Genomic DNA, 126,543 nt, shown 5'->3' on the forward strand with positions numbered 1-126,543 from the left:
TGGGAAGAGATCAACCAATGAACGTGTATACATATATGCATAACCCATGGACACAGACAATAGGGTGGGGAAGGCCTGAGGTCAGAGGCGGGAGCCGGCCGGGAGAAGTCAATGGGGGTAAAAGGGAGATATATATAATACTTTCAACAATAAAGATTAAAAATAAAATATTATTTTATATTTCTAAAAATTAGACAGCAACAGTACTTGGGGAAAGTGTGAAAAAAATAGGTACGGTTTCTCAACCTCAGCAATCCTGACATTTGGTCCTGGTAATTCTTGTTGTGCGTGAAAGGATGTCTCCACAGTGTGGACGAAAGGGGCCACATGCTGACCTGACGAGCTCAGGGGAGGCCTGCATGGCGGGCTTGCAAACTCAGAGACCTAAAGCAACCACAAAGGATGGTCTGAAATTAAACTTTAACTAAAAGCAGTGATGGTGGGCAGTTACATCCTAGGCTGGTATCTTCACTGACAAGGTCAACCTTTCCCTTAACTGAGCCTATGTCTTTTTGCATCTATGATAGCTTACCCTTGAAGTGTCTGGGTAACTTGTAACTTCCCTTTTTCTGGACCCCTTGGAGCACAACCTAATGGGCCTGGGCTCCAGGACAGATACCACAAATTCCTTCATTGTTATGTTAATTGTTCCTGCACCCACCTAAGTGTGTGTCTATCATTTTACTTTTTATCCAATCCCAGGGGTTTTCCTGCATTGCTTTCTCCCGCCTCTCTAGTCTATCACCAATGGATTTCATGTAACCCACCTACGTCCCTTTCCTTTTTTTTTTTTTTAATGATTATATTTGCATTACCAAATACATAAACATGTATTTTATTTTATTATTTATTTATTTTTTTATTTTTAAAATATATTTTATTAATTTCTACAGAGAGGAAGGGAGAGGGAGAGCGAGTTAGAAACATCGATGAGAGAGATACATCGACCAGCTGCCTCCTGCACACCCCCCACCGGGGATGCGCCCGCAACCAATGTACATGCCCTTGACCGGAATCGAACCTGGGACCCCTCAGTCCGCAGACCGATGCTCCATCCACTGAGCCAAACCGGCTTCGGCCATCCCTTTCCTTTGATTGCAATGTATAAATACAGATGTAACCCGCCATTCTCCGGAGCATTATCTCAATTCATTGAGGTTCTGCTTCCTGGCATATGTTGACAGTTTGGCTCAAATAAACTCACAAAAATTCTTTACAGGTTTCAGTGGGTCTTTTTCCTTAACAACAGATTGATCGGCACCTGGGCAGGAGTCATTAGTCATCAAAGCTGGTCCTGATGTTAACCTGGCCTTGTTGCTTTTCTGGGCCTGGAGCTGAAACACAACTCAGGCCTAGATACTATCTCTAGGGCTTACAGTGCTTAAGGGAGTGGTTGTGCAAGGGCTTATATGGGGGTCCTATGAGGCTATTCTCTGGCCCCCTTATTGCTCCCTTAAGGAGGTATAATTCACATGAATAATGATATGCTATCGGATGAAAGGTCAGGGGAGGGTCCGAGCCTCATGACAAGTGATATAAAAGGTCAGGGGTCTGAACCGCATGATCACCCATATGCTAGGGGAAGAAAGGTCACCCTGGGGGTGAGGTCCCACCCTACAGTTTCCCACTGCTAGGCACCCAGGGCCTTTTGCCCTGGTGACCTTCTGTACCTGGCCTATCATTCAGGCTCTGCTTATGCCTGTCTGTCTGCCTACTACAACTTCACCTCTCTATGCTTCATAGTGCTACCAAAAAGGGGGCCTGGCCACTGAGTTTCATTGAAAGGTTGATGGAACTTGGGGACTCAACAAAGGCTGAGTCACATATGTTATCGCCTGCTGGAATGGCTGAAAGGCATTCCCCCAAACCTGAAAAGGATGCATTAAATTGATTGTTTGCTGCCAGAAAGCTCAGGGCATCTTAATCTACATGTTATTGCCTCCTGTTGGCCAAACACCTGAACAGCCATAGGCCATTCCCCAATCTAACAATGGACTCTGTAGACTAACCCTGGCCTTTGAAGTGTATATCTCCACCTTGCCTTAGGACAAATTGTGTTAATAAAAAGCAAGGGGTCCTGAGACAAGGAGAACTTGGTCTTCTTCAGCCAAGCTCCTCTGCACCCCCATATGCCTTTCAAAATGATGTTTCATCTCTGGACTCTTTATTAATTTACGCACAGCCCCTTCTACAAATTCCCAAACCCTTCTAGATGCCGGAATAAGACCCACCAGCATTACTTGATCAGAAACTTCAAGGCTGGTTAATTCAAATTATGTTTTTGGAAGAAGTTTAAACTCCAGTTAGATCGGGTATTAAGTCTATGCTTGGTATCCTGGGCTTTTAACCTGAGTGCCACTCATTTGGGCCTGTGTTTTTCTCTCGTGTGTGTGTATGTGTGTGTGTGTGTGTGTGTGTGTTGTGTGTGTGTGTTTCTCTTAAGACTTAGAACAGTGGTTCTCAACCTTTTTAATGCTGCGACTCTTTAATACAGTTCCTCATGTTGTGGTGACCCCCAACCATAAAATTATTTTCATTGCTACTTCATAACTGTAATTTTGCTACTGTTAGGTGACCCTGCTAGTGATTCTCAACTTAAGACCATCGGGAAACACAGATATTTACAATACGATTCATTAACAGTAGCAAAATGACAGTTATGAAGTAGCAATGAAAATAATTTTATGGTTGGGGGTCACCACAACATGAGGAACTGTATTAAAGGGTCGCAGCATTAAAAAGGTTGAGAACCACTGACTTAGAAGCTTACATGTATAGAGAAATATGCACAAATTACAAATGTGCAAGCTGTAGCTCAATAAATTCTCACAGAGAGAACACACCCAGGTTACCATCACCCAGATAAAATAAACAAAACTGGGCCTGGCCACCTGGCCAGCACCCCAGAAGCTTCCGTAGGCCTCCTGCAGATTTTTTTTTTTAATGTCTCATAATAAAATAAATAAATAAATAAAATAAAATGTCTCATAACCTCCCTTCCCCTAGACATTTAATGATGCTGTTCCCTCTGGCCTCCAGCACCTTTGTTTTTATTCTGACCAAGCACTACTTGTTCTTTTTTCTCTTTTTAATTGTTTTTTATTGTAGTAAAATATATCTAACCTGAAATTTGCCATTTTAACCATTTTGATGTGGATAGTTCAAGTGACATTAATTGCATTCACATTCTTGTGCAACCATCACCACTATCTATTTCCCAAACTTTTCATGATGGCTTCCAGCTCAAAAAGCATTCCATTCTTCCCAGAATAAAATCCTACCCAGCTTATGGCACCTGACTCCTGCCCATGCCCATCCCCATCACCTCATTTCCTGCCACATGACTCACTCCACTCCAGCCAACGGCATCCTGGCCTTGGCACGTGCAGTTTCCTCTTCCTGGAATGCCCTCTCCTTTCCAGTCATGCAGCTGGATCCTGGCCACAGGACTCTCCTCCTCAGAGAACACAGGACAGCACCCACCCCCATCACACTCTCGCCTTTCCCTGCTTTACTATCTCACTTTATACACTGTTTGTTCACGATTCCTCAAAGTCACTGTTTTGTTTTTAAATGATCAGGGTGACCTTTCCTCCCTAGAGGTAACATTTAGGCCTCAGTTGTATTTCAGCTCCAGGCTCAGAAAAGCAACAGAACCAGCCACACTGACCTCAGGAACAGCTGCATTGGATAATGACCTCTGCCCTGGTGCCGGCCAATAATCCAGTGAAGACGCTGACCCTGAAAGGACACATCTCAGAAACCGCTGAATATTCTATTAACATCTTCTCCTAGGACCTCAGCGAAAATCTCCACCCTTAAAACCCTTAGGATAGAAGATCCAGTGTGCTCTTCCGGTCCTTTCCCTTCCTCTTCCCTGTCACCTTCCCCCCTCCCACTTCCCTTCCCGCTTCCTCCTTCCCTTACCCTCCTCCCTTCCCTTCTCATCCCCTTCCCAGCCACCAGGCACTTCACCTTCCTCACTTCCAAGCTCCAAGGGTCCTTCCTTTACCTCCATAATTGTTTCCTAAACCCACTTGTTCTCCAAATTACTTCTTCTACCTCTGTGATGTTACAAATAAATGTTCGTTCTCTTACAGTTTGAGGCTTGGCTCTGAATTCTTTCCTAGCCAGAACTCAAGTACCCAGGTCCAGTCTGACCACACTGGTCTGACACCTGGTGCTGTTCCCACCGCCTACAACACATCCATTGTTTTTTATGGCTTCTGAACAATGAACAATGTTTCAAAGTATTTTTAATTGAATTTATTGGGGTTACATTGGTTAATAAAATTATGTAGGTTTAATATATCATCTGTATATTACATTGTGTTCACCACCCCAAGTCATGTCTCTTTAACATTACTCCCCCTCTTACCCTCTTCTGCCTCCCCCATTTCCCTCTGGTAATGACCTTATTGTTGTCTGTCTACGTGGTTTATTTGTTTATTTGTTTTTTGGAGTGCTGTTTTGTGTGTGTAGTTTTTTTTTTTTTTTTCCTTAATCCTTTCACCTTTTTCACCAGCCACTTATCACCTTCCCTCTGGCAGCTGTGAGTCTGTTTCTGTTTTATTTGTTCATTTATATCGTTCTATAGATTCCACATATAAGTGAAGTCATATGGTATTGTCTTTCTCTGACTGGCTTATTTCCCTTAGCATAATGCTCTCCAGGTCCATCCATGCTGTCAAAAAAGGTAAGATTTCCTTCTTTTTTACAGCGGAGTAGTATTCCATTGTGTAGATATACCATAGCTGCTTTATCCACTCATCTACTGATGGGCACTTGGGCTGCCGACAAATCTTGACTATTGTAAGTAAGGCTGCAATGAACATAAGGGTGCATATATTCTTCCGAATTAGTGTTTCAGATTTCTTCGGGTAAATTAAAAATGAAGTGGATTTGCTGGGTCATAAGGCAGTTCCATTTTTAATTTGTTGAGGTAACTCCATACTGCTTTCCACAGTGGCTGCACCAGTCTGCATTCCCACCAGCAGTGCACAGGGTTCCCTTTTCTCCACATCCTCACCAGCACTTGTTGTTTGTTGATTTATTGATGATAGCCATTCTGACAGGTGTGAGATTATATCTCATTGTGGTTTTAATTTGTATTTCTCTGGTGATTAGTGATGTTGAGTATCTTTTCATAGGTCAACTGTCCATAGGTCAATTGGCTATATATCCTCTTTGAGAGACAGAGAGAGAGAGAAACATCAATTTGTGGTTCCATTTATCTATGCATTCATTGGTGGATTCTTTTTTTAAAATATATATATATATTTTTTCATTTATTTCAGAGAGGGAGAGAGATAGAAACATCAATGATGAGAGAGAATCATTGATCGGCTGTCTCCTGCACGTCCCACACTGGGGATTGAGCCCGCAACTTTGGTGTGTTGGGATGATGCTCTAACCAACTGAGCTACCTATCCAAGGCTATTTACATATGTGTGTGTGTGTGTGTGTGTGTGTGTGTGTGTGTGTGTGTGTAAATATATACACACATATTTTTAAAATTTTTTATTGATTTCAGAGAGGAAGGGAGAGGAAGAGAGAGATAGAAACATCAATGATGAGAATCATTGATTGCCTGCCTCCTGCATGCCCCCTACTGGGGATTAAGCCTGCAACCTGGGCATGTGCCCTGACAGGGAATCGAACTATGACCTCCGGGTTCATAGGTCAACACTCAACCACTGAGCCATTGTGGCCAGGCTACTTATTTTTATTTACTTTTTTTTAATAGACTATATATTTTTAAAAATATATTTTATTAATTTTTTACAGAGAGGAAGGGAGAGGGATAGAGAGTTAGAAACATCGATGAGAGAGAAACATCGATCAGTTGCCTCCAGCACACCCTCTACTGAGGATGTGCCTGCAACCAAGGTACATGCCCTTGACCAGAATCAAACCCAGGACCTTTCAGTCCGCAGGCCGACACTCTATCCACTGAGCCAAACCGGTTTCGGCGTTATTCTACATCTTTACCAGCATCTGGCGTCATAAGTGTTTGGGATTTTGACCATTCTAATAGGTGTATAGTGGTCTCGTTGTTTTAATTTGCCATTACCTAATGGCATACGATGTTGGATATCTTCTTATATGCTTACTTGCCATCTCTGTATCTTCTTGAATGAGGTGTCTGTTCAGGTCTTTTGCCCATTTAAAAGAAATTAATCCTCACCTGAGGATATGTTTTTATTGATTTTAGAGAGAGAGGAAGAGAGAGGGAGAGAGAGAGAGAGAGAGAGAGAGAGAGAGAAACACATCGATGTGAATTGATGTGAGAGAGAAACATTGATCGGTTGCCTCCCCTATGCTCCTGGGCTGGGGATCAAACCCACAACGTATGTATGTGCCCTGTACTTTATTATTTTTTAGTTTTAAGGATTCTCTGTATATTTTGGATACTAATTTTTTATCAGATCTGTCTTTTGCAAATATTTTTTCCCAGTCTGTGGCATGTCTTCTCATTCTCTCGATTTATTTATATTTTTAAAAAGTGTTTTACTGCCCTGGCTGGTGTGGCTCAGTGATTAGAGTGTTGCCTCACAGACCAAAGGGTTGCAGGTTTGATTCCTGGTCAAGGGCATATACCTTGGTTGCAGGTTCGATCCCCAGCCCCAGTTGGGGTGCATGGAGAATTCAACCAATTGATGTGTCTCTCTCACATCGATGTTTCTCTCTCTCTCCCTCTCTCTCTCTCTCTCTCTCTCTCTCTCTCTCTCTCTCTCTTGCCCTCACTTCCACTCTCTGTAAAAATCAATGGGAAAAAATATCCTCAGGTGAGGATTAACAACAACAACAAAAAGTAAAAGCCCTCTAAAAAAAAAAAAAGTGTTTTACTCAACATGGATGAATCTTGAAAACATTATGATAAGTGAAAGGAGTTATTACAAAGGTCATATTTCTTATCATTCCATTTACGTGAAATGTCCATTAGGAAAATTCATAAGAAAGTGGATTAGTGGTTGCCAGAGACTGAGACAGAATGACTGCTAACAGATACAGAGTTTCTTTCTTTCTTTCTTTTTTTTTTTTTTTTGGGGGGGGGGGGGGGCGGCAAGGGGTGGTGGTGGTGATGAAAATATCCTAAAATTACATAGTAGTGATGGGTGCACAACTATGAATATACTAAAAACCACGCAACTGTACACTTCAAAACAGTGAATTTTATGTTATATTAATTATATTTCAATAAAGTTATTTTTGTACTAAAGAGCTAAGAAGTATAAAAATTTAGTTGAATATTTTCTATGGACATTTTAAATCAAAAGTTGGGTTTAGGAGCAGAACATGACTTCCATCCTATCTAATAAAAGAGTAATATGCAATTTGACTGTCACTCCAACACACAAGAAGGCCGCCCCCATGTGGACACAAGATGGCCACCACAAGATGGCTGGCAGGGGAGGGCAGTTGTGGGCGATCAGGCCAGCAGGGGAGGGCAGTTGGGAGGGACCAGGCTTGCAAGGGAGGACAGTTGGAGGCGATCAGGCCTGCAGGGGAGGGCAGTTAGGGGTGACCGAGCTGGCAGAGGAGGGCAGTTGAGGGCAACCAGGCCTGTAGGGGAGGACAGTTGGGGGGGACCCAGGCCTGCAGGGGAGGGCACTTGGTGGGGACCAGGCCTGCAGGGGAAGGAAGTTGGGGGAGAGGGTCCAGGCCTGCAGGGGAGGGCAGTTGGGGTGACCAGGCCTGCAGGGGAGGACAGTTAGGGGCGACCAGGCTGGCAAGGGAGGGCAGTTAGGGGTGACCAGGCCAGCAGGGGAGGGCAATTGGGGGCAACCAGGTCTGCAGGGGAGGGCAGTTAGGGGTGACCAGGTCAGTAGGTGAGGGCAGTTAGAGGCAATCGGGCCAGCAGGGGAGCAGTTAGGCGTCGATCAAGCTGGCAGGGGAGTGGTTAGGGGGTGATCAGGCTGGCAGGCAGAAGCGGCTAGGGGCAATCAGGAAGGCAGGCAGGCGAGCGGTTGGGAGCCAGCAATACTGTATTGTGAGAGGGATGTCCCAGATTGGAGAGGGTGCAGGCTGGGCTGAGGGACAAACACACACCCCATGCACAAATTTCGTCCACCGGGCCTCTAGTATTTAGATAACTTCATTATCATTCTCCCTTTTAACTCAAAAGCTGCCTTCAGTTGCTTCTGGATCAAGACTGGGTGTAAATAAGTAAAGACAGGCATCCCTAATTAATCTTTGCATTCCCCAAGTTCCTTGACCCTTGGGGGACAAGGCATTTTAACATGGTGTATCTCCAGCAACAAGAGTGAAACCGAGGCCCTAGCCAGTTTGGCTCAGTGGATAGAGTGTTGGCCTATAGACTGAAGGGTCCATGGTTTGATTTCAGCCAAGGGCATATGCTTGATCCCCCGTGTAGGGTGTGCAGGAGGCAGCCAATCAATGATTCTCTCTCATCATTGATGTTTCTATCTCTCTCTCCCTCTCCCTTCCCCTCTGAAATCAATAAAGATTTTTTTTTTTTTTAAAAAAAGAGTGAAACTGAGAATGCGACGTTGGAGTCCAGCCCCAGGGTTACAAATCACATGTCCTGTTGCTGCGTCTTAGGGAAGAACCCTTAGTTACCAACACAGTCAACATCTTTTCCTTTAGGCCAGTAAGCACTTCTTAGTCACTTGACAGATACACTTCATAGCCTTTGACTGTCATGTGAAGGTGTGGGCGGGTCAAAATCAGTGACTTACCCAGATTAACTCAGCTCAGTGGAACCAAGCATTTCCCTAGAACTGTGTTGGGAGTGAAGCTTCTTAACATTTTTAAAAATATATATATATTTTTTTATTTCAGAGAAGGGGAGAGGGAGAGAGAGGGAGAGAGCATCAAAGTTGAGAGAGAATCTTTGATTGGCTGCTTCCTGCATGGCCCCAACTTGGGATGAGTCCACAGCAGTTTGTTAGGTACATTTAGATTTCAAAGGACCAGGCCATTCATATGCAAAAGCCTCTGAGCACAGCTTGGATGGGGTGGAGTCTCAGGGCAGAGCAAACAGCAATGGCTTCCTGTCAGCCCTGCCCTAAGAGGCCCCTGGGTCTCAGTGTCCCTTGGTAGTCCCTGCAAGCATCTCTGAGAGAAAGCCGCCCTCAAGTTCCGCCTGCTGCCAGATAGTCAACCACTGAGTCATGCAGGCCAGGCAAAGCCTCTTAACATTTTGACCTGCCCAGAATGTCATACCTTAGTGTGCACAGATAGGTAGATAAAGAGTTCTTACTAGTAGATGCCTGGAATCAAAAGGCACCTTGGAGGCAGCAGTGAGAATGGAAACAGAATGAACTATCCAGATCCTCCACCTTTTCTCATCTTGAAAACGAGAGGGTTGAACTCATTGATCCCTAAGACCTCTTCCCAGTTGAACAAATCAGCTGGTCTATGGCTTCCCAAACTCTTGGACTTCACAGATCAGTACAGTTTTCACAAATTTTCAAGAACTGGCACAGGATGTTTGCTTTTTACTCACCAGAGAAGAATGATTTATTATTTTTTAAAATTAAAAAAAAATCTTTATTGTTCAGATTATTACAGTTGTTCCTCTTTTTTCCCCCCATAGCTCCCCTCTACCCAGTTCCCACCACCCCCCATGCCCTTACCCCTCCCCCACCCCGCAACTGTCCTCATCCATAGGTGTATGATTTTTGTCCAGTCTCTTCCCACACCCCACATACCCCTTTCCCCTCAAGGATTATCAGTCCACTCACTTTCTATACCCCTGATTCTATTATATTCACCAGATTATTCTGTTCATCAGAGTAATCTTGGTTGTAGGTTCTTTCTATTCATCACTTTGAATATTTCTTGCCACTCCCTTCTGGCCTGCATAGTTACTGTTGCGAAATCAGCTGACAATCATATGGGTGCTCCCTTGTAGGTAACTAGCTGTTTTTCTCTTGCTGCTTTTAATATTCTCTCTTTGTCTTTTGCTCTTGGCATTTTAATTATGATGTGTCTTGGTGTGGTCCTCTTTGGATTCCTTTTGTTTGGGGTTCTCTGCGCTTCCTGGACTTGTAAGTCTATTTCTTTCACCAGGTGGGGAAAGTTTTCTGTCATTATTTCTTCAAATAGGTTTTCAGTATCTTGCTCTCTTTTCTTCTGGCACCCCCATAATTCAGATGTTGGTACGCTTGAAGTTGTCCAGAGGCTCCTTACACTATCTTCAACTTTTTGGATTCCTTTTTATTTTTGCTTTTGCAGTTGGGTGTTTTTTGCTTCTTTGTATTTCAAATCTTTGACTTGATTCTTGGGATCCTCTAGTCTGCTGTTGGATCTCTGTATATTATTTTTTATTTCAGTCAGTGTATGCTTGATTTCTAGTTGATCCTTTTTCATATCCTCGAGGGTCTCACTAAATTTATCGGCCTTTTCTAGAAAATTCTTGAAAAACCTTATAACCGTGGTTTTGAACTCTATATCCAGTCATTTGCTTTCCTCCATTTCTTTCATTGTGACCTGTTTCTTTGTCTCCGCATTTTGGCTGCTTCCCTGAGTTGATAGAGTGGCTTTGTGTGCTAGGTGTCCTATAGGGCCCAGTGGCTCGGCCTCCCCAGTTACTTGAGGTGGACACTCTTGGTGCACCCCTTTGTGGGCTGTATGCACAATCTTGTTGTAGTTAAGCCTTGATTGTTGTTGGTATCACTGGGAGGAATTGGCCTTCAGGCCAATTGGCTGTGAGGATCAGCTGTGTCTACAATGGGAGAACTTCTGTGCTGGAGATACTCTTACGAGGCAAGACTTCCTTCAGTGGGGCTTTGGTGCTCACTGAGTCTGCCCCCTGAGTGTATCCCTTATGGATCTGAGGAGTTGTAATCTGGATGGTCCCACTCTGACCCCTGGGTACCCTGCCTCTTGGATCTCCAAGGAGGTGCAAAGTCAGCCACTACCTGAGGCCACCCAGCAGGAGCTACAGAGAGATCTGCAGATTCCTCTTCTTTGTTTGGGTTTTGGAGGTGCCCAGATGAGGCCCAGCTGTGAAGCAATGCAAGCTGCTTGGGGCCTTGGGCCTTCTTTTGGATGTTCTGGGTCTTTCTGACTCAGCTGCAGTTTGTTAGGTAAGTTTAGATTTCAAAGGGCCAGGCCATTCATATGCAAAAGCCTCTGCACTCAGCTTGGATGGGGCAGAGTCTCAGGGCAGAGCAAACAGCAATGGCTTCCCATCAGCTCTGCCCTAGGAGGCCCCCGGGTCTCAGTGTCCCTTGGTAGTCCCTTCAAGCACCTCTGAGAGAAAGCTGCCCTCGAGTTCCGCCCACTGCCAGACAGTTCAGTTTCTCCCCATATGAGTCTGGGTCCCCAGAGTCTCGCCTGGAACTGGAGTTCAGAGCAGTCAGGAGCTTGTGTCTCCCTGCGGATTGAAAAAGCCAGCCGCGTACTCAGTTGCCAGCCCTCTCCATGCATGCACCTCTGTACCTCTGGACTTTATTTCCACAGTTCCTCTGAATCTCAGTGTGCTTTTTCTCTTCCCTTCTAGTTGTAGAATTTTCACTTATCCAGCCTTCCTGTGGTTCTGGATGATGTCCGTTTTGTCTTTTAATTGTAGTTTTGAAGTGGTTGTGTGTGGCAGCAAGTTCAGATGTTTACCTATGTCACCATCTTGGTTTCTCTCAAGAATGATTTTTTTTTTTTAATTACTATTGCTGCCATTTTCTGTTACTTGATTTCCAGAAGAAAAGGACATATTAACTGAAAAAAAAAAATAGTAGTAAGTAACTATTCTCAGAATAAAAGATGGTCCTTGTTAAGGAAAGGGGTAGCAACTTTACTTCAACATAGTGTGAAATGGTTCTTTCTCATTTAAAAAAAACAGCTTTATTGAGATACAATCTATTTAGCATACAATTCATTCATTTGAAGTATACAATTCAATAATTTATAGTAAGTGTACAGAGTTGAGCAACCATTCCCACAATCTAATCTTAGAACATTTCCACCAAACCCAAAAGATCTCTTATACCCACTTGCAATCACTATTGGTTCCCACCCATTCGGTCCAGGCAACCACAAATCTACTTTTCATCTCTATAGATCAGCTTTTCCTGGACATTTCATATATATAATCACGCATCATGGGCCTTTTGTGTCTGGCTTCTTTCATTTAACATATTTTCAAGGTTATCCATGTTGTAGCATGTATCAGTACTTCATTCTTTTTTATGGCTCAGTAATATTTTATTGTTAGAATGTACCACACTTTATTTATTCATTGTTGAAGCAGGTAATCAAGAGCACATGATGACTATCAGTTGACCCTCAAGCTGCACCTGGGCAATTGAAGCTTCCTCACCCTCTCCCTGTCCTTAAGACCAGATTTCCCCTGGAGCTCAAGCTAAAGATTTCAAGAAAGTCCCCTACCTAGAGAACTATCTTCAAGAAAAGGGCTTTGCCCAAGTGCCTACTGAGGAAAACCCTGGCGCTCCAACAAAATGCTCTTGAAGGATCTGGTTCCCTCCATCAGATTTTGCTCAGTAACCACTGCTTAGTACATTAACAACCTCCACTATGTGTTTTTATTCAGTCCCTCGAAACATTGTAAGCACTTCGTAAATGTCGGCTGAATACCAAATGAATGCATGAGAGTTGACCAGAGACCCTCTTGTTCCAACTTCTGGATAACCTTTTTCTAGATTTAATGAAGTCCCTTTCTGACTTTGGATGCAGAATTTTAGAACTGGAATAACTTTGCAAATAAAGAAATCGAGATGCTGAAGGAAACATGACTTGTGAATCATACAGCAAGTTAGCCACCAAGCAGGACTTGAATACAGCTCAACTGATTTCCAGCCCCAAGGCATCTCTAGATGTTGCTACAGGTGAAAGAATCTAAGACTTTGGGCTGAGTCTGGCTGATCTCACCTCATACCCTGAAAATCACTTACCGAATCATTTTCTTATACTTCCTCTCCCAAATAAAACTTATTTTTCAATTTCAGGTTCAGTAAATCAAAGAAATACTATCAGTATTATCCCTTGTCACATCTTCTATCTTCATTCCTCAATGAGCATGAAAATATGTTGCCAAAAGCCACTATTCTCTTTGGCTGATATCCCGTAACCCATGACTTCCCCAAACCAAAGCTGAATTGCATAGTAAAGCTGGATTGTGACGTTCAGGAACACACATGGACATTAATGTCATTTCAAAAGAAAAATAGTTAACACGAGAAAGAGTTCCTCTTTTTCATTCTTTCTCTACAACACGCACTTGGTTAGAAGTGAGACTGCTGACTTAGGAAATAAAAGAATCAAAACAGGAAGCAATAAATTGGCTAACGAAGCATTCTCTCTATATAGGAAGGCTTAATATGCAAAGTGTCCCCTTGGGAGTTAGACCTACTGGGAGTTCAATCATTCTCAATAACGTGCTGACCACCTGGGGCTGCGAGGAATGAAGGAAGGTTCCCGCTGGCAGCCAGCAGCTGCTAGGGACCCTACCTGTGCATGAATTTCGTGCACTGGGTCTCTACTTGTATTCAATAAAAGGCTCCCAAACAACGTCATGCTTTCATACATGAGGCCCTGAATCAATGGAAAGTTATGCAGAGTGTATGAATGAATCTAATACTCATCCTTTTAAGTTTATACTATTAAACTTTCAGGACCTCTTATCTTCCCATATATCATTCAAGGAAGCCTTCTTCATACTATTCCTACCCTTGAACAAATGCTTTTATGTTATTTAAAAAAAAAATCCTTTACCTAAGTCCCTTTATATATCTCTTGGATCATTTGCCAATTTCTTAAATGTTTTTTTTTCTTTTTCTTGTTTTATTACATCAGTTGAGACTTTTAGTACAAGGTTTAATAGCAGTAGGTATTCTTGATTTTTTTTAGATATTATTTACATTACAATTATGAAATATTTCTTTTTTTGTTTTTTATTTTTTAAAATTATGAAATATCTTAAACATAAGACTATAGAATAACAAATGCCCATATACTCACCATCCAGCTTTATCATATTTGTTTCTGACCTTTAAAAAAACAACTTATATATTGCCCTAGCCAGTTTGGCTCAGTGGACAAAGCATCAGCCTGCAGACTGAAGGGTCCCAGGTTGGATTCTGGTCAAGGGCACATGCCTGGGTTGTGGGCTCGATCTCCAGTAGGGGGCATGCAGGAGGCACCCGATCAATGATTCTCTCTCATCATTGATGTTTCTATCTCTCTCTGAAATAAATAAAAATATATATTTAAAACAAACAAACAAATAAACAAAAAAAGCAACTTATATGTGAAGGCTCCTCTGACCCTGCATCCTCCACTCAGAAGTAACCACTGTTTATTATTAATGTTTATTATTACTGTAAATCTTTATATTCTCAATATGCAATTATACATCTATAAAAATTACATGGTACAATGAAAAGAATGAAAGACATTTTCACTTATTACTAAGTGAAAGAAGCCAATTTGAAAAGGCTGGATGCTGTAGGATTCCAAACTATGTAACATTCTGAAAAAGGCAAAACTCAGTGTTTCCCTTAAAAAAATAATAATAAAGTATTTTTTAAATTTTATTTTATTTTATTTTTCCATCACTATTTATCCCCTCTATGCCCACTTACATCTCTACCCATGCAAAAATTAAGTATTTTTAAATTACATAATATTGTTTTACAGGTGTAAATTTTTAAAATAAATGTTATTATTCCATATAGATACTTCTGCAAGAGTAAGCCCTAGGTAAACTATGGACTTTGGGTGACTATTTTTCCTTTCAAGTTATTTTTGATAAAAGTTATTATGTTAGCTTTCAGCTAATTCTGACCAACGAGGCAACTGGTCACCAAATACTCTGTGCAGCATCAGGAAAAAGGTGAACTTGGGTTGGGACCAGCAGTTGCTCCACTCTGGCTGAGCAGGAAAACTGCCACCTAAATGACATCATTTTTTTTGTTGTTTTAACTTTTTAAAAAATATATATTTTATTGATTTTTTACAGAGAGGAATGGAGAGGGAGAGGGATAGAGAGTTAGAAACATCAATGAGAGAGAAACATCAATTCAGCTGCCTCCTACACACTCCCCACTTGGGGATGTGCCCGCAACAAAGGTACATGCCCTTGACCGGAACCGAACCTGGGACCCTTCAGTCCACAGGCCAACACTCTATCCACTGAGCCAAACCGGTTAGGGCTTAACCTTTTATTGTGGAAAATCTCAAGCATTTGCTAGAGTAGACAGCACAGTGCAATGGACCTCCATGTACCGATCAACCACACGCAACATTGATCAGCTGGTGGTCAGTCTTGTTTGATTTGTGCTCTCCCGAAGTCCCCCCAGTCCTGATTACTTTAGAGCAAACCCCAGACATTATTGCATCTCCTCTCTGGTACTCACAGTCCTTGTGCATTCTTCTCCCACATTGAATTGGGGATGTTCTAGGTAACCCGAAGACTGTACAGTGTACAGGATGGTGGAAGTGGTGACTTCTGGCTTCCAGGGTGACCCAGAAAAGATATTGTGGCTTCCTCATTGACCTCTTGCATTGCTCGCTGTGGGGGACAAGGCTGAGGCTAGACGGAGGTAGGCAGGGCATCTACGACACAAACTTTAGGGTGACATTTAATCGCAGGTGCTGACCTTGCCTTTATACCACCTGAGCGTGAGGGCTTCCTTCAGTCTTGCTCTCCAGGTGACTCACTTGCCTCACCCAGGCCTGGGGGGGAAGCCAGCTGCCATTCCTTGAGGACACCGGGACCTCCTCGTTCATAGGTTGACGCTCAACCACTGAGCCATGCTGGCCGGGCAGCTGGGTTCTTTTATATCAAAGCAGCACGACGCCAAATAGGAAGTTGAGAGACCCCCGCCCTTTACTTCCCAAACCCCACTCCAGCCCTCCTGACACTGGGTAACTGTGTGCCTTGCAGGAAGTGGACAATAAAGAAGCAGTCAGACTAAAAAAAAAAAAAAAAAAAAAAAAATTCAGCTCATCAGAGGCCCTCATGAGAGAAGCTAAACCAGAACTGCCTAGGCAAACTGCTCCTGGTAAGAGAAAGTTCATTTGGAAAGTTACCAAGGTAATAGAAATTGTAACCACAAATTAACATTCCAATTAAGCCATAAAAAGATTATGCATTCTGTTTGTGTTAAGGCGGCAGCCAACCTCTGATATATTAAGAATGTGTAATTAAAACCCTGTGTTATTCTTTCTTATCTAGCTTCTTTTTTACAGCTGAAAAGAAAGCTGCTTTGGGGAGAAGGGGATGCCTGGCACACCTGTGAAGATCCACCGGTGTCCGTGGTAAAACTACAAACTCAGCAGAAGGGGAAGACGAAACCTTGAGAAGCAACACTCCCTCAGTCCCTCCTCCCCCCACCCCCTTCTCTTTACTCCCAGGAAAGACGGATTGCCCACATCCGTCCCCCTGGTCTCTGTTCTGTTTTCACTCTCCTCCTCGATAAAAACCCTGGCCTGCTCTGCGAAGGGGAGATGGGTTTCTGAGGATTGGGAAGAGTGCCCCATCTCCTTGGGATGCCAGCACTCCAATAAACCTCTTTCCTTTTACCAGCACTGCTGGGAGCACAGGACACTTGGTTGGAAAGTTTGTAAGGAGGACATTCTGATAAAAGGGAAGAGTGTGGAAGCCACCTGCCCCGTTTATCGGAATTCCGACTTAGGGGAGACTTAGGGGGGTGTCGAAGGCGGCGCCCCCAATTATTCCTTGACCTTTCCGAACAAGTTTGTGCATATGCACACCCCCGGGGTTTGCTGGAATCCTTATGCTTAATCCCTGGGTGCCCTTGCCTAGAGGACAATGTAAACACATGTGTCCTCCCAAGATTACTCACCCAACTGGTTGTATCTAAAGATAAAAATTCCAATAAAAGCTGAAGGAGCCCGGCAATCGAGACTGCTTGGACCCTTGAGCCAGGCAAGCCCCTGAGCCCTCTCCTCCACAGTGAAACTGTGTCGGAGTAATCTGTTCCTCATCCTTTGTTCAGGGGCTGCTGGTCAGCCGGGGCACAGCCCCTGTCTCAGGAGTGTGGCTTGCATTGCAGCAGGCAGCAGAATCCGGGTTTGGTTACACAGTGAGCCCGCTGGGCTTCCTAGGCTCAGGAAACAAGTTACAGAAGCAAAAGAAGGGCCCTTGGAGCTTAGGAGAAAGAAAAGCAAAGGTAACGTGTCTGGGCGGAACAAGAGGTGCAAGGGAAAGGCACCCCTGGGCTGCCAAGAGGGAGAGCATGCAGAAACCGGAAGGACTTTGAGGAGTGTGTTAACCAAAGCCCGAAGGGCCTCCAGGAGGTAAAAGAAGCTTAAGGGAGGCTGACCATGAAAGTTTAAAGGAAAATGAAAATACCATTAGAAATAGGAAGAAAGGGGATTCTTAATATTTAATGGCGGAAAAGTCCCCAGGTTTTCAGATAAAGAATAGCTGTACTTGTGTTGTCTGAGGTGAGAAAGCTGCCAGATTTGAAAGTGGCCAGCGGGGTGAGACCAGACCTGGGTTCAGCAACCTCGGGACTTGAGTTCTGGCTAGGAAAGAATTCAGGCCCAAGACTCAAACTATAAGAAAGTGTTCATTTAGAACATCACAGAGGAAGAAGAAGTAAGTTGTAGAAGAAATGGGCTGAGGAAATAAGTTATAGAGGCAAAGGAAGGCCCTTGGAGCTGAGAAGTGAGGCAGGTAAAGGGGACAGACCTGGGGGAAGTTCGCGGGGGGAGGGAAAGGCACGGGGCCAGCTCCCAGGAGGGAGAGCACCCTGGTCCTCCATCCTCAGGGTGTTATGGGTGGAGACTCTAGGGGAGGTCCCAGGTGGAGACCTCAAAAGCATATCCAGCAGCTTTCCAGGGGTGTCCTTTCAGGGTTGGGGTCCTCCACTGATTGGTCGGTGCCAGGGCAGGGGGTCATTACTCGATGCAGCTGGTCCGGAGGCCAGCCTTGGCAGTGCTTACCTGGCTTTGCTGCTTTTCTGGGCCTGGAGCTGAAACACAACTGAGGCCTAGATGTTATCTCCAGGGAGGAAAGGTCAGGGGGTCTAAACCACATGACTAGCCATATGGCAGGGGAGGAAAGGTCACCCCAGGGATGCGGTCCCACCCTACACTTGTCCCACTGCTAGGAAATAACCCTGGAGAGGTAAAGCAGAGCACGGAGTCCCTGCTAGGCCGCCTCAGCCACCCAGGTCGCGGGGAACAGGCCAGTCGGGAGGAAGACAGACTGAAACAAGCACACATTTATTTGGCCACCTGCTAGGTGGGAGTACAGGCCCTTCAGCTACCCCACTTGCAGGCACTGTATCCCCAAACCACAATTAGCAGACAGTTTACAGGGCAGTGACTTTGGCAGTGCCCCTTCTGGAACCCTGTCACATGACTCAGACATCTGTCCTCTCCGCCCTTTTCCCCCTGGGACCAGGGAGAACCCACTCACTATCTCTCATTCCTGAGACTCTTCCTTCCTTCTTAGCTTCCTGGCTCCTGAGGAAACGGGCTGCTCTAGCCCTGCCCCTTGGCCACTCCACCAAAGTCACACCCAGCCGAAAAGATGAAATCTCCTCTGAGCCGAAACCGGTTTGGCTCAGTGGATAGAGCATCGGCCTGCGGACTCGAGAGTCCCAGGTTCGATTCCGGTCAAGGGCATGTACCTTGGTTTCAGGCACATCCCCAGTAGGGGGTGTGTAAGAGGCAGCTGATCGATGTTTCTCTCTCATCGATGTTTCTAACTCTCTATCCCTCTCTCTTCCTCTCTGTAAAAAATCAATAAAATATATATAAAAAAAAAAAAAAGAAATCTCCTCTGAGAGGTGATGGAGACTCCCTCTCCTCTCAGGCAGGGGGAACTCCACCAGTAATTTCACTGCTTGCAGGCCAGGCATGCCTCCGGAATTTTAGCGGAATAGAATGGCCTGCCTCCCAGGTCCTGGGGTCCTTGAAAGCCCAGTGGGGAAGCTTCTTGAGATGACTTTGGGGAGGAAAGCAGCAGATTGGCCTTGTGGGACAGGCAGGCTGGATGGGAGGGCCCCGGAGGCCCAGGCATTCATTTTGGATGGAGCTGCGACTTTGGATGTGGACTTTGGATAGAGAAGAATGATCAGAAGGACATGCAGGGGAAAACTCAGAGGGACACAAAAATTATCCCTGCCATTTATGAAGCACCTGTGTGCCAGGTTTCGTGCTGGATGCTTACATATGCAATAGGTATCTACCTGTTTCATGGAACTAGCAACTCTTACCCACAGGGTGGGCCCACTGCATGTATTCATTTAACAATGAGATAAGCACCTGGCATGTAGAAGGCCCTGTCCTACGTGAGAAGTATGAAATAGGGGAACAGAGAAAGATGTGGTCCATTGCGTTTGTGGAGGGGAGGTGGACACTAAGTACATAAATAACAGTATATACTCAGCATGCAAATTATTATAAATTTGCATAATTATAAAATTATAATTATACAAAATAAAATTGTATTGAGTGGGGTACCATGCAGAGAAGGACGGGACCTAGTTTACTCAGGGTGGCCAGGGAAGGCATCAGAGGGGAGACTTTTATACTGGGACCTGAAGGATGGGGAGGGACCAGCCATAAGACATGGGATTGTTGGTAAGGGGGACCAGCAGGCATGTGGAAAGGAAATTTCCAGGCAGTGGGAACATCCCAATGCTCCCAAGGTTGGGATGGCTGGAATGTTTGCATACGAGGGACATCTGTTTAAGATGGAGCTTGAAAGAGAGGCCTGGGCCAGATCCTGCAGGGCCTTGTGAGCCAGAGTAAGGAGGCTGGGTTTAATTTTACACATCGTTATTTAATGTATTAATAAACATATATATGGATTATTTAATCACAAAATTTAAAAATATTTTTATAACCATATTTCAATATCATTTTTTAAAAAAATATATTTTTATTGATTACAGAGAGGAAGAGAAAGGGAGAGAGAGATAGAAACATCAATGAGAGAATCATTGATCGGCTGTTTCCTGCACACCCCCTACTGGGGATTGAGCCTGAAACCTGGGCATGTGCCCTTGACTGGAATCGAACCCAGGACCCTTCAGTCCACAGGCTGATGCTCAATCCATGGAGCCAAACCGGCTAGGGCTCAATATCATTTTTAGTATAGTTCCTTTGTCATCCTATGCATATTATTTTATGCATTTAAAAACACAATTCTTCAAAGGGGCATATGTCACAAAAAAGATAAGATATAGGACCCTTCCCTGCACCAGATCTGGACCAGCCTTCCAGAGAATCCCAGCATCTCAGAGATGGAAGAGATTCCTTACTTTAAAAAATATATAATTTTATTGATTTCAGAGAGGAAGGGAAAAGGAGAGAGGGAGATAGAAACATCAATTATGAGAGAGATTCATTGATCAGCTGCCTCCTGCATGCCCCACAGTGGGGACTGAACCTGCAACCCAGGCATGTGCCCTGACCGGGAATTGAACTGGGACCTCCTGGTTCATAGGTCAGTGCTCAACCACTGAGCCACGCCGGCTGGGCTAAGAGACTCTTAAGAAACACCGATACTGAGTGCAAAGGCATTTAAAACTCCCTGGGGTTCCTCAGGAGCTTCTTGGTGGGGGGGGTGGGGGGGTGGGGAGCAATTGGGTGGGGCTCTGCATACCCTCTTCCAGTCTCCACTCTCTTCATCCTCATTCTTCAAATAGGACTGCTCAGCTTTGATTTATTTTATACATGGGATTTAGACAGATTTCCTTTAGAGAAAGAATTCTGTGGCATTCACTTACACCTTAAAATTCACTAACCACTTGTTGAACAGATGGGGAAACTGAGGCCCTGAGAGAGAAAGGGAGCCATCCATTAAGCCCAAGCGAGGCACAACGTGCTGTTTGCTGATACCAGCATGTGCTGTTTCCAGGACAACGCAAAGCTTTTTCTCCACCCAGCCCAGCTGCCAACATGGGGTCACATGGCAGCTGGAGACTCTTAGCAAAAGCAAGGACAGCCTGAGGAAGTGGGGTGGGTGGGGGCCTAGGAAGTTTCATCAGGGGCTCAGTGGCAAAGGAACTATTTTCTGGGAACAATTGAGCATTCCAGAAAACATGGGAAACTCCAGAATTGGCTTGATGCATTTGCAGGAACTTCCAAACAGGCATGGGAATAGGCATCACCCGGGATCAACTCGTGGAAAAATTACATTCTGTGCTCTGTAAACAAAAGGATACAGCAATACTGGTTTCACTGTCAATTCAGATATAATGGACATGCATACATATGTTTTTAAGTACTGAGTGCCCCCTGCTGCTGGTAGATAAAAATGCAGTAAGAGGCTCACAATTTCATTCTTCAAATTTGTTCAGCAAGGAAGTAGAGTTACAGAACCCAGAGCTGCAGGAACACAGGAATCTTCTAATGAGAATCACAAAACCCCTAGACTGAGGATGCTGGGCTGGTGACCTAAAGGCGGGGTTTCAGGCACTTGAAGGGCAAGGCTGTGAAGACTTGGGAGGGCATTCAGCCTCCTAGGGGGTTTAAAGTTTGAAACACTGATTTGTTGTTCCACTTATTTATGCAAACGTTGGTTGCTTCTTATATGTGCCATGACTAGGAATCTAACCCACAACCTTGGCACATCAGGACAATGCTCTAACCAACTGAGCTGCCCAGTGAGGGCTCACCTGTTTTCTTATAGAACCTTTATTATTTTACATTTCACACTTTGATCTATAATCTATTTGAAATTTTATGTATGGTATAAAGTAAGGGTGGCTTAGTCCATTGGGCTGTTATAACAAAAATAGAATAGACTGGGTAGCTTATTAACAACAGAAATTTATTTCTCACAGTTCTGGAGGCTGGGAAGTCCAAGGTTAGCACAGAGGCAGATTCAGTATCTGATGAGGGTCTGCTGTTGGTCCTCACGGATGGTCATAGATGGCCATCTTCTCAGTATGACCTCACATGGCAGAATGGGTGAGGGAGTTTTGGGGGGGTCTCTTTAATAAGGGTGCTAATCCCATTTATGAGGGTTCCATCCTCATGACCTAATCACCCCCAAAGGCCCCACCTCCAAAAACCATCACATTGGAGATTGAGTTTTCAACATGAATTTTAGGGGAATACAAGCATCCAGTCTATAGCAAGGGGTTAAGATTTTTTTACCATGTGGATATCCAACTCAGCCAGGGGTTTATACATTTTATTTTATTATTTTTATGCTGGCAAGTCCAGTCCTCTCCCCCCCCCCTCGATAAAATTGAGGGTCAGAGAGATTAACTCACTCGAAAGTAGTTGACAGCCAAATAAGAACCCAAATCATCTGACTTCTGCGTCTTTACTATTAACATTTTCTTCATCACTTTCTCAATTCTAAAGAGAGTAGACGCTGAAGAAAACAAATCAAGCCCCGATTTGGTAACATTTGCCAATTTCCTCGGTGTAAATATTTTCACCACAAGCAATTTCAAACTGCCAACCTAGAGTCCCTAACCACCAAGATGGGAATACATGTGTGGTGTCACCTGTTCTACAATATCACCTCCATGCAGGTACAATAGGTATGAATAATCCTAGAGCATAGGTAACAGGAAAACAATTACAAGCGGCACGTTTGGAGTATTTATTGCCTTTGTTTGTTTAAAATGTTTTTATTTATTTTAAGAAGAGGAACGGGGAGGGAGAGATGAGAGAGAGACATTGATCAGTTGCGACCCCCACATGCCCCTACCAGGGATTGAACACACAACCTGGGCTTGTGCCCTGACTGGGAATGGAACTGGTGACCTTTTGGTACACAGGACAATGCCCAACCCACTGAGCAACACCGACCAGGGTATTACCTTTGTTTTTAATATAAATTATTTAATCACAGGTTCACATAAGTTTATTTATAGTCATGGCTGTGTTTAAAACCTGGCGTGTGAAGTTCCTGGAAACACTGATCAATCGGCTCTCACGAGCCAGCACAGGCTGGCTCCAGCACAGCAAGGGGGCACTGCCTTGTAGGGTGGCTGAAAGGAAGGGGCCTGTGTGGGTTAGAGTGAGCCCTCTGCCAGCACATACATGGGACACAAGGTAGGAGCTGCTCGGGACCACGGTCAGGATGGAAGTAGAGACGGGGCACTCAGAAACAAACTGATCAAGATCCGGAGAGGTCATGTGATGGGCTTGGGGTCATGCAAGTCAGTCCCAGGGCCAGGACCTGCTGTGCAATAGAGTAGCCACCAGGCCACCTGCAGCAACTCCACCCCCATAGGCAATGGCAGCTGCTGACATCATCTTGGCCATTAAGGAGGCGGGGATTCCGAGCTGCTGAAGCGCATGGCGCCCAGGGCTCAGTGCCAGGGCCAACACATGGGGGAAGAAGCCTTTGAGGTTGGCCCCATGAAACAGGCTCCTTCAGATCTCCCTGTCATCTTCCTGGGGCATGAACTTGGGGTCTGCTGTGCTCTGTGAGAGTCACAGGGCAGGGACAGGGACCCAACACAAAGGAAGGCTTAGGTATGAACACCAGCTAGTGGACTGTTATACCTTTTTTTTTTTGTCAGATCGGCAAAAAAATATTTTGGTGTGCCTCAGAATTTTAGTAACTTGTTTATGTGTACATGAGATGAAAAAGGCTGTTCTAGAGTCAGGATGGAGCCAGACCCTGAGTCCTGGGCGGGGAGCGGAGGGGGTTGATAAGGCCTGAGGCTACAGGGCTTGATAGCTGAGGGTCAGTGGCTCAAACAGTGACCCCAGAGCCAGGTCATCCTACCACGCTGACTCTGGCTGAGATCTTTGAAGACACTTGGTCCATGTCCCCATCTGAAGAGCAGCAAACTGAGGCTCAGAGGGGAGACCTGACCTCAGGCTCACAAGTGAGTGACAGTACTGACTTGGCTTCCAGTGGCGGAGGTATTGGTGCTAGTTCCTACGGAGTTCCCGCTAGCTCGCCATGCCCTGCCCTGTCCACAAGAATGCAGCATGGGCACCAGGGAAGGTGACAGTATCTCCTCTTTATTTCTTTCCTTTTATTTTTTAAAATATATTTTATTGATTTTTTTTTTTTACATAGAGGAAGGGAGAGGGATAGAGAGTTAGAAACATCAGTGAGAGAGAAGCATTGATCAGCTTCGTCCTGCACACTCCTACTGGGGATGTGTCCGCAACCAAGGTACATGCCCTTGACCGGAATTGAACCTGGGACCCTACCCAGTGAACCAAACCGGCCAGGGCTCCTCTTTATTTCTTATCCTTATCTGAGCCATTTTTGGAGGAAGACCACATCCAGGCCCCAATAGATGACCCAGTGACACCCAGGAGGATTTTGGATGACATGGAGAGTCCAGCTGCCCCTGGGGAAGAAGAGAGGGTGAAACCACAGGGGCCCAGGGTGCCCTAGCAGCCCCTGGCAAAGGCGGAGGTCAGAGATCCCAGGGAACCTCAGGCGGCCAGAGGCCCCAGCATCCCACTCCTGCTCCCTCCTCTACTTCCTAAAACCTTAGGATGTCTGCTCTGGGGAGCAGCTGCCCAAAGAGGAGGCATGAGCTCTGGTGGTGAGTCCACCAGTGACAGACAGGGCAGACCTTGTGAGAAATGGCGGACACCTCACCTTCTAGATGAGGCTGGGGTCTAGAAGTGGGGGGTGAGGGGCGGCCCAGGTTTTGTAGGGTTGACTGACTGGAAAAGCATATCTGCTGGGCTGTACCCCTGCACCCACCCCCCTCAAACCAAAAGAGGGGACAGCAGAGGGGAGACAAAGGACCAGGGACCGAGGACCACGAAACTGGAGGGACAGGACAGGTCCTCCCTCAGACTTAGGCTCTGGGCTGAATCCCCTCCTGGCCCTGATCCACCCCTTCATCCCTCCTCCTCCTGCTCAGAACACCTACCTATTGACTGCAGAGTGGCCACCAGGCTGCCGGCAGCAACTCCGCCCCCATTGGCAATGGCAGCTGATGACATCATCTTGGCAGCGATGGAGGAGGCAGCGATGCCTGTGCTGGTGAAGCCCATGGCGCCCAGCACCACGGGCACAGCACCCACGGCCACCACTGCGGGGAAGAAGCGTTTGAGGTTGGCCCCCATGGGACAGGCTCCTTCAGGTCTCCCTGTCATCTTCCTGGGGCATGAACTTGGGGTCTGCTGTGCTCTGTGAGAGTCCCAGGGCAGGGACAGGCACCCAACACAAGGGAAGGCTGTAGGTGTGACAAGCGAGTAAACTGGCTCCCAGGACTCTTCAGGTCTCTGTTTTGCTGTGACACCTGGGAGGCTCACAGCCCTCCTGGGCCCCAGTTGCCCTTGTGGAAACTAAACAAGTTGAAACAAGCAGTGGCCTTCGAGCTTCCCCTTTGGTAGGAAAAAGTGCCTTCCCCGCCCCCAAGCACAGGGTCAGCAGAAGATGACATCAGCGCTGCTCTTCTGAAGAGGTGATGGGGTGGGGGCTCCTGCCCTCTGCCCCTCAGGGCCTGTAGCAGTACGGGGGAGCCCCCACCCCCCCAATCTTACATCTCCAGAGCAGTGCAGTCACAGAACATTCAACAACGAAAATGTTCTGTACCTGCTCCATCCAATACTGTAGCCACATGGCTGTTGAGCATCGAGGTGTGGCTAGTGTGACAGAAAAGTTTTTATTTGAATTCTGGCCACTGTATTGGAGGACCCTACTCAAGAGCACAGCTAACCCCTGGGCTCATTGGAGGAGCTACTAGGGTGCCCAGAGCAGCTCCTGGGAACCAGCCACAGCTCCGCTCCCACATTCCCGACAGCCCTGCCTTCTGGGAGGAAGCCTGGGCTCAGGCAGATGGAATGGCTCGCCCAGGACCACAGGTTTACACCCGGGAGAAGCTGAGCTTGGACTGGGGTGTGTTCATGGCTTCACTTTAGTCCCTGCGCTCTAAGGTTCACCTCTGGTACTCCACCTCTGTCCCCTGCCCACTCCCCCTTACCCACCCGCATCGTGGGGCTCCTGGGAATCCTGGGCTGGGTCGCAGGAGGTTGCTCCCAGAGGCCAGGGCCAGATGGGGGCTTGACCTCCTTCCCAGAGAGACTCACCTCCTAAGATCACGGCTGTACCAACCTTGACTGGAAACAAAGAGAACACATGTGAGTGCGGCATGCTGGCCTCCCCTGCCCTTCCCGCTGCTGCCCACAGTGGGAAGTGGGCTCTGGACTCTGGGTCAGAGGAGAGAGCAGGCCCTGCCTGAACTCCCACAGAGATCTGAGGTACTGAGCATGTGGAGCGGGGATGCCCAGAGCTCTGAGGCGCTCCAGACCAGGAAGGGCAACACCCAGAAAAGACTCCACCCGCTCTTGGAGGGGACAGGATATAACCCCCATCGCTGCCGCTCATTCGTCCCATGTCCTCCGTGCCCTCCTCACCCATGTAGATCCCATACCCACCTATCACACGTGCCCCTTGCAGACCATTAACTCTCTCCCCTCCTCTTCCTCTCTTGTGCTGCACCCCACCAAGTTTCCTGTTCTCTTCACTCCCCGCACTCTGAGAACACCCAGAATTTACAACTTCTCCCCAATCTGCAAACCTGCACCTCCACCCTCCTGGTTCCCTACTTCCTATTTAACTCAGAAAACGAAGGCAACCAGAAGAGAGCTTCCAGAGACTCCCTTCCTTCACCAAGGCTGCCCCTCATTCTTCTTGCCCTCCGGCTTCTGTGCTGAGCAGTGCAGGCTCCTGGCCACCTGGGCCCTGCTCTCTCTGACTCTAGGATGTGCTCCTACAGTGTTCTCCCTTGCTCCTGCACCATCAAAATCTCCCTCTGTCCAGAACCATTCCCAAGAGCATCCAACCAGGCTCTACCACCCACCACCCGAAAAACAAAGGCATCCTCTCCCTCTGTGCCACATCTTCTAGTTGCCACCTCACTTTGATGCACTCCTTATAGCAAAGCTCCTTGAAATCATGTTCTACATTGAGAGGGAGGCAGTTGCACAGTGGTTAGACACCTGGACATAAGGCCATGTGAAGATGGAGACAAACTGGGGTGATGCACCCAGGATTTCTGGCAGCCACCAGAAGCGAGAAGAGGCATGGGACAGGTCCTACCCTGAAGCCTTCAGAAGAAGCATGACCCCGTGGGCACCTTGATTTGGGACGTCCAGCCCCCAGAACTGTGGAAGAGTACATTTCTGTTGTTTAAACCCACTCGGTGTGTTTAGGATTGGCTAGGAGCATTTCCTCACCTGGCCTTCAGGAACCATTCTTTCTCACTTCTCTTCCTACCACACCTGCCTCTGCTTGGTCTCCTCTCTTCTCTCCCTGATCTCTGACGGTGGCATGCCCAGGGCTCAGTCCTCAGACCCCTTCTCAGCTTTAGCTCCACCCCCTGGGTGCCTCACCCAGCCCATGATGTTCAGGACCACCTGCATTGTGATGTCACACAAATTGATATGTCCAGCCCAGACCTACTCCCAGAGCCCTCATGATTGGGATTACATAGTTCCCTTATAGAAGAAGCCCCAGAGAGCCCCTTCATTCCTTCCTCCATGTAAAGTTGAAGCAAAATATGGTTGTCTAGGAAGTGGGCTCTCACCAGACACTCATCTGCCGGTGCCTTGATCTTGGACGTTCCACCCTCCAAAACTGTGAGAACTAAGTTGTGTTGTTTATGAGCCGGCAGTCTGGGGCATTTTGTTATAGCAGCCTTAGGTGACTATGACAGCACACAATCAACAGAGTGGAAAGGCAATCTACAGAATGGGAGGAAATATTTCCAAACCATATATCTGATAAGGAGTTAATTAATATTCAGAATATATAATGAATTCCTATGAAAACAAAATACACAAATAACCCAATTGAAAAAATGGGCAAAGAGTCCAGCCGGGTGGCTCAGCTGGTTGAGTGTCTGCCTGTACACCAACCTGCAGGTTTGATTCCAGGTCAGGGCATGTACCTAGATTTTGGGATTGATCCCCAGTTGGGGCACGTATGGGAGGCTGCCAATCGATGTTTCCCTCACCTATGGAAAACAGTATGGAGGCTCCTCAAACAATTAAATTAGAGTTCCATATGACCCAGCAGTCCCACTTCTGGGAATTTGCCTAAGGACCTGAAAACAGGGTCTAGAGGAGATACTTGCACCCCATGTTCATAGCAGCATTATTTACAATAGCCACGAGGTGAAAGCAATCCAAATATCCAGAGGTTGATGAATGGATAAAATTCTGGCACATGGTTGAACCTTGGGACCTTATGCTAAGGGAAACAAGTGAATCACAAAAAGACAAATACTGCATGATTCCACTGTGGGCGAATAAAAGGGGTTCTATGGAAAGTAACTTCCCAGGTGATCTGATCACACATTCCTAACTGGGCAGGTCATGGTGGAGAGTCACACCCCGGGCCTATGACTTCCTTAGTGAAAGGTTTTATGCCAGTCCTGTCCAGTGTTGTGGTGCATCTAGATTAACACGCCCTTGAAATCCCCGGAAGGGGTTTTAATCCTCAGAACACATCATCCTGTTAACTTCCTGTAGCCCAATCCCCGTCCGGCTTCCTTCAATCTTCCTTTGTCCCCTCCTTCGTTTCAAATGCACAAAAGAACCTGCAAAACTGTTACACTCGGGAACATTTGAGATTTTGCCCCCTGGCATATGTCGTCAGTTTGGCTCAAATAAATTCTTATTTAGACATTTCTTACATCGCCACCACTCAGATGAAATCCCTCAGACGAAATTCCATGTTACGTGGATCTTGCCACAATTTAAAACACACACAGAGTGGACCTTGTGCTGCCCTGTCCCTGGGCTGGCCCCACCTCAGCGGTGACCTGCTCTGCAGGGATGTGTCCTGGGAGCAAAGGATCGACCAGGCTGTGGTGTGTCAAGGGAGGAGGAGCACAGAGGAGAAATGAAACTTACCCAGGCCTTGGTGTGGTGGGACCCATAGGTCCGCTGGCAGTGGACTTTAACTGGCAAAGAGCCAGGCCTGAGCATGTGCCAAGCTGACTAGAAGCTGAGCAGCAGACCTTTGTGCTGAGCCAATGACAAAATCCTACCCCTGCACTTAGAAACAAACTGACCAAGGTTTACAGAGGGCATGTATCTGGCCTGGGCTCAGGCAACAGGTCAGTCCAAGAGCCAGGACCTGGAGTGTAGTCCCTCTGACTCCAGAGCATCGCTGGCTTCATTGCCCACGTACACGGGGCCCCTTCTCTGGTGATCTGGGTGTAGTAGAGCTTCCCACCAGGGACGTGGGCCTCAATGCTGACAGCTGAGAAGGCTGAGCAGAGCAGCGATGGTGAGGTGAGGCCTCAGTGCCCAGGGACCAGTTACCTGCAGTGTTTTTGGGCTGGTCTGTGGAATCAGTTCCAGGCCACATTGGGGGTCTTGAAAAGGGTCCCGGTGGTGGCACCCCAGGAATAGAACCAGCAGAGGATGGCTGGAGAGTTCTTCCTCCTCTGGAAGAGAAGCAGAAAAAGAGCAAACAGAGGGCGGCAGATGTGCGACCAAAGGTCGCTGCCGCAGGCTCTCCATTCTCACACTGCACCTGCGGCAGCGAATCCAATGGCGGCGTCTTTAATGGGGGCGGGACTTCCTGCCGCAGAGGTTCCCAAGTGCATGAGTGTAAGCTCCGCCCCGGAACTGCGGACCGCGCCGCCGCTTCCTGTGGCGTCTGCTGAGGCGGTTGGCCGGGTGGCGACTGAGAGAACCACGCGGCGTGTCCACACGGTGCTTGTCGGCGGGAGAGGAGCTGGAGGTGCGCTCCCGGGCGCCCATCGCCGGCCTCTGCAGGTCGCGATTCGTGAGTGCGGAGAGGGCGGCCGCCGGCCCAGCCAAGCAGCCTGCGGATCTCGTCGGTACCCCGTCTGTGGGCGTCAGGGCCCGGCGGCCGCGGCTTCTCCGCTTCGGGCCGCGGTTCGTGCGTGAGACGAGGCGCGAGCGCGGATCAGGGGGCCGGGCGAGGAGGGGCCCCGCTTGGAGGAGCCCCGCTTGCTCCGCGGGCCGCGGTCTGCGCGCCCGTGTGCGTGAGCATCGCCCGCGCCTCGGGGTCCTTGAACGGGGTGCTCGTGAGCCCGGAGAGCAGCGTCGGTGGGCGAGCCTTCCTGCGGGCAGGTGCGCTCGCCTCGGGAGGCGCCATGCTAAGCGGTTTTGGACGTGCGTCACCTTTTTGTAGTCGCGTGTTGAGGACCCAGTAGCACAAAGAGCCACATCACCCCCATTTTCCTGACGAGGAAACTGAGGCGCCCAAAGATCACCCGTACGTCCAGCACAGACTCAGCTGGCGAGTGGTGGTCGGGCTTTGAACCGGAGTTCACGTTTGTCTTTTTTACAGGATATTTTTCTTAGCTTTTCTGAAAAGGGAAAGCATGGATCGACTTCCGCTCAAACTAGACATGCTTAAATGGTTCTTAACCCCCCTCACAGGTGGTGAAAAACCTGGATGCTTTTGAGCATTTGGCAAAGGCCAGCATGGGGGAACAGGCATTTATTTGCCCTCTCTGGGAAAGACTTGAAAAGGAAGAAAGCTGTGCACTTTTATTAAAGCATCCCCCCTTAAAAAAGAAACAATTTTATTCTGCCTTCAAAATGGCTTGGGTGTGGCTGACTTCATCCTCCATGCTTTGCATGAAACATTTTGTGACTTGAACATGATTAGGCCCTTCTTTTAAAAAGATGAAAGCACATCATCTTGGCCGTTAAGGAGGCGGGGATTCCGAGCTGGTGAAGCTCATGGCGCCCAGCACCAAGGGCTCAGTGCCAGGGCCAACACATGGGAGAAGAAGCCTTTGAGGTTGGCCCCATGGGACAGGCTCCTTCAGATCTCCCCGTCATCTTCCTGGGGCATGAACTTGGGGTCTGCTGTGCTCTGTGAGAGTCACAGGGCAGGGACAGGGACCCAACACAAAGGAAGGCTTAGGTATGAACACCAGCTAGTGGACTGGATGAATCAGTTATACCTATTTTTTTTGTCAGATCGGCAAAAAGTATATTTTTTGGTGTGCCTCAGAATTTTAGTAACTCGTTTATGTGTACATGAGATGAAAAAGGCTGTTCTAGAGTCAGGATGGAGCCAGACCCTGAGTCCTGGGCGGGGAGCGGAGGAGGTTGATAATGCCTGAGGCTACAGAACTTGATAGCTGAGGGTCAGTGGCTCAAACAGTGACCCCAGAGCCAGGTCATCCTACCACGCTGACTCTGGCTGAGATCTTCGAAGACACTTGGTCCATGTCCCCATCTGAAGAGCAGCAAACTGAGGCTCAGAGGGGAGACCTGACCTCAGGCTGACAAGTGAGTGACAGTACTGACCTGGCTTCCAGTGGCGGAGGTATTGGTGCTCATTCCTACAGAGTTCCCGCTAGCTCGCCCTGCCCTGCCCTGCCCTGCCCACAAGAACGCAGCATGGGCACCAGGGAAGGTGACAGCATCTTTCTTTTTTTAAAAATATATTTTATTGATTTTTTACAGAGAGGAAGGGAGAGAGAGAGAGAGTTAGAAACATCAGTGAGAGAGAAGCATCGATCAGCTGCTTCCTGCACACCCCCTACTGGGGATGTGCCCGCAACCAAGGTACATGCCCTTGACCAGAATCAAACCTGGGACCCTTGAGTCCGCAGGCTGACACTCTAGCCGCTGAGCAAAACCGGCCAGGACTCCTCTTTATTTCTTATCCTTATCTGAATCATTCTCGGAGGAAGACCCCCACCAGGCCCCAAAAGATGACCCAGTCAAGCCCAGGAGGATATTGGATGATGTGGAGAGTCCAGCTGCCCCTGGGGAAGAAAAGAGGGTAAAACCACAGGGGCCCAGGGTGCCCCAGCAGCCCCTGGCAAGGGCAGAGGTCAGAGATCCCAGGGAACCTCAGGCGGCCAGAGGCCTCAGCATCCCACTCCTGCTCTCTCCTCTACTTCCTAAAACCTTAGGATGTCTGCTCTGGGGAGCAGCTGCCCAAAGAGGAGGCATGAGCTCTGGTGGTGAGTCCACCAGTGACAGACAGGGCAGACCTTGTGAGAAATGGCAGGCACCTCACCTAGACGAGGCTGGGGTCTAGAAGTGGGGGGTGAGGGGCGGCCCAGGTTTTGTAGGGTTGACTGACTGGAAAAGCATATCTGCTGGGCTGTACCCCTGCACCCACCCCCCTCAAACCAAAAGAGGGGACAGCATAGGGGAGACAAAGGACCAGGGACCGAGGACCACGAAACTGGAGGGACAGAACAGGCCCTCCCTCAGGCTTAGGCTCTGGGCTGAATCCCCTCCTGGCCCTGATCCACCCCTTCATCCCTCCTCCTCCTGCTCAGGACACCTACCTACTGACTGCAGAGTGGCCACCAGGCTGCCGGCAGCAACTCCGCCCCCATTGGCAATGGCAGCTGATGACATCATCTTGGCAGCGATGGAGGAGGCAGCGATGCCTGTGCTGGTGAAGCCCATGGCGCCCAGCACCACGGGCACAGCACCCACGGCCAGCACTGCGGGGAAGAAGCGTTTGAGGTTGGCCCCCATGGGACAGGCTCCTTCAGGTCTCCCTGTCATCTTCCTGGGGCATGAACTTGGGGTCTGCTGTGCTCTGTGAGAGTCCCAGGGCAGGGACAGGCACCCAACACAAGGGAAGGCTGTAGGTGTGACAGAAGCGAGTAAACTGGATCCCAGGACTCTTCAGGTCTCTGTTTTGCTGTGACACCTGGGAGGCTCACAGCCCTCCTGGGCCCCAGTTGCCCTTGTGGAAACTAAACAAGTTGAAACAAGCAGTGGCCTTCAAGCTTCCCCTTTGGTAGGAAAAAGTGCCTCCCCCGCCCCCAAGCACAGGGTCAGCAGAAGATGACATCAGCGCTGCTCTTCTGAAGAGGTGATGGGGTGGGGGCTCCTGCCCTCTGCCCCTCAGGGCCTGTAGCAGTACGGGGGATGCCCCCCCCCCACACACACATCTTACATCTCCAGAGCAGTGCAGTCACAGAACATTCAACAACGAAAATGTTTTGTACCTGCTCCATCCAATACTGTAGCCACATGGCTGTTGAGCATCGAGGTGTGGCTAGTGTGACAGAAACGTTTTTATTTGAATTCTGGCCACTGTATTGGAGGACCCTGCTCAAGAGCACAGCTAACCCCTGGGCTCATTGGAGGAGCTACCAGGGTGCCCAGAGCAGCTCCTGGGAACCAGCCACAGCTCCGCTCCCACATTCCCGACAGCCCTGCCTTCTGGGAGGGCGCCTGGGCTCAGGCAGATGGAATGGCTCGCCCAGGACCACAGGTTTACACCCGGGAGAAGCTGAGCTTGGACTGGGGTGTGTTCATGGCTTCACTTTAGTCCCTGCGCTCTAAGGTTCACCTCTGGTACTCCACCTCTGTCCCCTGCCCACTCCCCCTTACCCACCCGCATCGTGGGGCTCCTGGGAATCCTGGGCTGGGTCACGGGAGGTTGCTCCCAGAGGCCAGGGCCAGATGGGGGCTTGACCTCCTTCCCAGAGAGACTCACCTCCACCGATCACGGCTGCACCAACCTTGACTGGAAACAAAGAGAACACATGTGAGTGCGGCATGCTGGCCTCCCCTGCCTACCCGCTGCTGCCCACAGTGGGAAGGGGGCTCTGGAGCTGGGATCAGAGGAGAGAGCAGGCCCTGCTGTTCCCCCACAGAGATCTGAGGTACTGAGCTTGTGGAGGGGGGATGCTCAGAGCTCTGAGGCGCTCCAGACCAGGAAGGGCAACACCCAGAAAAGACTCCACCTGCTCTTGGAGGGGACATAATATAACCCCCATCACTGCCGCTCATTCGTCTCATGTCCTCCGTGCCCTCCTCACCCATGTAGATTCCATACCCACCCATCACACGTGCCCCTTGCAGACCATTAACTCTCTCCCCTCCTCTTCCTCTCTTGTGCTGCACCCCACGAAGTTTCCTGTTCTCTTCACTCCCCCCACTCTGAGAACACCCAGAATTTACAGCTTCTCCCAGTCTTCAAACCTGCACCTCCACCCTCCTGGTTCCCTACTTCCTATTTAACTCAGAAAACGAAGGCAACCAGAAGAGACAAACTGGGGTGATGCATCCAGGATTTCTGGCAGCCACCAGAAGCAAGAAGAGGCATGGGACAGGTCCTCCCCTGAAGCCTTCAGAAGAAGCATGACCCTGTGGACACCTTGATTTGGGACGTCCAGCCCCCAGAACTGTGGGAGAGTACATTTCTGTTGTTTAAAGCCACTCGGTGTGTTTGGATTGGCTAGGAGCATTTCCTCACCTGGCCTTCAGGAACCATCCTTTCTCACTTCTCTTCCTACCACACCTGCCTCTGCTCGCTCTCCTCTCCCTCTCCCTCTCCCTCTCCCTCTCCCTCTCCCTCTCCCTCTCCCCCTCCCCCTTCCTTCTCCCTCTCCCCCTCCCTCTCCCTCTCCCCTCCCCCTCCCTCACCCCTCCCTCTCCCCTCCCTCTCCCTCTCCCTCATCTCTGACGGTGGCATGTCCAGGGCTCAGACCTCAGACCCCTTCTCAGCTTTAGCTCCACCCACTGGGTGCCTCACCCAGCCCATGACGTTCAGGACCACCTGCATTCTGGCATTCTGATGACACATATTGATATGTCCAGCCCAGACCTACTCCCAGAGCCCTCATGATTGGGATTACATAGATCCCTTATAGAAGAGGCCCCAGAGAGCCCCTTCATTCCTTCCTCCATGTAAAGTTGAAGCAAAATATGGTTGTCTAGGAAGTGGGCTCTCACCAACACTCATCTGCCGGTGCCTTGATCTTGGACGTTCCACCCTCCAGAACTGTGAGAACTAAGTTGTGTTGTTTATGAGCCCGCAGTCTGGGGCATTTTGTTATAGCAGCCTTAGGTGACTATGACAGCACACAATCAACAGAGTGGAAAGGCAATCTACAGAATGGGAGGAAATATTTCCAAACCATATATCTGATAAGGAGTTAATTAATATTCAGAATATATAATGAATTCCCATGAAAACAAAATACACAAATAACCCAATTGAAAAAATGGGCAGAGTCCAGTCAGGTGGCTCAGCTGGTTGAGTGTCCTCTTGTACACCAACCTGCAGGTTTGATTCCAGGTCAGGGCATGTACCTAGATTTTGGGTTCGATCCCCAGTTGGGGCACGTATGGGAGGCCTATAGGGAGCGGCTATAGGTTTAAGCCTCGGATTGACCTGTGGCAGAGCCACAAACAAGTCCCAGGTTAGAAGGCAGAGCTCTCCTAGCATAATTAAGCTTGACCTTATAGCCTCTCTAGACCCTTCCTAGGTAGCTAAGAGCTGTGAGAGATGCAGCAAGTGCTGCCAAAACAAGTGAAACTCACAAGAACATTGTAACTATGTTGACCACTTCCTTGTTTTTATCTGACTTTAAATTAAAGCCTTAGCTTGCTGGCTGGATCTTTTCTATGTCCTCATCCAGGCACAGGAGATCCACGGAGCCCCAGCTATATTCTCTTTATCTGTCTTCTTTAATCCTTCACCGCACCTCCTCAGGTTCAACCTTGACCGTGCTGACACGGCACAGAGGCTGCCAATCGATGTTTCCCTCACCTATGGAGAACAGTATGGAGGCTCCTCAAACAAATAGAGTTCTATATGATCCAGCAGTCCCACTTCTGGGTATTTGCTTAAGGACCTAAAAACGGGGTCTAGAAGAGATACCTGCACCCCATGTTCATAGCAGCGTTATTTACAATAGCCACGAGGTGAAAGCAATCAAATGTCCAGAGGTTGATGAATGGATAAAATTCTGGCACATGGTTGAACCTTGGGACCTTATGCTAAGGGAAACAAGTGAATCACAAAAAGACAAATACTGTATGATTCCACTGTGGGCGAATAAAAGGGGTTCTATGGAAAGTAACCCTAACCCTAACCCTAACCCTAACCCTAACCCTAACCCTAACCCTAACCCTAACCCTAACCCTAACACACACAGAGTGGACCTTGTGCTGCCCTGTCCCTGGGCTGGCCCCACCTCAGCGGTGACCTGCTCTGCAGGGATGTGTCCTGGGAGCAAAGGATCGACCAGGCTGTGGTGTGTCAAGGGAGGAGGAGCACAGAGGAGAAATGAAACTTACCCAGGCCTTGGTGTGGTGGGACCCATAGGTCCGCTGGCAGTGGACTTTAACTGGCAAAGAGCCAGGCCTGAGCATGTGCCAAGCTGACTAGAAGCTGAGCAGCAGACCTTTGTGCTGAGCCAATGACAAAATCCTACCCCTGCACTTAGAAACAAACTGACCAAGGTTTACAGAGGGCATGTATCTGGCCTGGGCTCAGGCAACAGGTCAGTCCAAGAGCCAGGACCTGGAGTGTAGTCCCTCTGACTCCAGAGCATCACTGGCTTCATTGCCCACGTACACGGGGCCCCTTCTCTGGTGATCTGGGTGTAGTAAGGCTTCCCACCAGGGACGTGGGCCGCAATGCTGACAGCTGAGAAGGCTGAGCAGAGCAGCGATGGTGGGGTGAGGCCTCAGTGCCCAGGGACCAGTTACCTGCACTGCTGGAGAAATTCCTTTTTTTGTTTTTGGGCTGGTCTGTGGAATCACTTCCAGGTCCCTTTGGGGGTTCTGATGGGGGTCCCGGTGGTGGCCCCCCAGGAGTAGAACCAGCAGAGGATGGCTGGGAGGGTTCTTCCTCCTCTGGAAGAGAAGCAGAAAAAGAGCAAACAGGGCAGCAGATGTGGGACCAAAGGCTGCTGCCCCAGGCTCCTGAGGAGGCCATGAGGCCCAGAGACCCAACACAGCACCCTCTGCCATTTCTCAACAACTCTGATGTGGGGAGGGGCCGTCTGTGGCAGCTGTGCTAACAGGTGATGGGAATCTTTGGAGATCAGCCCAAGGAGGAGCCAGAGGGAGACCTGGCCACCAAATGAGAGCTGGTAGGTCCCTCACTTCACAGAGGGACAGGCTGAGACCCAGGAGGGAAGAGACTTGGCGCACACCCCCTCTGCTCTGGGCCATGCACCCCAAGCCCTGGGTCACCTCACCCTCCAGAGCCCTCCCTAGGGCCCTCACCATCCGACTGAGACTCCTGCAGGAGGGCGTCAGCCGCAAACCATTCTCCGTCCTCTATGGCTTTATCTGACATCTTGGCTGCAGTGTGGGAACACAAGGTGCACAGCCTGTTGTCACACAGAAACAGAGTGTGAGACCCCAAGTGCTGTGCCTGACTTGTACGGACTGGGGTGTGGGTATGGGCACCTCTCTATTGCCCTGAGCCCTGCCCTCTGTTCTATAGCAGTCTATGGGCCACTTCCAGCACCTCCCCCAACTCTGCACAGACCCCAGCTTTTTAAGGTAATGACTTTGCCTGGCTCCCTGATCTCCAGGGTTCTATTCATCGTTGCCTACTAACCACTGCCCCCTACCCAGTGTAATTCTTAGGACTTGAGAGTAACCTGGATTGGAACAAGACCGGTTGCTCCCAAAGTTTCAGGGTAAATGCGGGCTCAAACCCCTTCCCAGCACAGTCACCTCTGAGCACAGTCACAGCAGCCCTGGATGGCAGCAAAGAGGGAAGCTGTGAGGAGAGTCCTGTTGCTCCCTCCCCTTCCCCACTTCCCAGACCCAGCCTACCTTGGGAAGTAATTGCCTGAGAAGGCAGAGCAGTGGTGGAAGTCCTGTGTGTACTGAGGCGTTTGAGGACTTTCACAAGCTTAATATAAATAGTTCCTTCCTGGAAGATTTACAACCTCGCGAGACAAATGAACCAGATGACTCAATCTCATTCTAGGCTTAGAGCCAGGTAGACCTCACCTTTGCCTTGATGTGGGGAATGTGGGCTGGTCCTCAGGATAATCTAATTCCAACCCATCACCCTGTCCCAGGCATGATACTCAGCTTCTCTAATCACTTGCTGGCGGCTGCCTGGATTTGCAGGGCAACAGGGGAAAGTTTTGTCTTAAGTCAGATGCAATGTCCATATAAACCAAAGCAAATTTGGAACCCTCACTGGAAGGGAGGGAGCCAATATAATCAATTTGCTAATCTTTCACTGGTTGGGAATGCTGGTGGGTGACTCCTCGGTAGTTGTAGAATACAAGGGACTTACTGCTACTGCACTAAGTTAACCCACGCTCTCCGTTCTCACACGGCACCTGCGGCAGCGAATCAAATGGCGGCGTCTTCAATGGGGGCGGGACTTCCTGCCGCAGAGGTTCCCAAGTGCAAGAGTGTAAGCTCCGCCCCGGAACTGCGGACCGCGCCGCCGCTTCCTGTGGCGTCTGCTGAGGCGGTTGGCCGGGTGGCGACTGAGAGAACCGCGCGGCGTGTCCACACGGTGCTTGTCGGCGGGAGAGGAGCTGGAGGTGCGCTCCCGGGCGCCCATCGCCGGCCTCTCCAGGTCGCGATTCGTGAGTGCGGAGAGGGCGGCCGCCGGCCCAGCCAAGCAGCCTGCGGATCTCGTCGGTACCCCGTCTGTGGGCGTCAGGGCCCGGCGGCCGCGGCTTCTCCGCTTCGGGCCGCGGTTCGTGCGTGAGACGAGGCGCGAGCGCGGATCAGGGGGCCGGGCGAGGAGGGGCCCCGCTTGGAGGAGCCCCGCTTGCTCCGCGGGCCGCGGTCTGCGCGCCCGTGTGCGTGAGCATCGCCCGCGCCTCGGGGTCCTTGAACGGGGTGCTCGTGAGCCCGGAGAGCAGCGTCGGTGGGCGAGCCTTCCTGCGGGCAGGTGCGCTCGCCTCGGGAGGCGCCATGCTAAGCGGTTTTGGACGTGCGTCACCTTTTTGTAGTCGCGTGTTGAGGACCCAGTAGCACAAAGAGCCACATCACCCCCATTTTCCTGACGAGAAACTGAGGCGCCCAAAGATCACCCGTACGTCCAGCACAGACTCAGCTGGCGAGTGGTGGTCGGGCTTTGAACCGGAGTTCACGTTTGTCTTTTTTACAGGATACTTTTCTTAGCTTTTCTGAAAAGGGAAAGCATGGATCGACTTCCGCTCAAACTAGACATGCTTAAATGGTTCTTAACCCCCCTCACAGGTACTCTTCACAGTTGGTGAAAAACCTGGATGCTTGTGAGCATTTGGCAAAGGCCAGCATGGGGGAACAGGCATTTATTTGCCCTCTCTGGGCAAGACTTGAAAAGGAAGAAAGCTGTGCACTTTTATTAAAGCATCCCCCCTTAAAAAAGAAACAATTTTATTCTGCCTTCAAAATGGCTTGGGTGTGGCTGACTTCATCCTCCATGCTTTGCATGAAACATTTTGTGACTTGAACATGATTAGGCCCTTCTTTTAAAAAGATGAAAGCACATCATCTTGGCCGTTAAGGAGGCGGGGATTCCGAGCTGGTGAAGCTCATGGCGCCCAGCACCAAGGGCTCAGTGCCAGGGCCAACACGTGGGGGAAGAAGCCTTTGAGGTTGGCCCCATGGGACAGGCTCCTTCAGATCTCCCCGTCATCTTCCTGGGGCATGAACTTGGGGTCGGCTGTGCTCTGTGAGAGTCACAGGGCAGGGACAGGGACCCAACACAAAGGAAGGCTTAGGTATGAACACCAGCTAGTGGACTGGATGAATCAGTTATACCTATTTTCTTTGTCAGGTTGGCAAAAAGTATATTTTTTGATGTGCCTCAGAATTTTAGTAACTCGTTTATGTGTACATGAGATGAAAAAGGCTGTTCTAGAGTCAGGATGGAGCCAGACCCTGAGTCCTGGGCGGAGAGGAGAGGGGGTTGATAAGGCCTGAGGCTACAGGGCTTGATAGCTAAGAGTCAGTGGCTCAAACAGTGACCCCAGAGCCAGGTCATCCTACCACGCTGACTCTGGCTGAGATCTTCGAAGACACTTGGTCCATGTCCCCATCTGAAGAGCAGCAAACTGAGGCTCAGAGAGGAGACCTGACCTCAGGCTCACAAGTGAGTGAGAAGTACTGACCTGGCTTCCAGTGGCGGAGGTATTGGTGCTCATTCCTACAGAGTTCCCGCTAGCTCGCCCTGCCCTGCCCTGCCCTGTCCATAAGAACGCAGCATGGGCACCAGGGAAGGTGACAGCATCTCTTTCTTTTTTTTTAAATATATTTTATTGATTTTTTACAGAGAGGAAGGGAGAGAGAGAGAGTGAGTTAGAAACATCAGTGAGAGAGAAGCATCGATCAGCTGCTTCCTACACACCTCCTACTGGGGATGTGCCCGCAACCAAGGTACATGCCCTTGACCGGAATCAAACCTGGGACCCTTGAGTCCGCAGGCCGACGCTCTATCCACTGAGCCAAACCGGCCAGGACTCCTCTTTATTTCTTATCCTTATCTGAATCATTCTCGGCGGAAGACCCCCACCAGGCCCCAAAAGATGACCCAGTCAAGCCCAGGAGGATTTTGGATGATGTGGAGAGTCCAGCTGCCCCTGGGGAAGAAGAGAGGGTGAAACCACAGGGGCACAGGGTGCCCTAGCAGCCCCTGGCAAGGGCAGAGGTCAGAGATCCCAGGGAACCTCAGGCGGCCAGAGGCCCCAGCATCCCACTCCTGCTCCCTCCTCTACTTCCTAAAACCTTAGGATGTCTGCTCTGGGGAGCAGCTGCCCAAAGAGGAGGCATGAGCTCTGGTGGTGAGTCCACCAGTGACAGACAGGGCAGACCTTGTGAGAAATGGCGGGCACCTCACCTTCTAGATGAGGCTGGGGTCTAGAAGTGGGGGGTGGAGGGGCTTCCCAGGTTTTGTAGGGTTGACTGACTGGAAAAGCCTATCTGCTGGGCTGTACCCCTGCATCCACCCCCCTCAAACCAAAAGAGGGGACAGCAGAGGGGAGACAAAGGACCAGGGACCGAGGACCACGAAACTGGAGGGACAGGACAGGCCCCCCCTCAGGCTTAGGCTCTGGGCTGAATCCCATCCTGGCCCTGATCCACCCCTTCATCCCTCCTCCTCCTGCTCAGGACACCTACCTACTGACACCTACCTGCAGCGATGCCTGTGCTGGTGAAGCCCATGGCGCCCAGCACCACGGGCACAGCTCCCACGGCCACCACTGCGGGGAAGAAGCGTTTGAGGTTGGCCCCCAGGGGACAGGCTCCTTCAGGTCTCCCTGTCATCTTCCTGGGGCATGAACTTGGGGTCTGCTGTGCTCTGTGAGAGTCCCAGGGCAGGGACAGGCACCCAACACAAGGGAAGGCTGTAGGTGTGACAAGCGAGTAAACTGGATCCCAGGACTCTTCAGGTCTCTGTTTTGCTGTGACACCTGGGAGGCTCACAGCCCTCCTGGGCCCCAGTTGCCCTTGTGGAAACTAAACAAGTTGAAACAAGCAGTGGCCTTCGAGCTTCCCCTTTGGTAGGAAAAAGTGCCTCCCCCGCCCCCAAGCACAGGGTCAGCAGAAGATGACATCAGCACTGCTCTTCTGAAGGGGTGGGGGCTCCTGCCCTCTGCCCCTCAGGGCCTGTAGCAGTACGGGGGATGCCCCCCCCACACACACACATCTTACATCTCCAGAGCAGTGCAGTCACAGAACATTCAACAACGAAAATGTTCTGTACCTGCTCCATCCAATACTGTAGCCACATGGCTGTTGAGCATCGAGGTGTGGCTAGTGTGACAGAAACGTTTTTATTTGAATTCTGGCCACTGTATTGGAGGACCCTGCTCAAGAGCACAGCTAACCCCTGGGCTCATTGGAGGAGCTACCAGGGTGCCCAGAGCAGCTCCTGGGAACCAGCCACAGCTCCGCTCCCACATTCCCGACAGCCCTGCCTTCTGGGAGGAAGCCTGGGCTCAGGCAGATGGAATGGCTCGCCCAGGACCACAGCTTTACACCCGGGAGAAGCTGAGCTTGGACTGGGGTGTGTTCATGGCTTCACTTTAGTCCCTGTGCTCTAAGGTTCACCCCTGGTACTCCACCTCTGTCCCTGCCCACTCCCCCTTACCCACCCGCATCGTGGGGCTCCTGGGAATCCTGGGCTGGGTCGCAGGAGGTTGCTCCCAGGGGCCCAGGGCCAGATGGGGGCTTGACCTCCTTCCCAGAGAGACTCACCTCCTCCAATCACGGCTGCACCAACCTTGACTGGAAACAAAGAGAACACATGTGAGTGCGGCATGCTTGCCTCCCCCAGCCCTTCCGCTGCTGCCCACAGTTGAAGGGGGCTCTGGAGCTGGGATCAGAGGAGAGAGCAGGCCCTGCTGTTCCCCCACAGAGGTCTGAGTTACTGAGCATGTGGAGCGGGGATGCCCAGAGCTCTGAGGCGCTCCAGACCAGGAAGGGCAACACCTAGAAAAGACTCCACCCGCTCTTGGAGGGGACATAATATAACCCCCATCACTGCCCCTCATTCGTCCCATGTCCTCAGTGCCCTACTCACCCATGTAGATTCCATAACCACCTATCACATGTACCCCTTTCAGACCATTAACTCTCTCCCCTCCTCTTCCTGTCTTGTGCTGCACCCCACCAAGTTTCCTGTTCTCTTCACTTCCCCCACTCTGAGAACACCCAGAATTTACAACTTCTCCCCAATCTTCAAACCTGCACCTCCACCATCCTGGTTCCCTATTTCCTATTTAACTCAGAAAACGAAGGCAACCAGAAGAGTCAAACTGGGGTGATGCATCCAGGATTTCTGGCAGCCACCAGAAGCGAGAAGAGGCATGGGACAGGTCCTCCCCTAGAGCCTTCAGAAGAAGCATGACCCTGTGGACACCTTGATTTGGGACGTCCAGCCCCCAGAACTGTGGGAGAGTACATTTCTGTTGTTTAAAGCCACTCGGTGTGTTTGGATTGGCTAGGAGCATTTCCTCACCTGGCCTTCAGGAACCATCCTTTCTCACTTCTCTTCCTACCACACCTGCCTTGGCCCCTCCTCTCCCCTCCCCTCCCCTCTCCCATCTCTGATGGTGGTATGCCCAGGGCTCAGACCTCAGACCCCTTCTCAGCTTTAGCTCCACCTCCTGGGTGCCTCACCCAGCCCATGACGTTCAGGACCACCTGCATTTTGATGACACACAAATTGATATGTCCAGCCCAGACCTACTGCCAGAGCCCTCATGATTGGGATTACATAGTTCCCTTATAGAAGAGGCCCCAGAGGGGAATCACCCATGTAGATTCCATAACCACCTATCACATGTACCCCTCATTCCTTCCTCCATGTAAAGTTGAAGCAAAATATGGTTGTCTAGGAAGTGGGCTCTCACCAACACTCATCTGCCAGTGCCTTGATCTTGGACGTTCCACCCTCCAGAACTGTGAGAACTAAGTTGTGTTGTTTATGAGCCAGCAGTCTGGGGCATTTTGTTATAGCAGCCTTAAGTGACTATGACAGCACACAATCAACAGAGTGGAAAGGCAATCTACAGAATGGGAGGAAATATTTCCAAACCATATATCTGATAAGAAGTTAATATTCAGAATATATAATGAATTCCTCTGAAAACAAAATACACAAATAACCCAATTGAAAAAATGGGCAAAGAGTCCAGCCGGGTGGCTCAGCTGTTTGGGTGTCCTCCTGTACACCAGCCTGCAGGTTTGATTCCAGGTCAGGGCATGTACCTAGATTTTGGGATTGATCCCCAGTTGGGGTACGTATGGGAGGCCTATAGGGAGCGGCTATAGGTTTAAGCCTCGGATTGACCTGTGGCAGAGCCACAAACAAGTCCCAGGTTAGAAGGCAGAGCTCTCCTAGCATAATTAAGCTTGACCTTATAGCCTCTCTAGACCCTTCCTGGGTAGCTAAGAGCTGTGAGAGATGCAGCAAGTGCTGCCAAAACAAGTGAAACTCACAAGAACATTGTAACTATGTTGACCACTTCCTTGTTTTTATCTGACTATAAATTAAAGCCTCAGCTTGCTGGCTGGATCTTTTCTATGTCCTCATCCAGGCACAGGAGATCCACGAAGCCCCAGCTATATTCTCTTTATCTGTCTTTAATCCTTCACCGCACCTCCTCAGGTTCAACCTTGACCGTGCTGACGGAACAGAGGCTGCCAATTGATGTTTCCCTCACCTATGGAGAACAGTATGGAGGCTCCTCAAACAAATAGAGTTCTATATGATCCAGCAGTCCCACTTCTGGGTATTTGCCTAAGGACCTGAAAACGGGGTCTAGAAGAGATACCTGCACCCCATGTTCATAGCAGCGTTATTTACAATAGCCACGAGGTGAAAGCAATCCAAATATCCAGAGGTTGATGAATGGATAAAATTCTGGCACATGGTTGAACCTTGGGACCTTATGCTAAGGGAAACAAGTGAATCACAAAAAGACAAATACTGTATGATTCCACTGTGGGCGAATAAAAGGGGTTCTATGGAAAGTAACTTCCCAGGTGATCGGATCACACATTCCTAACTGGGCAGGTCATGGTGGAGAGTCACACCCCGGGCCTATGACTTCCTTAGTGAAAGGTTTTATGCCAGTCCTGTCCAGTGTTGTGGTGCATCTAGATTAACACGCCCTTGAAATACCAGACTATCCCCGGAAGGGGTTTTAATCTTCAAGAGAACACATCATCCTGTTAACTTCCCGCAACCCAATCCCCATCTTGCTTAGCTTCAATCTTCCTTTGTCCCCTCCTTCGTTTCAAATGCACAAAAGAGTCTGCAAAACTGTTACTGTGAGATCTTGCCTCCTGGCATATGTCGTCAGTTTGGCTCAAATAAATTCTTATAGGAATTCTCTACATATTTAGACATTTCTTACATCATCACCACTCAGATGAAATCCCTCAGACGAAATTCCATGTTACGTGGATCTTGCCACAATTTAAAACACACACAGAGTGGACCTTGTGCTGCCCTGTCCCTGGGCTGGCCCCACCTCAGCGGTGACCTGCTCTGCAGGGATGTGTCCTGGGAGCAAAGGATCGACCAGGCTGTGGTGTGTCAAGGGAGGAGGAGCACAGAGGAGAAATGAAACTTACCCAGGCCTTGGTGTGGTGGGACCCATAGGTCCGCTGGCAGTGGACTTTAACTGGCAAAGAGCCAGGCCTGAGCATGTGCCAAGCTGACTAGAAGCTGAGCAGCAGACCTTTGTGCTGAGCCAATGACAAAATCCTACCCCTGCACTTAGAAACAAACTGACCAAGGTTTACAGAGGGCATGTATCTGGCCTGGGCTCAGGCAACAGGTCAGTCCAAGAGCCAGGACCTGGAGTGTAGTCCCTCTGACTCCAGAGCATCACTGGCTTCATTGCCCACGTACACGGGGCCCCTTCTCTGGTGATCTGGGTGTAGTAGAGCTTCCCACCAGGGACGTGGGCCTCAATGCTGACAGCTGAGAAGGCTGAGCAGAGCAGTGATGGTGGGGTTAGGCCTCATTGCCCAGGGACCAGTTACCTGCAGTGTTTTTGGGCTGGCCTGTGGAATCACTTCCAGGTCCCATTGGGGGTTCTGATGGGGGTCCCGGTGGTGGCACCCCAGGAGTAGAACCAGCAGAGGATGGCTGGAAAGTTCTTCCTCCTCTGGAAGAGAAGCAGAAAAAGAGCCAACAGAGGGCGGCAGATGTGGGACCAAAGGCTGCTGCCCCAGGCCCCCGAGGAGGGCATGAGGCCCAGAGACCCCACACAGCACCCTCCGCCATTTCTCAACAACTCTGATGTGGGAGGGGTCGTCTGTGGCAGCTGTGCTAACAGGTGATGGGAATCCTTGGAGATGAGCCCAAGGAGGAGCCAAGGGAGACCTGGCCATCAAATGAGAGCTGGTAGGTCCCTCACTTCACAGAGGGACAGGCTGAGACCCAGGAGGGAAGAGATTTGGCGCACACCCCCTCTGCTCTGGGCCATGCACCCCAAGCCCTGGGTCACCTCACCCTCCAGAGCCCTCCCTAGGGCCCTCACCATCCGACTGAGACTCCTGCAGGAGGGCGTCAGCCGCAAACCATTCTCCGTCCTCTATGGCTTTATCTGACATCTTGGCTGCAGTGTGGGAACACAAGGTGCACAGCCTGTTGTCACACAGAAACAGAGTGTGAGACCCCAAGTGCTGTGCCTGACTTGTATGGACTGGGGTGTGGGTATGGGCACCTCTCTATTGCCCTGAGCCCTGCCCTCTGTTCTATAGCAGTCTATGGGCCACTTCCAGCACCTCCCCCAACTCTGCACAGACCCCAGCTTTTTAAGGTAATGACTTTGCCTGGCTCCCTGATCTCCAGGGTTCTAGTCATCGTTGTCTACTAACCACTGCCCCCTACCCAGTGTAATTCTTAGGACTTGAGAGTAACCTGGATTGGAACAAGACCGGTTGCTCCCAAAGTTTCAGGGTAAATGTGGGCTCAAACCCCTTCCCAGCACAGTCACCTCTGAGCACAGTCACAGCAGCCCTGGATGGCGGCAAAGAGGGAAGCTGTGAGGAGAGTCCTGTTGCTCCCTCCCCTTCCCCACTTCCCAGACCCTGCCTACCTTGGGAAGTAATTGCCTGAGAAGGCAGAGCAGTGGTGGAAGTCCTGTGTGTACTGAGGCGTTTGAGGACTCTCAAGCTTAATATAAATAGTTCCTTCCTGGATGATTTACAACCTCGCGAGACAAATGAACCAGATGACTCAATCTCATTCTAGGCTTAGAGCCAGGTAGACCTCACCTTTGCCTTGATGTGGGGAATGTGGGCTGGTCCTCAGGATAATCTAATTCCAACCCATCACCCTGTCCCAGGCATGATACTCAGCTTCTCTAATCACCTGCTGGCGGCTGCCTGGATTTGCAGGGCAACAGGGGAAAGTTTTGTCTTAAGTCAGATGCAATGTCCATATAAACCAAAGCAAATTTGGAACCCTCACTGGAAGGGAGGGAGCCAATATAATCAATTTGCTAATCTTTCACTGGTTGGGAATGCTGGTGGATGACTCCTTGGTAGTTGTAGAATACAAGGGACTTACTGCTACTGCACTAAGTTAACCCACGCTCTCCGTTCTCACACTGCACCTGCGGCAGCGAATCAAATGGCGGCGTCTTCAATGGGGGCGGGACTTCCTGCGCAGAGGTTCCCAAGTGCATGAGTGTAAGCTCCGCCCCGGAACTGCGGACCGCGCCGCCGCTTCCTGTGGCGTCTGCTGAGGCGGTTGGCCGGGTGGCGACTGAGAGAACCGCGCGGCGTGTCCACACGGTGCTTGTCGGCGGGAGAGGAGCTGGGGGTGCGCTCCCGGGAGCCCATCGCCGGCCTCTCCAGGTCGCGATTCGTGAGTGCGGAGAGGGCGGCCGCCGGCCCAGCCAAGCAGCCTGCGGATCTCATCGGTACCCCGTCTGTGGGCGTCAGGGCCCGGCGGCCGCGGCTTCTCCGCTTCGGGCCGCGGTTCGTGCTTGAGACGAGGCGCGAGCGCGGATCAGGGGGCCGGGCGAGGAGGGGCCCCGCTTGGAGGAGCCCCGCTTGCTCCGCGGGCCGCGGTCTGCGCGCCCGTGTGCGTGAGCATCGCCCGCGCCTCGGGGTCCTTGAACGGGGTGCTCGTGAGCCCGGAGAGCAGCGTCGGTGGGCGAGCCTTCCTGCGGGCAGGTGCGCTCGCCTCGGGAGGCGCCATGCTAAGCGGTTTTGGACGTGCGTCACCTTTTTGTAGTCGCGTGTTGAGGACCCAGTAGCACAAAGAGCCACATCACCCCCATTTTCCTGACGAGGAAACTGAGGCGCCCAAAGATCACCCGTACGTCCAGCACAGACTCAGCTGGCGAGTGGTGGTCGGGCTTTGAACCGGAGTTCACGTTTGTCTTTTTTAGCTTTTCTGAAAAGGGAAAGCATGGATCGACTTCCGCTCAAACTAGACATGCTTAAATGGTTCTTAACCCCCCTCACAGGTACTCTTCACAGGTGGTGAAAAACCTGGGTGCTTTTGAGCATTTGGCAAAGGCCAGCATGGGGGAACAGGCATTTATTTGCCCTCTCTGGGCAAGACTTGAAAAGGAAGAAAGCTGTGCACTTTTATTAAAGCATCCCCCCTTAAAAAAGAAACAATTTTATTCTGCCTTCAAAATGGCTTGTGTGTGGCTGACTTCATCCTCCATGCTTTGCATGAAACATTTTGTGACTTGAACATGATTAGGCCCTTCTTTTAAAAAGATGAAAGCACATCATCTTGGCCGTTAAGGAGGCGGGGATTCCGAGCTGGTGAAGCTCATGGCGCCCAGCACCAAGGGCTCAGTGCTAGGGCCAACACATGGGAGAAGAAGCCTTTGAGGTTGGCCCCATGGGACAGGCTCCTTCAGATCTCCCTGTCATCTTCCTGGGGCATGAACTTGGGGTCTGCTGTGCTCTGTGAGAGTCACAGGGCAGGGACAGGGACCCAACACAAAGGAAGGCTTAGGTATGAACACCAGCTAGTGGACTGGATGAATCAGTTATACCTATTTTCTTTGTCAGGTCGGCAAAAAGTATATTTTTTGATGTGCCTCAGAATTTTAGTAACTCGTTTATGTGTACATGAGATGAAAAAGGCTGTTCTAGAGTCAGGATGGAGCCAGACCCTGAGTCCTGGGCGGGGAGTGGAGGGGGTTGATAATGCCTGAGGCTACAGAACTTGATAGCTGAGGGTCAGTGGCTCAAACAGTGACCCCAGAGCCAGGTCATCCTACTATGCTGGCTCTGGCTGAGATCTTTGAAGACACTTAGTCCATGTCCCCATCTGAAGAGCAGCAAACTGAGGCTCAGAGGGGAGACCTGACCTCAGGCTCACAAGTGAGTGACAGTACTGACCTGGCTTCCAGTGGCGGAGGTATTGGTGCTCGTTCCTACAGAGTTCCCGCTAGCTCGCCCTGCCCTGCCCTGCCCTGCCCACAAGAACGCAGCATGGGCACCAGGGAAGGTGACAGCATCTCTTTCTTTTTTAAAAAATATATTTTATTGATTTTTTACAGAGAGGAAGGGAGAGAGATAGAGAGTTAGAAACATCAGTGAGAGAGAAGCATCGATCAGCTGCTTCCTGCACACCCCCTACTGGGGATGTGCCCGCAACCAAGGTATATGCCCTTGACCGGAATCAAACCTGGGACCCTTGAGTCCGCAGGCTGACACTCTAGCCGCTGAGCAAAACCGGCCAGGACTCCTCTTTATTTCTTATCCTTATCTGAATCATTCTCGGAGGAAGACCCCCACCAGGCCCCAAAAGATGACCCAGTCAAGCCCAGGAGGATATTGGATGATGTGGAGAGTCCAGCTGCCCCTGGGGAAGAAGAGAGGGTGAAACCACAAGGGCACAGGGTGCCCCAGCAGCCCCTGGCAAGGGCAGAGGTCAGAGATCCCAGGGAACCTCAGGCGGCCAGAGGCCCCAGCATCCCACTCCTGCTCCCTCCTCTACTTCCTAAAACCTTAGGATGTCTGCTCTGGGGAGCAGCTGCCCAAAGAGGAGGCATGAGCTCTGGTGGTGAGTCCACCAGTGACAGACAGGGCAGACCTTGTGAGAAATGGCAGGCACCTCACCTAGACGAGGCTGGGGTCTAGAAGTGGGGGGTGAGGGGCGGCCCAGGTTTTGTAGGGTTGACTGACTGGAAAAGCATATCTGCTGGGCTGTACCCCTGCACCCACCCCCCTCAAACCAAAAGAGGGGACAGCATAGGGGAGACAAAGGACCAGGGACCGAGGACCACGAAACTGGAGGGACAGAACAGGCCCTCCCTCAGGCTTAGGCTCTGGGCTGAATCCCCTCCTGGCCCTGATCCACCCCTTCATCCCTCCTCCTCCTGCTCAGGACACCTACCTACTGACTGCAGAGTGGCCACCAGGCTGCCGGCAGCAACTCCGCCCCCATTGGCAATGGCAGCTGATGACATCATCTTGGCAGCGATGGAGGAGGCAGCGATGCCTGTGCTGGTGAAGCCCATGGCGCCCAGCACCACGGGCACAGCACCCACGGCCACCACTGCGGGGAAGAAGCGTTTGAGGTTGGCCCCCAGGGGACAGGCTCCTTCAGGTCTCCCTGTCATCTTCCTGGGGCATGAACTTGGGGTCTGCTGTGCTCTGTGAGAGTCCCAGGGCAGGGACAGGCACCCAACACAAGGGAAGGCTGTAGGTGTGACAAGCGAGTAAACTGGATCCCAGGACTCTTCAGGTCTCTGTTTTGCTGTGACACCTGGGAGGCTCACAGCCCTCCTGGGCCCCAGTTGCCCTTGTGGAAACTAAACAAGTTGAAACAAGCAGTGGCCTTCGAGCTTCCCCTTTGGTAGGAAAAAGTGCCCCCCACCCCGACCCAAGCACAGGGTCAGCAGAAGATGACATCAGCGCTGCTCTTCTGAAGAGGTGATGGGGTGGGGGCTCCTGCCCTCTGCCCCTCAGGGCCTGTAGCAGTACGGGGGAGCCCTCACCCCCCAATCTTACATCTCCAGAGCAGTGCAGTCACAGAACATTCAACAACGAAAATGTTCTGTACCTGCTCCATCCAATACTGTAGCCACACGGCTGTTGAGCATCGAGGTGTGGCTAGTGTGACAGAAACGTTTTTATTTGAATTCTGGCCACTGTATTGGAGGACCCTGCTCAAGAGCACAGCTAACCCCTGGGCTCATTGGAGGAGCTACCAGGGTGCCCAGAGCAGCTCCTGGGAACCAGCCACAGCTCCGCTCCCACATTCCCGACAGCCCTGCCTTCTGGGAGGAAGCCTGGGCTCAGGCAGATGGAATGGCTCGCCCAGGACCACAGCTTTACACCCGGGAGAAGCTGAGCTTGGACTGGGGTGTGTTCATGGCTTCACTTTAGTCCCTGCGCTCTAAGGTTCTCCCCTGGTACTCCACCTCTGTCCCTGCCCACTCCCCCTTACCCACCCGCATCGTGGGGCTCCTGGGAATCCTGGGCTGGGTCACGGGAGGTTGCTCCCAGAGGCCAGGGCCAGATGGGGGCTTGACCTCCTTCCCAGAGAGACTCACCTCCACCAATCACGGCTGCACCAACCTTGACTGGAAACAAAGAGAACACATGTGAGTGCGGCATGCTTGCCTCCCCCAGCCCTTCCGCTGCTGCCCACAGTTGAAGGGGGCTCTGGAGCTGGGATCAGAGGAGAGAGCAGGCCCTGCTGTTCCCCCACAGAGATCTGAGTTACTGAGCATGTGGAGGGGGGATGCTCAGAGCTCTGAGGCGCTCCAGACCAGGAAGGGCAACACCCAGAAAAGACTCCACCTGCTCTTGGAGGGGACATAATATAACCCCCATCACTGCCGCTCATTCGTCTCATGTCCTCCGTGCCCTCCTCACCCATGTAGATTCCATACCCACCCATCACACGTGCCCCTTGCAGACCATTAACTCTCTCCCCTCCTCTTCCTCTCTTTTGCTGCACCCCACGAAGTTTCCTGTTCTCTTCACTCCCCCCACTCTGAGAACACCCAGAATTTACAGCTTCTCCCAGTCTTCAAACCTGCACCTCCACCATCCTGGTTCCCTACTTCCTATTTAACTCAGAAAACGAAGGCAACCAGAAGAGACAAACTGGGGTGATGCATCCAGGATTTCTGGCAGCCACCAGAAGCAAGAAGAGGCATGGGACAGGTCCTCCCCTGAAGCCTTCAGAAGAAGCATGACCCTGTGGACACCTTGATTTGGGACGTCCAGCCCCCAGAACTGTGGGAGAGTACATTTCTGTTGTTTAAAGCCACTCGGTGTGTTTGGATTGGCTAGGAGCATTTCCTCACCTGGCCTTCAGGAACCATCCTTTCTCACTTCTCTTCCTACCACACCTGCCTCTGCCCCCTCTCCTCTCCCTCTCCCCCTCCCCCTCCCCCTTCCTTCTCCCTCCCCCTCTCCCCCTCCCCCTTCCTTCTCCCTCTCCCCCTCCCTCTCCCTCTCCCCTCCCCCTCCCTCTCCCTCTCCCTCCCCCTCCCCCTCCCCCTCCCCCTCTCCCTGATCTCTGATGGTGGCATGTCCAGGGCTCAGACCTCAGACCCCTTCTCAGCTTTAGCTCCACCCACTGGGTGCCTCACCCAGCCCATGACGTTCAGGACCACCTGCATTCTGATGACACACAAATTGATGTGTCCAGCCCAGACCTACTCCCAGAGCCCTCATGATTGGGATTACATAGATCCCTTATAGAAGAGGCCCCAGAGAGCCCCTTCATTCCTTCCTCCATGTAAAGTTGAAGCAAAATATGGTTGTCTAGGAAGTGGGCTCTCACCAGGCATTCATCTGCCGGTGCCTTGATCTTGGACGTTCCACCCTCCAGAACTGTGAGAACTAAGTTGTGTTGTTTATGAGCCCGCAGTCTGGGGCATTTTGTTATAGCAGCCTTAAGTGACTATGACAGCACACAATCAACAGAGTTGAAAGGCAATCTACAGAATGGGAGGAAATATTTCCAAACCATATATCTGATAAGGAGTTAATTAATATTCAGAATATATAATGAATTCCCATGAAAACAAAATACACAAATAACCCAATTTAAAAAATGGGCAGAGTCCAGTCAGGTGGCTCAGCTGGTTGAGTGTCCTCTTGTACACCAACCTGCAGGTTTGATTCCAGGTCAGGGCATGTACCTAGATTTTGGGTTCGATCCCCAGTTGGGGCACGTATGGGAGGCCTATAGGGAGCGGCTATAGGTTTAAGCCTCGGATTGACCTGTGGCAGAGCCACAAACAAGTCCCAGGTTAGAAGGCAGAGCTCTCCTAGCATAATTAAGCTTGACCTTATAGCCTCTCTAGACCCTTCCTAGGTAGCTAAGGGCTGTGAGAGATGCAGCAAGTGCTGCCAAAACAAGTGAAACTCACAAGAACATTGTAACTATGTTGACCACTTCCTTGTTTTTATCTGACTTTAAATTAAAGCCTCAGCTTGCTGGCTGGATCTTTTCTATGTCCTCATCCAGGCACAGGAGATCCACGGAGCCCCAGCTATATTCTCTTTATCTGTCTTCTTTAATCCTTCACCGCACCTCCTCAGGTTGAACCCTGACCGTGCTGACACGGCACAGAGGCTGCCAATTGATGTTTCCCTCACCTATGGAGAACAGTATGGAGGCTCCTCAAACAAATAGAGTTCTATATGATCCAGCAGTCCCACTTCTGGGTATTTGCCTAAGGACCTGAAAACGGGGTCTAGAAGAGATACCTGCACCCCATGTTCATAGCAGCGTTATTTACAATAGCCACGAGGTGAAAGCAATCAAATATCCAGAGGTTGATGAATGAATAAAATTCTGGCACATGGTTGAACCTTGGGACATGATGCTAAGGGAAACAAGTGAATCACAAAAAGACAAATACTGTATGATTCCACTGTGGGCGAATAAAAGGGGTTCTATGGAAAGTAACTTCCCAGGTGATCTGATCACACATTCCTAACTGGGCAGGTCATGGTGGAGAGTCACACCCCGGGCCTATGACTTCCTTAGTGAAAGGTTTTATGCCAGTCCTGTCCAGTGTTGTGGTGCATCTAGATTAACACGCCCTTGAAATCCCCGGAAGGGGTTTTAATCCTCAGAACACATCATCCTGTTAACTTCCTGTAGCCCAATCCCCGTCCGGCTTCCTTCAATCTTCCTTTGTCCCCTCCTTCGTTTCAAATGCACAAAAGAGTCTGCAAAACTGTTACTGTGAGATCTTGCCTCCTGGCATATGTCGTCAGTTTGGCTCAAATAAATTCTTATAGGAATTCTCTACATATTTAGACATTTCTTACATCGCCACCACTCAGATGAAATCCCTCAGACGAAATTCCATGTTACGTGGATCTTGCCACAATTTAAAATACACACAGAGTGGACCTTGTGCTGCCCTGTCCCTGGGCTGGCCCCACCTCAGCGGTGACCTGCTCTGCAGGGATGTGTCCTGGGAGCAAAGGATCGACCAGGCTGTGGTGTGTCAAGGGAGGAGGAGCACAGAGGAGAAATGAAACTTACCCAGGCCTTGGTGTGGGGGACCCATAGGTCCGCTGGCAGTGGACTTTAACTGGCAAAGAGCCAGGCCTGAGCATGTGCCAAGCTGACTAGAAGCTGAGCAGCAGACCTTTGTGCTGAGCCAATGACAAAATCCTACCCCTGCACTTAGAAACAAACTGACCAAGGTTTACAGAGGGCATGTATCTGGCCTGGGCTCAGGCAACAGGTCAGTCCAAGAGCCAGGACCTGGAGTGTAGTCCCTCTGACTCCAGAGCATCACTGGCTTCATTGCCCACGTACACGGGGCCCCTCCTTTGGTGATCTGGGTGTAGTAGAGCTTCCCACCAGGGACGTGTGCCTCAATGCTGACAGCTGAGAAGGCTGAGCAGAGCAGCGATGGTGAGGTGAGGCCTCAGTGCCCAAGGACCAGTTACCTGCAGTGCTGGAGAAATTCCTTTTTTTGTTTTTGGGCTGGCCTGTGGAATCACTTCCAGGTCCCATTGGGGGTTCTGATGGCTGTCCCGGTGGTGGCCCCCCAGGAGTAGAACCAGCAGAGGATGGCTGGGAGGGTTCTTCCTCCTCTGGAAGAGAAGCAGAAAAAGAGCAAACAGGGCAGCAGATGTGGGACCAAAGGCTGCTGCCCCAGGCCCCCGAGGAGGCCATGAGGCCCAGAGACCCCACACAGCACCCTCCGCCATTTCTCAACAACTCTGATGTGGGGAGGGGTCGTCTGTGGCAGCTGTGCTAACAGGTGATGGGAATCCTTGGAGATGAGCCCAAGGAGGAGCCAGAGGGAGACCTGGCCACCAAATGAGAGCTGGTAGGTCCCTCACTTCACAGAGGGACAGGCTGAGACCCAGGAGGGAAGAGACTTGGCGCACACCCCCTCTGCTCTGGGCCATGCACCCCAAGCCCTGGGTCACCTCACCCTCCAGAGCCCTCCCTAGGGCCCTCACCATCCGACTGAGACTCCTGCAGGAGGGCGTCAGCCGCAAACCATTCTCCGTCCTCTATGGCTTTATCTGACATCTTGGCTGCAGTGTGGGAACACAAGGTGCACAGCCTGTTGTCACACAGAAACAGAGTGTGAGACCCCAAGTGCTGTGCCTGACTTGTACGGACTGGGGTGTGGGTATGGGCACCTCTCTATTGCCCTGAGCCCTGCCCTCTGTTCTATAGCAGTCTATGGGCCACTTCCAGCACCTCCCCCAACTCTGCACAGACCCCAGCTTTTTAAGGTAATGACTTTGCCTGGCTCCCTGATCTCCAGGGTTCTAGTCATCGTTGTCTACTAACCACTGCCCCCTACCCAGTGTAATTCTTAGGACTTGAGAGTAACCTGGATTGGAACAAGACCGGTTGCTCCCAAAGTTTCAGGGTAAATGTGGGCTCAAACCCCTTCCCAGCACAGTCACCTCTGAGCACAGTCACAGCAGCCCTGGATGGCAGCAAAGAGGGAAGCTGTGAGGAGAGTCCTGTTGCTCCCTCCCCTTCCCCACTTCCCAGACCCTGCCTACCTTGGGAAGTAATTGCCTGAGAAGGCAGAGCAGTGGTGGAAGTCCTGTGTGTACTGAGGCGTTTGAGGACTCTCACAAGCTTAATATAAATAGTTCCTTCCTGGATGATTTACAACCTCGCGAGACAAATGAACCAGATGACTCAATCTCATTCTAGGCTTAGAGCCAGGTAGACCTCACCTTTGCCTTGATGTGGGGAGTGTGGGCTGGTCCTCAGGATAATCTAATTCCAACCCATCACCCTGTCCCAGGCATGATACTCAGCTTCTCTAATCACCTGCTGGCGGCTGCCTGGATTTGCAGGGCAACAGGGGAAAGTTTTGTCTTAAGTCAGATGCAATGTCCATATAAACCCAAGCAAATTTGCAACCCTCACTGGAAGGGAGGGAGCCAATATAATCAATTTGCTAATCTTTCACTGGTTGGGAATGCTGATGGGTGACTCTTTGGTAGTTGTAGAATACAAGGGACTTACTGCTACTGCACTAAGTTAACCCACGCTCTCCGTTCTCACACGGCACCTGCGGCAGCGAATCAAATGGCGGCGTCTTCAATGGGGGCGGGACTTCCTGCCGCAGAGGTTCCCAAGTGCAAGAGTGTAAGCTCCGCCCCGGAACTGCGGACCGCGCCACCGCTTCCTGTGGCGTCTGCTGAGGCGGTTGGCCGGGTGGCGACTGAGAGAACCGCGCGGCGTGTCCACACGGTGCTTGTCGGCGGGAGAGGAGCTGGGGGTGCGCTCCCGGGCGCCCATCGCCGGCCTCTGCAGGTCGCGATTCGTGAGTGCGGAGAGGGCGGCCGCCGGCCCAGCCAAGCAGCCTGCGGATCTCGTCGGTACCCCGTCTGTGGGCGTCAGGGCCCGGCGGCCGCGGCTTCTTCGCTTCGGGCCGCGGTTCGTGCGTGAGACGAGGCGCGAGCGCGGATCAGGGGGCCGGGCGAGGAGGGGCCCCGCTTGGAGGAGCCCCGCTTGCTCTGCGGGCCGCGGTCTGCGCGCCCGTGTGCGTGAGCATCGCCCGCGCCTCGGGGTCCTTGAACGGGGTGCTCGTGAGCCCGGAGAGCAGCGTCGGTGGGCGAGCCTTCCTGCGGGCAGGTGCGCTCGCCTCGGGAGGCGCCATGCTAAGCGGTTTTGGACGTGCGTCACCTTTTTGTACTCGCGTGTTGAGGACCCAGTAGCACAAAGAGCCACATCACCCCCATTTTCCTGACGAGAAACTGAGGCGCCCAAAGATCACGCGTACGTCCAGCACAGATTCAGCTGGCGAGTGGTGGTCGGGCTTTGATCCTTTTTTACAGGAAACTTTTCTTAGCTTTTCTGAAAAGGGAAAGCATGGATCGACTTCCGCTCAAACTAGACATGCTTAAATGGTTCTTAACCCCCTTCACAGTTGGTGAAAAACCTGGATGCTTGTGAGCATTTGGCAAAGGCCAGCATGGGGGAACAGGCATTTATTTGCCCTCTCTGGGCAAGACTTGAAAAGGAAGAAAGCTGTGCACTTAAAAAAAAAGTGTGTGTGTGTGTGTGTATATCTTTATTGATTTCAGAGAGGAAGGGAGAGGGAAAGAGATAGAAACATCAATGATGAGAGAGAATCATTGATTGGCTGCCTCCTGCACGCCCCCTCCTGGGGATCAAGCCCGAAACCTAGGCATGTGCCCTTGACCAGAATGGAACCTGGGACCCTTCGGTCTGCAGGCCGATGCTCTAGCCTCTGAGCCAAACCAGGTAGAGCAAAGCTATGCACTTTTATTAAAGCTGGCCCCTTCAGCTGTCCCCCTCATCCCCCCCACTAAAAAAGCAAACAATTTTATTCTGCCTTCAAAATGGCCTGGGTGTGGCTGACTTCATCCTCCATTTTGTGACTTGAACATGATTAGGCCCTTCCTTTTCAAAAGATGAGAGCACAGGTTCAGAGAGGATTACGCAGGGCTTTCTTTCCAAGGGCTCACAAGCCGTAAGTATTGGGTCTGGGGTACTTGGCTCCATCGTCTGTGATCCCTCTCTTGCAGCCAGGCGGCCTGCTTTGTGGGTGTATTTCTTTCCTTCCTTGGTGTTTCCTAGCTGGGTGCGTCAGTGTAGAGACGCCTTTGTGTCCTCACTTCTTTGCAGGGCCTGGCATTCTGTAGGCTGCTTAGAAAATATCTGTTGCCTCAGAAGCCATGCTTCTCAGTTGCCAACGTAATGGAACATTTCTCTCTCCTTTTCAGCCACCATGAAGTTGAAGGACACAAAATCAAGGCCAAAGTCACCAAGCTATGGCAAGTTTCAGAGGAAGGGAATCAAGGTTGTGGGAAAATGGAAGCAGGTGAAGATTGACCCAAACATGTTTGCAGATGGACAGATGGATGACCTGGTATGCTTTGAGGAACTGACAGATTACCGGTTGGTCTCCCCTGCCAAGAATCCCTCCAGCCTCTTCTCAAAGGAGCCCAAGAAGAGAAAGGCCCAAGCTGTTCCAGAAGGAGAGGAGGAAGGAGAGTGTAGCTCTGCAAAGAAAAAGATGAAGTTGAAGAAGAGCAAAGATGTGGAAACTGAAGGAACCAGTGCCCAGCCCGAGTGTGAGGTCAAAGAGGCTGAGCCAGAGCCCCAGGGAGATGGCGCAGTTGGTCCTGATCCAGAGGTAGGAGAGATGGCATCAGGAAGCCCGGCCCTGACTGTTCCAAAAAAGAAGAAAAAGAAAGAGAAGAGAAAATCGGAGCCTTCCCAGGGAACTACTCCAAAGGTGCCCAAAAAAGCCAAGACATGGCTGCCTGAAGTGCATGACCAGAAGGCAGATGTGTCAGCTTGGAAGGATCTGTTTGTACCCAAGCCAGTTCTCCGTGCACTCAGCTCTCTAGGCTTCTCTGCACCCACACCAATCCAAGCTCTGACCTTGGCTCCGGCCATCCGTGACAAACTGGACATCCTTGGGGCTGCTGAGACAGGTAAGGGCACCTTATCTGCACTGAGCCTTTGGCTGCTAAGGCTGGGTGACTGGGAGGAGGGGATGTTGGGAACATAACCAGGAAAGCACTGTTAAATGAAGGTGTTTAGAAGTCAGCCAGCTCTGAGTTGTAATCTGCCTGTTCCTGATCAGTACCTTAGGCAAGTCACCCTATCTCCTGAGCAGTATATGCCCATTATAAAATAGATAACAGCAGCCTATTTCTTTTGTGTGTGGGTTAAATGTAAATGCCACAGTAAAGTAAAATTGAAGTCATTGTAAGTGATCTGCAAGTGGTAGTTTTTTCCTGTTCTTGAGGCTTTTCTAAGTGGCTCAGAGGAGTAGAGGAGGGCTAAGATCAGCCCTCTGGAAAGGTAGATCTTCATTAGTGTAAGGAAGAAGTGTCCAGTTCTCAATTGTCCAAAGATAAAAAGTGCTGCTTTGGGAGTTGGTGAGTTGATTGTCACTGGAAGGATCTGAGTGTGGTGGATGTTTAGTAGGTGGATTTTGTAGACAGATTTGGCATGAGCTGCCTGTTGGGATTAGGCATTGTTTAAAGTTCCCGCATTCCCCAAGTCACCTAAGACTTTGTGAAGCAATGACAGGTTGACTTTCCCTGGGTGGATTAAACTACTGAGTGGGGGGAGGAGCTTATACTGCCTGGAACTGTTAGTCCAACTAGACCAGTGGTAACATACGTGTGTGTGTGTGTGTGTGTGTGTGTGTGTGTGTGTGTATGTATGTGTGTATGTATTTCAAAATTGAACTATCAGCTATTAAAGTGTGAATACATTTTTTTAGGACATCCTCTATATGCATATGTATGTATGTATGTCTGTGTGTGTATATATACACTAGAAGCCCGATGCACGAAATTCATGCAAGGGGCTCGGCCCTCGCAGCCGTGGCTTTGTCCAGAAGGTCATCCAGCTGTCTGGTCTAATTAGCATATTATGCTATTATTATTATTATTATTATTATACTAGTGGCCTGGTGCACGAAATTCCTGCAGGAGAGGGGGGGGGTCCCTCAGCCTGGCCTGCACCCTCTCCAATCTGGGATATCCCTCTTGAAATCCGGGACCTGCTGGCACCTAACCACTCACCTTCCTGCCTGTCTGATTGCCCCTCACCACTGCCTGTCTGCCTGATCGCCCCCAACTGCCCCCTCTCCCCCACTTCTGGTCTGATCACCCCTAACTGCCCTCCCGACCCCTGCCAGCCTGCGCCCCCCCAACTGCTCTCCTCTGCTGGCCTGTTCACTCCCCATTCCCCCCCCCCCCCGCCAACCTGCTTGCCCCCAACTGCCCCCCCGCCAGCCTGTTCGCCCCCACTGCCCCCCCTGCCGGCCTGATTGCTCCCAACTACCCCCACCCCCCCACCCCACTGGCCTGCTCACCCCTAACCACCTCTGCCTCGGCCCTGCCACCATGGCTTTGTCCGGAAGGACGTCTGGCCTCCTGGAAGGTCTCCTGTTCTAATTAGCATATTACCCTTTTATTAGTATAGATACACACACACACACATACACACATATAAATAAAGTGAGCCATATATATATATATATATATATATATGTATAAATTATATATATATATAATTTCAAGTTTCCAAGGAGCTATGTTAAAAATGTAAAAAAGAAGAGGTGAAATTAATTTTAACAACATATTTAACCAATTTTATAAAAATCATTTAAGTATTTAATTTATGTAGAATTGTTAATGAGCTACTTTGCATTTCTTTTTATATTAACTTTTGAAAATCTGTATTTTGAACTTGCAACACATCTCAATTTAAAGTAACCACAGTTTAAGTGCCCTGTAACCTTATGTGGCTAGTGACTACTCTATGTTACGGATAGGACTAGACCCGTGGTTGGCAAACTGCAGCTCGCGAGCCACATGCGGCTCTTTGGCTCCTTGAGTGTGGCTCTTCCACAAAATACCACGGCCTGGGCGAGTCTATTTTGAAGAAGTGGCATTAGAAGAAGTTTAAGTTTAAAAAATGTGGCTCTCAAAAGAAATTTCAATCGTTGTACTGTTGATATTTGGCTCTGTTGACTAATGAGTTTGCCGACCACTGGACTAGACCATCTAGACACTTAGTGCCTTCTGAAAGTGGTCAGGAAGCTTGGGATGAGTTCCTGTATAACAGACACATAGATGGAAGAGCGAGGAAACCTCATGAGAGGGGAATGAAGGTAATAATGACTTAGAACATTTACTTAGAATTTAAAATGTGTCTTGCCCTATGTTAAGTTCTCACAACCACCCTGAGGTAAGTTCCATTATTCCCATCTTACTGATGTGGAAACTTGGCATCACAGAGGATAGACAGAGTCACTACACCTGCACAGCTGAAATCTGTGGTGCCTGGATTCTAGACTGGATCTTTGTGCTTTGGTATGTGCAGAGGCGTGGAAATGGGTTTCTGGATGGCTGGTAGGCAAGGTTCTGTGAGCCACTGTGGCTAAAGCCTGACATTGGGAGTTATACCACAGCTCCTATCAGGCCATCGCATGGAATGTTGTGAATCTGCAGGTTCAAGATTCAAAAAAGCTTGGGGCTGTGGACAACTGCTGCCCATGTAATGAGTATACCCACCACCCCACAAGATGCTTTGGACCTCTTTGTAATCTCTCCTTCCCTGGCCTCCCTCCTTTTTCATCCCCAGGCAGCCTCTTATATTTCCACTAGAGGCCCGGTGCATGAAATTCGTGCGGGGGGGGGGGGGGGCGGGGGGCGTGGTGTCCCTCAGCCCAGCCTGCACCCTCTCCAATCTGGGACCCATCAAGGGATGTCTGACTGCCCATTTAGGCCTGACTGCCCGTTTAGGCCCGATCCAGGATTGGGCCTAAACAGGCAGTCAGACATCCCTCTCACAATCCAGGACTGTTGGCTCCCAAGTGCTTGCCTGCTTGCCTTCCTGATTGCCCCTAACTGCTTCTGCCTGCCAGCCTGATCACCCCCTAACCACTCTCCTGCCAGCCTGATTGATGCCTAACTGCTCCCCTGCCAGCCTGATTGCCCATAACTGCCCTCCCCTGCAGGCCTGGTCACCCCTAGCTGCCCTCCCCTGCAGGCCTGGTCACCCCCCCCCCAACTGCTCTCCCCTGCAGGCCTGGGTACCCCCGCAACTGCCCTTCCCTGCAGGCCTGGTTGCCCCCAACTTCCCTCCTCTGCCGGCCTGGTCACCCCTAACTGCCCTCCCCTTCAGGCTTGATCACCCCCAACTGCCCTCCCTTGCAGGCCTGGTCCCTCCCAACTGCCCTCCCCTGCTGGCTACCTTGTGGCAGTCATCTTGTATCCACATGGGGGCAGGATCTTTGACCACATGGGGCAGCCATATTGTGTGTTGGAGTGATGGTCAATTTGCATATTACTCTTTTATTAGATAGGATTTTTCCTCTTCCTGTGCTTTTCATTTTATATTTTACAATGCATTAGGAATCCCAAAATACATTTATGTTATTTTTGCTTTAGATGGTCAGTTATTTTTAAGAGAAGTTCAAATAAGAAAAAGGCATCTTTTGTATTTATTCATGTTACCATTTCTGGTGCTCATCATTCCTTTTGTTGATCCAAATTTTCTTCTGCATGAAAGACTTTCTGTAATATTCTTTTTTTTACTTCGGCTCTACTGATGATAAATTGTTTCAACTTTTATATGCCTAAAAAAGTCTTTATCTTGTATTTGCTTTGAAAGAAATTTTTTCTGAGTGTAGAGTTCTAGATTTTCAGTTATTTTTTCAGATCTTCAGATACAAATATTGTTACACTGTCTTCTAGCTTTCATTTTTCTGTTGGAAAGTGCTATTTTTCTTTGAAGTTTTGTGGATCTGTTTTTGCTCTTTTATTCTTCTTGTTTCTGCTTATAGCACCTCATTTCCTTGTGAGTTTTTAATACTGAGAGCTGTTCGTTTTCCTCTGAAAATTCTTTGGGAGAGTTCTTTCAGGCCTATGATAAAGGTTTCTTTGTCCAGAGTTCATTTTCTTGTTTCTGCTTCGGCTTTGTAACTTTGGAACTACTTTAAGTTCTCAACTCCAGGAGTTTTGTTTTGATTGTTTTGACCACCCACATGATAGAAATTTGGACTCCATATACATTCAGAGGCCATTCATTCTTGTCTAAGCATACACAAAAGTATGCCAATTTAAAATTTTCTCAAAAACTAAGATTTTATTTTTCTTACTTCCTCCTTCCTCACCAAAGAAAGGTCTTGGGAAAGAACTATTACATATGTTCATTTCTTATAACCCCCCCCCCCCGCCCCCAACTCCCCCCCCGCCCCCAATGTGTTCTTTAGCAACAACAACAACAAAACACACATACAACTTGCCCATCTCTTTAGGGTTTCATTGCTTGGACATTTGTCCTTAGTTCATCATTGGTGACGTTAGGTTTCAATGCCAGTTTGCCAGATTTTCCTCAGGCTCCTAATTATAGGTGCAGTGCTGTAAGGGAGCCTATGCAGGGTGGGGGGGCTTTGGGTTGGTCAGGGTGGTACTTTGCCATTCCAAGGGTTCCTTATTCTGTGTAAAGAACCCCAGACAAAAATATGTGCATCTGTTGATTCACACTGTTTTTGCTTGTTTTGTCTGTTTGCTTTACTTCTAAGGCAGTGGGAAAACGCTGGCCTTTGCCATTCCCATGATTCATTCAGTGCTGCAGTGGCAGGGGAAGAAGCCTACCCCAGCTCTGAGTAACACAGCAGCGCCACCTGGTGAGACTGGAGCTGAGACTGGGTCACCAAGCAAGGCTGGAACTGAGTCTGGATCCTTGTGTGATGAGCTGGGGATAGAGGGTGAAGCACTGCCCAGTGAGGCTGGAACGAAGGCTGGAGCAGCACCCAGCAAGGCGGGAGCCAAGACTGGAGCTGCCGTCTCAGACCAGGTGCTGCCCTTCTGGGATGATGATGCTGGTGAAGGACCTTCTTCCCTAATCAGGGAGAAGTCCATCCCCAAACAGGATGAGGACAAAGAGGAAAAGCTTGATGAAGAACAGACTGGAAAGCTACAACAGAAGTTTGATGTCAAATCCGTCACCTGTAAATCACATGCAAAGCGTCCTCTACTTGGGCTGGTTCTGACTCCCACCCGAGAGCTAGCTGTCCAGGTCAAGCAGCATATTGATGCTGTGGCCAAGTTCACAGGTGAGGTTTAATTCCATGTAATGAGTATTTCCTGAGAGGGTCCTAGGTGCTGGTGTGCAGAGGTGAGCGAGCTGTGGCTATTGCCCTCTAGGGAAACTTTTCTTGTCTGCCAGACAATTATGCTCTACAGAAAATTGAGTGCCACTTTCTCAGTTGTCCTAAGACACATAGCTAATGCCATTCTAGATGCACAGGAAATTAATTTGTTGGGTATAGTGGATACTTAGGGCAGGTTTTGACAAACTACCTGATTTTGTAAATAAAGTTCAGCCCACCAAGGCAGAGTGAAGTAGAGTTAGTAGTTGTTGTTTTTTAAAGACGTTTTTATTGATTTTTAGAGAGAGAGGAAGGGAGAGGGATAGAAACATCAATGAGAGAGAAACATCGATCATCAATCAGCTGCCTCCTGCATGCCCCCTATTGGGGATTGAGCCCACAACCTGGGCATGTGCCCTGACTGGAAATCGAACCCGTGACCTCTTGGTTCATGGGTCAGTGCTCAATCTCTGAGCCATACTGGCTGGGCAGTAGTTGTGACAGACCATTTAGCCCACTAAGCCAAAAATGTTTATGATTGACACTTTAGGGAAAACTTTGCCGACCTTTGCATTAGAACTTAATTCTCTCTTGCCGAGGCCGGTTTGGCTCAGTGGATAGAGCGTCGGCCTGCGGACTGAAGGGTCCCAGGTTTGATTCTGGTCAGGGGCATGTACATTGGTTGCGGGCACATCCCCGGTGGGGGGTGTGCAGGAGGCAGCTGGTCGATGTTTCTCTCTCATCGATGTTTCTACCTCTCTATCCCTCTTCCTTCCTCTCTGTAAAAAATCAATAAAATATATATTTAAAAAAAAAAAAAGAACTTAATTCTCTCATGGAATTCCTTTTGGGGAGAACTGCACAGTGGGAGTGTGTATTTTATAGTAAAAGCAGCAGTTACTTACCAACCCTCACTGGGTGTGAGGTACTTAGCTAAGCGCTTTGACTGCCTGCTTCTGTGTGTTTCTTCCACACTGGATACCTCGAGAAGTCCTCCACGAGGGAGGAGAGAACACCAGGCACTGGAGGAGACTCAGATGAATTCTAATTGAGGGGAATGGGCAGGCTTCCCCGGGAGGTGTGTCACAGCCACAGGTAACATTATTCCCAGTTGTGCAGCATTGCTCAGTTTTTCTGGAGCTGTTGTGGTTGGAGAGGGGGGAGTAGAAAGAAAGGAGATTGGGGAAGTAGGCAGATCCCAGATCCCAGACTTGGAAAGTCCTCTAGGAGTGGCACCAGCAGTCAGGCCATGCCAGCTCTTTCAGCATCCCCTGCAGAGGGGAGCTGTGCTGGTTTGCCTCTGCTAATCTGGGGGTGCCTGTGTCAGCTGTGGAAGAAAGCAGCTAGACTGAATAACGGTGTCCCTTATGTTTGTGTACCATAGGAATTAAAACTGCTATTTTGGTTGGTGGAATGTCCACGCAGAAACAGCAGAGGATGCTGAACCGCCAGCCTGAGATTGTGATCGCCACTCCGGGCCGACTGTGGGAGCTAGTTAAAGAAAAGCACCCTCATTTGAGCAACCTTCGGCAGCTCAGGTGAGAGACAGGAGCTCCCTCACCCCCTGTTCTGAAGTGGGTCTGAGGTGATCTGGTAGTGTGTGCAGTGCCATCTCTCTGTCACAAAGTGTCATGATGTGGTACCACCTAAATTTTGGCCTTCAGAAAACCAAACATGCATGAGGGAGATTAGTTGAGGCCCTCACGGTGTGTGTGTGTGTGTGTCTGTGTGTGTGTGTGTGTGTGTGTGTGTGTGTGTTGAGGGTGGGGGTGGTAGTAGGATGCTCTAGATGATTTCTCTTACCTGCTATTAACCAGCGAATGTGGGACTGTCTGGATCTGCAGGTGCCTGGTGATTGATGAGGCTGACCGGATGGTTGAGAAAGGCCACTTTGCTGAGCTCTCACAGCTACTAGAGATGCTCAGTGACTCCCAATACAACCCAAAGAGACAGACACTTGTTTTTTCTGCCACACTGACTCTGGTACATCAAGCTCCTGCTCGAATCCTTCACAAGAAACATACCAAGAAAATTGACAAAACTGCCAAACTTGACATCCTCATGCAGAAGATTGGCATGAGGGGCAAGCCCAAGGTCATTGACCTCACAAGAAATGAGGCCACAGTGGAGACACTGACCGAGACCAAGATTCATTGTGAGAATGATGAGAAAGACTTATATCTGTACTACTTCCTGATGCAGTATCCAGGCCGCACCTTAGTGTTTGCCAACAGTATCTCCTGCATCAAACGCCTCTCTGGGCTCCTCAAAGTCTTAGACATCATGCCGCTGACCCTCCACGCCTGCATGCACCAGAAGCAGAGGCTCAGAAACCTGGAGCAGTTTGCTCGCCTGGAAGAGTAAGTCAGGCCTGTCCCCAGAGCCCAGCCTCTAGCCATTGGGTCAGGGTTGCCAGGATGGTGGGGAGATGGTGGGAAGCTACCTTCTGTTATGGGGCCTTACCAGTATAAGGTGCCCTTGTTTTGAACAGTATGAGGCAGGCTTACCCTGTCTAGTACATTTGGTTGCTGGTAATGCCCAACAGAAATGTCCTTAATAATGAACAGTGGTGACAGTAGTACCTACCATAAGAATAGAGTAAGTACTATGATGCATTTTCGATACATCACTACATTCATTCACTTCTAACATTCTTGAGAAGAAGCAGAGTAGATTGATGGTAAGAGAACAGATTGGAAGCAGATTGCCTGAGATCAAATCCTGGCTGTACCCTTCTAGCTGATCAAATTCTGTTTCAGTTTTCTCATAATTAGTGTAATATTAGAAGCCACTCAGAGGGCTGTTGAGAAGATTAAGTGGATTTGTACGTATAAAGTGTTTAGAACAATGCCTGGCATGTAGTATATACTTGCTAAATGTTAGTTTTACTATCACTTGTTATCGTTATTCTCATTTTATAGGTGAGAAACAGTAAGGACTAGAAAAGCTAGGTAGCTTGCCCAAGGTTTCTCAGCCTGACAGAGCTGGGCCTCCGACCAGAGCTCATGCTGTGCCTTACATGCTGTGCTGTCGTTGACCATCTGCTTCAGGGCCAGACGATGCTCAGGCAGCAGGGTGCAGATTATCAAGCTGAGGGCCTGGCATTTGTCCACAGTGTTTTTTTGTCAGGTTACAGGGTGATTAGTTTCTAGAACAAGTGTCTGGTTTACCTCCCTTTGAATGTTGGTAGGTAGAGTTATTGGTTTACTGGATCAGGGGTTGGCAAACTGGCCAACAGGCCAAATCTGCCTCAGTGCCTGTTTTTTTGTTTATTTTTTGTTTTTTTTTGGTGTTTTTTTAATTGATTTTTTTAGAGAGAGAGAGAAATATCCATTTGTTGTTCCACTTATTTATACATTCATTGCTTGATTCTTTTATGTGCCCTGACCGGGTATTGAACCCGCAACCTTGGCATTTGGGGACAATGCTCTAACCAACTGAGCTATCCATCCAGGGCTTACTGCCTCTTTTTATTTTATTTTAACTTTTCAAAATATGTTTTCATTGATTTAAAAATATATTTTTTAATTGATTTCAGAGAGGAAGGGAGAGAGAGAGAGAGAGAAACATTGATGAGAGAGAATCATTGATCTGCTGCCTTCTGCACGCCCCCTACTGGGAATGGAGCCCACAACCCAGCCATGTGCCCTGACCAGGAATTGAACTGCTGACCCCCTGGTTCATAGGTCATCACTCAAACCACTGAGCCACACTGGTGGGGCTGCCTGTTTTTATTAGTAACTTTTTATTGGGACACAGCAAGGCTTATTCATGTATTGTCTGTGTCTGCTTTTGCATCATAACAGCAGAGTTGAGTACTTTCAACAGAGACTATTCACCCACAAAACCAAAAATAATTTACTACCTGGCCTTTTATAGAAAGAGTTTGTTGACCTTGACTTAGAGCAATGGTTTAATGTTTGACAACCTTTAATTTGCATCATATTCCCCATCCCTACCTCAGAGATACAGGGAGTTTGGACCCTGAAGGGCCCAGAATCTTGTTTTTAAGACCTCAAGTGCTTTCGACTTTCCTCGAGCTGTACATATATTAAGAAACATCACTCTACACATACTATCAAGTGCTTACTATGAACCAGGTGCTGTTCTGGGGACTGGTAATAGCACAGTGAACAATGCAGTCTCCTGGAGATTACATTCCAATGGAAGGAAATAATAAGTTGAAAAGTAAGTATATAAAAAAAGAAGAAAAGTAAGGATATGGCTTGTCAGGTGGTACTAAGTGCTAAATAGTCCAGTTGTGTGGGGAGTTGTGCAGACTGTGTGAGTGTGTGGCCAGGGAGGCTTCTCTGAGAAGGTGAGGTTTGAGCAGAGAGGGGAAGTAAGGACATGTGAGTATCTGAGGAAGACCTTTTAAGACCTTAGGTATAGCAAGTGCAAGGGCTTGACGACAAGGGCATGTTGGGCATGTTTGAGGGAGAGCAAGGACATCTCTGTGACCGGAGGGAAGTAAGTGGGAGGGTGACCGGAGATGAGGTCACCGACCTGGAATATGTGTGGCTTCACGGAAGTCACTTGAGGTGGTCTTCAGTATTGCAGAGTGTGGCTTGTTGATTACGGCCATGTATGTACCTTGGGAAGTTAATCTCTCTGAGCCTAGGTTTCTGAATCTGTAAAAGGGAGATACGTACATAATATCTCATAGCGTGTTTGTAAGGGTTTATAGTGCTTAGAGTACTCAGCAGGTGGTAAGAATTTGATTAGTGATAGCTATTGGGTATTATTAATGAGCTTTCTTTCTCTATCACAGTTGTGTTCTCCTGGCAACAGATGTGGCAGCTCGGGGCCTGGATATTCCTAAAGTCCAGCATGTCATCCATTACCAGGTAAGGGCATCAGGGAATTTGTAGATAGTTCCCAGAACAGTATCAAATGGGGAATTTTTAAAGCAAAGGTTGGGAGAGGGAGGAGGAATTGTTGGTCCCAAGGCCTCATGCAACAGAGAATACCACTGGCACCTAGTGAACAACCAGCTGCTGCCACTTGGCTTTGTCTGATATCAAAGAGCCCCTCTCTTTTACTTGGGCAAGCTACATGGTATTTCCGGGTAAAGTCTCAGTTTCTTCCACGAAGTGGGGATAATCAGTTTAGCATATAGAGCTTGAGCTTAAATCCCAGCTTGAGCAAGTAGTTTAGTCTCTTTGTACCGCAGTTTTCGCATTTGTTAAGTGGCAGTTATAGTATCTAATTCTTAAGTTCTTATTAAGGTAAAGTAAGTTATTACATGTGAAGAGCTTAAAAAGCTATGTAGCACAGCGTAAGCACTTAAACAAATCTTAGCAGCTCTTGATACTGACGTCAATATTAGTGTACACCCCTAGTGAATATCACGGTTTGATGTGTATTGGCTGCCTCATTGTTGGTTACTTTTGGCCGTGTTACTTGGCATCTCTGGTTTCAGTGCCATTGTTTGTAAATGGAGTAAACGCTACCTACCCCATAGAGTTATTACTGAAATTAAATGAGCTGATGCTGATGAAGCACCTAGCACAGGGAAAGCGCTCAAATAAAAGATAGCTATTCTGGCATTATTATTTCTCCTTTTTTGTCTTTCTTGCTTTAAAAAACAAATTTAGGGAACCAGTTCAATTTAGCAAATCTCCTTTTTGGGGAAGAGGCTGGGTCGGTCTTTGTAAAAGATATCTGGTGAACACTATACAGTTCTAGTCCCTAAGAAGTAGCATCTCCACTAGAGGAGATGAAGTGACTGCAGCCATAATTTAAGGCAGAAGACAAGTAGAAAGTTTCAAAATATAATGGGAGAGAGCCCTGGCTGGGCGGCCCAGTTGGTTAGAGCATTGTCCCAATATGGTGTTTTACATATATATACACACATGTGTGTGTATGTATGTATAGATATATAATGGGAGGGAGAGGTAGCTTCTAGTTTGGGAGGTTGGAAAGTGCTTTCTAAAAGATGCTTGGCTTGTAAAGGTAGAAAGGATGTGAGCATGTAGAGGTAGGAAAGGAAGGAGGAAAGAACACGGGGAAGTGGGCAGTTAGCTGAGTGAGAAGAGGTGGGTATGTTGGGAGAGGAAAGTGAAGAGTGACTGCCATTTTCCACTTGAGTAGTCTGGGGGCCTGAACCAGGGCAGGGGCATGGGAGGGCAGAGCCTGCACAGTGAACGGGCAGTAAACCTGGGGACAGTTTGAATGGGGGACTGGGAAGGGCTGGATCAGTCCACGGTGCTGGAGAGGTTTCTAGCTGTCTCGCTGAGAGGGAGGAGGTCCCAGCATTGGCCTGCTGGTCCTGAGGGGAGGAGCAGTGCTTGGTGATGGCCACAAGGTGACCTTCCCGTTCCTCCCTTGGCAGGTCCCTCGCACCTCGGAGATTTATGTCCACCGAAGTGGTCGAACTGCTCGTGCCACCAACGAAGGCCTCAGCCTGATGCTGATTGGGCCTGAGGATGTGATCAATTTTAAGAAGATTTACAAAACCCTCAAGAAAGATGAGGACATCCCATTGTTCCCTGTGGAGACAAAGTACATGGACGCAGTCAAGGTAACAAGTGAAAAGCCAGTGCTAGTGAGGGGAGGGTCGTGCTCCCTCACCTTGGAAGTATAACCCTTGGAAACTAAGTAATGGTTCTTCCAAGAGCTAAACAAAGGGGTTCATTAAAAAAATGGAACGGGGCCCTACCAGTTTGGCTCAGTGGATAGAGCGTCGGCCTGCAGCTGAAGGGTCCCGGGTTCCATTCTGGTCAAGGGCATGTACCTCGGTTGCAGGCTCCTTCCCAGCCCTGGTCAGGGCTCCTGCAGGAGACAACCAATTGATGTGTTTCTCTCACATTGATGTTTCTGTCTTTCCTTCTCTCTTTCACTCTCTGTTAAAAAAAAAAAAAAAAGAGGAATGGGGCACTGTACCTGGCATAAGGGCGAAAGACTGAGTAGCCACAGATGAGGCATTTTCTTCCTGACCCTTCACTGTCTGTCTCTGAAGCCTCCACCACCTCCTCTGCACGCAGTGAGCCCTGCTGCCTGGACATCCTGCGGTGGTTGCAGGGAAGGGAGGTCAGCGTGGCTTGCTGAGGCAGATACTCAGGCTTTGTCACAGTCCTGAAGCGGATGCCAATAAGTCCCACCTTTGGGGTTTTATTTTAACTTAGCAGGCATTCCCTGCTTACTATGGGCCAGAGTGCATCAAATAGCCCAGTTGGTTAGAGCGTTGTCCTGATAAGATGTTTTACATATACACACACACACACACACACACACACACATATGTATGTATGTATGTATGTATGTATGTATGTATGTATAGATATATAATGGGAGGGAGAGGTAGCTTCTAGTTTGGGAGGTATAGATATATAATGGGAGGGAGAGGTAGCTTCTAGTTTGGGAGGTTGGAAAGTGCTTTCTAAAAGATGCTTGGCATGTAAAGGTAGAAAGGATGTGAGCATGTAGAGGTAGGAAAGGAAGGAGGAAAGAACACGGGGAAGTGGGCAGTTAGCTGAGTGAGAAGAGGCCGGTATGTTGGGAGAGGAAAGTGAAGAGTGACTGCCATTTTCCACTTGAGTAGTCTGGGGGCCTGAAAGCGGGTGCATTCTCTGTGGAGGTCCACTGGCTTGTGAGGCCGACCAAGTGCTAAAATTCAGGACAAATGGAGCACTGTGGTCCAGTGGGCACATGGTCGAATTGGTAGGAGATGAGGTTTTCTCCAAGCCTCCTGAAGATAAAACTATGAAGAGGTGAAGAGATGAAATTCTAGGAACTGAGGGAGCAGAGCAGTTGGCTCCTCTGGCTCAGCAGGCATGTTAGCCATGTGGGGAAATCGGTGGGAGATGCAGATGGAACGATGGAGACGCAGGTTGAAGGAGATGGAGAGGAGAGGTGGAGCTGCAGGTGGAAAGGTGGGGGTGCACAGGATAACCTTGAGTAGGAGGGATAGGAGCCACCCTGGCTTTTGGTGGCTCCTTTCCTCACATCGCAAGCTCTGTCTGTCTGCTGCCGTCACTGCAGTCTGACCACAACACCCACGAGAGGGAGACGTGAAGTGCTTTTCTCAGAGGAGAGCGTGAACGAGAGGGAAGGCAGTTCTGTGAGTGTTTCGCTGCGGTTGAGAGCTGGGCCCTAACTTCAGGCTGTTGGGGTGCTTCAGGGTCTCAGCTCAGCCGTGGAAGCCAGCTGTGGTGCCCGGGGAAGAGTGTCCTTTGGACACTGTAACTGCAGTCCGCCTAGGAGGCTCCAAGGGGGCAGTTCAGGGTTGTTTGGATGCCGGCTCTTGTGATTTCCTGTGTGCCACGTTTCACGAGTGCCCTCTGCCTTTTTATGAGGAACCACTTGTTTCCAAAAAGGATCACAAGAGCATGTTTTTAAAAAAATACATTTTTATTGATTTCAGAGAGGAAGGGAGAGGGAAAGAGAGCTAGAAACAACAATGATAAGAGAGAATCATTGATCAGCTGCCTCTTGCACACCCCACACTGGGGATCGAGCCCGCAACCCGGGCATGTGCCCTGACCAGGAATCGAACGTGACCGCCTGGTTCATAGGTCGACGCTCAACCACTGAGCCATACCGGCTGGACTCAAGAGCATTTTTAAACAAGCTTAAACAGACTTTGCTTCCCAGAGGCCTGAACCCTTTGTCAGATGAACACTTTCTGTTCCTTCCCCCCAGGAGCGAGTCCAGTTAGCTCGGCAGGTTGAGAAAGCCGAGTATCGGAACTTCCAGGCTTGTCTGCACAACTCCTGGATTGAGCAGGCGGCTGCTGCCCTTGAGATTGAGCTGGACGAGGAAATGTACAAGGGTGAGTGGGCTGGACGGACCTTGAGCAAGGGCGAGTTTAGCTTGTTTTCCCTCCACTCTTCCTTGTTGGAACCTCCCCACACCATGGGTCCTGTCACTGTTGGCAAGATGCCTTTTCCTTCTTTGTGACCGGCCCTTGTCCCAGATGAGCCTAAAGTCCTCGGCCTTGCTTCCCTCTGTCTTGTTTGTCTGGGGCCTTCCATTACCACCCACATGTGGCCAGACTGCCCATGTTTGAGTGCTGGCCTTTTCCCTTAACTGGATGTTACCAGGTCAGGTTTCTTAATCGCCCTGTGCCTGGGTGTCCTCATTTATAAAATCTGGGTTATAAAGTACCTACCTCACAGGGGGTCAAGTTATTAACTATTGTCATTACTACTCTGCCTGTCTTCCAAGCGAACGAAGCACTTGGGTCATCAGCTCACCTGATCTCCATGGTCTCCTGGCATAAACAGCAGGATAGTTATGCTGTGCATAGGGAACTAGGGTCACAGAAGAGAAGTCATTTGTGCAGGAAAACAGCCCCACCACCAGGTGTTTCCTGAGCCCCTAACTCCGAACCTGGGCCCGAGACTCAGGATTCAGGGATGCATCAGTGTGGTCCCTGCTCTTGAAAGTTCCCGAGTCTCAGAAGTGGCAGAAGCACATCTGGAACCGACAACATGAGAGTTAGGCCCATTGCTCTTCCCAGCCCACAGTGAGTAGCTCAGCTGGGGTGTTGGCATCTCGGTGCCAAAACCAAGAGTCAGAGGCAGACATACTACTGTGTACTCAGCATAGAAGCAGGAACCAAACCACTGGGCTTGATGACAGTGAGCTAGTCCTCCTGGTAGCTCGAGCTTGGGGCCTGGGCTGTAGATAGATGAGGTTCTGCTGCCCTTCGAGAGGACAGGCCGGTGTGAGCCCTTGGGCTGTGCCTGCCCCTGCAGGGTAGTCACAGTGCTGCGGGGAAGACGCAGGGGAGCTGGGCTGCATAGACGTGTCCTGACTCCTGAGGGGTTTGTAGCTTCGATTTGTCAAACCCCAGGCTGCAAGTGGGTGGGGGTGTAGAAAGAAAACTGATAACATGTCTGGAGATTTGGGTTCTAATCTGTTTGACAGCTAGCTCTGTGACTTTCAGCAAGTGACCTCTGAATTTCTTGGACTGTAAAATTAAGGTAATTCCTGTCTTAGAGGGTTTTTGTGACAGGTAAAGGACAGAGTGGCCCTGAGTGGCCCTCCTAAACTGTTAGAAGTCCGACAACAGCAGCGTCTGCAGAGAACTTCTGAGTCTGCCCCTCCAAAAGAGTTCCAAAACACTTCTCCTCACGATATCCCCATCAGGGGAAGTCCTCAGGTAAATGTGATCTTTCCGTACTGTGTTTCAAGGAGGAAAAGCTGACCAGCAAGAAGAGCGTCGGAGGCAGAAGCAGATGAAGGTCCTGAAGAAGGAGCTGCGCCATCTACTCTCTCAACCGCTGTTCAAAGATGACCTGAAGACCAAGTATCCCACTCAGTCTGGCCAGCCGCCCGCGCTCAGGCCTGCTCCGAGGAACGGTGAGTCCGCTCTGAGCTGCCTCTCCAAACAGAAGAAGAGGAAGCCAAAGCCCAAAACAAAAGAGCAGCAGCAGCAGCAGGAGCCCCAGCCAAGTACAAGTGCAAATTAACTGCCCTGAGGCAGCCTGCTGTGGCCACACGTGGTCTGTGCTCTCTGGTTCTGTGGGCCACCTTCACCTTTCCTTTCACTCCACTGTCAGCCCGGTTACAGAAATCTCTCTCTCCCCATGACGCCCCATGGCAGGAGGGACCTCATGCAGATTTGTGTTGTTTTAAAGTAAGAATTCTGTGCAGCAGCTTATGTGTTTCTGTATTTCAGTGTTTACAGGCTTGTATGTTTAGCTTGATTTCCTTAATTAAAAATAACCAGCATGTCATCCTGTGTTTTTAGCCAGAATATGGGGGATTCTGTCCTAGTCCTCGGCTGTAGGATGCACATGAGGGGTGTCTCACCCCACTGGGCAGTGTGGATGGAGCAGGAGACCAGTGCTTTGCAGATCAATGTGAAGTCATTTCTGTCTGGGTCCTCACACGTGCTCCCGCTTTTCCCCACAGCACCGTGGTCGGCAAACTGCGGCTCGCGAGCCACATGCGGCTCTTTGGCCCCTTGAGAGTGGCTCTTCCACAAAATACCACAGCCTGGGCGAGTCTATTTTGAAGAAGTGGCGTTAGAAGAAGTTTAAGTTTAAAAATTAGTCTCTCAAAAGAAATTTTAGTCGTTGTACTGTTGATATTCGGCTCTGTTGACTAATGACTTTGCTGACCACTGCCCACAGCAGAACCCTTAGCTCGGGCTCTCTACCACTCGCTTCGCTCACAGCTTTTGTTTTGTCTGAGCCAGCCCAGGTGTGGGTAGGAAGAGGTTGCCGTCCTCGGGTGGGCTCCAGGACAGTGAGCCTAAGCAAGGCTTCCTGAACATCAGAGCCACTTGTGGGGAAGCCAAGACTAGTATGCTGACTGGTGTGTGAGCACTCAGACCTGCCCTAGCCAATTTCTCCCCTCATCTCTCTCTCCAGCCCCTTTGTGACAGAACTGGTTTGCTTCCCATGATTCCATGCGTCCCTTCTCTTGTCCTGAGCCTTTGCATACGCTTTTCCCTTGGCCTGATTGCCTTCCCCATCCTTGAGCCCTGCTTCCTGTCTGTAGGTCCCTGAGCCCCCAAGAGAGTGAAGTGCTCCTGCTGTGGGCCCCCGAGTACCCATGCCCACCCTCTGCACAGTGCTTGCCACTCAGATCACCTTTGCTGAGCTCGAGAGCAGAGGCTGCTGCTTATGGCCTCTGCAGCCGCGGGCGGTGTGTAAATGTGCCGAGGGAACCAGCGACCTCCCGGTGCCACCCCAGCTTTCTCTGGTCGGTCTGGATGAGGAGCTAATATTGCTGCAGTTGTAGGAGAAGCGCCGATTTCTGTACAGCTAAGTCTGGGCTTCTAAACGGGTTTCCTCGGCCTCATGTTGGCAGGATGGCAGCAGTATCCCTCAGCCCCTTTGGAAAACTACAACAGGATAGTTGGTCTAAACTCAGACTCCAGTGTCATTGCGTGTGGACCAACTACCGGTAGGCACTGCTAGCTTCTTTATTATTTGTCAGGTCCCTGAGACGTTCTTATGTCCTTCTTGTAGCGGAGAAGACTGATTAAGCCTTGCTTAGGCTCACACAGCAGCAGGTGGCAGAGCTGGGTTTGGAACCCCGAGTATTTCCTTGTGGGCTCAGAGCAGGTTAAACATAAGACAGCAGTGTTGCCAAAGAGTATCTCCTCAGTGTCACCGGAGAGAACGCAGAAGACAAAAGCTGTAGTCCGTGAGGTCAGCGCCTGAGTGACAGCTGTCAGGACAGCAGGGGGCTCTCCATTTTCCAAATGACACATGGAGATTCAGGGAGGTTCAAGGTCCCTTAGCAGCACCTGAGCCATGAGAGGCCCGGGCACTTGTCACAGGCCAAACAGATCCACCAATGTCCATTGACATCCTGCCCATACCTTCCTTCTAATGGCAAATTATTATTTTTACTAGAGGCCCGGTGCCCAAATGCGTGCACAGGTGGGGTCCAGCAGGCCCACCCGATTGGGGTGGATCTGGCTGGGTGGTGGTGGGGGTGGGAGGGACACAGGAGGTTGACCAGCCAGGCCCGCCTCCTGGTCGGATTCCTGGTCAAGGGGACAGTTTTCATATTATCCTTTTATTATATGGGATTTTGATGGTATAACATGTTATGGGAGTAGGTTTTATTTTTTTTTTTTTTATTTTTTTTTTTTTTTTTTTTTTTTTTTTTTGGGAGTAGGTTTTAAAAGATGAGGCAGCTTCCCAGGCAGGTCTGCTCTCTGACCGGATGAGGTGAAGCTTTGTGAGGCCTGTGGTTTGTATTGATGCCTCCAGCCCAAGGGCAGGACTTCCTGAGTGTCTGGATCTTCCACCGAACAAGCGCCCTCCCCCCCCCCCCCCCCAAATCCACTCACACACTTAAGTCCCAAATACTAAGCAGCCAGGACAAAAGTTGTTATGGAAACCATTTTAATGCTAGGAAATGTTCTCACCAATTGCCCAGGGAAGTTGTAGGGCCTGGCCCACATCCCATGGGACCTAGGGCCCCTGGGCAGCCACTCAGAGCTCGCGCCCCCACCCCCATTTCTGCCCAGTGTGGGAATGTGTTTGATTCTTAGACCATGGTCTGGGAAGCCACAGCGTTCCCCCATCCTGCAGTGTCCCGCTGCTGCCCTTGGGAAGGGTGGGTTGAGAACATCCCCATCCATAGATCCCTAGAATCTCATTCAGTAGTCCTGTCTCCATCTCACTAAGGTGGGAATTAGGGCTCCGAGAGGTGAAGTGTTTTGGCCAAGGTCACATAGCTAGTAAGTGACACAGTTGAGATTCAAACCCAGGCTGCCTCCAGAGCCCCTTTGTGCTTAAAATAGGATCTAGGTCAAAAGCAAGGATAGTCTGTTCTTTCTGTTGCTAAATATTTCCATTGATTTACAAAGTGTCCTTTGGAAAGAAAGTAATAAATATACAATTATAAAGACAAACTCAAAGCTTTTGGTCTGGAAAGAGATGGCTGCATGGGGTGGGTGGAGAACTGTCCAGGAAGAGTGACTGTTAGCATGGCTGGGCGCTCTAGACCAGGTGGCTGGATCGGAGCAAGTCACACACTGTCCCCGGCTTAGGACTTTTTGACTGTATGACAGTGCAGACGTGCGCTATGCATTCTGTAGAAACGGCGCTTTGAATGTTGATCTTTTCCCAGGCTAGCCATGTGGTAGGACCCCTATTGTGACGCTGGGTGGCGGCGGCAAGCCGCAGCTCCAGGTCAGCCACGAGTGCACGAGGGCAAACCACTGATGCTCTGTGGTGGACTGTCACCGGCACTGTTGTCTTCTCATCCCAGCGTGCCTACAAAACACCCATCTATGTCTCCTGCTGGTGAGAAGAGGAAGGCAATTCTTGAGATGAAACTCAAGATAAATGCCCAACTCGAGGCTGAGCACATGTAAGGTGGGCGGCTAAACTCTGATGCCCGGTCGGTTAGGTGGTAACTGCATTTTCGACTTAAAATATTTTCATCTTAGGATGGTTTTTTTGGGACGGAACCCCATCCTAAGCCGAGTAGCATCTATACTTAAAGTGCCACTCCTTTCTCTCCACAGTGCTTCCCTCAGAGGAAGTAACTTGGCCCGCCTCTCTTGGGCATTGATTCTAAAGCGGTAGGCTCTCCCCCATGAGCTCTGGCGGGCCCTCGGGCCTAGAAGCACACCATGGGCAAGTCTCAGGGCATTTCTCCAGCCGCTCTGCCAAAGGGAAAACTGCTTTTGTGGGCGCTACACAAGCCACGACAGCAGAGAGGTGGCGGCCAGGGCTACTGATGCTGTGCTTGAGAGCCTGGCCGGGGCTTAGGACCCCCCTCACACCTGCAGAGTGGCCATGGGATGCTGATATTCACAAACCATGTAACACGTCCCCCCACTCGTCCAGTGCACTCCCAGCCCAGCACTCCTACCCAGAACCGGGTGAGACACTGAACCAATTCAGAGGTAAGGGTAAGATTTATATTCCTGTGGACAGTGACATGATCACTTAGCCCTTGGGTTCAAATTCCAGCCAGCGGCTGGTGGGAATGTGGTCCCTGCCGGAATGAAAGCACCTGACATCTGTCTTGGCCACGGCAGATGCGTGAGTCAGGTGTGACGCTTGTGCACCAGGACTGGGAGCAGTCCGCTCCAGCCCCCGTGCATTGTGCATCGTCACACCCGCCGACGCGCACTGCAGCACCAGTGGTTTCTAACAGCTCCCTGCAGAATGGAGCCTGTGAGAAGAAGGAAGTAACCCGTAGGGCAGTTCCACACCCTGCGTTCTCCATTTCCTCCCGCAGAGCAAGACAACTAGAACTTGCTAGCAGTGCCCCGGCCAGCCAGGGCTCTTCGAGGTCCTGAGGCAGCAGGTGAGGTTCTTAGGGGGCATGTCCAGGTAGAAGAATGAGGAGGCTGCCCGCCAGGGCTCTTGTCTCCCAGGCAGTTTCCAAACAGAAGTCTCCCCACTGCCAAGTCCTTCGGCTTGCCTGGTTCTTTCCCACCTCACCTCTCGCCAGCCCATACACCGAGCGAAGGAGGGACAGAGAGAACCTTAAAAACGTGTCTGCTCTGCTCGGCTGGTGTCCGCGGCTGCGTGTGCCTGTGTCCACCTGGCTGGGTAGCTAGAGTCTGCTTCCAGGATATGTTGGGGACGAACAGACAGCTTCCAGGTCCCAGACCCTGATTTTTCTCCAGCGGTGGTCCAAGTGGGGCCGGCGGCAGAACCCTGAAGGGCCAGGCAGGCAGGCCAGGCAGGCAGTCCCGGCCCTGAGAGAGGTAGAGGGGCCCCGACAACTTGCACTTCATGCTGAAGACCCCTTTCTAGACTTTGGCATAAAAGTCTCCATTTCCTTCTTAAGTCGGGGGTAAGAAAGCACTCCTATCGTGAATGTTGGCACTGGAGCCTCACATTCACATTGGCCTCAGTGGCCCACGCTTCCTGAAGCCATCCATCCAAGTCCAGTCCGACAGCTGAGTGGACTTGATCCTTTTGTACAGAACTGGGAGTCGGCTGGCCTCGAGCTCTTCCTCCCCACCAGAGAGGCACTGCCCCTGGTGGAGAGAAAGCGAGGGCCTGGCGGTTCTACAACGGAATGTGAACACTGGCGGGAACGAAGGGAGGAAGGCCGAAGGCCCAGGCCCAGAGAGGGGAGGGGACCTGCCCAAGGCCTCGGGAACTGGGGCGGAGCCAGGGCTCCTGGCTTCTTAGCCCCGAGTTAAAAAGCATTTGACTTTCCATGAAAATAAATACTAAAAATATTGCCAAGTTACCACAGCCCATATTGGTAAGCCTCATTCCCTGTGACTTTGCCCAAGAGGCTGTGTTTTCTGTTTTCTAACGACAGTCTAAATCGCTTAAAAAACTGAAAAGCCGTAATGTTCCATTCAGAATGCAGTCCCGTTAGGTGACAGGCTCCACTTCATGGCCTAAAATTAATCACGTTTATCGGCTGCATAGAGGATGTTGTAGTGGGAAGTTTTATAGAGCAGGTAAACGGAAGGGGTGGCAGCCTCGGGGAACACGTGGTGGTTCAGGGCCGTGTCCATCTCGTCCACGTACTCCACCTGCAGGGCGATGTTCAGCGCCTGGGACAGGGCGGTGATCTGGATGTGGTCACACTCCATGGCCATGGGCTCCACTTCCTGCAAAGGCCAAAATGAAAAACCCCAATTTAGGGAGGAAGCCCGGCTCTGTGTTCCTGGGTCAGAGTGTCTGCCACTGAGCCCCTGCTGGTGGTGGCCACGCAGGAGTAAGGCCCAGGAGCTACATCTCCCGGAGCAATCCAGATTTTCCTCTGAAAATGGCCCAGTGTTTAAATGTTGGAGGAGCTCTTTCAGGTTCATGCTATACATCATAAACAAAACATCTTGGGGCAAATGTGACTTTGGGGTTGCTACTGCTTAATTATGTCCACAGTCCAGTCCGAAGCCCTATTTCTCAGATGGGAAATCTGAGGCCCAGAGCCACACAGTTCAGGCAGTTCACGGAGGATGCTGCTGGCTGGCTAATCAGGAGGATGCTCCTGGCTAGGAGGCTGGTACTCAGGTGCTCAGGAGAGAGGGTGGAGAACAGAGCCCGGGGCTGGGGGCCGCGTCACCAAAGCCCGAGACCCGGAGGACCTACATGAGTGCAGAAGTCCTTGATGTCCATCTCCTCGTCGATGAAGTGCCGGAAGAAGTCTGCACGGTTCCTGATGAAGGCGGAGGTGAGCAGGCGCAAGAACTGCACGATTCTGTCGGAGGCGCTCTGGTCGTTGAACACCTTCAGCAGGCTGGCCACCGAGCCGTCCTTCTCCACCAGCTCCACCACACTGTAAAACTGGGCCCGCGGGGGTCAGCGCGGCACAGCCAGACCCGCGCCGCCGCCCTCCGCCCTCGGGACGCCTGCCACCACACGTCCACTTTTAAGTCCTCAAGTCAAGATCGCGCCAAAGCTAAGTAATGAGTGACTCGGCCCGGAGTCAGGTCTAGCGCACAGCAGTGGGGTGTCCCTCCATCACTCGCTGGGATTGTTACTTAGAGATTCAGCACTGAGAGCCCCCGCTTCAGGAATGGGGTCAGGGGAGTGGGGTGGAGAGGAACTGGGGGGAAGAGATTGAGGGGGAGTTCCCTGCTGAAAGCTACACTAACGAGGTGCCTCCTCCCAGAAGGAGGGCAGGGCTCTGAGCTTCCTGTCACCCCACATCCCCACCAGCAGGAAGCACCCTGCAGTCCTTCCCAGCTGGGAGGAGCAATGAAGCACAGCCACCGAGCCGTGGGCTGGGAAGGGGCTCAGGCCAGAGCCCATCCTGTCTGCTGGGCCCCCTGGAAGGCCCAGCCGTCGCCGCAGGTTAACTCACAGCATTAAAGAAGTTTCGGAACTTGTGCTCCTCAAAGCCGGCAGTCAGGAGGTCATTTGGGGTCTGCAGGACACGCTCTTTGAACCTAAAGGGGTAGATGGATGCTCACAGGGAAATAGGGAGCGCTGCTGTCACTGTAGCTGTCATCCCCTCACCAGCTGACCCCCAATACGAGAAGGTATGTCCCTAACAGGTGAAGGACGTCGCTGCCTCTCAGCACTGCCTTGTGGACCACACACTGACTGGTTCTGTCCTCACTGTACAATCCAAGGAGGTGGGTATTATACCCATTTCTCGGATGAGGAGGTGAGGTAATCACCACCTGCTCCCAGACAAAGGCCTCTTGGCTCCGTCCCTCCTCTGTCCCCAGGGTTCATCCCCATCTCTGGCCTGGGCCATGCCTAGCCTTGCCTTGCTTCTGGTCACTTCTCCACAGGGACCTCCGAGTGACCTCCACAGCCTTCCCCCTCAGCACCTGTGTCTGGCCTAGCTCACCAACCTCATCTCTAACCCAGTCCCACAGCCTCCCTCCCGCCCCACAGCCATTCCCCACGTGCCTCTCACCTCTTAGTCCCCACTGTCCCCTCAGCCAGGACACCCTTCTCTGTAGTGTGCTAGCGATGGTTTGTACCCATTCTCAAGAGCTAATTGTTACATTTTTAAGAATTTTGCCAGCCAGATGTTAAACACAGCCATTATTTAAAAATCAACTTATGTACACTTACAATTAAATTATGCTAAAAACAAAGATAATATTCAAAACTCATCATTTTACTATTCTATGCTCTTAAGGTTCTCTGTCGGTTGTGTACATATGGTAGAAACACACTGTCACTCAGAAAATGCAATGAGTGACTCATTCAAAATGAGGACCAGGTGGCTTAATTTCTTTCCCCTTGGAGAGGAGATGATGGCCTTAACCTAGCAGGTTGTCTCAACCAGGGTGTCTCTCCTCCCCCCCCCCCGTCCCCTCCCCCGCTTCCCCGCCCCAGGAGATCCTGGCAATGTGTGGAGACATTTTTGGTTGTCCTGACTTGAGGAGGGTGCTCCCGACCTGTAGTGGGTGGAGGCGAGGGATGCTACTAAACATCCCACAGAGCACAGGACAGAGGCCAGCCCCACGGCACAGCGGTCCCGCCGCCATGTCCGCAGTGCCGCAATGGAGAAAGCTGCCTGGCCAAGGGGTTCGGACACCGGGGTCCACAGGTCAGCCCTGAGTGCTCTGTGACTGTTAGGTCCTTGGCTCCATCCCGGTCACTTGGCTGCCCCCACCTCCAACGTGGCAGGCAGCTGGGCATCCCCGGACATCAAAGCCGCTGCCAGGCAGCCCTCCAGCTCACTCCCTGGGTTAAGTGGGCCGTGCCAAGGAGAAACCCTCAAGGAAATTCAGCACCGACGTAGCAGGAGCCCACCCCGCCCCACTCACTTGAGGACCTCTCTGCTCTTCCCCAGCAGCGACTCCAGGTAGGAATAGCCCAGAGCCCGGTAGAAGCAGTTCCCATCCCCCTTGGTCTTGCGGATGGCCGAGAACCGTTTGCTGAGTTCCTGTGGGGAGACAGGGCAACGTGGACATCTGCAGCAACACCCCGCTGTCACGTGCTGTCGGGCGGCCCGCCCTCCCCCAGGAACACGTCTCCCGCCCCTCCGGCTGCCCGCCCTTCACAGTCTCCCAACCTCATCCTTCTAATCCAGGGTCCTCACCTGGATTTTCCTCTGGTAAATCCTGTTTTCAGGATGATCCCGGAGAATTGAGAGAATGTCACATTTTTCTGATATTAGGTGGAAAGATGTTTCACTCTGAAAGCACAAGAAGCAAAGCTGGGGCCATTTCAGAAGCAACTGATGGGCCCTCACCAAGGTCAAAGCCTCTGAACTGCTAGTTGCCTGACACAGTGACTGCCACCTTCCCCCAAAAGGCACGTGTGAGCCGTTACCAGCGTCCTGAATGCCCTGTTCCCTGGACAGGGAGTCAGGTTGGCCACTATGGAAGGCACCATCTGGTACCCGCCGGACTGATTCATCTTCTAGAACGTAATGCCTCGAGCCTAGTGAACCTTCCTGCTGGAGCACGATGTTCCCTTGCCTCCTCTGTCCTTCCCACCTCACTCACTCATCCATTCCTTCTTCTAGTCACCCAACAATTCCCGAACACCCAGCCTGCACCAAGCAGTGCTAGAAATGCAGAGGTGGTAGCATCGGGCCGGATGCACCACCTACTGGTGAGAGCTCATGTTGCAGCCCAGCTGGGAGTCCAGGTCAATTCCAACCCAGAGAGAAACCTCCTGACCCAGAGGCTGGGCCTGGGGCCTCAGGATGGCTGAGAAGTCCCCTGGCAGGGAGCAGGTGACGGCAGCAGCGGGAAGCTCAGAGCCAGGGAGAGTGCAGGAGACTCTGTCCTAACGACCACTCCCCTCAGGCCATGTCTCTGCCTTCCGCTTTTCCTGCCAGACTCAGGGCTCCGATGAGTGGACCTGCATCCCTGCCTCCAACGCGCCCCGGGAACAGCTCTGATTTCAGCACAGAAATAACGTAGGGGAATTTGGTGTGAAAGCCACTGGCAGTTAAGTTTAAAGTCTGTGGCCCTGGTACCTGTGCACAACCCAAGGAGACAGTTCTTATGCAACAGTTCTCAGCTGAGAGGTCGGCGTTAATGGGGAGTTTTGTAAATGAAAAGCCAGTTTTCTGTCAATTTATTGCCATCGTTTTTGAAAGAGTGCCCCCACCCCACACGAGCCTTTCTGGGGCGGCCTCTCAGCCCCGGTTCCTGTACCCAGCATCCAGGACAGAGAAGTGCTACGACTCAGAAGCATTTCGGGGGGCCTGGATGCCCCTACCCGTCAAAGTGTCCCAAGCCACACGGGCCTTCCTTGGCACAGGACAGCTTGTCAGACCTTCTGAGACCTTCTGTTCACCTGGCTGATTCCCAGGGCCCATCCCAGGCCTTGGAACAGGGGAGGGGATGAGACGGTCGTTGAATATATTTCACTCCGTCTGCACCTTCTCCCCCTCCATGAAGAGAATCCCCCTGACCCTTGCATGTGCCTTTCGTTACTACCTGATGGCTCCTCAACAGCCAGGCCTCAGGCTCACACCTCCACCTGTACCTCCTGCCGCCCTGCGGACCCCCATCAACATACCCGTCAGTGCATCTGTGAGCACCATCCAGCCAGGTCTGAGGTGCTGGTGGGCCTCATGGGTCCACCCTGGGCCCCTGCGGCCAGCCCAGCCTCCCTCTGAGGCCACTCTGCAGGGCCACCCTGGGCTGAGTCAGCCTTGTTAACCAGGCCCAGCCGCCCCGAAGCCACAACTCATGGCGTGGCCACAGCCTCCAGTTCCTGACTTCTAGAGGCCAGAGCCTCCAGGCTCGCCCAGCAGCAGGGCAGGCCCAGAACCTGGCCAACCTCCCTCCTAGAAGGTACCATCACTTCCAGAGGCTTCCAGGGGCTCAACCCTGGCTTTGCCTGCCTGGGGCTAGGTCTCCAGAGTGGGCTGGCTCAGGGGCTGTAAGGAAATGCCCTTTTAAATGTCTACTTTAGGAGCGGTGTGTAATATACAAATACTAGAGGCCCGGTGCATGAACTTCATGTACGGGGGTGGTTGTGGGGTGTCCCTCAGCCCAGCCTGCTCCCTCTCCAATCTGGGATCCCTTGGGGGATGTCTGACTGCCGGTTTAGGCCCAATCCCAGGACTGCTGGCTCCTAACCACTCGCCTGCCTGCCTGATTGCCCCCTAACCACTCTGCCTGCCAGCCTGATAGCTCCCTAATCACTCCCCTGCTGGCCCAATCACCCCCAACTGCCTCCCCCTGCAGGGCTGAGGGGACTGGGGGACTGAGGCTGGATGAGGCGGGGCTGAGGGGACTGGGTGCCGCCATCTTGTGAGGGTGTGGCAGTCAATTAGCATATTCCCTCTTTATTAGATAGGATGTGGAATGATCAAAACATTTTTACTCAGGTGAGTAATCAAACATGCTTGGAGGCCAAAGACTTAGGAAAGGCCTAGAACCCCGAATGAGTTTCCTATTGCTGTCTCACAAATTAGCACAGACTCAGGAACTGAAACAGCACGGACTTATCATTACCTGTGCTTCCTGGAGGCTCTGGGGAGAACCCATTTCCTTACGTGTTTCCATTTCTAGAGGCTGCTGGCACTCCTTGCTCATGATCCCTTCCTTCCATCCTCCGGCTCCTTCTCACTCTGACCCGCCTGCCTTCCCCCTTATAAGGACCCTTGTGATTACACATGGGCCCCCCTGGTAAGTCAGGGTATCTCCCCTTCTCAAGAGCCTCAACTTCATCACACCTGCAGAGTCCTTGTTGCCGTGTGAGGTACCCTGTTCAGGGGTTCTGGGATTAGGATGTGGGCACCTTTGGGGGGCTATGACTCAGCCCACCATCCAAATGCCCCTTCTCTGTTGTTTAGCTCAGAAAATAGGGAAGACCCTGTGCTTGGGCCCCCATATGTCTTGGGTCACAGTTATTGGCTGGCCTTGCAGAGACCCTGAACTAGAGACTGGCCCCCCTTTTATTTGATGCCTGAACTTGTACAATATCCTCAGAACTTGACCTCTTCCTGGAGATCTGGCCTCAAGCAGCCATCAGCCACTGGCATGTCTGACCAGCATCCCCAAATTACTGTGCCCCTACCTGCTCTCACTCCACCTCGGCCTCCCCTCTCAGGGGTCCCCAGCTCCCCAAAAGGCCCCTCCAGCCAGCAGAGCTCCCACCAAAGACCCAGGAGTCCTCTTCACCTCTCCTCCTCCCCCGTCAACCCTGCTCCTGGGTCCAACCTGAGCTGCCACCATCTCCCCCAGCCCCAAGAGGCTGCAACAGGATCCCTAATGGACTCCTGGCTTCCAGCCCTGCCCCCATCCCGACCATCCGACACAGCACCCAGGGCAGGCTGCTCAACACGTAAACCAGGCGATGGCATGCCCTTCCTCAGCACCCCCAATGGCTGCCCGCCCTCAGGAGAAGACTGAGAGGACAGCTCCCAGTCCTCCACCATCTGGCCTTGCTCTCCTCCCTCTGCCTGAGCCCCAGCCACAGTGACACTCAGTGTGTTCCTCCAACAAGACACACACGTTCCTACCTCAGAGCACCCACACCTGCTGTTCCTGCTGCCTCCTCACGTGACTCGGTGACGTCACCTCCTCGGAGAGGACTTCCCTGCCCACCCAGTTTCATTTCTTCAGAGCATCCTCTGACACCCAGGTTCACTCTTTTACTTGCACACTGTCGCCCTCCACTAGGATGGCAACTCCATAAGGGCAAGGACTCTGCCTGTCAGGACTAGATCCCCAGTGCCTGGCACCCAGAAATGCCCCAAAACTGCATACTGAGTGGATGAGCCAGTCTCAGACTCCAGCCTGGCCATCCTCCAGCCCCATGCCCACTGCACTGCCAAAGTCAACCGTCTCTCACTGGTCAAAAATATGTTATGGTTCTTCCCATTAGAATAAAACCCAACCCCATGGCACAACGTGTTCTGACCCCACCTACTTTTCTTTTTTAAAATGTATTTTTATTGATTTCAAAAAGGAAGAGAGAGAGAGAGAGAGAGAGAGAGAGAGAGAGAGAGAGAGAGAATGAATCATTAATCAGCTGCCTCCTGCACGCCCCACACTGGGGATTAAGCCCGCAACCCAGGCATGTGCCCTGACCGGGTGTCAAACCATGACCTCTGGTTCATAGGTTGATGCTCAACCACTGAGCCACGCCGGCCAGGCCCCACCTAGATTTCTAGACTCAGCTCACCCCCCAGCTCCCTGCACCCCCACGGACCACTATCCTTCCCTAGAATACCCGCTCTGACCTCTTCCTGGAGATCTGGCCTCACATTCGTAACCATATTCCCAGGCCTCTGAGCATGCGGTGCCATCCTGCCTGGGATGTACTTCTCCCAGGATCCCTCCTGAAGGTACATCCTTCAACACCCAGTTGCCAAGCCCTCCTGGTGCAGTCCTGCCAGCACTCGCCCTCTCTCTGAGGGTGCTGGCTTCCCACGGTGCCCCCAAAGCCCTGGGCAGACCTCAGGCCAGGACCAGGAGCCCCGGAATTGCTTTGTGTCCGGCTATGCCTTCACCAACAGGCACTGAGAGAGGGCAGGCCCTGGTCTTTCCCACCAGTGCCCAGCAGGACTCGAATCTTGTTTGACAAATAAAAGAACAAAGTCACAGAAGGGCCCTGTGGTTTTCTGTTCACTACTGACACCCAAGCATTCACCCAACGTTAAATGCCCTTCGAGTGAGCATGGGACCCTCCCCACCCCCAGCCCCACCAGTGGCAGCCCCGGGCCTGGTCCTCATCCTGGCCCTGGTCTGCCCCCGGGTCCTGTGTCTTCTGCTGGGACTCTTCCTTGCCTTTGAAACGGGAAAGGAGAGAAGACGCTGCATTTTCCAAAGACATTCTCCTCTGCCCACCACGCACACACTCACCACCACTCACCACGCAGCCCAGGGTCCACCACGGTGCCTGGCAAACAGCAGGTGCTCAATAAATGCTGAGTGAATAGAAGAGAACAGACCCACGCAGCCTGTGTCTCCTCCGCCCCGCCCCCCCACACACACATTATTAGGGAGGTGTGGGTGCCTTGGAGATGTCCTACTTAGTGGCTTCATCACTTCCTCCCTCTTGGAGGCACCCAAGCCTCGCAGTGATGGTGACCGGGTGAAGGTGTGATGCTCTTGACCCCACCTGCCCTCTACCTTCCAGTCTCACGAGTCCAGGGCAGGCAGAGCGGCGGGGTCAGAGGTCTCACAGTACAGCACAAAGGGCGGAAGTTGAGGCCCCAGACCCCACTGTCCCTGCTGTTTAATCTCAGCTGCCCAGTGGGGACCAGAAGGCACGCCAGCCCCCAGCTCCAGGTTGGCTAAACCCATTATTACCCCGTCTCAGGCTACTCCCTAGTGGGTGATGCAAAGACACCCGGGCCCCTTCCCAGGCGCAGCAGAGCCAGTCAGCCCTGGGGCACTGGGCAGAAGCAGGAAGCTGGCGCTTCCTGATGCCCCGGAGACCTCAGCCACACCTCGGCAGCGAGCTGGTTTGTCCAGGACAGCTAGGGCTCGGGTGACCTGACTGCCCACACCACACCCAGAACGTGCCAGGCCATGACCAGGCTTTGACCCATGACCCTGTCCAGCAGCATCCGGCAGGAGTGACCCATTTCCATGCCCAGACATGGGGGTGGGGAGGAGACCGAGCAAAAAGAACCAGGCACCTGTGCACACCTATTGCCAGGACTCAGTGATCACAGGAAAAGCCGTACCCCCTCATGTGGTCCTCACAGCAGCCCATTTTACAGATGAGCAAAATGGTGCTAGGGAGGGGAATGGACCAGCCAGAGCCTCCCGGCTTCCCAAGGGGTGGAGGTGAGCTCTGAACTCAGGTTCTGTGACTCCAAGGGCCACCCACCTTTACACTCCCCAGGCCCCCTGGGACAGGGGACTCACAGGGAAGGGTTCATTCAGGCAGTCAGCACACGCAGCACCCTGCGGAGGCCTGACCCCTCCCCCAACCCGGGAAGGTGCACTGATGTAACACAAGAGCACTGGACTGCGAGTCCCGAGTCCCAGGTTCAAGTCCCAGGCTCACCCACGTCCCAGGCTCGTTTCCCCACCTGCTCAAGCCCCAGGCTGGTCTCAGCTCAGAGGGTCTTTGGGGCCCTTTCTGCTCAGACAGGACCCTGACCCAGGGGTTCCTGGTTAGGGCTTTGCCCTAACTCCTAAGTCGTGTGCCTGACAACCTGAGGCAGCCTCTCCATGTGAGTCCTGACTCCAAACACCTTCGCGGGGCAGACGGGACGCTCAGTGACCCGGCCACCGCGCACCCCCCAGGTCCACTCGTGGGCCTTGGGAGGGGTGTCTCTGATGGCTGAGCAGCCCACTGGGGGGTTACTTAACAAAGAGGCTGCCCGGAGCCGCCCCCTGACCTGGTTCCCGTGAGGGCACTACCTTGCGCCGGCAGGACGGCGGCGCCCTCGGGGACACCTGAGACTAACGCGCCCGGGCGGGGGCTTGGGGGCCAGGCGGGGTCCCCTTCGCTGTGCGTCCGTGGGGGACGGCGGGGTGCGTCCCGGGCCCTGCAGGGCCTTCCGAGGAAGGACGGGGGCCCCCAGCACCCGTCCCGACTCAGTATTCCCGGGGTCCGAACGCCACGGGTCCGCGCTGGGACCTGAGCCTCGCGCCCGACTCCCGTCCCGCGAGTGCACATGCGCCACCGTGCCCACTCCCCGCTCCCCCTTCCCCGCCTCCCCCCACGACCACTGACCATAGTGACCGAAGCTGTCGGGCCAGGTCCCGCCCCAGCGAGGAGCGATCCGGTGCGGGAGGGCGCCGCGGAGCCACTGGCTGGCTACGCCGTTGGTTCGGGCGGCAGGGGCCTCGAGGGCTTGGGGGAGAGTGGAGGCGAATACACCCGACCGCTCCGCAAACCAGAGGCCAGACCTACACTGTGTCCCAGCAAGACACACGCCCCGCGATTGACGTCTGAGGCGGGCAATCAGAGGCCGGGGCACAAAACGTCACAGAAAGTGGGCGGACCTTCACGCGCCTTCAGCCTATGCGTTAGGGCCCATTTGACAGGGTACCGCCCCCTTTTAAAGACACAGAAAGCTTTTAAGTAAGGAAGGAGTTAGCACCATCGGGAAAGAGCGGTCTTCATTGGTAAAGGCTTCATTTGTAACCAAAAACTGCAAATCGAGGTCTTCTGAAAGATTAGCTGGCCCTCATTCATTCATAAACAACGTCATATAAGTAACAGTTTACTGAGATCAGAGAACAGGCACTGAGGGAACATGTGTCCAAAACAGCAACGGCCTGCCCTTGGGTAGCTTCTAAATGATATTTTACCCGCTTCCAACTCATGAATCAGTAGGTTGCCGGGCCCCCATGAATGTGTGTTGAATAAATGAGTTTCCAGTATTGTTGATTCTGGGCCTCTGGAATTGTATGGCCATAGATGAGGCACAGAGCGTGAACCAGGGTTGGTGACTCACCTGGCAAACAAGCTCATTATTACAAAACATCAAACAAAGAAATATGTTTCATTCAAAGATTTAGTCACCCGCCCTTGGCCCCTGGAGGAGGCGCATTAGGTGGGGGAGAGGTTTGTGGAGAATGGGGCTGCAGTGTCTTGCATGTGCCCTTTTTTACCAATATTAATTCTTCCAGGAGCAGGCCATAAGCTGTTCCCTTCCACTCTCACCCCCCTGCTCGGGCACCAGGCGAGGCTCCTGGGCAAACACAGGCCTGTGTCTTCCAAGTGCATCTGTTGACTAGGTGGGAGCCTGGGGCCAATGGAGGCTTAAGGAGCAATCGCACTAATGGCTAACATTTACTGAGCACTTACTGTGTGTCAGGCACTGTCCTCACCTCTCAGCCTATATTATCTTTCTTAACTCGCTCACAGCTAGTGTAGGGAGGTAAATTCACAGCACCATGGGGAGTCGATCCCATATTGCACGCCCCTTGCCCTTATTTTTGGAGAGTTTCTGCTCTTTGTTTTTCACAACCTAGGAAGCCAGAGAGATGACAAAGCCGTCCATGCTGCTCAGCTAGGAAGAGGCCGGCTGGACTGGATCCCCGGACTCCTGACTCCTCAGCGAGTGCTCATTCCAGGCTGTTAGGCTTCACTCAGTGGAGGAAAGCCTGAGTCAGAGCGGTCACATGGGTGAGCGGTCACATGGGGTGCAGGTGAGGAGTCTGCCCGGGAGAGGAGGAAAGGCTTGTGGAGGCATTGTCTGGGGACTGGTCTCAGGCTTAGCCCTGGTTGAGCCCACATCTAAGGCATTTGGGGTCCCCAGGAGGAGGACCCTGAGTGAGCTGCGGCTTCTAGGGACCCTCGTGTTGGATCGCTCTAAGCCCTGAGCCCCTGGCCCACTCTCCTCCCTGCAGCTCCAAACTGAGTCAACCTTGCAGTGTGGGAGGGCACTGGGCTGGCTTGCAGCAACGCTGGGCCCCCGGCTGGATTGACTCTGTCACTCTATGCTGTGTGGCCTCAAGTGACTTCCAAGCCATCTCTGGGCCTGTGATTCCTCACTCAATGAGAGGGCTGGACCATCAGGGGGATTAAAAAAAGATTTTTAAAAACCGTTTTTAGTAGTGAAGCTTTTAAACAACACACAGTCTTATCCAGAACCTCAGTGTACGCGTATGGAATCTTCCCTCAACTCCAGCTCCCATCAGCAAGGGGAAGTGTTATCTCTTTAATCTATGACCAATCAGGCTTCTCCCCGAGCTCTCTCTAAAGCCTGATTAGAAGAGAAAAACCGTGTACAGAGTCCAGCTGCTTTTCAAGCTGGGACTGAGTTAAAAGTGTAAGCAGGGCTTCCGGGGGCCGCCTCATAGCTGGAGGTGAACAAGTTCTGTCTGAAATGAATTGGCTTCGTCTCCCTGCACCTGTTTTACCTGGTGTCCAGGCGTCTGGGGGAGGGGTCGGGGGATGGCTGCTATGGCTTCAGAGGTTTGGAAAAGGGGGTCTTGTCCTCCAGTAAAGGACACCCCAGCACCTGGGGCTGGGCCCTGGGCCCATGGGCTGGCCTTCCTCAGAAGGTTGTCCCCATCTCACTCTCTACAATGTGGCCCCAACCCGCCTTTCTCATCCCCTCTCCCCGTCACTTCCCCGGGTGCCAGCACATGAGCCTAAGAGGATGGCTTCAAGCGCTCAGAACCTTCCCCATGCTTTCCCCGCTCTGAGCATTTGCTCTTCCTGAATGCCCATTTCACAGGCTCCACACGTCAGATCCCCACCACCCCCTTCAAATTCTGGCCCCTCCCCCCTGACGCCCGCCCAGATTGCCGAGCTGGTCAGGAATTCTTCCGCATTTCCACCACCTCATGTCTGTCCTTCTCTGATGCTGACCCCTTGCAACTGTGATTTGGAGGGGGCAGTAGAACATGGTAATTACAAGTGTGGGCAACGGCATGTAGTATATTCGTGTCATGATTCCCATGGCATTTCTCCTTGAGCAAGTCAGACCTCTCTGAGCCTCAGTTTCCTCATCTGTGAAGTGGGGGTATTCATACCCATCACAAAGGGCAGTTGGGAAGGCTACTTGAGATGACCATGAAAAGCACTTGACACCCAGTGGCCAATACAGTCACACGCAGGTTACACACAGAGAGGGGGAATGTATGTGATAGAAGGGGTGGGGAAACTTTTTCCCCGCCCAGGGCCATTTGGATATGTTTATAACATCATTCGCGGGCCACACAAAATTATCACCTTAAACATTAGCCTGCTCTCTGTGGTCTAACATTTCATTGACTCACCCCTAATGCCTTGGCAGGGCCAGACCACGTGGTTTCACGGGCCTTATACAGCCCTGATCTTTCCCCACCCCTGTGTACTTGGTGTCCGGTACGTGGGCCTGGTATGGTGGTTATTGGGGCCTGCCCCTTGGGCATCCTTGTGTGACTAACGCTAAAGGGCACAGGTAGGGATTGCTCCTGGCAGGAGGAGCCCCGAAGACTTCTGTGTCAGCGTCTGGAAGGAGGTCCCCTGCCTTCTTCCTGGATCATGAACCGAAGCTCTGTCGGAGGGACGCAGGCAACCATCCCCACCGGCAGGAGCTGTTCAGCGCAGGCCCATCCTCCCGGCGTCTTGACACGGTGCTCTTCTGCGCCCTTGGCTTCCCCTGCCCTACAGGCAGGTGCTCTGCAGGGGGACCAGGGCCCAGTGCACCCCTCCCCTGTGCACAAGTGAACCCTGTGCCCCTGGCCGCCCCACCTCTCCCCTCCCATCAGAGCCTGCCACCGAGAGCTGGAAAACTGGTTGAGATACAAATCCGTGTGTTGCTTCACTGCTGGGGAAGGTCAGAGGTCAGAAAGAATCAGAGCTATTGTTAGCCTGCGTGCGTACACACACACACACACACACACACACACACACACACACACGTTTCCCCACTCCCCCTCAGGGAGCTGAGCTGTGAACCAGCCCTGGAGTCGGTGGGCTGCCCTGCACGCCGCCCCCCCCCCCCCCCCCCCCCCCGCCTCAAGGTTGCAAAAGAGGCTTTTATTTTTGAGAAAACATCTTTCTGGGAAGAACAATGGAATTTGGGAGATTGGAGAACTGGGGAGGTGGGTTTGGCTGAATAGGAAGAACTTCCTGGAATTGGGGAAGGGGTGAAAGCAGGTGTCCCCGAACAAGGGGCATTCCTAGCACTCTCCTCACTCCCCTGGCACCAGAAGGACCACGAGAAAGAGGCCTGCACTGCCCCAGGGAGCTCAGCCCCCTGACCTTCGCCCCTCCCTTCCAGGCACGGGATGTTTGGGTGAGTGGTTGTTGTGAGCCGGGAGCATCCCGGAAAGGAGTCACTCCCAGGTGTCTTTCCGCAATGCCAGGTTTGTTAGGGGAGACTCGCCCATAAGCCAGTACAGTCGCATGCAGGTTACACGCAGAGAGGGGAGCTTAAGCGACAGGAGCGAGCAGAGCGAGACACTGGTGGTGTCTGCAGGTGGAGAGACAGGCTTGGTCTGAAGCCAGGTGCCTGCAGGGGCGACACGCGTCCAGGGGAGTGGAAGCCCGGCTGATCTCTGAGTGTGACCCGTGGCACAGCCCAGCGCGTGCGTCAGGTGGTCGGAGCTCTGAGTTCTTACAGCCCCGGGGGTGGAGTCCCACTCAGGTTGGTGCTCAGTGGTGTTAACGTAAAAAACCCACTGAAACCTGTAAAGAATGTTTGTGAGTTTATTGGAGCCCAACTGTCGACATATGCCGGGAAGCAGAACCTCAACGAATTGAGATAATGCTCCCGAGAATGGGGGGTTACATCTGTATTTATACATTGCATTCAAAGGAGGGACATAGGTGGGTTACATAAAATTCATTGGTGATAGATTAGGGAGGTGGGATAAAGCAAAGCTGGGAAAACCCCTGGGATTGGATAAAAAGTGAAATGATAGACACACACTTAGGTGGGTGCAGGAACAATTAACATGATAATGAAGGAATTGGTGGTATCTGTCCTGGTGCCCAGCACATTTGGTTGTGCCCCAGGGGGTCCAGAAAAAGGGAAGTTACAAGTTACCCAGACATTTCAAGGGTAAGCTATCATAGATGCAAAAAGACAGATAGGTTCCGTTAAGGGAAAGGTTGACCTTGTCAGTGAAGATACCAGCCTAGGATGTAACTGCCCACCATCACTGCGTTTAGTTAAAGTTTAATTTCAGACCATCCTTTGTGGTTGCTTTAGGTCTCTGAGTTTGCAAGCCCGCCATGCAGGCCTCCCCTGAGCTTGTCATGTGGCCCCTTTCGTCCACAGTGGAGTCCTTATCTGAGAGTCCAGACTTATGGTTTGGGGCCTTCTGGACCCCTCCTAAGGGCGTTCCCGTCGCACCCCATCACCTCAGTCTTGACCTAGCACTTAACACGACTGCCATGGCTGACCGGGACTCCACACTGGCTGCCCACGGTGCCCAAAGAGTCCGCTCTGCTCTTGCTGTGGACAGTGGTGTGGCGACAGGACCAGAGACGGCTCCTTCGACAGAGACTTACTGCACATCGCCGTGTGACGGGCACTGACTGCACATCTGTGCCCAAGGCTGACAAAAACCGCTGCCCCCACTCAGCTTCCGTCCAGTGAGGACGGGCCCTCCAGTACTCTCCCTGGGTCAGCTGCCCAGGACCACACCCCCCAACAGGGTGAGGGAGGATGGGGAGGGAGCCCCCAAAATGATGGAGATTTAATTTCCACCAGCCCAGGGAGATGGGACACAGTGAGAGGTAATGTTAGTGGGGAACCCCAAAAGGAATGCGGTGTTTCTCGTACCCTCAGAGAAGGTCCCGCAGAGCCAGCTACGTGCATGCCAGGCTGGTCCAGCTTTTCCAATGTGACACAAGAAAACCTGGAGGAGAAACCATCTCACAAGGCTCAGCTATCCCATGTCACTGCTCACTTTTCAGTGGAAACATGACCCACGGCCCCTCGAAGGCCCAGGATGGGCCCATTTCCCAGCCAGCTGCCCATTGGTGGGCTCCTCCAGGCCTGGGTTTAAAAGCTAAAATCTCTTCAGCTCAGAGAGCAAGTGCTTGTACCACGTGCAGGTTCCTGGGCTGGGCAGGGAACACTGTGGCTGCCTTGAAAGGAAAAAGCAGAGGACGTTTAGGCATGGGGACAGCGGGCAGCCCTGGGCTTGTAGGGAGCTGCCTGGTGCAGTCCCAGCCTCACCTCCCGAAGACTGGAAGGTGTCCTAGGTACACACCTGGGGCAGGTACATGACCTCTGTGATGCCCAGCCTCTCGTGGCCCCAATGACCCCACCTTCTGTGCTCACAGAAATAATCCCCTCCCCTTGAGTGTGGGCTGGATTAGTGACTTGTGTGTGATGAAGAGAGTACAACGAAAGCGATGCAATGTTATTTTTGAGATCAAGGTAACAAAGACCATGCTTGACCTCCCTTCTCTCTCACTCGCTACCTTGTGAGCTGATGTATGGAGATGTCCCATAGGGCAAGGAGCTGAGGGAGGCCTTCGGCCAGCAGCAGTGTGGGTGAGCTTGGAAGCTGATTCTTCTCCAGTTGAACCTTCAGATGAAACCACAGCCCTGGCTGACGGCTGGATTGAAGCCTTGTAGAGACAGCCTGAGCCAGAGGACCCAGCTAAGCCATGCCCAGATTGCTGACCCATAGGAATAATAAGGAGGTAATATATGTTCATTGTTTTATGCTGCTAAATTGTAGGGCACGCTCAGGACCCTGTGCAGCCCTCAGCTGGAGACATCGCTCCTCCCAGTTCACAGCCCCTGCAGTAGAATCCCTGGATTGGAGAGCTGGTTCCATCCTTAGAAGCCACACCCTCCTACTTACCTCAGAGCAAATTAGACTAGTGCCTTCCTGTGCACATGGGTCCCCCAGGGGTCTTGTTAAATGCAGCTTCTGCCTTTCTCACCAGCTCCCACGTGCTGCCCCCATGCAGGTCCCCGGACGACACTGAGTAGCGGGATCTGCAGCAGCACATTCTAACTCGTTCCTTCTGGGAACTGTTGCGCAGCTTTGAATATGAGCCATTGACTCCTGCCTGCACCCTCCTGCAGTCTGGGAGCCCTTGGGGGATGTCCAACTGCCAGCTTAGGCCCGCTGCCACGGAGGTGGGAAAGGCTCCTGCCACTGCCACTGTGCTCACCAGCTATGAGCCCGGCTTCTGGTGCACTGACCACCAGGGGGCAGCTCCTGCATTGAGCGAATGCCCCCTGGTGGTCAGTGCACATCATAGCGACTGGTTGTTCCACCATTCGGTTGATTTGCATATTAGCCTTTTATTATATAGGATTTTTTTTGTTTTACCAAACCGGGTTTATAGTCTACTTTTTTTATTTTTTAGAGTAAGTTTTTAATGATTTAGAATCATTTCAGCCTACAATGTCTCCAGCCCCATTGTACTCTACATTCCTTCATTTAAATAGTACCAATATGACAGAGCAGTAATTGTAAAGAAACTGAACTTGACCTATTTCAGTTAAACCATCCTATGTAGACAACTGGATTTTTTCATCTCTGTTTAAAATTTATTTTTAAAAATTTTTCAATCACAGTTGACATTCAATATTATTTTGCACAAGTGTACAGCATAAGTGGTTATATATTTACATAATTTACAAAGTGATTCCCCACCCCCACTCCATAAGTCTAGTACCCACCTGGCACCATACATAGTTATTACATTATTGACTATATTCTCTATGCTGTACTTTATATCTCCATGACTGTTTGTAACTACTAATTTGTACTTCTGTATAGTCTACTTTTATATTAAAAAAATCCTGCTTATTTCACTTTGCTTTACATCCTATTTTGTTTCACATAAAATAATTTTGGACTTGTAATTTAATGGCTGCCGAATTATAAAATCACAAAGTTTGGGCATTATTTTCTAAACTCTTCCTCTGAGATATTTAGGTTGTTTCCAAATTGGCTACTATAAACAACAATGTGGTGGACATCTTTGTACAGCCACTTCATTACATCTGTAACAAACATTTCTTGCTTTTATTTGCTCGGTTCCAGGCCCCACCTTCCTCTGATGACAGTAACTTGATTTCCCTTTGGGGAACCCCACTAGTCCCCTTCTTTCAGTCCATGAAGTTCATGTGGCACCCACCACCAGCTCCAGGGGACTAGCTTCTAGCCACCTCAATAAAACTCAAAAATTTGACCCAGGCCTGGACAATCAGAGTATAGAATCCCCCCTAATTATAGAGTTGGGTTAGAATGGACTCGGTAGCCTAGGCCTGGCCAATTAGGGATTTGTGTAAAGGGAGCCACATGACCCACGGTGATCCAATCAGAACGAACCCTGGGACTTGCCCCGGACCTACTGGGAAGAGACATTCTCTATTTTCCTCTGACTTCCAGGCCTAGGTGGTTGGCCAGCTTGTTAAAGCGGAGCGTGAGAATGAAGTCCACATGTAGAGAGCAGAGGCCAGAGACAACGGCGGACTGGATTCTGCGGACAATGAGCTCCTGATTAGGCTGTGCCCAAAGCTGGAATCCCAGCCTTTCCATGTCAAAGTTCAATGCATTCTCTTGGTGGCTTAAGCCCAGTTGAGTTCGGCTTGCTGCCATTTGGAACCAACTAGCTCTGGCTTTATTAACTTAAATTTCTTGACCTAGAATTACTGAGCCAGAGGACATAAACATTTTAAGCCTCTTGAGACCTATCAAATTGCTCTGCAGAGAGCATCGCAGTGTCTGTGAGCTTAAATCACAAGCAGTAGCGTACTAGCTTAAGCGTTTTAGGTGGGCAGAAATGATATGGATTTTATTTTTAGTGACCTGGAATATGTTTCATGTTTATAGGCCATTTTTACTTATTTTGTGATTTGTTAAATAGGAACAATTGGTGTCAATTTTCTTCTTCGTAAGAGTGTTTAAAATATCGAAAATTGTTCCTTTTTCACATTTCTCAACATTTCCTCCAGTTTATTGTCTTTGAATATTTTTGTGTATTCTGAGGTAGATGTATTTTTTAAAATATATTTTTATTGATTTCAGAAAGGAAGGGAGAGGGAGAGAGAGAGAAACATCAATGATGAGAATCATTGATCAGCTGCCTCCTGGGGCTCACACCTCACACTGGGGATCGAACCCGCAACCCAGGCATGTGCCCTGACTGGGAGTCAAACTGTAACCTCCTGGTTCAGAGGTTGAAGCTCAACCACTGAGCCAGGCTGGCCATGCAGTAGATGTATTTTTAATTCTTTTGTGTCAAATTATTTTCAGGCGTCACTCTGTTGTTTTCATGCTTCCAACATCCTTCCCAGCTGAAGATCAGGCCAACGTGGACCAGGTTTTCTCCTTTTTGACGTGTCAACACCCAGTATCTCTTGCCTGTGTTTGGAGATCCGTCTGCATCAGAACCCCCTGGGGCTTGTGAGATTGTAGCTTGATGGCCAGGCCACGGCCACACCAGGTGCCTGTTCTGATCATCCTGCTTCGCGAGGAGTGTGGCAAAGCACCTGCACTTGACCTACGAATGCACACCAGGTGCACAGCAGGCAGACGGCAGGGGACAGGACGACGCCCAGCTCTCCGCAGAGCCCTGGCAGGCAGAGCTACAGAGCCAGCCAGCCATGCCTGGGCCCATAGGGGGGGTACTATGTCCAGCACCTGGCAGGAGAGCAGGCAGGTTAGATGGAGTGGGGGCGGCCCTCCCAGAATGCCAGGTGCACACCATCATGCAGATGGGGACCTGGAGTCCTGGCAGGGGGAGATGTGCCCCAGGGGGGTCAGACCCCAGCTTAGGCATTTAGGATTGGCCATGACTCTAAGGCCCTGGGACCCGCAGCATCAGCGTCACCGGGCATCTGGTTAGAAACGCAAATTCTAAGGCCTCCCCAACCCAGACCTGCCGGGCCAGAAGCCCTTGGGGTGGGGCCGCGCCCTGTGGCAACAAGCCTCCCTGATGCGTGTGCAGGTCGGAGAATCACTGGCCTCACGGGTACCCACGTAACGGAGGTTAATGGGATACTTCAGGTCTCTGGAAAGTGGTTGTGGGGGGAGAGAGGGAACTGTGAGCATGAATGTGAGGGGTCTCTGCAATGGACTGAACGTTCACGCCTCCCCACCCCCATTCATCTGGTGAAATCCTAACCCCCGATGTAACCGTGGGGCCTTGGGAGGCGAGGAGGCCGTGAGGGCTCTGCTCTCATGAATGGGATTAGTGCCCTTACTGCAGAGGCCGCAGAGAGCTCCCTCCCCGCCGCGGTGGGAGGACAGCAAGGGGACAGTCCAGTGAACGGGGCAGTCCTCGGTGCCTTGATCTCGGACTCCCAGCCTCCGGAACTGGGAGAAACGGATGTCTGCTGTTTAAGCCGCGCAGGCCACCGTCTTTGGTGACAGCAGCCGGATGGGCGAGTCATCCTCATGTGTGACTTCTGGACCGAAGCCCAACCCCGTAGCCTGGCCTCGGGGGCCCCACACGGCTTCCCAGCCCACCTGCTCGGACTGCCCGCCAGGTTCTTCCACCCGGGAAGTCCCGCCCCTGTGTTTCCTTCACCTTCTTCAGCCCTCCCAACCCCCTCCTCCTGAAAGCTGCCTCAAGCCCTACCTGAGATGTCCTCTCAGCCCCAAAGACCCGTGAGATCAGAAACGCAAAAGGATGCTCCCTCCTCAGACCCCCTGTGTTTGAACTGCTCCTTAGACCTGACCGCACTCAGCCGCCTGTCAATCATGTTTAGCTCCTCTAATGACCTCGGTGGCCAAGTCCTCCCCCCACCCCCAGCCTCCCACCCCCTCTCCCAGCAGCACCTGGAATACAGCAGACCCCCGTGTTTGCTGAGGGAGTAGCAGCATCGTTTCTGAAATGCCCCTTGGAAAGTTCAGTTGCTGCTTTACCGCAGTTCACTGCTCAACAGCTGCTCTTCACCTTCAACTTCTACCTGCATCGGTTCTCACCGGCAGACCTCCAGCGCCGAATTCTTTCCACAGCTGCGTGCGGGTTGCTAGGATGATTTGACCCCAGCGACACAGTAAAACCAAATGAGCGCCCTCCGTGCAGACCAGCTTTTCCAACCTTGACCTAGAATGTTAATCTGGAGAGGGGCCTCCTGAGACACCCTCTCGCCCAATTTTACAGGTGGGAATACCAGGCGAGAGGGGCTTGGCCTGGCCAGGGCCTCCCGAAGAATAGCATTCCTTTCTGGTATCTCTGGGGGGCCGGGGGGGGGCAGAAGGCACCGACTTGGTATTCAGATTCTGGGGCCAGTGATGAAATGCCCCTCCCACCCCCACTGCAATTCAGTACCCTCGGTCTACTGTGCTCCCCAGTCTGCTGCATGCAAGGCGAGCTCCCCTGCACCCTACAGCTCTGGGTGGCTCTTTACAAGAGTTTCCGTGACTCAGACAGGCCGACAGCCGGGCAGAGCTCCGTGGTCTCAGGTGAACCCACCAATTACGCAAAGGCAGTCCTGGCTCCTGGCTGCTGGTCTCCAGCCTGGGACGTCCCACCTGGCTGCTGCCTCTGACTCAGGAACCCCCTCTCTTCCCCATGGTCCCAGGCAGACCTCATCATGATCCCTGCCAATCCCCCAGTGTAGGGAACAGCACCCCCATCCCGGCTGGCCCCAGGACCCCACCCGTCCGCTCACTGCCCTCAGGCGGGCTCCCCCGGACTCAAGGGCGCTGGTGGTGAGAAAAGGAGGCCAAGCAGGTCAGGAGATGGTCGTGATGCTGGCCGGCCTGGTGGCCGCCGGCGGGTCAGCGCAGGCAGGGGCACTCCGAGGTCTCGGTGTTGGGAAAGGGGGCCCTTGGGACGATAGCTTGCCTCGGTGGACATTTTCTGAAGGGTCTGGGGTGACTTCTGAATCGCTGGTCCTTGTGGCTACCACCTGTCCAGCACACTCTGGGTTCCATGAGCAGTAAGATAAATTTCACGGTCTCCATTTTGTCCAATATAAATTTCTAGGAGGAAAAATAAGTCTCTCATTCTTTATTCTTGACACCACTTCCCAGGGACCAAAGCACCATCAAAATCTGCCCACATCTCCCTTCGCTTTCACAGGAGCCCTAGAAAGGACGTGGTGTCGGTGACAATTGGTGGATGAGCAAACCTAGGTTCAGAGAGGTTAAGTGACCTGCCTGAAGCTGCACAGCCCAGTGGTGGCCGAGCTGGAGGACTCAGAGTCTAGATCTTGTGTGGCTTCTTGCATGTGGTTGCCTGCCTCTTACCACTGCTTCCTCCATAAAACACACCCTGGCTGCCCTCGCCTCCCTCCCTGAGAGGCATCCAGTTCTTGAGGACCAGGCAACCCTTTATCTGCCCCCACCCCCAGCTCTTCACCTAGCACAATGCTGAGCGCATGCAGGTGTCTCTAAAAGTAAGTGGGGGGATTAGTACAGGAGTCCATTGGGACCCCTCGACATTACTTTCTTATGGGAAGGTGACATGAATACACTGTAACTATTCAGACACATGTACCCTTCTTCAAAATTGCATCATTCATTTTGCAGCCCGAAAGGAGGTAAGCCCCGGGGGATGCCAGTTATGTGGCCTTCAACATGAATGGTGCCTCTGCGCTCTGCCACAGAGGGCCCTGCTTCTGCCCGTGACGTTCTTAAAACAAGCGCTTCTCGACCAGGATGCCAGCTCGCTCACCGTTGACGGCAGCTACTGGACAACATGGGAGAAGGGGCTTGCCTGTCTGTGCTCCCGAGAAGCTAAGGACCCTGTGTGAATGTCTCCACTGAACCGACCTCAGGTGAGGAAAGCTAGTCATGACCTGGGACGAAGCCAGTCCCGAAGATGGCAGACGGGGGAGGGGGGAAGGCCAGGTCCTTGTTGGTGCTCCTGGGCCTCTGTCACACCAGGCCTGAAACCCGCCACCAAACATCCGCTCGAGATGCAAGACATGCCTGTGAGAAGAGTCCAACAACCTCAACGAAGAACATGGTTGAATGACTCGCACCTGCGGATTTCAAAGCTTCCTACAAAGTTACAGGAGGCAGGACAGTGCGGTACTGGCATCAGGCCCGACAAATAGGTCACTGAGTCCAGAACTAGCACTTCTCCTGTATGGGCAATTGATTGCTGGCAAGGGCGAGGAGACAAGTCAATGGGGGAAGAATCATTTTTTCAACAAATTGCATCAGGACAACTAAATATCCTTATGCAAAAGAATGAGATTGGATCCCTATCTTATATCATATACAAACATTAATTAAAAATGGATAATAAATCTAAATAATAGAGCACAAACTACAAACTTCTTAGAAAAAACTTAGGTATAAATCTTTATAACTTTGGATTAGGTAGGCAATGTTTTTCTTTTTTTTTCTTTCTTTTTATTTTTTATTTTTTTAGATATGATGCCTAAAGCATCATAACCAAAGAAAAAATAGCTAAATTGGATTTATAAAAATTAACAACTTTTGTGCTTCAATGGATACCATCAACATGAAAAGACAATCCATAGAATGAGAGAAAATATTTTCAAATTATATACTGTAGAAGGGACTTGTATCCAGACTAGGTAAAGAATTCTTACAACTCAACAATGAAGACAAATGATCCAATTTAAAAATGGGCAAAGGATCTGAACAGATATTTCTCCAAAGAAGATACACAAATAGCCAATAAACACCTTATGAAAAGATGCTCAACATTCCTAGTCATCAAGAAAATGCAAATGCAAATCAAAACCACAATGAGACACCACTTCACATCCACTAGGATGGCTAAATTGCAAAAGACAGACAATACCAAGTGTTGACGAAGAAATGAGGATATTGGAAGCCTCATACATGGATCCTAGGGTTGTAAAATTATGCAGCCACTTTGCAAAAACAGTATGGCAGTTCCTCAAACTATTAAACAGAGTTATCACATGACTCAAATTCCACTCCTAAGTATATACCCAAAGTAATTAAAAAGACATGTCCACAAGAAAACATGTTCATGAATGTTCATAGCAACATTATTCATAATAGTAAAAAAAATAAAAATAAAAATAACTCAAATACCTATCAACTGATGAATGGCTCAACAAATTGAGGGTTAGCCAAACAATGGACTATTTTCAGTCACTTAAAGGAATGAAGTATTGATTCATGCTCCTGTACGGATGAAACTTGAAGACATTACGTGAAGTAAAAGAAGCCAGATGCAGCATGTATTGTGAGGGGTGATGAAAACGTTCAGGAATTAGATACTAATGATGGTTGGGCAATTCTATACTGAAAACACTGAAGTGTGCTCTTTAAAAGGGTAAATGTTATGATATCTGAATTACATCCCAACAATATTGTGATTAAAAAAAAATATGCTCTGTTGTCAGTGGGAGCCAATTTGATCACATGTTCTCTGTCGCTGAGCATCAGCATTATGAATGATGGGGGTTTGGTCCTACTGGGGGCAGTGAGAAGGGAAACGTCCATGGACTTGACCGAGAGTCTTAAGTGTAAATTGAGGACTCGTCACAGAGCTCCCTTAAGTCACCGGAATGCCCCTCCCAGCATTCGCACATGTAAACGTGTGACCTCATGTGTGTGCACTTTGGTGTGTGTGTTTGCGGGTGTCAGTGTACATTTCATGTGTATTGTTAGGTGTGCAGAGAGCACCTGTGACTGTCTGTATGCGTGTGTACACGGTGTGTGTGTGTGTGTGTGTGAGTGTGTGTGTAAGCGTGTGATGTGCCAGGGTGGGCTGCACATAAAGGCCGGGCAGGGCAGGGGTTATTGACACCCACCTCCGACCTTGCACCCCACAGGTGCTCGTCACAAGTTTGTTGAGAGACTAATGGAGACCCTGAGACCTCATGGGCACCAGGAGCCCATGCAGCCGTGTAGAGAGGGGCTAATGGGGGGGTGGTGGGGGCTAACCACGAATGCACCCTGAATGGGCTGAGGTTGGGGCCAGCCTGGGAAGCAGGGAATGTCACCTGAATCAGGTCGAGCTTGGAGAAGAGGCCCATGCTCTTGGGCACGGCAGGGGCCGAGGAGCAGCACTGCTGGGCCATGTTGTCGATGGCCATTTGCATATAGTTGAGCAGCTGGCTCTGCAAGAGGAGCGGGAAGAGGAGGCGGAGGCAGCGGCTCAGCCCTCTCCCAGAATCCCCTGGCCCCCTAGCCCCCTGGCCCCCTGGCCCCAGCTCCTCAGGTCAGGAGCCAGGAGCCACCTTCTCAGCCTGGTCTGTGCCCCACTCCCAAAGGGCTTTATTCAGTCCCTCCCGCCCGCAGGGTCTGAGGGTCCTCCTGGCTGGAGATGTCTGTGGTCCCCACCTGGGGCAGGGGCTGGGCAGGGGCCTGGAGGCACCCAGCGCTCCTCACTCCGGGCAGCGCCTGCGTCCTGGACTTCAGGCCTCCAGGGTGGTGATCAGCTGCGGCCGCCTTGCTTCCCACCTTAAAAAGACCCGGAGGGGCTCTCTTACCCGCAGCCAGCCTTCTCCCTCTCCAAGCTCCTGGGTTGGAGGTCAGCAGCCTACAGACCGCAACTTCCATGTCTTCCCAATTAGGGTCCTACGGGGCCTGGGAAGGTCCTACATTCGATGACCACACCTGCCCAGGTGGAGTGTGCCCAGAGCAGCCCTGTGCCCCAGGCCTCAATCCCTGCGCCCTCCCAGCAGCCCCTGAGGCCGGAAGGCCACAGTTCCGAGCATTTTTCATGGGCGAGGACTGGGGGCGGGGGTCAGGAGGGTAACTAGTTCACATTCCGAAGGCCAATAAGAAGCAGCTCGAGAGCCTAAGCTCAGAAATCCTGGCCCTGGTCACGAACTTCGACCATGACCTGCTCTCCTGAGCATCACTTTTCTCATCTGTGAAATGGGTATGGGTAAAACTGAGCAATAGTTCGGAGTGCCTATTCTGGGTTAGGTCTTGTGCTAAGCCCTCCCTGGTAACGATCCAAGACAGTGCACAGCAACCACTCATTTAAACGTCATTATTATCCATCATAAGCATGATAGAAGGACTGATCAAGCAGCCAGCATATGCAGGGCCCTGGGCCTGGGCCGGGGATCCCAGCTCTGGTTCTTGGCAGAGCCGGGTCCCAATTATCTGTGGCTGCAGTTTTCCCGCCGGTAAAGTAACACCTGCCCCACCTTGGAGAAGCCCTTCGAAAGCTAGCAGTGACCATGGAGTGCAAGCGGGTAAGTGGTGTGTGTGTGTGTGTGTGTGTGTGTGTGTGTGTGTGTGTGTGTGTGTTGAGGGTGAGGAGACAGCAGCCTCCACCCCCGCCCCCGCCCCTGGGCCAGCAGACTGGACTCACATGATAGCTGCCCGTGTCTTTCTGGAAGGCGACATCATGTCCCGACTGCCGCTGCTGCTCCTGCCTGCGGTGACACCTCTTCTGCAGCTGGCACAGCCGGATCTTGAGGGTCTGTGGTGAGAAGGGCTGGGTCACTTCGGGGCAGCGAGAAGCTCACTGCCCAGGGCGGTCTGAGTGAGGATGGGGTGGGAGGCGGGGCCATTGGAAGCACCAGGAGATTCAGCACAGGGCATGTCCAGGCCGCCTGGGGATAGGATCCCAGCTCAGCCCCCAGAACCCCGTTTTCCTCGTCAGACCCAGAGCCATCGGTCTGTGCCCTCCTGGCCTCAAGGGGCTGCTGGGAGGGCAGTGGGGAGCAAGGCTGCGAGCGGCCACCGCGCTGTGCTGAGCACAGTCCCAGCTCCAGGCCCCATGGAGTTTGGGAGACACGGGCATCCGCAGGGTCCTCACTTCTCTGAGCCTTAGTTTCCTCACCTCGAAAATGGGAAGGACAGCATGGCCGCAACTAAGGTGTTAATCCTCAAGAGGGCATTAAAAATACCCTCAGCAATGAGGATCAATCATATGTTAATGCAATGCTTTTCAAAAAAAATCAAAGTTAATGCAAAAAAGTTCACGATGAACAAAATACTACAATTTTTAAAGAAGATAGGAGCCAACCCTGCAGGTACACACTCCTCTCACTCACTCGCCCTCGCTCAGCGCTTGGAAGAGAAGCACCTGCTGGAGGTGCTGGGGTGAGATTTGAAGGCGATAAAGCGTGTAAAATGCCTATTGCGCTGCCCGCCACCCATTGAAGGGCCCTGGTTCTCCAAAGGAAAGAGGTACAAAATGGTGTAGGTCTTCAGTGCTGCCACCAGGGGGAAGACTCGCTGCAAACATCACCAATGGTCCTTTGCAAGAAGTCCATCAACCTGGCAGCCTCCCTCTCCCGCTGGTGTCCCCTTCCCCTCTCTGTCCCCAGGCCCCCGCTGCAGCACGCACAGGACTCGTGCCATGCCTTTGAGCGGGCAGTTCCTTCTGCCTGGAATGCCCATCCTTCCTGGTGAAAGTCCTCTTTATTGCAAGATTAACCAAGAAGGACACACAGAGAGAGGACTTCTTGGGGCCACTCCCTTTGAGACGGTTTGAGTTCGGTGTCTTTCAACAACCTAGTGGCCAAGTTGCATGGCCCCCATTTGACAGATGAAGAAACTGAGGCTCAGCGTGGGTACAGATTTGCCCAGGGTCATGCATCTAGAAAAGCTGAGCTGGAATGTGAACCCCACCAGGCTGTCTGAATCCAGAACTCGTGGCTTTTCTACCACAAAGGAGACCTTGTGAGCATAAGCCGAGCCTCAGGAGATATACCCCAAGCCAGCCAGCCAGCAGAAGGGCAGAGAAAGGGATACAGAGCAGGTCTCTGGAGTGACAGCCCCACCCAGGGCCTCTCAGCAGCCCACCCCTGCTTCAGGGGTGGGGAGGGAAGGGGGCCCTGGGACCCCCACTCTCTGGGCCAGTGGCAACGGGCCGGGCTGCAGGCAGCTGTTACCGGAATTAGAGCTCGATGGCTCTCCTCGAGGGACTCCAGGCTCTGGTGGACGGCCTGGCTCATCTTGGAGAAGGCCTCCAGATGCTTCTGGATGTCCTGGCTGACGGCGAAGAGCTTCCCATAATGCTCCACCAGGGCCTCCACCAGGGCCTCCTCCTGGGCCTCCTCCGTCTCCTGCCCTTCACTGTAACCTGTGGAGACAGTGCTGTGGTGGGATGGTGGGCAGGAGAGCTGGCCCTCACCCGCCCCTTCCGTGGGTGACGCTAATAAGGTAGATGGGGCTTCTGCTGCTGCCCCAGAACTCCAGCGGGGCTCAATCCCCAGTAGGGGGCGTGCAGGAGGCAGCCAATCAATGACTCTCATCACTGATGTTTCTCTCTCTCTCCCTCTCCCTCTCCCTTCCTCTCTGAAAATAAAAAAATAAAAAATAAAAATAAATACGTGTTTGTCTCCCCTTCCCTTTCCTAACAAGTTTTCAGCACTGTTACAGTGGATTTTGGTATAAATCAGGATAAAACAAAACAAAATACAAAAACCCATTCAGTTGTCAGTGTCATTTTAGTTGATAACAGCTAAACACAAACCAAAGACAAACAAAATACTTGTCTAGTAGCTCACATTTACTGGGTGCTAGCTAAATGCCGGGCCCCGTGGTACTTGCTTATAAAAGAGGTGTTCATCTAATCCACAAAACTGTTGCTGTTCCCATTGTACAGATTCAGAAACCAAGACCTTGAGAAGCTACCACAGGCCACATGGTTGGTGCTGGCAGGCCTGGGGCCCTGGCTCAGCACCTGTGTCCTCCTCAAAGACGGGCATCGGCCTGCATGGATCACCCTCTCGAGATGAGCTCGAGGCTCAGTGAGTGGAGACTAGGAAGTGGCCACACACAGGAAGCCACAGACATACCCTTGGGGATTTTCTCAAGGACCTTAACCAGATAGTCTTCAAAAAGCTTGTACTTCTCCACCTCCCTCTTCAGCTTCCTCTGCCTGTGGAGACATTGCAGAGACCATGTGAGCCAGACCTGAGGCTGTGGTTGAGAGGCTCCCAGCTCCTGACGCCTTGCAGGGCCACCCTCTGGGGTCCCCTGCTCAGAGCGGTGCTGGCCGGCCACTCCTCCCCCCATCAGTGGGCCACTGACTTCAGTCTCTCCACCCCATTTTACTGCTGAGCAAACCGAGCCACAACGAGGTCAGAGAGATGCCTGTGGCCAGGCGGTGAGGTAGGGCCCCGGGGAGAGTGAAGCCGGGATATTGGGGCTTGGGGGTCTACGGTGCCTCTCCGGGAGGCTGAGCAGGTGCTGGGTGGCTTAAGCCCCTATTCGTGGTGATCTGGCAGGTGTTTTGCCTCTCTGTGGCCATCTGCGATGGGGGTCGTGAGAGACCCTCCCCCACAGGCTGGCTGGGACTCGCCTGGGGACCTAGCACATCATAAGCACACAGTCTGAGGTCAGGAACCCCAGCATCCCCTAGAGGGGAGAGGGCCACATGCAGCCGTCCAGCTGTGTCTGACTCTCAGGGGACCCCTAAGCAAGATGAGTCTCCACCCTGGGCGCCTAGTCAAGGTCAGCAGTCAAGGGCAGAGGACAGAGTAGGCCTGCCCCAGCCAGCTGGCTGAGCCGGCAGGGGGTATCTCTGAGTGACAGTAGAGTGACCCATGGCAAGCCACTCTGCCTCTCAGGCCCCATTTTCTCATCCACACAGTCCTGAAAAAATGCAGGAAAAAATTGTCTTTTCCTGCAAATAGCACGCGGGGCCCTATGAGCCACATTGCTAAACCTTCTGGGGCCGGGAAGCCCTTATAGAACCTGATGAAAGGGTTAGACCAGTGGTCGGCAAACTCATTAGTCAACAGAGCCAAATATCAACAGTACAACGATTGACATTTCTTTTGAGAGCCAAATTTTTTAAACTTAAACTTCTTCTAACGCCACTTCTTCAAAATAGACTCGCCCAGGCCGTGGGATTTTGTGGAAGAGCCACACTCAAGGGGCCAACGAGCCGCATGTGGCTCGCGAGCCGCAGTTTGCCGACCACGGGGTTAGACCTTTCTTCCTTAAAAATTGCTCAGACACATCCATTTGCATCTAATCCGGACCTTTGTGGGTGGCCTGAAATTGAAGGGCCCCCCGGGAGGCGAGGACCCAGGGTCTCCACTCAGAGCCAGGCAGCAACCTCGCAGGCTGATTTCAGAGGGGCGGGGCCAACAGGTGCACTGGATGGCACCCACAGCCCTGCCTCCGTGATGGGGCACCCTGCCTGCAGAGGGCTTTGAGACTTGCCCAGGGTCTCAGGTCAAAGGACGGGAGCCAACCCCTCCACCCCCCTCGCCTCGGCTGCCCCTCCCCATCGACTTCCAGGCCTCACTCTCCTCCTCCACTTCCTGGCCTGGCATTTTAGCTCCGTCCCAGCCACTCAGCCCACGGCAGGGGGCACTGGGCACGAGGCTGGGGGCCGGCGGGGCCTGGGAAAACGCGTACTTGGCCTGGAGCTGGCAGAGTTCCTGTAACAGCACCTGCAGGCACCTGTCCTTGTCGCCAGCACTGCTCCGGCCGCAGGCCTGGCCTGTGTGCATGGCCGCTGGCATTGCCCTCACCACGCCAGGCCGCTCTGGAGGACGAGGGCCATGGGGCCAGGCAGGAAGTGACGGCCACACTCAGGGCAGCAGCTTCGGTCTTCCGGTGCTCCCGACAGTCCTTGGCGGCCGGGATACACTCCCAACTGCACAGAAAGGGAAACAGGCTCGGAGGGGTCGGGTGACCAGCTCAAGGACACACAGTAGGACTGGATTTGGACTCGGGGTTCATGAAATCCAAAACCTGGGGTCTTTGAGCTGCACCCCAGCTCTGGAAGGGCCAAACATGCCATTCTGTAGCAGCCTATGGCCCTGCCACCCGGGACCTGGGACGGCCCCATCACCGCCAAGTCCCGAGGGCACCAGCATGCCCGGACTCCCAGCAGGCGCTGGTTTCCACAGCACCCAGGACAGTCAGGGTCAGGGTCAGAGCGGGGCTGGCTCAGCCGCTGCCCACAGAGGGAGAGGCGCACCCATCCCTCCGCCCATCCCTCCGCCCAGGCGTGCTCTTAGCCCACATCACAAACTCTGAGCATATGCAGAGCTGACCGAGTTCGAGTGGAGACCGAGACAGACGCTTTGAATAAGCTCATGGTTGGCTGGGAAGGTGGTCTAGTTGCCAGGGAGCTTCGACCCCGCCTTGCAAAGAGTTCCTGGGCCGCTCGCCTAAGTCTGGCCCCCAGTTATGACCAAAAGGAGAAGAAAGTCTCCCTAGGGCGCCATGCATTGGGGTCTCCTGGCCCAGCCCCGCGCAGGGGAGGGGCCGGGAGAGGAGGTGAGGGCTGCCTGCTCAGCGTCTCCAGCCCCCAGATCAGACCTGCCTACCTGAGCACCCGGAGGAGGAAGCGGCCTCGCTCACTCACCGCTCCAGGAGCACAAGCCACAGCCGGGCCGTGAGGTCACAATGCCGCCTTCTGTCCTTGTGACCCGCCTGTTGCAGGATCCACCCGCCCGTGGGCCGTCCGTCACAATGGGGGCTGCAGGTTTCCCAGAGCAATCCCGAGCTCTCCGCTGGAGGAGAGACGGATGCTGAGCTCAGCACATGGAGGCTCAGATGAGCCAGGCCAGGAGGCACCGGCAGGGAAGGGTTTCTGCTGAGGGCGCGGCCTGGTCAGACTGGCTTCAGAGGGTGCGCCCGCTCAGGCTGGACACGAGGCAGGCGGCCAGTGGTGGCAGCGGCTAACCTCTGTCGGCACAGCGCTGGGCACCTTCCCTGCAGGGCTTACCTTAATCCGACACACCCACCCGGTAGAGCCGTCACTCCACGGGTGGGGAGACTGAGGCCCGTGAGGTTTAGTAACTTGCCCAAGGTCTCACTATTGGGAAACAGAGGTTAAAATTGTTTTTTTAAAATTGATTTTAGAGAGGAAGGGAGAGGGAGAGAGAGATAGAAACATCAATGATGAGAGAGAATCATTGATCGGCTGCCTCCTGCCGATCGAGCCCACAACCTGGGCGTGTGCCCTGGCCAGGAATCGAACCGTGACCTCCTGGTTCATAGGTTGATGCTCAACCACTGAGCCATGCGGCCGGGCACTGAGCTGAGATGTTAACCCATCTGTCGGAACTCCAGAGCGCTCTGGGAGGCTGAGTTGCTGGGACGGGACACAGATCCAGTGCGGGTCCTACAGGGCGAGACAGCAGGAGGCAGGGCCTGGCAGCTCCTAGCAGCTCAGGGCCCTAAACCGCTTGGCCCAGCACCACCGCAGGCGGGGGTGCAGGGATGGTGGGACGATTTGCTCACCAGGAAGGACTCTACCTCTGGCCTGAGGTGTCCTGAGCAGTATCCAGGGAGCACGGGACAAGGCTGTGAGCGAGACTGCGGCTGCTCCTGTGAGATTTCTCCCTGTCAGGCCCTAAAGAGTGACTGTCCTAAGGACCAGGGATTGACACCGATCATGGATTTACCCTGCCTGGCCCTTTGCCTGAAGTCTCCCATGTACTTTTCAAAACAATCTTCAAGGTGGTGGGAAGCTCTGCTCCATTTTGCAGATGAGAAAACTGAGGGTCCAGGAGGGGAAGTAACTTGCCAAGGACACGTGGCTAATAACGGGTCGCAGGGCCGGCACAGTGCAACATGAAAATGCTGGGTTCCCATTCAGAAAATTAAGAATTTCATGTCAGCAGCAGCAGAACATAAATCCAAATACGGGCTGTCCTGAGCACAGGCGCCCTGCACACGTCCTGTGCTGGCATCTGAACCCAGGTCTACAGCCTCCCGAACCTGTTCTTCAAGTTCTTTAGCCACACCCCACTCCCTCCTTAACGATATGCCTCAGATCCCTCTTTACACTCTGGTTCTTCCCCCTCCTCCCCTTCCCTTCCTCCTCCCCCTTCTCCTCCTCCCTCTCCCCCCATCCCTCTGCCAGCAAGCTGCAGACCCACCCTCCCTGTCCAGGGGAAGAATTGGGGGCTTACTTGGAGCTCAAAGGAACTTTAGAAGAGAGAAGACCAAGGCTGAGAGAGAGGCGGGAACTGCCAAGGTTACACAGCTGGTGAGGGCCCAGGCCCCAGACCTCCCAGCCTGGCTCTATCCCCTGGGCTTTGGGAGAGAGACCTAAGGCAAGGCCATCCGTTCCAGACAGCTGGGAACCCTGGGAGCTGGGAGCCCGCTTCAAGGGCAGAGCCCCAATCACATGGCAGTAGAATCCCCCCCACACCCCCCGCCAACACACACCCCTTTTAAAGCCTTAACAAGACTCCTGGGGCTGGAATCTGACCCCAGAGCTTGAGTCTCACGGCACAGCAGAAGGATGGGCCAGATCAGGCCTGCGGCCCAGAATTCCAACCCCCACTGCCCTGCAGCCCCACATGCCCCCACGAGGACACGGCCAGCCGTCCCCGGCAGTAAGTGATGCGGAGGATGCAGAGTGAGTCTGTGGAGCCAGGCAAGACGGCCAGCTGTGTGACCTTAGGGAACCTGCATGACCACTCTGAGTCTCTGTTTCCTGAAACACAACGGGAGGTACAATCACCCAACATTAAATGAGATAATCCACATGGAACGTTTAGCATCGCCTCTTTAAAAATTAACGTGTGTGCGTGTGCAGAAGACAGCCTCGAAGGGGGTGAATAAGCTTTGCAGGCCTTATCCTAGGGGCAGGGCATGAGGGGAAACATCTATAATCGTAACTCTTTGAGGTGAGCCAGCAGCACAGAGCCTGACACGCAGCAGGCACTCAGTCAGCCTTAGTTTTGTTCTCTGCCCCTCCCGTCTCTCTCCCTCCAGAAAGGCACCGTGGCAGTGACCCGCTGGCAAGCACCCTTTCCTGAAAGAGCGTTTTGACAGAGGCAGGGGCTGAAGCCCATGAGCCCTGTTGCTGGGGTTGGCTGCCAAAGGTGGTTTCGGGGAAGGGTGGGGAGTGTGTGGCGCCTGGGGGCTGGGGGCTGAGTGGGTGCGGGGCAGACAGCGTGGCCTATTTATTCTGCTGGGAGTTTGCTGAGACCGGACAATGCTTAGGTCCCCTCAGCCCTCCACGGGGGTAGACTCTCCGAGATCTGTCCCTTCCCCGCCCTCCCAGCCTGGGTGCAGGAGGAGCCAAGTCCCAGGGCCCAGGAAGCGGTGCTGTGTGAGACCCCCAGCCTGGCTCCTACCCCCTCATCCCTGCTCTGCACCAGGGAGAGTCTCAGCAAGGACCACTGGTTCTGCTTCCAAAATCGCTCAGATCCATCCACTGGCCCACGCTGGCCCAAAGCCCCATCCCTCCTGCATGTACCAGGGCAGCACCCTTCCCTCCTGCTCGCCCAGCTGCTCTGTCCCCTGCAGGCCATTCTCCACCCAGCAGCCAGAGTTCTCCTTAAAGGGCAGCCCAGCCGTAACCGGTTTGGCTCAGTGGATGGAGCATCGGCCTGCGGACCGAGAGGTCCCAGGTTCGATTCTGGTCAAGGGCATGTACCTTGGTTGCGGGCACATTCCTAGTGGGAGGTATGCAGGAGGCAGCTGATCAATGTTTCTCTCTCATCGATATTTCTAACTCTCGATCCCTCTCCCTTCCTCTCTGTAAAAAAAAATGAATAAAATAGATTAAAAAAAAAAAAAGTGCAGCCCCATCTCCCCATTTCCCTGCCTAAAGCCAGGGCAATGCAGGTAAATAATCAACCACCTTACCGCCCAGAGCACAGAGCCATGATTTGTGGCGCATGCCATTTTCCATGGTGTAAATGTTCCCACAGTGGCTGATTTCAAGCTACTAATCTTGCAAAAGATTTAAGAGGTGGCTTTTCTCGCCCTCCAAGTCTCAGCTCAGATGCCACCACCTCAGAGTGGCCTCCCTGACCACCCCAAATCTCCCTGACTCCAGCTTACTCTTGGCTTCACCTGTCCTGGTTGAGTTCTATGTCAGCACTCATTACTCCAGATTGCCTCACTCCTACTGGGATGTGATCTCCCCGAGGGTGAGGACTGGGACTAAATAGTCCGTCCCTGCTGGACACACAGCAGGCGCTCGGTAGATGTATGGGTACAGGCAGAGCTTTGGGTTTGAGTCATAGCTCCCCCAGTAACCATCTGCATAACCATCAGTAAGTCAATCTCTTTGAGCCTCAGTTTCCTCATCTGTAAGCTGGGGACAATAGTGGCCAGGTGATCAAGCCGTGAGGAGCTAAAGAGGACATATGTAAGTGCTCAGTACAGTGTCTATTATTACTAGGGCCTCAGAAAAAGAGAGTTTGCATCTACTCAGCGACAGGCAGCTCATTCCCTCCCAAGATAGCCATGCTCACCCCTGGGCCACTCTGACGGCTAGGACATCTGCCCTCCTTATGTTGAGTCCAAATATGTCTCCTTGTGCAGTGTTCCTCTTTCAGTCCTGCTTCCCCACATGGAGTCTCTTGCTAGGATACCTACTTATTAATGCCAGACCGATAGAGTCATATTTCAGCATGGCAGTGATACTGAAGGCGGGTGACCTCCCTCAGCAGCTCCTCTCATCATGAGCTGTCTGGCCTGGGGCGAGCCCCTGAACCTCACTCGCTGAGCCTCAGTTTCTTCCTCTGTGAAATGGGGTTAACAATAGTACCTACCTCATAAATAGTCATGGGATTAAATTAGCTAATATTTACAGACACACTTAGCACCTGGCCCATACCGTGGTAAGTGCTGAAAAAAGTTCCTATTATTCCTATTCTGCCTGGTGCAGGTCCACTCCCGGCCCAACCTTTGTGCCATTTTCCCGTCCCCAGTTGTTTCTACTCAAGGCCATGCCCTGTCCTGAACACTCGCTAGCCGAGCTGGAAAAAGGGCCAGTCTGTCTGGGTCGCCGACCCACATTCACCCCCAGTGCTCAGAGGGTCACTCAGCACTTTCCAAAGTCTCCAGGGAATTACCTGACCCTGGTGGCCACTTCATCCATCGGGCTTGATGGGCAAGGCCCCCAACCCCTGGGACATTAGCTACCCGAGCAGAGGCTGAGAGTTCCCAGCGGGGGTGACTTCTGCCAGCTCCCTGGGTGGCCTGGACCCAGGCCTCTCTTTATTATCGTTGTTTTAGGGAGTCCTGATGTTCTTAAAAATGCTGGCGGTTGCCGAAACCGGTTTGGCTCAGTGGATAGAGCGTCGGCCTGCGGACTCAAGGGTCCCAGGTTCGATTCCGGTCAGGGGCATGTGCCTTGGTTGCGGGCACATCCCCAGTAGGGTGGTGTGCAGGAGGCAGCTGATCGATGTTTCTCTCTCATGGATGTTTCTGACTCTCTATCTCTCTCTTCCTCTCTGTAAAAAATCAATGAAATATATTTTTAAAAAAATGCTGGCGGTTGTGGGGTGAAGGCAGCCAAGGACCAGCAGAAGCAGCAGTGAGGGAAGGAGAGAACCAGCAGGGCGTGGTGTCCCGCGAGCCGGGAATGGGGGTCGGGGTGGACCAATTCCTAGCCCGGCCCCAAGGCCTCCGGCTGGGCCTGGGACTATGGGTAGCATCATACCCGTGATGATGCCACCTCTCACGGCAAAAGGGATTCTGCGGATGTCATTAAGGCTCCGATCCGTGGACTGTGAGACACGGAGACCTCCCGCGTGGTCTGAGCTACTCCCAGGACCCCTGGAGGCAAAGCATCTTCTCTGGCTGGTAGCAGCACAAGCCTGAGAGATTCGCGTGTGAGCGGGCTTCAGGTGAGGGAGGCTGGGGTGGAGGCTCATGAGGCAAAGACCCCAGAGGTCTCCGAGCATGGTCTCCGGCCAATGGTCAGCGAGAAAACGGGACCTCCGTCCTGCGGCTGCAGGAACTGACCTCGGCCAGCAACCTGAACAGGCTTCCGGAGGCTCCGGGTGAGAGCGGGTCTTGGCTTCAGCCTCAGGAGACCCTGCGAAGAGCAGCCAGCCGAGCCCCCCTGGACTCCTGACCCGGAGCACCTGGGCTGGGGCAGGGAGCACCTTACGAGACGAGCTAAGAATTGGGGGCTGGATCGCGGGGGGTCTAGGGGCCCAGTTGGCATGAGGAGCAAGGTCAAGGTGCACTTCAAGGCCATCATCATTGGGCCGGAGGAAAGGAAAGAGTATGTGGGCGCCTCTGAATATTCAGAAACCGGGGGAGAAGAAAGAGCCTGTCTCACCGCCTCCTCGGGCAGCCGTGGGGGATGCTCACGTAGGTACAACCCACCACGTCTCATCGAAAGGTCAGCGGTTTCAGACAACGGTGCCTGCGCTTCCCACGTCCAGATCAAGTGCATCGCAAAGACGTTCAAGGCCACTTGATCGTTTCCAGACCCAACCTTGTCTTTCTTGTACCTTTTTTCCATTTGATGTAAAGCTGTGAATCGGGGAAGGAGGGTATGTCCCCTCATGGTAACTTCAGATGGCCCCGTGTACCTTTGCTCACTTTCTCGCCTCTGTAAGCCTCTCGCTTCCCCACAGCAGAGCACGGCTGCCCAGTGGCTCGCGGCTCTGCTCTGGGGCTGCAGTCCTCAGATTGGCCCCAAGTAGAAATCTAGTCTTTTCGGAGATTCAGGTCCCTCCCGCTGACAGACCCGCCCCAAGTCCAAGGAGTAGCCCAGAGCCAGGAGAATGTTTGCATCCACATGAAATCCCCAGGCCTTCCTTGGAGGGTCAGCCACAGGCCCGGCTGCACAGGCTGAGCACCCGTAGCTCCTGGCCACATGGCAGCACCCTACACTGAGCAGCATTTGCCATGGGTGGGGGGAGGCATGGGACTGGGCAGCTGGTACCGTGACCTTGACCGGCTGCCCTGTACTGGGTGTCATCATGAGTTAATTCTCATGTAAGTACAGTCTGTGCTTCCAGTCTGTGCCTGAGGCTGCCAAGCCCTCTGACCTGGGAGCAGGGTGTCTGGCCTTGGCCTAGGTCAGGGGACTGGCTGTCCCTTTTTGAGGACAGTCTGTCTGACTCCCAAGGTCTGTGACAGCTGTCAAGACTGAGTGCCTCTCCATGGGGCCCGGCCTTCCCCGGTGGGTGCCATTCACCCCTGGGCCCATCTGGACTCGCGCCGCCCTTGTCTAACCACCACCTCTCACGTAGACCCTGCACGTGGCAGTTCACCCAATCTGTTTGCAGTGGCATCTCATGGAGGAGCAGGCACCCCCCCCCCCCCCCCCCCCCCGCCAATCCTGCACTCAGACACCCCTGTTTCCACGCTCTGCTGTTTCTGTCAAGGAGCTTGCATTTTCATTTGGCACCAGGCCCCGCACACTTTTAGGCGATCTTGGTCTTATCTTCCGGGGCCAGTGAGCATACCCACTTCACAGATGAGAACCCGGGGGTCCCCAGGGTAGGGACTCCGGCACCAGCACAGAGCCTGGTGAGATGCTCAGTGAATGTAGCTACGAAGGAACTTGCCTCCCGAGGCTGGGGGTTGGGGGGAGTCCTCTCTGATTTTCAGAACCCGCCCCTCCTGTTTTCCCACAAAGCAGCCGTGGCACCAGGTGTCCCTTCCTGGGCCCCCCAGGAGGGCTGGCAGCGACTGTATCTCAGCTGTGCCCCCAGGGCCCAGCGAGGGGCAGGGCCACGGATTTGGTGGGCACCCGGGGAGTGTCGCTAAGTGAGCAGAGAGGAGACTGAGCCTGGGCGAGGAGGTGGCTTTCTTGCTCAAGGTCTCTAGTCAAGAAGCTCCAGACCTGGGCTCCAGCTCAGGCCCGCGGGCTCTGAGCCATGCCGCTCTCTCCGGCCCTGTGACCCCGCTTCAGGGCGGTAGGCTGGGCGCTGACCCCTACCCTACCCCTGCAGGGGACCAATTGAGAGAGGGAACTGAGTGTCCCTGCACATTCGCTGCGTGTAGCAGACACTGTGAGTGTCCGCTCAGGTCCCCCACCCTGCCACGCGGATCACACCTCCAGCTTCCACCTGCCTGCACCTGCTAGTCCGGCCCAGGCTTCCTTTGCCACGGGAGAGACCACAGGGCCAGGGAATGACACCCCCCAGGAGCAGCCCTCCACCACCGCCAGATGAGGGTGTAATACCCAGCTCCCCACTCCTTTCACGGGGTGACTCTGAGGCTCCGTGCCACCCTGGCTCCCAGGGCCCTGAGGTTTAGGCTTCCGCTGCCCCGTGTAGCTGGCCTGAGAAACGCCCTTGGTTGGCTGACTTCCCTCTGCTGCCTCCCTGCCCTTCTCCTCTGCCACGAAAGGCGGGGTCTCCCCCAATCCGCAGCGGGCACCCCAATCCTTGTTGCAGCGCCTGCTCCTGGGCCAGGAACCCAAACCAAGAATCAGGGCCTCATTCCTTTGGGGCTCCCAGCAGTTCCCTTCTCCGGGGGCCTCCTCCAGAACCTTCCAGAGTGCTGCTGTTTCAGGGCAGGAGGCACTGCTTCCCGAGGACAGAGCTGGGTGCGTTCCTCCGCGGCCTGAAGTCAGAAGTGGCCAGGTGACCACGTGCGAGTCAGGTCACACGAGCCCAACGTCTACCGCTCCCCAGCCTGGCCGATGGGACTTCCCCTTGTGCCCTGTCCGTGCTGTTTCCTCTCCCACCGCAGTGCAGGTGGACATGGTGAAGCCGCGCAATGATCAGATGGCAGATGATCATCGCCTTGAATCATCGCTGCGGGGAGAGCCATTGGCCAGTGAAGAAGACCGGCTGTGTGCACATTTTCAAGAGAGAGAAAGAAATGACTGTGCTTGAGCCATTGCTGCTCTGAGACTTGTTACAGCAGCAAAGCCTTACTAATTCAGGAGGCAAGAGGCCGGGCCTCTGAGGAGGGCAGTCCTGACCCTGTTACGTGGTGTCTGTGTCCATCAGCAGCTCCTGCGTTAATCTCACTGCCGACCACCTTAGAGGAATGACTGTCCCTGTTTTGTGGATGAAGAAACTGAGGCCCAGAGTCGCATGGCTAGGAGGCGGCAGAAAAGGAATTCAATCTGACTCCAAACCCCGTTCACGGCTCGCAGGAGGCTCCAGGCCCCTCCTGAGCCCTCTCACCAAATGTCCTTGTCCTGGTTGTCCAGACCTCAAAGTTGATGCTGAGAATCCTGCCACATCATTGCCAATAGCCAGGCCTTTTCATGAGAGCAGGGACCTGGGATACCTCTGCCCACGACCTGGAGGGCATTTTTTTTAAAATATTATTACTATTATTATTTTAAAAAAATATATGTTTATTGATTTCAAAGAGGAAAGGAGAGGTAGAGAGAGAAACATCAATGATGAGAATCATTGATTGGCTGCCTCCTGCAAGCCCCCTACTGGGGATTGAGCCTGCAATGTGGACATGTGCCCTTGACTGGAATCGAACCCGGGACCCTTCAGTTCACAGGCTGATGCTCTATCCACTGAGCCAAACTGACCAGGGCCCAGGGGACATTTTCAGGGCCGATGCCTGGCAACTGGGGCGATGTCTCAGTCAATCGCATCTCATTGTCAGGCTGTGTTCCTGTCCGCAGGAAGCGCCCGCTGCCCTGACGTGAGAAGGAAGCGGCGCCTTGCTCCCTCTCCGTGTGGCGCATTAGTGTCGTCAAACCCCCCGAGTCCTCTAGTCAGGGTTGGCTGGAAGCGCCCCAGGACCTGGAGACACATTAGTGCACCATCCGAGGGCCCTGCAAAGGCGTACCAGAATTAGAAAGAAAAACACAGGATTCCCAGGGGGACCCAGACACCCTCGCCAGACAGGCAAGAGACTTCCTGGGTCAGAAACCAGACCACTGGGCACTGCAGCCCGGAGATAATCTCCAGGCCCCAACAGTCCTGCTCTGGGACCTGCAGACCAACAGACACCTGATCCCCGGGCCAGGGCCAGGCATTGCTGCTAATTATAGGCCCAGAGGGGCCAGCCGACCAGCCAAGAAGGGCCATAAAAGAGGCCAGCATCAACCAGAAAAGTCAGTTCTTATCCCAGGAGCCCAGGGGCTGGCAGTGCCCAGAGCTGCAGGGCACCACCCCCAGGCACAGCCCTGGCTGCTGGCAGGCCCGGTGTGTGTCCGGGTCACACGCCCTGGCAGGCCAGGCCAGGCGCTATGACAGTGCAGTTTGGAGCTGATGCCGGTGAGCGTCGATGGCATCAGAAAAATTGGGTGCTCACCGGCATCAGCTCCAAACTGCACTGTCGTAGCGGAAGGAAGGAAAGGAAAGAGCAGCGAGAGAGAAAGAAATGTAAAATCCAAGCCCTGTATTCACAGATCGAACTTGGAAATACATCTTACAGTCTCTGAGCCTCCGTCACCTTAGCCGTGAGGCAGAGGTGGCCACCTCGGCCCTCAGGAGGGTGAGAGACAGCGCACGCCCTCACCTGCCTCACCCCAGGGACACCTCGTGCCAGGCATCCCCAAGGGGCTCCCAGACGGTCAGCCTCACGGCTGTACAAGCCACGTGTGTGCATGTGTGAGAGAGTGTCCACATGCACCAAGGTCAGCAGCAAACACGTATGTTAACTGAATTCTGCCCAACGGCCCGTTACTTGGAAATGACCTGATGGGAGGTTGAACACCAGGACTCAGACACTCTTCCAAAATCATTATTACTCCGTTTTTAATTTCTGGTTTTGAAAATGTTTACGTAGGTTTGATTTGAATTCCAGTTGATTTACAATTAGAGTTTGTAATCCCTGAGAACAAAGATATGTGGGTGCAGCCACGTATTGCTGCTCAGTCTGGCTTCCGAGGCACTCCGAGCTTGGCGGGGCCTATATTCTTTACAGCTCCACAATGCAGCCTCTTCCTTCTTTTCTTGGGAAACAATTTGCATAGAACTTTCCAGAAGGGCCAAGGCAGGCATCCGGGTGGCTAGGCCCAAGCTCCGGGTGGCTAGGCCCAAGCTCTTGTTAATGTGTCAGGTGCCTCTTTGGTGCACACACATACACCAAAAAGAAATGGAGATCTTTTTAGATTTCAACAGTTACTTAATATTTTATGACTCATTTATTTGCCAACTGTCCTGCCAACTGTTAGATTATAATCCTCTCTTTTCCTGAGTTAAAGAAGGCAAGCTATGCGCGTGCAGCGTGCATGTGATCTGAGCATCACTGGTGCGCATGTGCCTGTGTGTGTGTGCATGCACGCGTGTATACGTCTGAATGCTCCAGCTTCCAGCAGGGGCTGGGCCCTAGCAGGGCTGAGACCTGCCAGGCTCCCCCACCCCTTTCCTGCTTAATGGAGAAATTCCAACCTTCATGGTGACCACCGAGGCTGTTCCCTCCGCTTTGCTGAAATCATGGCTGTTTTTCCCTCTGCCCGTGACCTTCAGGGCTGATTTACCAGCCTTGTTCAATGAGCCATCCCTGTAATAGTCACAAGGCATTGAAATCCTAACACCTGGCCCTCCGGATAACAGCTATTCCTGAAATCCACAGCCACCCTCTGGGATGGAAGGAGAGTTCAGCTCCTCCCCACCTCTACCCCCTCCTTTCCCCTTCCCTCCTCCGCTCAGCACAGACCTCCTTCTACTCCCACAGGCTTCCTCCCACTACATACCACCCTGCAAGCTGGGCTTTCTCCATGGACATTTAGACATTAATTCTATGTTGGGGGGGTGGTGTCTCATGTATCAAAGGTGCCGGACGTTGGGGGCCATTTAGCGCCGGGGGTCTTGATCTGGCATCTAGAAGGGTTCAGGAAACCTGGAGAAGGGGCTGTGCGTAAATTAAATAAGAATCCAGAGACAAAACATAATTTTGAAAGGCATTTGGGGCCGGGGGTGGGGGGGGGGGGGGGCGGGGCAGAGGAGCCTGGCTGAAGAAACCAAGTTCTCCTTATCTCAGGACCCTTTGCTTTTTATTAACACAATTTGTCCTAAGGCAAGGTGGAGATATACACATCAAAGGGTAGGGTTAGGTACAGAATCCATTGTCAGATTGGGGAATTGCCTTCGGTTGTTCAGGTGTTTGGCCAACAGGAGGCAATAACATGTAGATTAAGATGCCCTGAGCTGTCTGGCAGCAAGCAATCATCCTTTTCAGGTTTGGGGAAATGCCTTTAGCCATCCCAGCAGGCAATAACATATGTGGCTCAGCCCTGTTGAGTCCCCAAGTTCCATCAACCTTTTGATGAAACTCTTGCAATTATGACATGCTGGAATTGGCTTCCGGCAGAAGGATATTTAGGAGCATCCCTACCCTCTACCTACTAGATGCCAGGAGCACTACCCCACCCTCATTTGTGGCTATCAAAAAAATGTCTCCAAGGGGAGAAACCAAGATGGCGACATAGGTAAACACCTGAAATTGCTGCCTCGCACAACCACTTCAAAACTACAACTAAAGGACAAAATGGACATCATCCAGAACCACAGGAAGGCTGGCTGAGTGGAAATTCTACAACTAAAAGGAAAGAGAAAAGCACACTGAGACTCAGAGGAGGTGCGGAAGTAAAGTGTAGAGGTACGAAGGCGTGCGTGGAAAGGGCTGACAACTGAGGACGTGGTTGTCTTTCTCAATTGGGAGGGAGACACAAGCTCCTGACTGCTCTGAACTCCAGTTCCGTGTGAGACTCTGGGGACCCAGACTCATATAGGGAGAAACTGGACTGTCTGGCATCAGGTGGAACTCGAGGGCAGCTTTCTTTCAGAGGTGCTTGCAGTGACTACCAAGGGACACTGAGACCCGGGGGCCTCTTAAGGCTAATGGTCAGCCATTGCTGTTTGCTTCGCCCTATTGATTCCCTGAGACCCTTCCCCACCCAAGCTGTGTGCAGAGGCTTTTGCATATGAATGGCCTGGCCCTTTGCAATCTAAAATTACCTAACAAACTGCAGCTGGGTCAGAGAGACCCAGAACATCCAAAAGAAGGCCCAAGGCCCCAAAGCAGCTTGCATGCTTCACAGCTGGGCCTCATCTGGGCACCTCCAAACCCCAAACAAAGAAGAGGAATCTGCAGATCTCTCCATAGCTCCTGCTGGGTGGCCTCAGGCAGAGGCTAAATTAGCATCTCCTTAGAGATCCAAGAGCCAGTGTACCCAGTGGTCAGAGTGGGACCATCCAGATTACAACTCCTCAGATCCATAAGGGACACACTCAGGGGGCAGACTCAGTGAGCACCAAAGCCCCACTGAAGCAAGTCTTGCCTCATAAGGGTGTCTCTAGCACAGAAGTTCTCCCATCATAGACACAGCTGATCCTCACAGCCAATTGGCCTGGAGACCAATTCCTCCCAGTGATACCAACAACAATCAAGGCTTAACTACAACAAGACTGTGCACACAGCCCACAAAGGGGCGCACCAAGAGTGTCCACCTCGGGTAACTGGGGAGGCTGAGCCACTGGGCCCTATAGGACACCTAGCACACAAAACCACTCTATCAACACAGGGAAGCAGCCAAAATGTGGAGACAAAGAAACAGGTCACAAATGAAAGAAATGGAGGAAAGCAAACAACTGGATATAGAGTTCAAAACCACGGTTATAAGGTTTTTAAAGAATTTTCTAGAAACCACCGATAAATTTAGTGAGACCCTAGAGGATATGAAAAAGGACCAACTAGAAATTAAGCATATACTGACTGAAATAAAGAATAATATACAGAGATCCAACAGCAGACTAGAGGATCGTAAGAATCAAGTCAAAGATTTGAAATACGAAGAAGCAAAAAACACCCAACCGGAAAAGCAAAAAGCAAAAAGAATCCAAAAAGTTGAAGATAGTGTAAGGAGCCTCTGGGACAACTTCAGGCGTACCAACATCCAAATTATGGGGGTGCCAGAAGAGACAGAGCAAGATATTGAAAACCTATCTGAAGAAATAATGACAGAAAACTTCCCCCACCTGGTGAAAGAAATAGACTTACAAGTCCAAGAAGTGCAGAGAACCCCAAACAATAGGAATCCAAAGAGGACCACACCAAGACACATCATAATTAAAATGCCAAGAGCAAAAGACAAAGAGAGAATATTAAAAGCAGCAAGAGAGCCGAAACCGGTTTGGCTCAGTGGATAGAGCGTAGGCCTGCGGATTGAAAGGTCCCAGGTTTGATTCCGGTCAAGGGCATGTACCTTGGTTGCAGGCACATCCCCAGTGGGGGGGGTGGTGCAGGAGGCAGCTGATTGATGTTTCTCTCTCATCGATGTTTCTAACTCTCTATCCCTCTCCCTTCCTCTCTGTAAAAAATCAATAAAATATATTAATTAAAAAAAAAAGCAGCAAGAGAAAAACAGTTAGTTACCTACAAGGGAGTACCCATACGACTGTCAGCTGATTTCTCAACAGAAACTATGCAGGCCAGAAGGGAGTGGCAAGAAATATTCAAAGTGATGAACAGCAAGAACCTACAACCAAGATTACTCTACCCATTCAGAATTGAAGGTCAGATAAAGAGCTTCACAGATAAGAAAAAGCTAAAGGAGTTCATCACAGCCAAACCAGTATTACATGAAATGCTGAAAGGTATTCTTTAAGAAGAGGAAGATGAAGAAAAAGGTAAAGATAAAAATTATGAACAACAAATACATATCTATCAACAAGTGAATTTAAAAATCAAGTGAATAAAAAATCTGATGAACAGAATAAACTGTTGAATATAATAGAATCAGGGGCATAGAAAGGGAGTGGACTGACAATTCTTGGGGGGAAAGGGTTGGTGGGGTGCAGGAAGAGATTGGACAAAAATCGTACACCTATGGATGAGGACAATGGGGGGGGGCGGTAAGGACAGAGGGTGGGGTGGGAACCGGGTGGAGGGGAGGTATGGGGGGTGGAAAAAGAGGAACAACTGTAATAATCTGAACAATAAAGATTTATAAAAAAAAAGTGAGATGTAACAATAAAAAAAATACAAAAACATGTCTCCAAGAATTGTCAACTGTCTCCGGGGGAAATTGTTTTCAGTTAAGAATCATTGTTTCCAACCAGCCATCAGCCCCTTCATCTCCATCAGGATGTTTAAGGTAATAACAACTTCTACCATTTATAAGTCTTCACTCTAATATATTTATATAATATACATTAGTTATTGCAACCTTCCTATGAGACAGGGGTACTGTCATTTCTCCCCTGCACCTCAAGGCTCAGAGAGGTTAAGTAAATTGTCTAAGGTCACACAGCTATCAAGTGGTGGAGCTGGCAGATGACTCCAGTCTGGGCTCTTAGCCACTGGGCTCTGGAGGGACATCTGGGGGCAGTCACCTTACCAGCAAGTCTGTGCTGGGCGTGACCCCAGCTTATCCTATTGGAATGGGGGAGGCACAATGACATTGACACCCAAATGCCCGTGCTTATAGTCTCAAGCTGTTCATCAGGGCTATGGTCTATTGCAAACCACAACCTCTCCAGCCCCAAGCATTTCTGGGAGTCTCCAGGGGCAGCAGGCATCTTACACGTGCCCATGAGGAAGTCCAGCCTGCCTTCCGGGCTGCGGTGGGGTTCCTGCCAACTGCCCCAGCACCTTGGGATTTAGAGTCTACGGCGTGAGGCGGTGATCAACCACTAAGGTCACACTGTAAGCTGGGCGGGGGCTATGGAGAAACACCGAGGGGGTTTCCGAACGCCGTGGCTCAGCGAAGCCTTGCAGAGCTCCCCAGCTCCATTTCCCCGCCGGCAGAAGCAGGTGACCCGGGGACCCTCCAGTCCTGACAGTCTGTGTGGGACAGCCCCTCCGGTTCTGGGTGGGACAGAGGCTGTGTGGGTGGAGGTGTGGCCACCACTGCGTTCAGGCAAGTCCCCACGGGCCTGGGCTCCTCCACCAGGGTGAGGACGCCTCCCTCACAGGGTGGCCGTGCAGGAGCCTGGGTCCCAGGGGGGCTGGTAAACCAGGGCGTCTGCCCACTCCTTCCCACCCTGCTCCATCCCCCCAATGCCCGGCACTGCTCCACATCCAGACCTTGGCCCTCCCCACCAGAGCAAGCCAGGGCCTTGCCCGGAGTGCCAGGCCTGGCTGACACCTCTGCAATGTCACGTCACCGGCTGCTTTGGATTCCCCGAGGAGCACGGCCGAGGTGGAAGCTGAAGCCTGAGAGCAGCCAGACGCCCTTCAGCTGGCAGCCGCCTCCCAGGTGCCAAATGGGTGACAGCTGGTATCTGGAGCAGCGACTTCGCTCTCTGTGCGCCCAGTCTCCAGAGTGGCTGGGCCAGTGACTGCATTTCCGAGGCCTCTGCCTTCTCCTCCCACTGCCCCCAGCTCTGTCTGATGGCGAGGGGCTCCCAGCAGGATGTGCAGTATCGCCATGTCCGGTGGCTGATCCCCGGGAAGGAGGGGGGTCTTGCGTGAGAGAGGACCTTTCCACAGCTCTGCTCTCACCGTGTCTATGTTCATGCAAAGCCCGCTCCAGCAGCTAACTCGGGCATGTGGGCCACTCAAGGTTTAACTTTGCTCCCGAGTCCCTAAGGGTGACTCAGGCGCGGTAAGATCAAGCCACAGAGGGGCCAAGTGACCCTGCCAGCCCACAAATCCAGCAGCCTCCAGGTCGGATCAGCCCAGGCCAGCAGCCTCCAGGTCAGATCAGCTCAGGCCCCTGGACGCCTGGCCCGCCTGACCCACAGGAGGTGCTGCCTCCGCTCTATGGCCCCTGCAGGTGGCAGGTGGGCAGGAAGTGGTCCTACAGATGCGTGTCTCCCGAGTGCTGGGCCTTGTGTGGACTGTTTGAGTCCTGGGGTCTCAATGAACCCCTTAACAGCCATGGGAGAGATGTCACTCCCCCATCTCAGAAGATGAAACTGAGATTCAGGGGTGCAGGACTATGGCCGGGTTCGAAGCAAGCAGGGCAGGACTGGGGTTGTCTGACAGCAGTGCCCGTGCTGGGAGCAGGACGAGGTGGTGCTAACTGTGAGTGCATGTGGGTGCTCCCACAGGGAAGATGTTGTCTGCACAGGGCTGGCCAAGCATGCCCCCAGCACGTCCCCACCAGGCCCAGGACACCTCCCGGGGCAAGACACACGTTGGAGAAACTCCGGGCTCCCAGACAGACAGCTCTGGGGCCCCTGGGCTCTGCTGCAGTCGGCTCCTTTCTCCGGGGCTGTAGGCCCGAGTGCAGCCCGAGGATCTCACTCCGTGCCTGGGGCGGGATATCTCAGTGCTACCAGTCAAGGATGGTTGGAGATCCCCTCCAGGGGGTGTGGCATTTAGAGCACGAGACTGAGATGTTGGCTGAGGCTCGGCCATGTCCTTCTGTCCTGCTGCTCCACCCTGGCCGCTCTTGTCTCTTCAGTCATGAGCCAGGAAGGACCCGGCCAGCTGCAAAGAGCCCAAGGTCCCACGATGGAATTTGCACCTTGGATCTGCTAATGTGGATGAAAACCCTGATAAGACCTACTGTCCCCCCCTTTCCAGGCGTGTGGGGTGTTAAGAGAATGGGGCCAGAGTCAGGGAGCCTTGGCCAGTCTCCAGGGGCCCTGGTGGTGACCCCTCAGCCCAGTGGTGTGACCCCACACCTAGGGTGTCATAAGGCATGAGACTGGCCTGCCCTCTCCCATCAGAGGGGTGAAGGCTACCCCTCACTCTGCTCTCTGTGTATGGAAACACCCTTCTCTCTCTGGAGTTTGCCTTGGCCCCCTGAGCTGGGAGGGTGAGCGGGGTGGTTTCTGA

The 126,543-nt window shown here is 51.9% G+C and overlaps 4 protein-coding genes across 20 annotated transcripts; 1 reads left to right on the forward strand and 3 right to left on the reverse strand.

Annotated features, from left to right (window-relative positions):
• Nucleotides 1–23,886: 23,886 nt before the first annotated feature.
• LOC103302906 (interferon alpha-inducible protein 27-like protein 2) lies at nucleotides 23,887–55,232 on the reverse strand. 9 transcript variants are annotated; one of them, XM_054715803.1, is made up of 7 exons: nucleotides 37,417–37,469; nucleotides 37,315–37,337; nucleotides 36,856–36,962; nucleotides 36,334–36,480; nucleotides 33,329–33,358; nucleotides 32,160–32,321; nucleotides 23,887–24,245 (listed from the first exon to the last, which is right to left on the reverse strand). In XM_054715803.1, exons 3-7 carry the CDS (start codon nucleotides 36,926–36,928, stop codon nucleotides 24,133–24,135), a joined length of 525 nt encoding a protein of 174 aa, XP_054571778.1. In that variant the 5' UTR covers nucleotides 36,929–36,962; nucleotides 37,315–37,337; nucleotides 37,417–37,469; the 3' UTR covers nucleotides 23,887–24,132. The 9 variants fall into 9 exon arrangements, with proteins under 9 accessions (XP_054571778.1, XP_054571777.1, XP_054571776.1 ...); XM_054715802.1 differs by lacking the exons at nucleotides 37,315–37,337; nucleotides 37,417–37,469 and adding an exon at nucleotides 37,938–38,001; XM_054715801.1 differs by lacking the exons at nucleotides 37,315–37,337; nucleotides 37,417–37,469 and adding an exon at nucleotides 37,892–37,915.
• On the forward strand, nucleotides 46,782–73,846 carry DDX24 (DEAD-box helicase 24). Of its 8 annotated transcripts, none has more exons than XM_054715791.1 (9): nucleotides 46,782–47,043; nucleotides 57,259–57,975; nucleotides 62,592–63,125; nucleotides 64,546–64,699; nucleotides 65,006–65,521; nucleotides 67,933–68,008; nucleotides 69,496–69,684; nucleotides 71,805–71,934; nucleotides 73,302–73,846. In XM_054715791.1, exons 2-9 carry the CDS (start codon nucleotides 57,264–57,266, stop codon nucleotides 73,577–73,579), a joined length of 2,589 nt encoding a protein of 862 aa, XP_054571766.1. In that variant the 5' UTR covers nucleotides 46,782–47,043; nucleotides 57,259–57,263; the 3' UTR covers nucleotides 73,580–73,846. The 8 variants fall into 8 exon arrangements, with proteins under 8 accessions (XP_054571766.1, XP_054571768.1, XP_054571764.1 ...); XM_054715793.1 differs by having other exon boundaries at nucleotides 46,782–46,930; XM_054715789.1 differs by lacking the exon at nucleotides 46,782–47,043 and adding an exon at nucleotides 55,681–55,945.
• A 5,060-nt stretch (nucleotides 73,847–78,906) lies between these two features.
• On the reverse strand, nucleotides 78,907–88,829 carry OTUB2 (OTU deubiquitinase, ubiquitin aldehyde binding 2). Its single transcript, XM_008159948.3, has 6 exons — nucleotides 88,634–88,829; nucleotides 82,068–82,163; nucleotides 81,793–81,911; nucleotides 80,367–80,451; nucleotides 79,652–79,846; nucleotides 78,907–79,170 (listed from the first exon to the last, which is right to left on the reverse strand). Exons 1-6 carry the CDS (start codon nucleotides 88,634–88,636, stop codon nucleotides 78,961–78,963), a joined length of 708 nt encoding a protein of 235 aa, XP_008158170.1. The 5' UTR covers nucleotides 88,637–88,829; the 3' UTR covers nucleotides 78,907–78,960.
• Nucleotides 88,830–100,010: 11,181 nt separating this feature from the next.
• CCDC197 (coiled-coil domain containing 197) lies at nucleotides 100,011–109,578 on the reverse strand. 2 transcript variants are annotated; one of them, XM_028136876.2, is made up of 8 exons: nucleotides 109,494–109,578; nucleotides 108,574–108,814; nucleotides 107,001–107,083; nucleotides 106,092–106,282; nucleotides 104,561–104,671; nucleotides 103,576–103,695; nucleotides 103,236–103,352; nucleotides 100,011–100,260 (listed from the first exon to the last, which is right to left on the reverse strand). In XM_028136876.2, the coding sequence occupies exons 2-8, from the start codon at nucleotides 108,678–108,680 to the stop codon at nucleotides 100,057–100,059; spliced, it is 933 nt and encodes a 310-aa protein (XP_027992677.2). In that variant the 5' UTR covers nucleotides 108,681–108,814; nucleotides 109,494–109,578; the 3' UTR covers nucleotides 100,011–100,056. The 2 variants fall into 2 exon arrangements, with proteins under 2 accessions (XP_027992677.2, XP_027992678.2); XM_028136877.2 differs by lacking the exon at nucleotides 109,494–109,578 and adding an exon at nucleotides 109,218–109,326.
• Between the last annotated feature and the right edge of the window lie 16,965 nt (nucleotides 109,579–126,543).

The sequence above is a fragment of the Eptesicus fuscus genome, chromosome 5 (genome assembly GCF_027574615.1).
Source record: "Eptesicus fuscus isolate TK198812 chromosome 5, DD_ASM_mEF_20220401, whole genome shotgun sequence".
Lineage (NCBI taxonomy): Eukaryota > Metazoa > Chordata > Mammalia > Chiroptera > Vespertilionidae > Eptesicus > Eptesicus fuscus.

Bases quoted from the DNA above. Each gene is read 5' to 3' on its own strand.
- LOC103302906 (XM_054715802.1), bottom strand. From the start codon at position 36,928: ATGTCAGATAAAGCCATAGAGGACGGAGAATGGTTTGCGGCTGACGCC. The intron at 32,322-33,328 runs GTGAGTCTCTCT...TCTTCCCCGCAG, and splicing joins TGCAGCCGTGATCGGTGGAG to TGCTGGCCGTGGGTGCTGTG. The intron at 24,246-32,159 runs GTAGGTGTCCTG...CTTCTTCCCCAG, and splicing joins GGCCACTCTGCAGTCAGTAG to GGGCAGCTGGACTCTCCATG.
- DDX24 (XM_054715791.1), top strand. From the start codon at position 57,264: ATGAAGTTGAAGGACACAAAATCAAGGCCAAAGTCACCAAGCTATGGC. The intron at 68,009-69,495 runs GTAAGGGCATCA...CTCCCTTGGCAG, and splicing joins AGCATGTCATCCATTACCAG to GTCCCTCGCACCTCGGAGAT. The intron at 69,685-71,804 runs GTAACAAGTGAA...CCTTCCCCCCAG, and splicing joins AGTACATGGACGCAGTCAAG to GAGCGAGTCCAGTTAGCTCG.
- OTUB2 (XM_008159948.3), bottom strand. The intron at 81,912-82,067 runs GTGAGGACCCTG...GTCTCCCCACAG, and splicing joins TTTACCAGAGGAAAATCCAG to GAACTCAGCAAACGGTTCTC. The intron at 80,452-81,792 runs GTGAGTGGGGCG...CTACCCCTTTAG, and splicing joins AAGAGCAGAGAGGTCCTCAA to GTTCAAAGAGCGTGTCCTGC.
- CCDC197 (XM_028136876.2), bottom strand. From the start codon at position 108,680: ATGCCAGCGGCCATGCACACAGGCCAGGCCTGCGGCCGGAGCAGTGCT. The intron at 107,084-108,573 runs GTACGCGTTTTC...ATGTCTCCACAG, and splicing joins CTCTGCCAGCTCCAGGCCAA to GCAGAGGAAGCTGAAGAGGG. The intron at 100,261-103,235 runs GTGACATTCCCT...TTTTCCTCCTAG, and splicing joins CCAAGCTCGACCTGATTCAG to AAATTTATATTGGACAAAAT.